A 144,179-nucleotide genomic window follows, 5' to 3' on the forward strand; every position below is an offset into this window, starting at 1 on the left:
TTTAAACGTGTTTATGGCGTGCTCCCATATTCCATATGCTCACTGCCTGCTTCAGGGAAAACGTTTCTGGGCACACTGTGTCAAAAACACAGGCTTTCCACAATGTCAAATTTTATTGAGTAACAATAAACTCACAGGGGACCATAGTTTCAATGGCAGCAATTTGCCGGATATATCAACTTTTCTTGATAGTCCTGGCTGGAGTGAGCATGAGTTTTTTTATTGCGATTTTAATTACTAATACAAATGATCACATGTTACATATCGCATAGCTAATATTTCTTTCTTCATATGTGTGATACATGTAGGGTATAGAATGGATCCCCTGAACTAACGAGCCACAGCAGACTTCAAGAACTTTTAGACCTAAAAAACAGGGAAACTGGTAGAAATAAATCTGGCTGACAACAAACGAACCTGAACTATGGCTTCTGATACAGCCACGGTTCTCAACCTTGTTAATTTTGCAAACTGTTTAGTACAGTTCCTCATATTGGGGTGACCCCAACCATAAAATTATTTTCATTGGTACTTCATAACTATAATTTTGCTACCGTTATGAATTGTAATGTAAATGTATCTGTGTTTTCTGATGGTGTTAGGTAACACCTGTGAAAAGGTAATTTGCCCTTCAGGTCAACAACAGCTGTGCTTCAGGGTCTTCAGCAGCTATTGTAGAGTCAGGCTTCAGGGTCAGGATTGAGACCAGCTACAGAGACAAAACAGCAGGACCAGGTCTATATGAACAAATGGGTGGCTACAAGGATGGCATATTGTCTTACTCAGGGCCTCTATTGCTACAACAAAGCACCACCCTCAATAAGCAAAATGGGAAATAAAGGATTTATTCAACTTATGTTTCCACACTGCTGCCCAATCTGCAAAGGAAGTCATGTTAGGAACTCAGGCAGGACAGGAACCTGGAGGGAGACGATGATGCAGAGGCTATGGAGAGTGATGCTTACCGGCTTGCTTCCCTTAGCTTGTTCGGCCAACTTTCTTATAGAACCCAGGACCACCAGCCCAGGAAGGCACTACCCACAATTGATCACTAATTTAAAAAAAATGCCTTACACCTGGATCTCATGGAAGTATTTCCTCAGCTGAGGTTCCTTCCTCTCAGACAACTCTAGTTTGTATTAAGTTGACGAATAATGAGCCAGTACACATATCCAGACAGGTGAGCAGGAAGATGAGCAGAAGCAGTTCAACAACAGAGACTGGGATGAGAGGAAAGCCCTGACACGATTCTGAATTACCTGCCTGTCAGTCACTTGATGCACATCCTAAGTGGCCAGTGAAGACTAGCTCCATCTTAATGCCAGGTGCTAACCCTATCTGGGACTCAGATGAAGGCATATATCCACTCACTAGTCTGGTGTGACTGAAAAGTTCTTAGGTCTGCTTTTCCTGTGTGATTTTAGTATGCTCGCTGTACAAAGGATCGGGGTCTTATATTATGAAGCTCAAGGTTCTGGCTCACCTACTTTAGCACAGGCTATCTTGCACATGTAGTATCTGTTACATGTAGTTCTACACACAGCTTCATGCATGTCAGAGGCAGGCAGATCTCCGTGAGTTCAAGACCAGCCTGGTCTACAAAGTGAGTCCAGGACAGCCAAAGCTACACTGAGAAACCCTGTCTTGAAAACAAACAAAACAAACAAACAAACAAAAAAGAAAGAAAAGAAAAGAAAAAAGCAGGCCCCTGCCTGAGTATGAGACACATTGTAGTTAGCCCCATATCTAACACCTGGAATTAAAATAAAAACATATTCACATAACATAACTGGGTTTTTTAAGAAATCAAAATTTCACTACAATGATTTTTGGGCTTGGGATCAATTTTTGTGCTGTCTATTGGAGTAGAGTCCTTGGTTTCACCCTGAGAGTCATTTCTCCACTGTGTCTCAATTTTATCTTAAATTTTACCAAAGACTTAAGATGCTTGGTGTTTTTGTTGTTGTTGTTTGTTTGTTTGTTTGTTTGTTTTTTAGAGATGATCAGATAAATTTCCTTTGCTCCGTGAGCCTTCACACATCCTGGAACTTGCCCTTAACAAACGCCTCAAGAAAACTGGCCACATAATTGTATCATGTGAAGATTAAAACAAACAAACCCTAAACTTCAATGTCTTTATGAGAAGGAATTCATAGAAATTCTATACTAAAGAGAGAGAGAGAGAGAGAGAGAGAGAGAGAGAGAGAAAGTTTGCAACAGAAAGGAAGTTTAAAAAACAAAAGGTAATAGAGGAGCAGTAGGAGGAAAAAGGACTATTTCTAGAAAAAGAAAAGCATGGGGATGGGCCCCCTGACAGATGTTCTCAAAATACAGGATATTCAAAACAAACAAGCAGTTAAGAATAAACAAATAGGCTATAAACCAAAGAGATCCAGAACCAAGAAAGATTCACTAGTGTCTCTATGAAGAGGCAACACAGTAGGAAAGCTGACGTAAGAGGTAGGAGTAATGCAGAACCAAGCTGCCCTGGCGCTGTCACACCCACCATTCTGCTGACTCCCAGCTCCTGGTTTGTCCTGCAAGTTGTCAGAATCTTATGAAACCTCTCTCTGAAAAGACAAACTCCCTGCCTGCCTGGCTGCCCCAAAGCCCCAGTCTTCCTCTCCCCCACCACGAGACTCCTAAGGAATTCTAGTATCTTGAGGTCAAAGGTCTCAATAGTCTGAGAGCCAGAGGGAGGAACACAAGCACCTCTCTTCCCTCCTGCTATGACTGTTACAGTTTGTAAAGGCCCAAGTTGAGCTCCAAAGTTGTCAGTGCAAATTAACAACTGTCCTTTAAAGGAAATAAATAAGTTATTCTTTAAAATTTTTTAGCTAAAATATAGTTGCATCACTTCCCCACAGGAAATTACAAGAAAGACCCCCAGGATTCCAGGAAGTTTCCTGTTCTTGGGCAATGGGTCTCACAGGTTAGAAGTGTTAGGTCCAGGAATCACTGAAGAAAGACCCTAGACTAAGATGGTATGCAAAAATAAAGAGTGTTTATTCTACAGAGAATTCCAGTATGCTGGGGATATCACCTTCACAAAATGGCAACGACCTTGAAGGGAGCTCACAGGCTTCTTTTAAAGACAGAAAGGTCATGTGCCTACATGACCTTGATTGGGATTGGTTAGTGTCCATGGAGGCTATGTGATTCTGATTGGGACTGGCTCCTAAGAATTAACCTTTCAGAGGCATTGTGTTTTATAGACCTCTTTGGCACAGTAATTTAAATTTAGAATATAATATTATCCATCAGAGTAAAATGTAGGAGTCTAAGTTTGATGGTACATTCTAAGAGGCTTACCTAATGATCGTGAGACTATTACAGTAGATACAAGGGTTAAAGGCAAATGGCTGTGTGGTGGTTTGAATAAAAATGGTCTCCACAGACTCATAGGGAAACCTTATATATTACCATGTATTACAAGACGGTGGCTTTTGTTACACATTTCATTATAAATTCAATTTGAATTGGCTGATCTACAGAGATTACAACTTAACACAGGAACATCACAAAACCAGACTTATGTTCTATTGGCTTTGAATCACTTCCTCTTTGTCAGAGGCATCAGAGGTCCCTTGAAGGAGCACAACCCTGTGTGTTGGCTGAATGGTTGGAATAGTGCTTATCCTGACAGGGGCAAGTGGATAGGACAGAAAACATCTCTAGAAGTTTAACACGGCTTTTCTAAAATCTATAGTCTAAAAGAAGCTAAATAACAAGGAAGACCTTAGAGAAGAGGCTAAATCCTCATTCAGAAAGGCAAACAGGATAGACATCGGAAGTAGAAGAAGACAGGGAACAGAACAGGAGCCTTCCACAGAAGGTCTCTGAAAGACTCTATCCATCAGGTATCGAAGCAGATGCTGACACTCATAGCCAAACTTTGGGCGAAGTGCAGGGAGCTTTATTGAAAAAGGTAGAGATAAAAACCTGGAGGGGCACCTGGAGGGACAGGAGCTCCACAAGGAGACCAACAGAGCCCCATAAATCTAGGCCCAGGGGGGGCCTGCAAAGACTAATGTATCAACCAAGGACCATGTATCAAGAGAACCTAGACACCCTCCTCAGTTGTAGCCCATGGGCAACTCAGTTTCTATGAGGGTTCCTTATTTAAGGGAAGCAGAGGCAAATCACTGGCATGAACTAGGTTGCCTGCTCTTTCATTACCTCCCTCTGAGTGGGTGAGGGAGTGCAGCCTTGCCAGGCCACAGAACAAGATGATACAGCCAGCCTTGATAAGACCTAACAGGCTAGGGGTCACAGAGTTGAGGAGGAGGACCTCCCCTATCACTGGTCTAGGGGAGAGGCATAGGGGTGAAAGAAGGAGGGAGAGTGGGAATGGGAGGAGATGATGGGTGGGGCTATAGCCAAATACAAAGTGAATAAATTGTAAATAAAAATAGTAATAATAATAATGAAAAAAAAGCATGACTTTCCTTATCTGATACCATCCAAAATCCTAAACAGGACACTTTCGGCTGTCTCATTGTTTTCCTAAAAACAAATCTTCTTCCCCTTTTTATTGTACTCACCTTGAAAGGAATAAAAAAAAATAATTTACTTCACGCCAAATATAAGCAATGATGGCTCAGAAATACTGATTCAGATTCCTAGTGTAACGTGGTCCATGTAAAAGTGGGTACAGAACAAAATCAGAGTCTAATCCTAATGACATATTGTCAAGGGCTATGTAACAGGAACAGCAAAACAGCTTTAGAACTCACAGAATGTATCCCACTGGTTAGCACAACCAATGGTTGTGCCTCGGAGAGGCAGAGCCCCAAGGACTACATGTCCTGACTGACTGTATGCAATTATGGAGAATCACTGTTTGTTCCCTTCACAGTCACCACATCCCTCATCACGTACGAGTTGTATGAAAACTGTAAGGGACTCTCAGTAACTGGGCAGCATCACCGACACTAACAATTTTTCAGGAATTGCTGCTGCAGCAGATGAATGATTCTCCTACCACCCTCAGAAAGAATTTAGAGATGTAGAATTGCTGCTGCAGCAGATTAATGATTCTCCTACCACCCTCGGAAAGAACTTAGAGATGTAGATTGTTAGCAATGAACACCGACCTTAGAAAGAATTTGGAAAAATAGACTATTAATAGGATTAGGTTAAGATGTTTTTGTCAGTAACTCTGATGTTGAAAATCTTAGGGAAAAATTTGGAGTTCAGAAAAGCACACTCTTTAGAGTTGAGCTGGGGATTTTTGACGTCAGGGAACAAGAGTAGTTTGACAGCTGGGCTGTTGATCAAGATAATAATTAATTTCTTGTTCTTATTTTTGCCCTCAGCTTTCTGATATGATTTAATGAAAAGTTGTTAGTGAGTAGATGTGCACTTTGAGGATTTAAAGTAAAAATGACTGATTGGTTTTTATATAAAGTTTAGACTTGTGATTCTTTTAAGATTCTCCTAAGATCACTTTTTAAGATGATTCTTTCCTTCTAACTGCAAATTGCTGTTGCCAATAAGAAAAACTGGCTGAAAAAAATTACCTTGTATATTTATACTCTATTTATCTCTAACAGGTTGCTTAGTTACAAATGTGTGTGGGTTCTTGGAGATATTTTTTCAGCTGTAATACGTAAACTGTTTCCCATGCAAAGGTACTGAGGAACAAACTGTTTTTCCATGATCATTCGCTAAAAGAAAAACAGAATGTAATCACATTTTCATTTTTATACTGCTGGGATATATAAGCTGTGGGAGAAAACACAAAGTTGTTGCAGCCTGTGGAGTTTCCTCCATCCACCCAATATGTGTATGTGTAGATATGTATAGATGTAAAATGGTTGGAGTCTTCTTTATCCACCCAATGTGTGAATGTGTATATGTATGTGTGTATGTGTGTGTTTGTGTGTGTGTGTGGGGGGGGGTATGTTTGAAGTTGTTGAAGCTTTTTTTGTTTCATCCACCAAGTGTCTCTGGGGGTGGCGGTGCATGTGTGTAAGATTTTTCTCTCCTTTTTTCCTTCACTGACTACAACAGCCCTGGCTCTTAGCAGCCAATTATAATCAATACCAGCCACCAGCCGCCAATTTCTATCAGTACTGGCCCTCAGTTGCCAATTCTACATCCCACCTCAGTTTACCCTGGATGTCAACACAACCACATGATGGCTCATAACCATCTATAATGAGACATGATGCTCTCTTCTGGTGTGCAGGCACACATGCGGGTAGGATGCTGTATAACTAATAAAGAAATAAATCTTGAAAGAAAAAAAGAATTGCATATCCTTACATAGCACCACAGCATGAGTTTCCACATCCTGTCACTTACAGGTCCTGTCAGCATGTTAACATCAGTCACTGTGACCATCACAGTTGAACATCCAGCAATTCCTAGAGTAGCCAAAAGAGCCGTCAACCAGGATGAAGTCAGAAGATTACAGCCAGACCACAGAGACACAAATCAGCTGTAGGCAGACCTGAAAGCAGGACACAGCAGGAGGAACTTGGGAAACAGTGAACTCTGCTACACACCTCTGGGATGACGGATACATGGTTTTTTACATTGACCTAAGTTTATAAATTTAAAAGTAAACTATAACCTTAAATTTTTGTGAGTTGTTAACCATTTGGAGACATTCCTTTTCTCAAACAGCCATTGTGTGTGACGCTGGGGCCCAGACCATTAGTGGCCAGAGCCCCTGAAGGCCAGGTAGGCATTAGGCACTGGTCCTCAAGGGCTACAGCCTTACTGTCTTTAGAGAATACTGTGAGACCCAGAGCCACGGATATGGGACACATCCAAGCTCACACACCCAGAGGGACATGGTGTGTCGCTCCCAAACAGTGACAAATGGTCCCTGACTGCACCAGAGTTAAAGGGACTCAGCAGGTTCGAGTCAGTGGCTTTTTAGGCCCCTGAACAGAAGAGTTCCCATGTTCGAACAGTCAGTGTTACCTTGCTAGCATGTGCTGGCTGTATCAGTCCTGCATGTCCCCTCATTAGGCAAACTGGAGCACGTGTGCAGCAGGGCACATGAAGAGAATTTTTATGTAGCCAGTGACTCACCATGAGCGAAACAAAAACCATCAGAAAGAACAGGGATTGGGGATGCATAAACTACATGTAGCGGAATGCTCAGCAGTAAGAAACTCAGCACAGCTACAGGACTGCGAAAGACTGGAGAGGTGGATCAGCAACTACGAGTACTGGCGAGTCTGCTAGAGGACCTGGGTTCAATTCCTAGAGCCTGTATGACAGATCCAACTGCTTGTAACTCCATCCTAGGGACTCCAACAGACACCAAGCACACATGTGGTACCCAGACACATATGCAGTCAAAGCACCCATACACAAAAAATAAATAAACAAAGGCACTGTAAACAATCAATAAGCAGAACTAAGGGGAAACTGCCTGGAAGGGTATACACTGTGAGTCTATTCACACAAACTTATTAATAAACAAAACCAAAACTATTAGATACAAAAGCAAACTATATAGGAACACCACAAATGTGCAAGAAAACTATTACCAGGGTGTAAAAGAGAAGAATGGGTGGGAAGAAGTTCCAGAGCAATTGAAAGGCCCTTTACTTAGTAGTTATTTGTAACTCAGCCTTAAACATTTCATGCACTTTCTCTCCTTGATACATTGTAACAAAAGATTTTAAAAAGAGATAATTAAAAAATGTCTCAGTGCCAGCTGGGAGTGACTGGGTTTAGAGATGAACTATGACAGTACAAATGTTACCACAGGAGTCAGGCAGAGCTGTGATTGGAGAACCAGCCAGCAGGAGTGCTATTTATTCAGAGTTCCCAGCACAGGACAGAGCATTCTGGGTAGAGGTGAAAGGCCAGAGCCAGAAAGACACAAGCTTCCCCAGAAAGCTTCCCAAGGAAAATGGGCACCAGGAGCCAAGTAAGTAAATAACCTATATGTGCATTTAGCTGCTGCTTCTGTTGTGTCTGCACATTTGCTGAAGATGCTTCCTTCCAGGTTACACTGGAGGCGTGACGACTGAAGTTAAGAGAAGTGATAGGAGCAGTCTATAAACTAGGAATCTGCTCTAAGGAAAAACAACTCTGGATTTGCCAGAGTGTCTTCTGGGGCACTCACAGATGATTTAAAGTGTGGGGCAGGGAGAAAGCTAAGTTGCCTGTGTTCTAACCGTCAGTGCAGAGCATGTGTTTAAAGCATGTGAATGGATGGGACAAAGTAGACTGCAGAAGGCTGTGTATAAGGACCCCAAGGGAGGCCACTCAAAGGCTTCTTAACATGAGGAGAAAGCAAATCCTCAAATTATAGGTGGGTTTTGTTCTTCCATTTCAAAACCTCTTGTAATGAATAGATACTATATTTGTAATATAAAAATAAATATATTAGTATAAAAATTAAAATCAATTTAAGCAATAATTAAATATTGTTTAAGAACAATTGAGAAGCAAGTTTTCAAATGGTCAAAGAACTTTATACCAACAGTACAGAGAGTAGTTAGAACAAAGGCTTATAGACGTTCTTTTAATTTTCTTTCAATTTTACTAGTATTTGAAATTTAAAATTTAATTTGTGACTGAATAAAAATAATGTAAGAATTAATTTTAAGACCTAAGGTGTTTAGTTTCTTTTCATGCACTTTTACTTAGTTCTTACAAAGAGAATGATTTGTATTTAACTTATGCTCTATTGATAAACTGATTGTATAAGTCTGACTTCCCATCTGGAGACCTTAGTTGAACTCAATTTAGTGGATTGAAGATGGGACTTTCTTTAGAACAGTTCCAGAGTGATTCCTACCACTCTGTTGGTACTACCATGATTCCTATCATACCTGCTGGTCAATGACCACACTTTAATATCTGATCATGCTTCCCTATAACAGATTAATTAAAAGTAACAAACTGACCTTGTGTTCAATAGCCATACTTGGAAACATATACTGATGCAATAGAGGGGAAATCTTCCCCAATGTCATATAACTAAGTCTCAGGAAACTGTGAAACATCTTTCAAAATGTCCTATAGCTTTGGGGGCTCATCTGTTCTCTGCCTTGGGAGATCTTGGATATACCACTGAGTAGACTCTATCCAGTGTCCAGTCTGCCAAGCAAAACACAGAGGAAAAATTACATCCTCACTTTCAGGTCAAACAAGGCCTTTGACTTATCCTCATGGAAATGGACTAAAAAAGCAAAAAGAAAGACTAGATGAACCAGGAGCTTCTGCCAAGCCCAAGTCATGCCTGACTACCAGGTCTTCAACTGACCTTGAGAGGAAAAAAATGATTCATTTTTGCCACCTACATGGTTTTAAGCACCCAGCAGAAAAAAGTATAACACAAATTAAAATGATCAATGTTCTTTAACAGCTCAATGAACTACAATTCTCAGACATTGTACATAACTACATGAGAGATTATTTGGACAAAATTCTCACTAAGAATTCTATTCCCGACAAATATATACATTGCCCAGATACACAAGACCATAACTTACTTTAATACTGCGATGTCTATCAGCAGGGTGGGAAAGAAAACAGTCAAATCTTTAAAAAGCTGTATTTCCAGAACACTACCTCTGGAAGTCCATTCCCACAGCTACTGTGCATCCTTCTGTACCCTAACCATTTATGTTTACTGATTAAAGGAAATTGCCAAATGCCCTGTTGTCAAACTCAGGTTTGAAGATTATTCATGATACCCACATTGTGTCCCTGGACATTGTGACACAATCCTATAAAAAAAAAAATATATATATATATATATATATATACACACACACACACATACATACATATACTTCTCTTTTAAATTACCCATTAGCTGCTGCTGACTTATTGTGACTTAACAAACAGCATTTTGAGAATCTACATCTCTCTCAGGTTAGGCCCACCCTGTCTATGTCCACTGGGCACTCCACCTGGCACATGGGCAGACACATCTATTGCTGCTAACACACTGACAATGGGACAGCTGCATTAATTGACCTCTCTTACAAAGTTTCCAAGCGTTCACTCCTTGTGCAGGAGTCTAATGTAACAAACAGCTGATTGAACAGTTACACTTTGATCTGTCAAATATGACTTATATCAATCAGGACATAGAGGATTCTTTAAATGGCTTTCTTGCCTGTTCTGTTTCACTAATAAGGGCAAAGCTGCCCCAAGTATCTTCCTAACTATGCTCTCAGCAGAATTACTAACAGTTGAAAAATCCCCGGAGGGTATCTTCCGTCTGAGAGACCCCCTCCCAAGGAACAACGAGGCCATTCGGATGCAAACAGCAAGAGGCTTTTATTTTGATACACTGTACCCGGGGCAGCAGAGTCATTCGGATGACTTTGCGCGCCCCCTAGGTGGGAAGCTGGGGTTTTATAGGATTTTAGAGCAGAAGCGTGGGTACAGAAGCGAGAGGCATGGTTACAGGGGGCTGATTGGTACGTTTACATGAGACCACGGTTTGTGTCAAAGTTTGGCAGGGACACCAAGATTCCAGGAACTGGGTGGTCGAAACAGTCATGATGACCCCTTGACGTGGCCCACTATCTGTTGTTTTATTTTTCCCTAGGACCCTTATCTTAACTGGAACAGTCTCACAGATATCCATGAGGGTGATTAACACAAACTGTTTTTAGCTCAACTGGGGCAGCCTGACCGCAGATATCCCAAGTGGGTGACACAGCTGGGTTTCTTAGTAATTTTCCAGTTTCCCATTAGCCTTCAGAGTTTTACAAAACAGTGGTGTCCCACAAAATGGCGTTAGCTATGTTTAACTTAGGGTGAGGCTGGGGTCTTTCACAGTCACATCTGTTATATGTTGCAGAAGCTACCTCAAAGGTATGGCACAATCCTAAAATACCTGCTACCACCAAATGGCTGTTAGGCTCTGAATCTTTGCCATCACCAAAGCATTACTCTGGCCCCTTAGATCGTCCCCTCCCTAAGGCAGTCTAACTGCTGTGCCTTCCTTCTTAACCCTTTTGTCAGCTCAAAACAGTTTAGAGTGGTCAGAATCACTAAATTCCTACAGTAATTTGCATCCTGATCCCAGTTTCCCCTTGCTCCTCTCCTCCCAGTCCCTGCCCCGACCTCCCTTCTCCCACCCATCCACTCCTCCTTCCTTTCTCTTCAGAAAAGTGAAGGCCTCCCATGATTATCAACCCACCTTAGCATATCAAGCTACAGTAAGACTAGGTGTATCTTCTCCTATAGAAGCTAGATAAGGCCTCCCAGTAGGGGAAAGGGTTCCCAAAAGCAGGCAAAAGAGGCAGGGACAGTCGCTGCTCCCACCTTTAGGAGTCCCACATGAAGACCAAGCTACACAACTGTTACATTTGTGTGTAGAGGGCCTAGGTCAGTCCCTTCCATGCTCTATGGTTGGCAGTTCAGTCTCTGTGAGACCCGTGGGCTCAGGTTAGTTGATTGTGTAGGTTTTCTTATGTCCTTAACTCCTCTGGCTCCTTAAATCCTTCCTCCCTGTCTTCAGGATTCCCCAAGCTCAGCCTAATGTTTGCCTGTGGGTCTCTGCATCTGTTTCCATCAGTTGCTGGGTGAAGCCTCTCTGATGACAGTTACACTAGGCTCCTGTCTGCAAGTATAACAGAGTATCATTAACAGTGTCAGGAGTGGGCTCCCTCTCATGGCATGGGTCTCAAGTTGGACCAATCATTGGTTGGCCCTTCCCTCAAATTCTGCTCCATCTTTACCCCTGAACATCAGGGTAAATTGTGGGGCAAAGTTTTCACAGCTGAATTGGTGTCCCAGTCCCTCCATTGGAAGTCTTAGCTGGTTCCAGGAGATGGCCGGTTCAGGCTCCGTATGTACCATTGCTATGAGTCTTAGGTAGGGCTACCCTCATAGATTCCTCGGAGTTTCCTTTGCCCTAGGTTTCTAGCTCGTCCCAGAGATTGACCTCCCCCCATTCCAGCTGTATCTCCCAGTACTCTCTCCCTCCATCTTTCCCACACCTGATCCCTCTCGTTCCCATCTCCATAACCATCCCAATCCATTCTCCTCCCCTTGTCCACCCAGGATTTCTATTCTAGTTCCCCTTCTCAGTGAGATTCAAGCATCTCCTCTTGAGCCCTCCTTGTTAGTTGGCTTCTTTGGGTCTGTGGATTGTAGCATAGTTATCCATTTACTTTACAACTAATATCCACTTTAAGTGAGTACACACCATGGTGGTGTTTCTGGCCTGGGTAACCTCACTCAGGATGATATTTTCTAGTTCCATCCATTTGCCTACAAATTTCATTATGTCATTGTTTTTAATAACTGAGTAATACTCCATTATGTAGATGCACCACATTTTCTTTATTCATTCTTCAGCTGAGGGACATTTGGGTTATTTCCAACTTCTAGGTACTACAAATAAAGCTGCTATGAATATGGTTGAACAAGTGTCTTTGTGGTATGGTGGAACATCCTTTGTGTATATGCCTAAGAGTGGTACAGCTGACTCAGGGTAGATCTATTCCCAATTTTCTAAGAAACCACCAAATTGATTCGCAAAGTGGTTGTACAAGTTTTCATTCCCACAAGCAATGGAGGAGTGCTCCCTTTCTCCACATCCTCACCAGCATGAGCAGTCCCTTGAATATTTATCTTAGCCATTCTGATGGGTGTAAGATGGAATCTCAGAGACATTTTGGGTTTCATTTCCCTGATGGGTAAGGATGTGGAACATTTCTTTAAGTGCTTCTCAGCTATTAGAGATTCTGTTTTTACTCTATTTTTAAATTGGTTTATTTGGTTTGTACATCAAGTTTTCGTGGTTCTTTATATATATTGAATATCATCCCTCTGTCAGATGTGGGGTTAGTGAATTTTTTTTTCCATTCTGTCCTTTTAATGGCATCCTTTGCTTTACAGAAGTTTTTCAGTTTAATGCGGTCCCATTTATTGTTGATCTTAATGAGCTACTGGTGTTCTATTAAAAAAATTTGTCTCCTGTGCCAATGAAAAGCCAACTTTTTAACTACAAGCAACTCTTTAATTTGTTCAGAACTCTGGGTACTCTTTCTTCCAGTTAAATTTAAAAGGCTATGAAGCCAAATATCTTATATTCACCCATTTGATCATCACTGTTTTCTGAAACACTATTTGTTAATCATGTTCCCAATGTGGTTCTGCTGAGTCAAAAGATCAGTTATCTCTGCAGGTTTTCACAAGAGGCTTTAGAAAAAACAGCTGCAGTGATTGCTTAATTCCACCAGAATTGTTATCTGAGATGGAATAAGCTTCAAATCAAATATTCATTTCTACATCCACAATTTCATCAGCTCCATCCTTTCTTTCATCACTGTCTTCATTATCTTCATCCTCATTGGCAACATGATATACTTTTCCTCCTTATGCAAAAATATGGAACTCTTCATGAATTTCATGTCATCCTTGCACTAGGTCCAGACTAATCTGTTTTGTTCTAATTTTAGTACATGTTCTAATTTTAGTTTTAATTTTAGAAAACTAGCACCAGTCTATAATTTTAGTTGAGGACCAGCATGCCCATCTGAACAACTGATGAAAATATTAAACAGAAAGAAGGTAAGGGTGCTCAAGAATCATACCCATAGCACCTGTTACATGTTTGCCGAACACTCCAGCCAAGGCTACAAGAGTACACATTCTTTTTAAGGCCAACAAGACATACTAAATAATACACATCAGCTGCTAAGTCATAAAGGTAACCTCTACAAATTAAAAAATATATATATGAAATCATACTGAAAGTGCTAACAGACCTTCAGAATTGAATTACAATAAAAAAGAAAAAATGCAATTAACTGGTAGCTAAATTACATACTCTAAAACAGTCTACTTAGCAAAGAAGTTTCAAAAGAATTGTCCTATTTATTTATTTATGTGCATTAGTGTTTGCCTCCATGTATGTCTGTGTGGGGGAGTCAAAGCCAGTAGGACTTGATGTACAGAGAGTTGTGAGCTGCCATGTGCATGCTGAGAATTGAATCCTGGTCCTCTGGAAGAGCAGCCAATGCTCCAATTAATTAATTAATTAATTAATTAATTAATTAATTAATATCCCTAGCTCAGTTTTCCCTCCCTCCTCTTCTCCATCCCTCTCCCTCCCCTGCCCATCCACTCCTCCTCCTTTGCTCTTCAGAAAAGTGGAGGCCTCCCATGGATATCATATTACATTAAGACTAGGTGTATTGTGTAAGCATGGCGATTAATATTTACTATTGGTTTATCTTATAGTTAAGCTTGCTGTTAATGTTAAACAGCTGTGTAACCAAATCACCACACAGAGACTGGGTTTATTTAGTTAACCTAGAACACAATGCTGGGCAATAGTTACGCCATACTAAACCTCCAAGCCCTCATAGTTTCCTAACATTTAGATTTCCCACATTATACTTGCTTCTAATGGTATCTTAGGTCCAGTCCATCTCTCCACATAGTTCCAAGATCTGTCCTCTGTCTCCCTCTTCAAGCTCTCCTCTCGCCCCTTCTCCCACTCATTTCCTGACCTCTGGTTCCTCCCTGCTCAACATTGTGTCTAGTTGCTTTATTTTGTCCTATTTACACAAGAGTTGAGACAGGATGCTTAGAATGAGTATCACAATGCAATATCCGGATTGAAACGAAAGAGCGGTGGGTAGAAATCAGCATTTGAATGAACAAGGGTAACGTGTATACATTTTAAAAGAACGTTATACCAACAGTGTATCTTCTATTGATGCTAACTAAGCAGCCCAGTAAGGGGAAAGGTCCAAAAGCAGACAACAGAGCCAGAAACAGCCCCTGCTCCTTCTGTTAGGAGTCCCACATGAAGGCCAAATTGTACATATGCGCAGAGGCCATAGGTAAGTCCCATGCAGGCTCCCTGGTTGACAGCCAATGCTCTTAACCACTAAACCATCTTTGGTGCCAAGGAACTTTGTTAATACATCATATAGAATGAAACTGAAATTTTTCCATCAACATTTGTATGGCACAGCCAAATCCACACTGATTTGTTATCTACGCAACTATGTGACCACATCGGAAAAGTAAAGTTGCAAATCAGTAAATAATTCCAGCTCATACTGCAGGGCTTCAGAAATAGAAGAGTAAAATAAAACCAAAGCAAGCTGAAGGGAGGGAATAAGAAGGGTAACAGCAGAGGCTAACAGACTTAAAAACAGGAAAGCAATTGAGAAAATGAATAAAGCAATGAGCAGATCCTTGAAAGCAATACACTTAACAAGGCTCTTACAAGATTGGGAGAAAGGCATAGACTTAAATTAGGAAAATCAAGAATGAAGCAAAGGCATCTCACAGGCACTGTAGGCATCCATGGATCAAGAAGGAGATAAAACTGTTAACTCTGCACATATGAACTTGACCCACAGGCAAACAAAGCCATTCCTGGAAAAAAAAAAATCACAGCTGCAATATTTACCGAAGATGAAATAAATCATCTTTGTAGCACTATAATTATTAAAGTAATTGAAATCAAAGTTTAAACTGCCACCCCTAAAAGATATATATAAATCTGAAGAATTTTACTCTTTTACATATTTAATGAATTAAGAATGATTCTACATACTTTCTTCTACAAGAATAAGACTTCCAGATTTTTTCCTTATAATCAATATTATGACACCAAAACCAAACACATAATAAAGCAAAAATGTTAGACAATTAATACAAGTATCTCTCATGAGTGTAAGCTCAAAAATGCTCAACAAAATTTGAGCAAAGTAGAGTCAACAATATATATAGTTATCCATAGTTGCTTTTGTATAAAAGGAATTAATCCATCTAGGATTTGTTTCAAGCATAGAACAAATACATACAGTAACTAATAATCAATATAATCTACCACATTAAAAAGATAGCCAAGGAAAAGTCATATGATCACCCAATTTGGAGAGAAAAACACTATGTAGCCTTTATTTGAGAATAAGTTTGTCTCTACCCTTGAGAAAATTCCTTGGATCTCAGTCAAAGCTGTCTTGGTGTACACACAGATGTGCTTTTCACTGCCAGGCCTTATATAGGCTAGTTCATTTCCTCTGAGTAATCACAAACTGCTAGAGAAACTGTCTAGTAACTGCAATGCTCATTTTACAAATGTAGAAATTCAAAACTTAAACATTTCAACAGACTGTATAAAAGACCATCTTGTAAAGTCAACATGTTAATATACAAACAAGCCATTCTTTCTCTCGTCTGTACTCCAGAGGTCACAGTACACAGTATGCTTTCCCTGTCTCGACCATGAAATCCAACCACTCAGACAAGAGAAACACCCGGGTAGTAGACGGGTAGTAGAAGTAGCCACTGACCAACTTCACCTCTTGTGTTCTTTCCCTGAGTAAACCTACCACACATGTTCATAGGCTCATAGAAACCTTCAAGCAACAAGAAAGTATACATTTACAGGGTTTTGACAGAAACCAATTTAATAATTATCTGACTTCAATAGTTTTAATAATTATCTGACAGAGATGGAAGGGGAGGAAGACCTCCCCCATGAGCGGACTGGGGAAGGAGCATGGGAGAAGAAGAGAAAGGGAGAGCAGAATTGGGAGGAGATGAGGGAGGGGGTACAGCTAGGATACAAAGTGAATAAATTGTAATAAATCAAAAAAGAATTTTTAAATTATCTGACAGAAAGCTCATATTCCAGCACTTCAAGCTGCCAGTGGTTGACATACTGTCATTATTTCCACAGTAAAAACTGCCATCAGAATCTCCTGGCACCAGGCAGTCCTATCTACAACAAGAACAGAAGAACGCCACCATGAGCACTGCAGGCAAGGTAGGTGTCCTCTCTCCATGTGTGCCATGCCATAGTTGTGCCAGTTTGCTAGGCTCCTGTAGGACACACAATGCTTAATTGTAAACTCTTCCCCTCCATTCCCTTCCCTTTTATTTCCATTCTGTGTTAGTCCCTTCTCTGATTTTTCCATTGCTGCAGTAAGTAGTATGCAAACTTGTCGGGAGCCGCTCCCGCCATTACAAGATGGCGCCGGCTTCCTGCTTCCTGGTTCTTCTTGCCAGCATTTTCGCGCTTCTTGTCAGCATTGCCCTGCGCTTTACGCATGCGCAGCTTTATGTTGATGAGGGTTTAGGCTGCAATCCAATTGCCAGCCATATACTGATGAGGACTCGAGCAGAGCACCACTTACAGACGGACAGGTCGCCTTGCTGGCTATTTAAACGGGGCGCTGCCAGGGGTCTGGGTCCTTCACCATCTGCAAGAAAGAGCTGTACAATAAACTTGCCGCTGAAGAAATCCTCGGTTGTTGCGTCGTCCTTATCGGCAAAGGCCGGTCGCGACACAAACTCTACTTCAGATCTCTCCACTCAAAGCTAAAGCCCTTCTTGGGGACCCCTCAGAGGCACATGTAGACTCCTAAACAGGGGGCAAAGAGTTCAAAAGATATCTGGAAGACCTCAAGGACATTTCAAATCTACCCTGGCTTTCCAGAGAAGGTGGCAATAAAGGAGCAACTTACCTGAGAAATAGACTCACCAGGCAATAGAGGACAAGGATTTGTAAGCAAGTGAAACCACAGGGGGAAAAAGAATGAAGGCAGGAAAAGTCTCCCACTTGATCACCTCCAAACATCTTCCATGATTTAAATAAAAGGCTGAGGCAGAAAGTGATGAGAAATAGGACTGCAGAGAGACAAGGAGAAAACTGGGATGCCGATGGATGCTGTCAGGCAACTGGCAGAAGAATTGCTTCTAGTGCATTAGCCTGGGGGAGGTCAGATGAATGATATGAAGGGTGCATCTGAACATGATAACGCCAGCCACGGAGCAGAAAGTTTCCCCAGTACTTCATGGGAAAGGCAATGGAATGGTCCAGACAGCACACAAGTCTTGGGAATGATGACGAAGACACAGATTCCAGAAAATGTCTGATTCTGGATGAAGAAGGGCAGAGAAAAATTAAGGCTACTTCCCAGCTTTCTGTCTTGGATGGGCAAGTGGTTGGATTTCATGTCTGAAACAGGGAAGGCAGATTGTGTACTGTGTTCTCTGGAGTACAGATGAGAGAAAGAATCGTTTGTTTTTATACTAACATGTTGACTTTGAAGTATGTGAAAGACATTCAAGCAGCATATAAATACTTGTCTAAATCTTTGGAGAAAGCTGTCCCATAGGTACAGTTTGTACAAGTCATCTACATAAAAGTACTGACTGAATGCATAGAAATGAAAGATAATTTATAATAAGTAATAACAGGCTGATATCAGTGCACCTAAGACCTACCTTGCCATCAGTTATCTTGTCAACACCAGTCTCCAGTAATTAGCATTTTGAGATCACTGCCATCAGCTGGTCTTCACTCTTTATCCCATAACTCATTGCTTCACTCAAAGATCCCTCAGGCTTTGGGTCACCAATAATCCTACACTGTAATGTCATCACAATCCTGAAGCAACCAGTGGACAGTTTCACTCATAATAATAGCAAATACAAGGCATACAACCAGGAATGGTGCCATTTGCCTGTAATGGCAGCCCAGGGAAATGGAGGCAGGAGAATCCCAAGTTCAAGGGCAGGCTGGGCTACATAGTAAGGCTGTTTCAGAAGAGAGGTAGAGCTATTCATCCTTTTAGATGTGTGCTTTTCCTATAAATATAAGTGATATTTGTTATACTAATTTAAATATAAAAGCTGAAAACATAAAAAATCATATTGGGCTAGGAGCCAATAATTCAAATATATATTTAGAGTTTTTCACTCTTTTTTTTCCTCTGAGTATAAGTAAAGTACTTTCTAGCAACAAATAATATGAGTCTTCCACTCTCTCTCTTCATCTGCTAAACTCAGATGATCAGATGCAAGGCTGCTGTGCTCTGGAAGCCTGGAGCCCCACTTGACATTGAGGAGATAGAAGTGGCCCCACCAAAGGTAGAGGAAGTTCGAATAAAGGTAAAACAAAATACACATATGGACATCAAAACCACCCTAAATTATATATCCTTTCCACAATTTCCTACTCAAAAGGAAAACTACATATTCTTCTGTCTAGAAAATGTTAGGGAGGGTTAGTACGTGTTCACACTGCTAAATAGAATAAGAACAAATTCAGTGATGTGTTTTTTTTTTTTTTTCAAAGCTCAGTTAAATGCTTGGAATCACTGGGGAGCTTAGAATATGCTAGCTGCATCTCATCTCAGATTCTGCAATTCTGAGTTGTTTGACTGGCATGCCACATATCCCAAGATGATTCTAACGAGCTCCCAGGAAGCTAGAATGCAGTTCAACAGACTTGTGGTTCAAGGTCATTAGATTATTTTCAGTACAGTGGTGGAGAGTATGTATTATTTACTAGTGGACTATAGAGAGATAGCTTTTTCTATTCTCTACTGAGTAGTGAATGTGGGGTTTATCAATCCCAACCCACTACACTCCAACAAGGTCACAACTTACAATCAGTTTTAGACTCAAAGACACCCAGCTACAATCTGACTCTCACCTGTGCATTTGAACCAAAAGCCACAGCCGGAGTGGTGACAGCAAGTGGCCGATAGGCTAAGGAGAGGTGGTGGTGCTGGCAGCTGGGATGATCCAGGTGCTGATGACAGATAAGAGGACAAAGCCAGCTAGGGTGAATGAATTAGAAAAGAATAATGAACTCAAACCAGATTGGTTGGTGCATTTCAAAAACCATGAGGTTTAAAGGTTTGTCCTCCAGTCATGTCACAAGCACAGCATAGAAATGACTTACAATGAAGTGGGACTGTTAATACAACTTTAAGTGTCTTTGCAAAACAAACTAGAACTTTACTAAAATAGGGAACATTACTGTTTTCTGTTTTAAGTCTCAACCTTTTAATTCTATCATTAGTTGTCTTTTTCCACATTTCCACCCTCAAGCTCCAGGAAGGGCCAGGTCAGATCCTTGGTATCACCCTGGGTGATTTGTATTGCAATCTTCCCCGTAGGCTCAAGTATTTGAATACTTGGTTCTCAGTCACTGGAACTATTTATGAAGATTATGGATAGATGCAGCATTGCCTGGAGACAGGCTTTGCAAGTTCATTGCCTCACCTTACATCTACTATGTGCTCTGATTCCTTTTCTGGCTGAAGGTGTGTTCTCTCAGTTTTCTGCTCTGGCTGGCTGCTGCCGTGCCTCCCCCTGCATTACAGTCTCCCTCTGGAACCATAAGCCTAATATAAGCTCGTCCTTCTATGAGTTGTTTGTGGCTGTGGCATCTTATCACTGCAGTAGAAAAGTCACTAATGCACACAATACACTTCCCAGCTTCTCGTCTCACCCCAGTCTACCCACCCTCGTGAAATGATAAAATCATCATTTTTATCTTGGAAGTTAGTTAAGAAAGGACACTGTGTTCCTTTACATAATAATTATTAACTGATGCCAATAAAAAGAGCTGAATAGAAGGGAATGCAGTGGAAGCCTTCAGAAAGCAGCAAGTATGAAGAGCGTTCACAACAGACAAACCTCAGTTCTCTTTGCTTTCCACACAGATAGTGGCCACAGGAATCTGTGGTACAGATATGAGAAGTCTGGAAAAGAAAGAATTTACTCATCTTTGCCCCATCATTATTGGCCATGAAGGAACTGGAATAGTTGAGAGTGTGGGAGAAGGAGTAAGCACGGTGAAAACAGGTAAGCACCATTTGGCATCAAAAAATAGCAAGTTTTGGAACACACAGCACAAAATGAACTTAAGGCAATCCCTTAAATGTGTCATATTGAAGCAGACAAAATGAAAGGTGAAACACTGCCCACTTCTGGGAGGAAGGGTCATAATTGTTTTTAAACTACACCACAATTGTAATGAGGTTTATTCTTTGCATTTGTACTTTGAAGTAGAATGCACCAAATCTAGACCTAATAAGAGGCACAAGTGAGTAGGGAAAGAAAAAGAAATGGGTAAACTGGGATGTACTACCAAACAATTATTTAAATGAAATGAGGGCAATGGCCTACATTGTTTGGTTGGGTCTCTTAGATCCCCTTGACTAACAACTTGAAGGGAGGTGTCCCTTCCCTGGCATTGGAAGTTCAGAGAGCCTATGGCTCCTGGAGGGAGTGCTGTCACCTTATATGTAGTGACTCGATTTAAACAATATGTGTTTGTGGTGTGTGTGTGTATGTATGTATGTATATATGTATGTTGTATTGTTGGTAAATACTTACTATTGATATATATTTTTAGTAATGCTGCTGTTAATCCAAAACAGCTGTATAACCAAACCACCACACAGAGACTGGGATTTATTTAGTTAACCTAACTCACAATGCTGGGCAATAGTTACTCCATCCTAAACCTCCAAGCCCTCATAGTTTCCTAACATTTAGATTCATCCATTATAATTGCTTTTTGTGAAATCTTAGGTCCGGTTCATTCTCCACATCTTTCCAAGACCTCTCTCCCAGCCTCTCTCTCCCAGCTCTCTCCTCTTCTCCTCCTCCTCTGCCTCCCACTACTTCCTCTCCTCTGGCTCCTCCCTTCTCCCTCCTACTCCTTCCTCTCCTTTGCGCAACATTGTGGCTGGTTGTTTTATTTTGGAATGTTTCCACAAAGTTGAGACAGGTGATGCTTATAATAAGTATCATAATGCAATTTCCAGATTGAAACCAAAGAGTGGGGGAAAGAAATCACCATTTGAATGAACAAGGGTAAGGTGTATACATTCCAAAAGAACATTATACCAACATAGGTATAAATGTACAGATACATATTTGTGTGTATAGATATTTATAAATGTATGCATAGCTATGTATATGTGTAAATATGTATATGTGTGTAGATGTATATATAACATATGTATATATGTATGTGTACATACATATTTATTATGTTTATTGTTAACTACGCTTATAAAATAATGTTTTATTATAGCTTTTTCAAATATTTTTAGTGTTACTTATCCTTCCTCACTCTCCCTCTGTATTACCCTATTTTTCCCTTCCAGTTTAGTCCTCACCCCATTTCTTTCCTTTCCTCCTTCATAGTACCTCTGCCCTATGACATTCTCTCTAGAACAACTTCTGTCTGCTTCTCTCATGGTTCTTTTTTATTTACTGGCCTTTCAAGTTACTTCAGGTTTTATACTCAAATCCAAAGATTCAGAGCTAGGATCCATAAACATAAGAGAATATATAGCAGGCAGGAGAGATAGCTCAGTGGTTAAGAGCACTGCCTGCTCTTCTGGAGGATCTGAGTTACAGTCCCAGCAACCACCTGGTGGCTTACAATCATCTATACTAGATCTGATGCCCTTTTCTGTCATGCAGGTATACATGCAGATCGAACACTCATATACATAAAATAAATAAATGAATCTGAGAGAGAGAAAATATAGCATTTTGTCTTTCTGGGTCTAGGTTACCTTACTATATTTTCTGGCTCCATCCATTTACCTGTAAATTTCATAAATTCATGTTCTTTGAAGCTGAGAACAATACCATCATATAACTGAATCATGTTTTCATTATACTCTCATCAACTGAGGAACATCTAGGCAGATTCTATTTTGTTACTATTTTCAGTAAGTGGTAATGAATACGGCTGGACAAAAATCTGTAGGGTTGAATGTTGAGTCCTTTCAGCATATGTTGAAGAATAGTTTATGTGATTCAGTCATAAAACAGATAAACTTTGAGATTTTTGAGAATTCTCTTTCAAGGTCTGTAAAGAATTGTGTTGGCAATTTGATGGGAATTGCATTAAACCTGTAGATTGCTTTTGGTAAGATGGCCATTTTTACTATGTTAATCTTGCCAAGCCATGAGCATGGGAGATCTATCCATCTTCTCATATCTTCTTCTAATTCTTTCTTCAGAGACTTGAAATTTTTTTCATACAAGTCTTTGACTTGCTTGGTTAGGGTTACACCAAGGTACTTTATGTCATTTGTGGCTATTGTGAACGGTGTTGTTTCTCTAATTTCTTTCTCAGCCCTTTTGTATTTTGTATACAGGAGTGCTACTGATTTTTTTGAGCGGATTTTGTATCCGGCCACTTTGCTGAAGGTGTTTATCAGCTGTACGAGTTCCCTGGTAGAGTTTTTGGGGTCACTTATGTATACTATCATATCATCTGCAAATAATGATAATTTGACTTCTTCCTTTCCCATCTGTATCCCCTTGATCTCCTTCAACTGTCTTATTGCTCTAGCAAGGACTTCCAGCACTATGTGGAAGAGATATGGAGAGAGTGGGCAGCCTTGTCTTGTCCCTGATTTCAGTGGGATTGCTTTAAGTTTCTCTCCGTTTAGTCTGATGTTGGCTATAGGCTTGTTGTATATCGCCTTTACTATGTTTAGATATGTGCCTTGTATCCCTGATCTCTCCAATACTTTAAACATGAATGGATGTTGGATTTTGTCAAATGCTTTTTCAGCATCTAGGGAGATTATCATGTGGTTTTTTTCTTTCAATTTGTTAACATGGTGGATCACATTGATGGATTTCCGTATATTGAACTACCCCTGCATACATGGGATGAAGCCTACTTGGTCATAGTGGATAATATCTTTGATGTGTTCTTGTATTCGGTTTGCAAGTATTTTGTTAAGTATTTTTGCATCAATGTTCATAAGGGAGATTGGCCTGAAATTCTCTTTCTTTGTTGGGTCTTTGTGAGGTTTAGGTACCAAGGTGACTGTGGCTTCATAGAATGAGTTTGGTAATATTCCTTCTGTTTCTATTTTGTGGAATAGTTTGAAGAGAATTGGAGTTAGCTCTTCTTTGAAGGTCTGGTAGAATTCTGTGCTGAAGCCATCTGGTCCTGGGCTTTTTTTGGATGGGAGACTTTTGATGACTGCTTCTATTTCTTTGGGGGATATAGGACTATTTAATTGATTTACCTGGTCCTGATTCAGCTTTGGTGAGTCAAATCGATCAAGAAAATTGTCCATTTCATTTAGATTTTCAAATTTTGTGGCATATAGACTTTTGAAGTAAGTCCTAATGATTGTTTGGATTTCCTCAGTGTCTGAAGTTATGTCCCCCTTTTCATTTCTGATTTTGTTGATTTGGGTGGTGTCTCTCTGCCTTTTAGTTAGCTTGGCTAAGGGTTTGTCTATCTTGTTGATTTTCTCAAAGAACCAGCTCTTGGTTTCATTGATTCTTTGAATTGTTTTATTTGTTTCTAATTGATTGATTTCAGCCCTGAGTTTGATTATTTCCAGCCGTCTACTTCTTTTTGGTGTGTCTGCTTCTTCTTTTTCTAGGGTTTTTAAGTGGGCCATTAAGTTGCTTGAATGAGCTGTCTCGAATTTCTTCTTGAAGGCACTTAGAGCTATGAACTTTCCTCTTAGCACTGCTTTCATTGTGTCCCACAAGTTTGGGTATGTTGTGTCATTTTCATTGAGTTCTAGGAAGACTTTAATTTCTTTATTTCTTCCCTGACCCAGCTGTCATTTAGTAACAAGTTGTTCAGTTTCCATGTGTGTGTAGGCTTTTTGCTATTTCTGTTGTTGTTGAAGTCCAGCTTTATTCTATGGTGACCAGACAAGATACAAGGGATTATTTCAGGCTTCTTGTATCTGTTGAGGCTTGCTTTGTGACCAACTATATGGTCTATTTTGGAGAAGATTCCATGAGGTGCTGAGAAGAAGGTAAATTCTTTTGTGTTTGGGTGTAAAGTTCTGTAGATGTCTGTGAGGTCCATTTGATTCATGACCTCTGTCAGAGATATTGTTTCTTTGTTTAATTTCTGTTTTGTTGACCTGTCCTTTGTTGAGAGTGGGGTGTTGAAGTCTCCCACTATTAATGTGTGGGGATCTATATGTGGTTTAAATTTTATCAATGTTTCTTTTACAAATGTGGGTGCTCTTGTATTTGGGGCATAGATGTTCAGGATTGTGATGTCTTCCTGGTGGAATTTTCCCTTGATGAGTATGAAGTGTCCTTCCCATCTCTTTTTATTAATTTTGGTTGAAAGTCTATTTTATCAGATATTAGAATGGCTCCTCCTGCTTGTTTCTTGGGTCCATTTGCTTGGAAAGTCGTCTTCCAACCTTTTACCCTCAGGTAATATCTATCTTTGTGCCTTAGGTGTGTTTCTTGTATGCAATAGGTTGCTGGGTTTTGTTTACATATCCATTCTGTTAATCTATGTCTTTTTACTGGAGAGTTTTGTCCATTGATGTTGAGAGAGATTAATGACCAGTGGCTGCTAGATCCTTTGATTTTGATGTTGGCTGTGTTCATAAGGTTGTGTGCTTGGTTGCTTTTTGTTTTACTGTAGTAAGGTTAATTATTTCCTGTGTTTTCTTGACAGAAGCTAATTTTCTTGGGTTGTATTTTCCCTTCCAGTGTCTTCTGTAATGCTGGATTGTTTGTAGGTATTGTTGAAATTTGTTTTTGTCATTGAATATCTTGTTTTCTCATCTATGAGGACTGAGAGTTTTGCAGAGTATAGTAGCCTGGGCTGACATCTGTATTCTCTTATGGTCTGCATGATATCTGTCCAGGCCCTTCTGGCTTTCATAGTCTCTGTTGAAAAGTCAGGTGTGATTCTAATGGGTTTGCCATTATATGTTACTTGGCCTTTTTCCCTTGCAGCTTTTAGTATTTTTTCTTTGTTCTGTATACTTACTGTTTTGATTATTATGTGGCAGAAGGATGTTCTTTTCTGATCAAATTTGTTGGGTGTTCTGTAGGCCTCATGTATCCTTATTGGCTTTTCCTTTAACTTGGGGAAATTTTCTTCAATGATTTTGTTGAAAATATTTTCTGGGCCTTGGAGAAGGGAGTTTTCTTTTCCTCTATACCTATTATTCTTAGGTTTTGTCTTTTCATATTGTCTTGGATTTCTTGGACGGTCTGTGTCAGGAATTTTTTGGATTTAACATTTTCTTTGACAGATACATCGATTTCTTCCATTGTGTCTTCTACACCTGAGATTCTTTCTTCCATCTCTTGTAGTCTGTTGGTTATGCTTACCTCTGTAGTTCCTGTTTTCTTCCCTAAATTCTTCCTCTCCATTATTTCCTCCATTTGTGTTTTCTTTAATTTTTCCAGTTCTATCTTCAGGTCTTGAGTTGTTTTGTTTACTTCCTTCACCTGTCTGATTATATTTTCCTCTTTTTCTTTTAGTTCCTTCAACTCTGTTTCTTTTATTTCTTTCAATGATTTAATTATTTCTTCTCTGAAGGCCACAAGCTGTTTGGTTGCATCTTCCCGTATTTCTTCACGGATGGCCATAATCTGCTTGTCTTTAACTTCTTCCATTTCTTTATGGATAGCCATGATCTGTTTGGTTTTATCTTCCTCTAATTCTTTACATATTTTATTTGTTTTCTCTATTATCCTCTTCATCAGCATAGATGTAAGGTCATTGTCTTGATTTTCTATTATGCTGCGTTGTCCAGGGCTGCTCGCCCCTGGATGGCTGGGTTCTGAAGATGCCATATTGCTCTGTCTTTTGTTGGTTGAGCTTTTACGCTGACCTCTACCCATTGGGCTGTTTTAGGTGTTGGCTGTTAGTTTCTGTGCTTCCTGGAGTCCTGAGGTAGGGAGAATCCCCTTAGCCGGAAGATGATTTTTCCTGAAGGAGTCCTCCTCTGCTTTTTGGTTATGGTCACTGTATGGCCAGTGTTTCTCAGGAATTGCCACTGTGACCTCAGGTGTATAGCCCTGAGTAGTAGCTGTGGTCTTTGTTAGGCGGGGGGGGGGGGAATCTACTCTTACCCATAGAAGTTCTCAAGACAGCTGCCCCACTGCTGGGTTTCTTGTTATAAATTTAGTGAGTTGCTGTTGTTACAGTTTTCCAGGTACAGTCCTCTTGAAGAACCTGCTGATTCCCTAGCTATAAGGTTTTCTCCCAACAGGGAAACTCAGTCTGTTATCCTAGGGCACACAGTTCTGTCCGGGAAAGTGAGAGGTACGCCCAGCAAGTCTCTGGGCCAGAGGCTGAGTGCTCTGCTCTGGGCCTGGAGAATGTGCACCTAGATTGAGTTGGTGCCTGGGGATGCCGCTCTGGTCTGGAGGCTGGGTGCCTCACTCTGGACCAGAAGCTGTGTATCCCTGTCTGGGATGGCAGCTGCAGGGACTGCTCTGGTCCAGACGCTGTGGGTGCAGCCCTCTTGAAGGACCAGGGATTCCCACAGTTTTGTCAGTCTAGCTAGGGATAACTGGTTGATCCTTGGCACAGTAGCTGAGGGCTGCTGTAATGGCTCTCTGGCTTTTGTAGGTCTGAGGATGCAGCTGTGTGTCCCAGTGCCCTAGGGGAATTCAATAATGGTGGCTGAGCACAGCACTCCTGTCTGCATTAGAAAGCTAGAGCCTAGAGTCTGTGTGAATCCAGAAAGTCTTTTGGTGCTGGGTGTCCTGAGCGTTAGACCTGATAATCCCCTCCACTGGGGATTTCCTCCTGCCAGAGACACCCAGTCTTTGCTTTGGGGACCGCTGTTCTGTCTGGGGTGGTGAGTAGAACCCACAGGCACAGATGCCCGCCTGTGGCTTCGCCTTTCTGGCCTTTGGGAGCCTAGGCATCTGCCTAAACTGGATAATTTTCCCGAGACCTTTTTGGGGTGGGGGTGTCGGCTGAGTGCTCTGAGATCAGACCAGCCGTTTCCCTCCCTGTGGGTTTGCACCTGACAATGAAATGCAGTCTCTGGTGCCCTGGAGCCCTAGGGCCCTGGTGCCTTGGGGCCCACAGTTCTATCTGAGGTGGCGAATCAGGCGCGCAGGCAGGGCTCTGTGCAGGCACCTGGGTCCCTGGCTCTGGCTCCGGGCTGGCTCCTGGGGCACCCACAGAACCCAAGTCTTTTCCAGGGGATGTCTGGGTGACCTAAGGTCGGTCCCAATCGTTTCCTGCTCCGTGGGGTTATCTCTCGACTGGAAAATCCAGTCTGTGATGTTCTGGGCCCACAGTTCAGTCTGAGACAGTGACCAGATCACACTGGCATGTAGCTCTGGGCTGGCAACCAAGCACCTGGCAGAACTAGGATCTCTTCCGTGGTTTAGCAGGGTGAGTTAAAGCTGGTTGAATCCCCCACTGTGGGGTATCTTCTCACTTGTGAAACACAATCACTTGTGTTTTATGGCTGCGAGTTCTGATTGCTGGTCACTGTGCCAATCCTGCTGTGCTGCTGCTCAGAATGAGAGTCCTCCCGGTGCCACCATCTTGTCCCGCCTCCCCAATTGTTTTCTTGCTTGTAAGGCATTCTCACCGGGGTAAGATGAAATCTCAAAGTTGTTTAAATTTGCATTTCCCTCATTTCTAAGGCTGTTGAACAACTTTTTATATATTTCTTAGCCATTTTCACTTCTTTTGACTATTCAGGTCATTGACCCATTTTTTTTTTTAAATTGGGTTGTTTGTTTTCCTGATTCTTTGTTCTTTGAGTTCTGTTTATTCTAGATATTAATCCTGTATCAAACATTCAGGATTAATATGGCAAAAGTTGTCTCCCCTTCTGGGATTCCTCTTCACTCAATTGATTGTTCCCATTGTTGTACAGAAGCCTTTTGGCTCTCTGAGGCCCCACTTATCAACTGACCCACATGTCTGGTTTTGTGCCATCACTATAGTGCTGCCATATAACCTTAAATATGGTATAATAGTCAATACAGCATTGTTCTTTTTGCTCAGAATTGTGTTAGCTATCTTTGGTCTTCTATATAAATTTTAGGATTTTTTTGGTTCTATTTATGTGAAGGATGTCATGGGAAGTTCAGTGTTACTACATTGAATGTATAAATTTCTTTTGATATGATGGTCATTTTCATGATGATCAGTCTGCGAATCTGTGATCATGAGAGTGTTTTCCTTTTTCTATTGTCCTCAATTTCTTTCTTTTAGTTTTGAAGTTTTCATTGTAGAGGTCTTTGACTTCCTAAATATAAAACTAAAAACAAAAGGGCCTAAATTCTAAGAAAGCACTTAAATTTAAATCTGTAATGGATTGCTTTCATCCTAATAAATTACTTTTTTTTAGGTGATAAAGTTATCATCTTATGTTTACCACAATGTGGAAAATGTAACACTTGCCTGAATTCAAAGAACAATATTTGTACCGAAATTAAGTAAGTCTTTATAACTATCTTTTTGAAAGTCCAATTCAGTTCTACTTGAAGAAATTTAAGATTTTTAATAAAAAGTAAACTTTGTTTCCTTTCATCTATAAAAGACTGTCAATGACACATCTGACATCTGAAGCTGGCAGCAGAATTACCTGCAAGGGAAAATTGGTGCATCAGTACGTTTCTATAGGCACCTTCTCTGAATACACAGTCATAAAGGAAATGTCAGTCGCCAAGATTGATGAAGGTGCTCCTCTGGAGAAGATGTGCATAATTGGCTGTGGGTTTGCCACTGGTTATGGTGCTGCCATCAACTCTGCCAAGGTGAGGGGCATCTACATTCATTTTTAAATGAAATGTAGCGGACTGAGGAAGTGAAAATACCTCTTACATCAGGGTGGCACCTAGTCATAGCACCTGAAGAAACATACACAAACTTCCCTCTAAGCACTGTTAAGTTTACTGAATTACTGGATTGCCTGCCGATGCACTCAATGCCATCCAGGAGTCCTGGTGTAGACTTTAAATATACCATCATTCTACCATGACTTCCCATATTCCAGTTCACTTCATCCAATAAGCAATGATGAAGCTTTTCGCTGTTCAGCTAAAAAAGAAAAAGAAAAGAAAACAGCAACGAAACCTCATCCAGCTTACATTGTAATTGAATAGTGTGCCAACTAGTGGTAAATAGTTTAAAGAGGCCCTGGATTCAACCCAAGTGTTACAAATAAATAAGAGAACTAGCAGAGAGGAGATTGTACTGGCCAGGGAATCTCATTCTGATTGAGTAGGCTACAGTTAAACTTCTTCTGGAATAACACTCTACCCTCTCCTGCTCACCTCTTTGAGGGGCCTTTGCTTTGCCTACTGTCCTTTAGTCTCAGTGCTACACAAAGAGATGGGATGTGTCTTAGTCAGCTTTGTGCCACAAATACCTACAACAATCCCATTGCAGGGAAGGAAGGGTTTCGGGGAGGCTCATTACCCCAGAGATGTATTCTGTGCTGGTTTGGCTCTGTGGTATTTGGGGTATCATGGGCAGTTTGGGGGTGTCATGGGGCAGTAAGTCATAGCAGGGAACACAAAGTAGGACAAATTGATCATCTCACATACACAGGAAAGAAAGACTATGGATAAAATACAAAAAGAAAAGGGAGCCAGTGCCCTAGAATTTCTGCAGGACATGTGCCCAGGATGTTTTCTTTCCAATGAACTCCTTCAGAGGTTCTGCTATTTACTTATGATATCAAGGGCTGAGGAGTAATCCTTTATCACATGTGTCTTAGAGCATGTTCAAGATGCAAACTATAACAGGTTGGAAGGGGTTCTATTTAAATTGGCACCACACTGCATGCAGCTCAGTAAAGGGAAGGAAGGAAGGAGCAAGGGATGATATGTGGAAGGGAAGGAGGAAGGGAGGAAGAGAAGGAAGGAAGGAAGGAAGGAAGGAAGGAAGGAAGGAAGGAAGGAAGGAAGGGAGGGAGGGAGGAAGATATTTGGGAGAACCCACAACTATTTACAATTTAAGAAATATTCTGCCCTAATAAAAAGATTCAGTGAAATTTCATTGCCTTACTTCCACTCATGCTAATTCCTTCCTGAGACTTGAAACTCTCTCCTTGTATGCAGGTTTTTTTTTTCCTGTGCTAAAAGTATCATACACCAGGAAATAGCCTGAGGAACTAAAGTTCTCTTAATGCATTTTATTTGAAAATGTCCTTTCCTTCCATCTCATGAAAAGCAGTCAGTGAGGACACACAAGACTGGGGAGCAGCTCACCGACAGAAGCTCCCTTAAGTACCAAGAGCTTTGGCTTCACTCCCTACCATAGAAGGGGAAAGTTCATGTTCCTTTTGCTTTTGAGTTTTTGCCTTTGTACCCAGGTAACTCCAGGCTCTACCTGTGCTGTGTTTGGCCTGGGAGGTGTTGGTCTCTCTGTCATCATTGGCTGTAAAGCAGCAGGAGCATCCAGGATCATCGCTGTGGACATCAATAAAGACAAGTTTGTGAAGGCCAAGGCAGTGGGTGCTACTGAGTGCCTAGCGCCACAGGACTTTGAGAAACCCATTCAACAAGTCTTATTTGATATGATGAGTGGAGGTGCAGACTTCTGCTTTGAGGTCACTGGAAACCCAGATACGGTGGTATGTGATCTTTGGAAGTGAAATATTATACCAGTTGTTTAGTATTTTAATTGAATGAACATCTTACAATTCCTTCCACATTTCCTTGTGGTCCATTATAATAGGACTTCCTTGGATCCACAAGCAGTTAAATAGATACAGAAACTTATTTAAAAGCTTAGGTGCAGAGCTGGGCAGACTCTCATCTAGCTCACTTAAGCTCAGCCCAGACTATTCTAGCCCATGACCCACCACATGGCTAGTTCTTTGCCTCCCTCTCAGCCCGGGTATGTCTGTTTCTTCCAGTGTCACACTGGCGAATCCCCAGCATATGAATTCTTTCTACCAGAGACACTCTCTCTACATGGAAGTTCTGCCTTACCCTTCTGTCCAGCCATTGTCCATCAGATCTTTACTAAAGTCAATCAGATAGAATTCTAGATTGCCTTAGGCAGGTGAGGGAAGATGTTTGCTTACAAAATATGAAGCTGGTGCTGAGCCGTAGCTCTCTGCCAGTACAGAACTAACAACTGAATATACAGAGACACACTAGAACATGCTGTCCATTAACTATCCCGCTGAAGCTACAACTCTGGTATTGATTTTGCTTTCCCCTCTGTTCCAGCATACTTTTTCTTCAAATAAGCATAAAAAATTCACACTCAGTGACTACATGACAACAGGTAGCCTGAGACCACTATGATTTTTCAAGACAGATAACTTAAGTGAGATAAGGCCACACTAAATTGTCCTATAAAATAATGAGCTCTTCACTTTAAGTAAAATTTTTCATGTTAGACCTGGGCTTCTAAAACAAGAAAAGCATTTTCTCATCTTGATTTTACGGCTCATTTCCAAAAAATGAAGAAAAAGAGCAGTGGTTTTCTGCCTGAACATGGTTCACATATGGAGATAAAAATGAAAGGAAATTATGTAAGACTCTGAGAAGAGCTTTCCTTTGGTCCCAAAGGAATGACACATTTTTGTTGCATGGATCCATCTTCCAGGAAGTTCCACAGAAAGCAAAGAGGAGTCCCTTCCAACCTGGGTCTTTTGCCCAGCATTCAAAAATTTTTTTAATTTTTATTTATTTATTCTTTATTATAACTTATTCAATTTGTAGCCCTGCTGTAGCCCCTCACTCATCTCCTCCCAGTTTCACCCTCCTTCCCTCTTCTCCTCCTATGCCCCTCCCCTAGCCCCCTGATAGGGAATTTCACCTTACACCTATCAGAATGGCTAAGATCAAAAACTCAACTGACAAAACATGCTGGAGGGGATGTAGAGAAAGTATAACCCTCCTCCATTACTGGTGGGAATGTAAACTTATACAACCACTTTGGCGCTTTCTCAAAATTTCTTATGGTTCACTGTAGATAACCCTCTTATCTGAGGAAACATACAGCAGAGCCTTTATCCCATCCTGTGCTGAGAAATAATCTTTGAAAATGACTACTGGGAAGATGTTGGGTGCCTAGTTGGTTAGTATATCATATCATCAAACATCTGACTCTCCCCTTTGATATCAAAGAGAAAAGCATCAGCTCAAACCAACTGCTCACATCACTGACATTCCTTAGAAAACCATCACTATTTTTATTACCACAACTATAATGGTCTTCATCTTTATTCCATTTGTTGTTTCCTAAAATGTCAAGTGCTGTTCTAAGCAGAAATAATTTCTTATCTGTTATAGAACATCTTCATAATATCAATACTATTTTAAAATCAGAGGGGAAAATCAGAAAGGAACTCATAGGCCATTAAGCAGTCACATGGAGTAAGACATGGGTAAAACTCTCATGTAGGTAGTTTTATCCCTCTTCTATTTTGCACTGCTTTACAACAGGAAACTGTCCTGGCCTCCTGCCACAAGGACCATGGAGTCTGCGTGATTATTGGAGCAATAGCGTCTTGGGTTTCACTCAACCTCAATAGCCAGTTGTTCTTCTCAGGACGTACTCTGAAAGGGTCTGCTTTGGGAGGTATGTATGGTAGCAATATCAAATAGTGGAAATAGGAGATAGAATGAGTAAATTTTTAAAAATGGGTGAGAAGTGCCTAAGAAAAGACATCAATCAATTCTGTTTTACAGTTTTTGTTTCAACTTTTTAAAACACACATTCAGAGTGGATATTAGCTATATCATCTGTCTTTCTGTAAGCTTTATATTTTATCTTCAAAGACAGATAAAAAATTTTAATTGACTGTAAAACAACAACCAAAAAAACCCAAACAAACAACAAAACAGTGTTTATGTCAGTGGTTCTCAAGATGCGCACATCAAGTGTTGAAGCCCTAGATTCAAAACTACCCAAGCTTCAACAGGATTGAAATCAATAGCTGTACTCCAGTTGAGTTACATGAATGAATACTGGGATTCCTTCAGGTATATGTTCAACTATTTGTAGTCATTGTCAAAGCAGTATAATCTTATCCCACATGAATGAGTTGTCATTGTATCAACTCAATGGTCTTAAAAAATGATGCATTCACAATTGTCAAGAAATACTACCAAAAAGGAGGTACTTTAATAACAAGCAAATGCAAATTTTCTTACCCTGAGAAATAAGTATTTTAATGGAATCCTTTACTTGCCACTGTTAAAACATAGGACTTTAGAAGACTTTTATTTATTTACATTTTTCTTTTGGTTTTCAAGACAGGGTTTCTCTGAGTAACCACGGCTGTCCTGAAACTCACTCTGTAGAGCAGGCTGGCCTTGAACTCAGAGTTTCATCTGCCTCTGCCTCCTGTATTTAAAAAGTAGAAAATAAATGAAATTATGTGTTCCTGCCTAGGCCTCTGAGCTCATCTGAAAGCAACCAGATAGGTTTTTTGGTGTTTTTAGTTTTTTGGTTTTTTTTAGTTTTTAATGTTTATTTATTTTTTTGCCTGCATGTAAGTCTGTACAGCACTTGAGTGTCTGGTGCCCACAGAGAACAGAAAAGGGTATCTGGTCCTCTGAACTGGGAGTTGTAGATAGTTGTGAGCTATCTTATGAGTGCTGGAAATCAAACCTGGTTCCTCTGGAAGAGCAGCTGGTACTTTTAAATACCGAGCCATCTCTCTAGGCCACAATCTGATTTTTAAGAAGACTCTAAGTAATGTGAGTTCTTTAACAAAAACATGAAGTTAAGAGGTTTGCTGAGCACTGGGAACTGTGATCTTCAAGCTATCAGTGGCAATGGATTGTCAGACGTTAAGAGTCTTACCCACTTCATTTATACAGTGAACAAATGGCAAGACCTCTAAGGGGTAAGTTGTAATTCAGCTGAAGACTGTAGTTCCAGATCTTCTATTTGTACCTCTGGATATACACAATTGCTGTTTCTTTATGCTGTGTTCATACATAAGGTGTTCTTTCAAAATATGTATTCCAACTAAGCTTTGTAAAAATACATCATGTTATCTTAACACTCATAAACCAATTCCTTAACTACTTAAATATTCATTCAGTGATGATCATTAATGAAATTAATTCTTCCTACACAGAGTATAGACCTCTGGTTTTACAGTTTCCAATCAAGAGTGTTGTTTATGTTGGGTAGACAGATCTCCTAACCTCCTACAGTGAAGAACTTCCCCCAATTAAAATCTCATTAGTGCCCTCCAGGAGGACTTGTTTTGTTCTGGAGAAACACTGCCCAATTTTGTCTATGTACATGGAACCTTCATTCTTTATTCATTTCACTTTATTTTAGTGTATGTATGTGTAAGGGGGTGGTACATGCATGCCTCAGTGCATACGTGGTGGTCAAAGGACAATTTTGTGGAGTAAGTTCTTCATCCACCTTTAAAGGCTTCCAGAAATCCAACTTACTTCTCCAGGCTTTCACCACAAGCACTGCTACCCACTGAGCCATCTCCCCTGCCCAGTGCCTTTATTAATGTTTTTCCACTGAAATAATGAATAACAGCAAAAGCAGTTTTTTAAATACATTAAAAAAAATGCTTCATTAGGTCACCAAGAAAAACAAGAAGAAAAATAGATGAGACTCAGAGGCTGCAACGAACAACACTAGTTAGAATTTGTGGTTACATATAGAAAAGTTAACTTTAAAAATACATCTTTTTACATAGAATTCCATTCACTCTGCCCATCAGTTGGCCATCAGGCTCAGCATCTGCTTTGACAGTCTATACTGCAGAAGCTTTCAGAGGCCCTCTGTGGCAGGTTTCAAGGTTGTTTCCTGTTTTCTTCTGGCTTTCAGAGGCCCTCTGTAGCAGGTTCCGAGGTTGTGTAAGAAGTGGGAAATAGTAAGAGCTGGAGGGGACAGGAACTCCACAAGGAGAGCAACAGAACAAGATAATTTGAACACAGGGAACTTCCCAGAGACTCATACTCCAACCAAGGACTATTCGTGGAGATGACCTGGAACCCCTGCACAGGTGTAGCCCATGGCAGTTCAGTGTCCAAGTGGGTTACATAGTAATGGGAAGAGGGACTGCCTCTGACATAATCTGATTGGCCTGTTCGTTGATCACTTCCCCCTGAGGGGGGAGCAGCCTTATCAGGCCACAGTAGAGGACAATGCAGCCACTTTTGATGAGAACTGATAGACTAAGATCAGAAAGAAGAGGAGAACCTCCCCTATCAGTGGACTTGGGGAGTGGCATGCATGCAGAAAGGGGAGGGAGGGTGGGATCGGGAGGGGAGGAGGGAGGGGCTTATGGGGGGATACAAAATGAATAAAGTGTAATTAATAAAAAATTTAAAAAAATACATCTTTTTGAGAATAGGCAAAAAGGATAGAGAACCCAACATTAATTGGAATGAAAAAAAGCAAGCATGGGGGTTGCAAAGATGGCTCAGCAGTTACAAGGATGTATGTTACAAAGGGCCAGAGTTCCAAAAACCTACAGGATCAAAAGATCCAATGTCTCTGATCTGCTAGGGTACCTGCACACACGTACACATGCGCAAATGCATTCAAGCACACATATACATATAAACAGACATATACACACAGATGCATATGAACAAACATACACACGTATACATAATTCACAATATTAATAAAAACGAATCATTTCTCTCATAGACTATGTTGTACTATTGAACACATCTTTATTTTAATTATTTATTTATTTTTATTTGTGTGGATGTTTTGCTAGCATGTATGTCTGTACCCTCCACATGTCTTGTGTCCATAGAAGCCAGATGAAGATGTCAAATGCCCTGGAACCAGAGTTACAGACAGTTGTAAACTGCCATGTGGGTAGAAGAAGCAGTACCCAGGCTCTCTGGCATATCATCCAGGGCTCTAACTACTGAGCCACCTCTCAAGTTTTATCTTTTTTTTTTTTTTAATCAAGCAGCTGCCAAAATCCTATTCCAAAGTTGTAAGCAGAGGGTACTAGGCAGGGTAGAGATTACACCCTTCAGGTATGCCATGTTCAGCTCTACCATAGAGAAAGCTGGACATTTCTGGATAGTAAGACCAAGGTACTTAGCATAATGCAAAACATATATATTATTTGAAACCTAGGAGAACAGAAAAAATGCATTGCAAGGTTTGTGTTGCTTTAGTTAGCCTCATCTTTCTTTTGTCACCTTTATTCTCAGAGGACACATTTTAGTAATTCATACACATTAATTTTTTGCCTCTCTAAGATTGCTGCCATGATGTTCTTCTCTTCCCACAGATTATTTGGTTTGTTCATGAAGCTGCATGTCAAAACACACAAGCACAGATGTGTATATACACACAAATGTATACACACTCTTGCTCACACGGGTAAAGAGATTTAGCCATTTCTATGTTTTCAGAGAGTGTAGTGCTAAAGACCAAAGCTAGAGTTCATGCACATGGCTACATGTTCTCCCACCTGGACTTCTTCTCCATCCCCTATTTCTAACCTTTTAAATCATTCAGGGCACACATCCCAAGACTGTGACATTCATTATACATTCAATTTGAATTGGCTGATCTACAGATTACAACACAAGAACATCACAAGATGAGACTTATGTTCTACTGGCTTTGAATCACTTCCTCTGTCAGAGGCAGCAGCAGTCCCTTGAAGGAGAACAACCCTGTGTGTTGGCTGAATGGTTGGAATAGTGCTTATCCTGACTGGGGCAAGTGGATAGGACAGAAAACATCTCTAGCAGTTTAACATGGCCTTTCTTCCTTCCTGCCTTCCTTCATTTCTTTTCCTTATTTTAATCTCTTTTTGAGATTAAAAATTAATTAATTTGAGAATTTTATACATGTATATATGATATTGTCCAATCTACACCCCATTCCCATCATGACCTTTCTTTTATATTGAAGCCTCATGGGAGGAATCCTCATAAATCTGTGCTATTTTGTGTATCTGCAGGCTGGAAACCCAAAGAGGAAATCCCCAAGCTGGTTTCTGACTACATGGCAAAGAAGTTTGACCTAGAGCCACTGATTACCCAAACCCTGACTCTCAATAAGATCAATGAGGCAGTTCAGCTAATGAAAAACGGGCAATGGTAAATCATTCATGTCATTTTTATCTATATGTGGATGTGGGGACAAAACAGTTGTCATTGCTACAGTCACTGCACAGACAAAGAATCTGTCAGGAGGTCAGAGCCTACCCTTGCCCTCTGAATTTTGCTTTATTCCTGACTTATAAAATACATGATCCTAGAAGTATTAAGGTAGCAGATATCTTTTTAAATTATTTTTCTATACAACATGGAACTACAGATGTCATCCTATAAAGTTACAGAACACAGTTTAGGAACACAGTTTACAGAGCTGGAGAAATGACTCTGCGGGTAAACACCTTGCCACAAAGATGAGCACCCTGGGCTTAGTCCCCGGAACCCATGAAGATGGGAGGAGAGAACTGCCCACAGTGGTCCTCTGCATGCCTCATGCACACCTCTCACGCACACCTTGGCTCATGTGAATCCTCCACTCCTCCCTCATAATAATAAGATAAAATTTGTAGAGAGACACTGAACCCATTTTACAAAAAGGCCATTGTTGTTATTTTCACTGTTTGTTTCTTTCTGGACAGTGTCTATAAGAGATCTAATTCTGACACCTCCTCAATCTCCCTTGCAGAAATTAACCATACATGACATCAGCACTTCTCACAGTTTGAAGTTCCTTAGCTACTTCATTACCCTGAGAACTGCATGTTACTTTGTTCATTTTTCTCCCAGGTTGTTAACCTGCTCATTTTTGACCCAACATCAAAGGAAGAGACTAACTTATAAGTCTAAAACACAAGAATTTGAATATAAAACACAAGGTGCTTCAAAACATTCTCAATGTTTTCTTTTACTTTTTTTCCTTTTTTAGTATCCGCTGTGTCTTGCTCCCGTAATTAGAGGATCTCCAGCATTTCATCACTAATTTGTATTCTGTATGTACCATTATTTAGAAGACTCAGCCACACAACACTTTTCTATTTTCTTGCCTTTGATTCACTCAGCTACAATCTTGTAAGAGGCTTCTCACCTACCGCACACATCACAATTATTCTCACGTGACCCAGTACAATGCAGGACCAGCCTCCCTTTTGTAGCTATGTTAGAACAGCAGATTTGAGTCACCCAGTAGCAGATTCTGCATATGAAAACATAGCTGATGAGGTCCCTACCTATAGACCTATGTCTCCTCAACCACTGGATCTTTCCCACACTGTATGGGTCCACACATGAAGCTCTGTGCATTGTCTACAAGATGCAAAATTCCTACTAGAGAAGCTACTGAAAGTGATAAACAACTGAGAAAACTTGTATGGTAATAGCAAGTTATCTAATATGGAAATCAAGAAAGAAATCTCACAGTTGATCTCACAAGTAAATTAATAACCTAGAAACAAATTTAACCAACGGTGAAAGATCTTTACAATAAAACTATAAAACACAGCAGAGGATAGTGGTATGCTTTTTTAATCCAGACTCCTTTAATCCAGATATAGTGGCCAAGGAAGCTAGACTATGTGATTTGGGGGATAGACTAGTCACAGAGCAAATTCTACATACATAACTTCATCGTGATGAGATCATGTTTCAAATATATACATGTTTAAATATATATAAATGAAAAAACATTCTTTGTTCATGAATTGACTAATTAGAAGAATCTATATTGTTAAAATGTCCATTCTATCCAGAGATATCTACAAACTCAATGAAATCTTAATAAAATATCAGTAATTCTCCTCACAGATAAAAATAGCCTTCAAGCAGGGCATGATAGTACACACCTTTACCCCAGCACTCAAGAGGCAGAGGCAGGCAGATTTCTGTGAGTTCTAGGCCAGCCTGGTCTACAATGCAAGTACAGGGCAGCCAGGCCTAATACACAGAGAAACCTTGTCTCAAAAAGCAAACAAACAAAGCCTTCAAATCTATATGATACCTCAAAAAAATGAAAAACAGGAGCCATTATACTCCAAAATACACTACTGAGTCACAATGACCAAAGCAACAAAGCTGGGCAGAAAAACAGAATCACAGAGCAATGGAACTGAAAAGACAGGCCACAAAAACTGACACATGTGCCGGGAACAGGCTAAGAAGTTGCTGAAAAGATGTATCAGAGAAAGTAAAGTCTTTTCAGTTATTGGCTCTAGGAAAATTAGATATGGAAAATAAGATATTTTTCCACATGGAAAGAAATAAAGCTAGACTTCCCTCTTTCTCTTGAGCCAGTTACAAAAATGAACTCTAAGCATACTGGAGTCTCCAATGTAAAGACTGAAACTATTAAACTATATAAGAGAACATAGGGAAACAGTTCTGGACCTTGAAATGGGCAAGGAACTGTTGGACAACACCCAATACATACAGAAAACAAAAGCAAAATAAGACAAATGGGATTACAGCCATCCAAAAAGCTCCTGCACAGCAGGGAGCTGTCATAGAGCGAGCAGGTGGCATGCAATCACGTGCAGTTCCGGAGTATAGTAATAAGTGCTGTGTGCTGTCAACAGTTGTAAGGTGAGGAGAGATGGCACACTGTGTGTACCGGAAGAAAGGCTTCTGAGTGCTGCCCTCATAAAGAAACCATTTCTCAGGGGTGATACAACATCCCATGACTTTATGCTTTCTACATCAGTTAAAAATAAACTGAAAACACTGAAGAGATGGCTCAGTGATTAGGAGCACTAGCTGTTGTTTCTGATGACCCAGGTTCAGTTCCAAACACCCATATGGCAGCTCACAATCTATAACTCCAGCTCCAGGGATCCAGTGCCCTCTTCTGGTTGCCATGGATTTTTGCATTACACAGTATACAGACATAAATGCAGGTAAAACATCCATACACATGAAACAAAAAATTCTATGCTTTTAATAATAGAAATAAAATACATTAATTTTTAAATGAAATAAAGCTCCCTGTCTTAGTTACTTCTGTTGCTCTGATAAGAAACTGTAACCAAGGCAACTGAGAAAAGAAAGTGTTTTATCTGGGCTTAAAGTTTCAGATTACAGTAAAGAAATATAATTATTTAAAATAAAACTTCTGGGGCTGGAGAGATGGTTCAGCAGTTAAGAGTAAATGCTGCATTTGCAGCAGATCTGAGCTCAGGTCCTAGCACCCACAACACGGCTCACCACCACCTGTAACCCCAGATCCTGGGGTGCCTGCAATTTTTGCAGGCATCAGAACTCACATGCAACACACACACACACACACACACACACACACACACACACACACACACACCTACAAATAAATCCTTTAGAATATGAAACATCCCACTAATAAATTTATTGAAGACTCGAGTTAACCTGAAACAGATTAGCTCAGCCTTAGCCCATTTGTCTCCTCTCTCTTCTCTCTCCTGTATTAACAAAAAACTTCAACCCTCTTCAGGAAGGTTAGCTTTTGGAAGCTCCAATTTCTCAGAATTCAGAAAAAGAAGAAAGAAAAAAGAGAGAAAGAGAGAAGGAAAGAAAGAAAAGGGGGCTAGTGAGTAGAGCCTTGTCATTTATTGGGTTCACACCCTGAAAAGATGGTTACAGAAGTTTCCTATTTCACACTCCTAGGAAAGAGACAATGAAGGTTCAGTCTGTTATGAATGTGCCCTATAGACGTGTTTCCTCTGAGAAGCAGCTAAGAGGCTTACAGCACTGAGGAGTGATTGTGACATCTGACCCTCTCTTGGCCCTTTGACTCTGCACCAGTCCCTCTTTCTCTCCTAGAACTAGGATTAAAGTTGACAGCTGTCTTAGGGTGGGACTTCCTCCCTTATTCTCTACATATAACAAATATCCTAGCAACCCCTGACCCCAATCCACAGAACAGAACTGCCCTTTCTGCTAAGAGACTTCCCTAGCATGAGTTCTGCCAGATTCAGGTCTACTAGATCAGACAGTGTGGTTAGCACTGGGAGACCTAAGCCAAGTAGCTTTGTCATTCAGGACTGGTCAGGAAGCAAGAACATTCCAGTCCTGCCTACCCACTGTGCTTATCTCCGGATGTAGCAGAGTTTTGGGAACTGATTCCCCAGCTGAGAAGAAGCACCATGAGGTGAGCATCTGCCTTCTCCTTTGAGATACCTGCTCCCTGTACACAGGGAGAGAGGCACTATCAAACCTATTCACTCTGGATGAAAGAGGCATCTTCTCCTCTTCCCAAGTCAGAGCTGGAAGTCTACGCCTACTGCCTCTGCCTTTCATTTCAAACCATCTTCCTGCCTGCTCTACCCCCAAATCAGCCTTCAGTAACAGCGTGAACTTGGTGGAACCTCATCATGTCAAAAAGTCGGTTTTTCAGACAGGAGTTAATAAAGATCAATTCTCAAGCTACTTTGTATATCTCTTTACAATGTTTTCCCTATTCGGAGGCAGACATTCACTGTGTAGCCCAGGCTGGCCTCAGCCTATAATTCTCCTGTCACAGTCATTCCTGTGCTGAGGTTACAGCTGACTCTGCTTGTTAATGACTCTTTACACACCTATTTGTGCTAGAGCTCATTGGAAACTTCTAATTTTACCACAGAGGCAGCATGCCTACCTTCTTCCTGGGAATACCCCATAGTTGGCTCTGTCTCCCACCAGCCCACAAAGTCAGGAGGGGCATCGGACCAGAAGCGTGTCTGGAATGGTCGGCAGCCACTGTATCGAGATCACACACTCTGGGAACCACTGCAGGGAGATAGTTCAACTTTAATTCCAGAGAACAAAGGCTATGTACCCCTATATACTCCAAGGATAGGTGTACATAATTGTTGGAAGCTAGGCACTTCAAGGATGCTTGATTTACCTTCAACAACATGCTCTTATCATATGAATGAGAACACAGTACCTAATTATCCTATAGAAGCAGGGAGGGGAGAACTAGCAGGGAGTTGTGTCAGAGGCCATATATCAAATGAATCTTGGGGCATCTGTGTCTAAAGACACTCTCCAAATGAAGTCGGGCAGGGAGCAAGAGGCCCTGCTGAGGAAAGGGAGTCCTGCACCTTATCGCTGAGCTCAGAATGGCTAGCCAGACTAGAACTACAACCTCAAACAGCAGGGTTCCTCCCACACCCCATCAAATATATTACACAAGCAATGTCTCTCTACATCCGTCCATCACTGTTCACGGGGTTGCTAGCTGAAGTTCACAGTTAATTTCCAAGGTATGGTCATATAAATCTGTGGCCATCCTCTAGGCACCACCACTTCAGCCATAATTAATGATCCTGTCCCAACCACAAAGCAAAAGACATCTTTGCAATCTCTAGGCACAGTGCTTCCCTGGATAGTGACTGCATAGGATAGTTTATGAGCTCTACCAAAACTTGCCTAATCCCAGACCTACACTATATAAGCAGGTATCCAGCTTCCAAATCCATTGTGCCTGAATCATGCAAAGTTTTGAGTCTCTTCTAGTTTTTATCTGAAAGAATAGTTATATCATTAGCTCTCACTCGTATGAAAATGAAGCATAGGTAGAAATATAGAGGCCCTCTTCTGAAATGGAGTAAGGAGGCCCAAGCCCAGCGATGGCACCACATTCACATGCACTGGATATTGCTAATGTTTCCTAAGAACTTGAAAGGGACAGCCATCAGCTTCTACATAGTCACAAGGAATCCATTATATTGGTGTGTGAAAATATTAATTTTAATTTTATTGGAAAGAAATTCTTTTCTCATACAATATATCCTGATGATAGTTTTCCCTCACTCCCAGATCCTCCCCACCTCCTCTCCTCTCTGCATCAACTCCCTTTCTGTCTCTCATTAAAAAAGAACAGGCTGCTAATATACAACAACAAAACATGACAAAATAAAATATAATATGATGAAGAAAAAAACTATAGTATCAAAATTGGACATGGCAATCTAACAGGAGGAGTCCATAAAAAATGCTAATCTAGCAGCTATAATCTCTACGCTGGGGACCTGTGCTTGCCGCTTTAGTCTAAGAACTCATATGCACTTTGCTTAGTTGATTCAGAGGGTCTTATTCTCTTGGTGTCCTCCATCCCCTCTGACTCCTACATTCTTTCTGCCTTCTCTTCTGTGGGATTCCTTGAGCTCAGAGGAAAGGGATTTGATGGGCCCCTCCAATTTAGACTCTCGCCCTACATAATGCCTGGCTGAAGGTCTCTGTATCTGCTCCCATCTGCTGCTGGAGAAAGCCTCTCTGATGATGACTGGGCTAAGGCATTGATCTGTGAGTATATCAAAATATCATTAAAAATCATTTTTCTTTTATTTTTATTTTTATTAATTACAGTTTATTCACTTTGTATCCCCCCCCTCTAGCTCCCTCCCTTCTCCCCTCCCAATCCCACTCTCCTTCCCCTTCTCCACCCATGTCCCTCCCCAAGTCCACTGATAGGGAAGGCCCCCTTCTTCTTCCTCCTGATCCTAGTCTATCAGGTCTCATCAGGAGTGGCTACATTGTCTTCCTCTGTGGCCTGGTATGGCTGCTAACCTCCTCAGGGGGAGGTGATCAAAGAGCAGGCCAATCAGTTCACGTCAGAGACAGTCCCTGTTCCCATTACTATGGAACCCACTTGGACACCGAACTGCCATGGGCTACATCTGTGCAGGGGTTCTGGGTTATCTCCATGCATGCTACTTGGTTGAAGTATCGGTCTCAGAAAAGACCCCCGTGCCCAGATTTTTTGGTTCTATTGCTCTCCTTGTGGAGCTCCTGTCCTCTCCAGGTCTTACTATCTCCCCCTTCTTTTATAAGATTCCCTGCACTCCACCCAAAGTTTGGCTCTAAGTCTCAGCATCTGCTCTGATACTCTGCTGGGTAGAGCCTTTCAGAGGCCCTCTGTGGTAGGCACCTGTCCTGTTTTCTCCCTCTTCTGATATTCATCCTGTTTGCTTTTCTGAATGGGGATTGAGCAACTTAGCCAGAGTCCTCCTTTTTGATTAGTTTCTTTAGGTGTACAGATTTTAATATGTTTATTCCATATTATATGTCTAATATCCACTTATGAGTGAGTATATACCCTGTGTGTCATGTCATTCTCATTCTGGGATACCTCACTCAGGATGATCTTTTCCATGTTTTCTATTGCTGAGTAATATTCCATTGTGTAACAACCCAAATGCCCCTCGGCTGAGGAATGGATACAGAAATTGTGGCACATCTACATAAAAATCATTTTAAAGGTTTTTTGTTGTTGTTGTTTTGTGTTTTGAGACAGGGTTTCTCTGTGTAACAAGCCCTGGCTTGCCTTGAACTCACAGAAATCCACCTGCCTCTGCCTCTCAAGTGCTGGGGTTAAAGGTGTTCACCACCTCGCTTGTCTAGAAATCATTTTATTGGTTTTGTTTGTTTTTTCTTTTTCTTTTCCTTTTTTACCAAAAGTGTTTGGTTTTACTCTAGGTTTCTGAGCTATTTAGCCTCTGGTTCTTGGTTACCTAAGCGGTATCTGGTGTGAGTTCCTTCTGGTGGAGAGGGCCTTAGGTCTCATCAGACATTGGCTGGTTACTCCCACAAGTCAGTGCCACCAATGCCCTAGCATATTCTGTAGGCAGGACAGATCGTAGCTCAGAGGTTCTGCGGCTAGGTTGGTGTCCATGCTTCTTTTTCAGTAGCATACAACGTACCTTCCCACACCAAAGAAATGAGAAAGTAGAGGTGAGGGCTCCTTTCAGGCAGCAGCTCAGTGAGTTATGTGAAAGTTACCCGCAACAATGGGATCCCACTGTCCGTCTGCAGAGAGCAAGATTTTGTCTTAGCATACAGCCTGCAGTTTGTTGGGAGACCCTTGGCCAACACTCAACTGAATGTAAGTCCCTCCACTAGAAGCCTCAAAAGATGGGGGGGAGATTATAAAAAACCATTCAGAGTAGCTTCGAGAACTGGGCTTTATTAACGTATTTCTGGGAAATTGTGACTTTCCAACATGTTGAGGTTCCTCCAAGTGTGTGAAGGTTTAATATTTCACCTTCACACATTCAGTTTCCTATTAAATGTTGTAAATTAATGTTTGCATTCCCCCTACTGGTGGCATTTATCATTAACCTACACTGTAACTTCATAACATGTTTACTGCTCTCAACTATCTCTTTCCAACCTCCTTCACAAGTCAGACAACACACACCAGAATGACCAGCATGGTCCTAAAGCAGTCCACTAGCTCTTCTTTGTCTTTTCAGTGAGCTTCAATAGTCAGTGAACTAATAACTCTAACAATTTATTAACCTATATACTGTGAGACTGGAACAGTGCAACATCTAAGGAAAGATAGACAAATAATTAAAATACAGTACAAAAAGCATTATTACAGAGGAATAAGCAGCCAGCAAGCCAGAGGTAAAATTCTTCCTGCCCATAGGACAAGAGAACACTCAGAGACCAGTAGCTGAGCCTCAGTGGGTACAATGGGTTCTGCCAAGCGGGAAGAGCAGTTTACATGGAGAGTGGTGATACTGTTCTGTGATGCACCTTAGGTAGCAGCACTGGGAGAGAACCCAGTGAAGATGGAGTTGACCTCTCGAGGCCTTTCGGTGCCCTGAGAGGGAACTTGGAAGCAGAGTCTCCTTAAGATAAGCCTTGAGATAACTACAGCTCTGGTCAGCACATGTGAAGGGGACATCCCAGACTCATGACCAACAGAAACTTTGAGAACACATTTGTGTTCTATCTGTCAAGCAGTAAGTTGCTGACACACATGTGCTAATTCAGGGGCAGTTGTTCCCCTGGCATGCTCTTGTAGCACATTCCTGTAAGAGTCTCCCTCTGGTGAACTGGGAGGGAAGCTGATCACAGGGCATGTGCTGCCTTGTGCAGTATCACTGGCACTCAGGAGAAAAGATACCATGACAACTACAAAGAACTGAGCTTAGACATTACTGAGCGCTTTCAGTACATGAGGGTATGAGACTGGTGGGCTTGAGTCAGCCAATTACTGAGAGCATGTGTGACTGAGTGCCATACGTCTCTATGGCAGCACTTAAGTTTCCTTTATCTCCCATAATTAGGAGATTTGAACTGAAAATCAAGCCTAGGGTTTGGCTGTGAGATTATCCAAATTGCAGACTTTTAATTCATAGTCCCAATTAGTCTCTAAGACTAAATTCAGAGCCCTGATGAAGAAAAGGTGGATCTTAAGACTGAAATGAGAATATCTTGAAAACTTGAACTATAGATTGTCCTGGACCTTTCTAGTTTGAACTGGTGGCCCATTGAGCACATGCCTAAAGAATTCAAAGTCAGCATATGGTAGGGATCCCTAAGGCCCCTTTTTATTGCTGTGCTGTCCTAGTTACCATTTACTACTGGGAAGACACACCATGATCAATTGGAGGCTTGCTTACAGTTTCATGTTAGTCCATGATCATCATGGCAGGAAGAGACAGACATGGTACAAGAACATCAGCTTTCACACTAATCTACAGGCAGTAGGCAGGGAGAGAGACACTGGACTGCCATGGGCTTCTGAAACTTCAAAGCCTACAGTAGCATGCCTCCTCCAACAAGGCCACAACCATCTAATCCTTCTTAAGCAGTTTCCACAAATGGTAACTAAGTATTCAAATATATGAGGCTATGTAAGCCACTATCATTCAAATCACCACCTGCACTATGCACAACCAAGCTATAGAACCAACCTATAAAATTTGTACATATACCCAGTGAGGGTTCTGTCAGCCATAAGAATGAAATTGTCATTTGAAGAAAAATGGATACACTAGAAATCATCATACTAAGGAAAGTAAGCCTGGCACAGAAAGACAAATGCCATATTTTCTCTCACATACAGATGATTTTTTTTAAATTTTTGAAAACAAGATGGGGTGGAGAGACAGCTCAGCTCTTGCAAAGGACCCAAGTTCAGCTCCCAACACTCACAAAAGGTGGCTTACAACTGCCTATAACTTCAGGGGATCAGTTGCTTCTGGCTTCCATGGATATCTACACTCACATACACATATCCACACAGAGATATACACATACATGTAATTTAAAATGACAAAAATAAATATTTTTAAAGGACATGAAAGTTGACTGTTTGGGGAGGAAGTAATCATCAGGAGGCAGAAAGAGGGGAGGTAAATATGGCTAAAGTACTTTGTGCACATGTGTGAAAATGTCACAAAGAAAATCATTATTTTGTGCAAACAATATATGCCAATAAAAAACCTTTTTTGAAACAGAATATAAGAAGAAAAAGTAAAAACAGAGAATTCCCTTTGGGAGCAAAGCAGGGCATATCCCAGTAGTTGCAGGCACAATATTTTTTGTTCTGTCTTCTTAAGAACAAAACAAAACAACAACAACAAACCTATCTCTTCATAACCTGCTGTTTTCTCTACAACATTTGAAATAAAATTTTCCATTCTACCTAGCCCCACATTGGGTACCACCTGTAGCCAGTGTTTGCTAGTTTGTAGGCTTTTCTTTCTTGCCTTTTCTTATTCCATTTCAACCCCCCCCCCAAGACTGGATATGAGAGAAAAAAGGATAGAGAGGAAAGGAAAGAGATCTCCAACTAAAGTCAGGGTTCAGAAACGGGGGTGATGTTATCATTTAGTCTACTTCCTGCTGATTAGGCATATTGAGTTCCTTGGGGTAAGTTTGATCTTTGCCATCAGGATATCTAATTCTTTCTTTTTCTTCTTTCTTCTTTAACGGCACACAACTATTTAACAAACCATGACCACCAACAACTAACATCCAACCAATAACACACACTGCCTTTCAGGGCCCTAACATTTATATACCCTCAGAAATCACCCCAGAATTCCAAATAGCACACAATTGCAGATTATACAAATATATCATTGATTTTTAGAAATATTAGTCTCAACTGTGAACAAAGCTGTATCAGACCCTGATACAAGACAGGTGTTGACAGAGACCTCGTTGTATAAAAATGTATATATCAAATGTAAAAAAGTTACTAGACTATTAAAGACATGGGCAGTGCCTATGGATAAGTGGATAATGGATACAATAATCAATATTGGTTCTCATGTGTACCATGCTAATATCATACGTCAAGCTATAGCTAGAGGTCTCCAATGTCAAAATGCCTAGTGCTTCAATTGTAGGAAATATGATCATGTGCAAAAAGACTGTCACCAAGCCGCTAAAAGTCTCAGATCTCAAAACACTAGATGCCTTAATTGTGGGAAATATGGTCATTTGCAACAAAATGTTGAACAAGGCATTTTTAGAGCTTTTTTTTTTTTTTTTTTTCTTAACATAAACCAAAAAGAAGATCTAGGCTTCCAGGGTTGTGCAGGCAATGTGGCAAGGCTTGGCATTAGACCAAAGAGTGTAAGTCCAAAAGAGCTATTTAAGGTAATTTCTCATCGTTGGAAAACAGTCTTGGGGAGCTGCTGGCTCAGGACAGCTCTGCAGCAAATATTACAAGCCATTTCAGCCAAGAAGTAACATGAAATATAATTGAGCAGAAGAGGTCTTCTGAAAACCTTGGCCCCTGACCCGAAAAGCACTTAGTTCATTGAAAATATCTCTATTTATAATTTTCTGCTATATACTGCATAACTGATGGCTTAAAACAGAAAGGAAGAAATGTAGTGAGAATTCTGGAATTTTGGTTTCTTTTAGAAAAAAACACAGAAACATATGTTTTCATTTTAATCCCAGGTGTTGGATATGGGACTGCTTAGCAGCAGTTGACTATGATTTGCCTCATGTTCCAGCAGAGGCATGCTTTTGCCAGCTGCAGATCATTTCTGAGATTGTGTGACATTTGGAACACTGGAGACTTTTCTGAGGGTACATAAATGCTAGGGCCCTGTGAGGAAGGGCACGTTGTTGGTTGGATGCTGGTTGTTGTTAGTTGTTGTTGGTCACAATTTGTTATGAACAAAGAGGAAGAAAATAGATACCCTGATGACTAAGATCAAACTTGTCCCAAATAGCTCAATGCCCCTAATCAGCAGGAAGTAGACTAAGGATAATATCATCCCACTCCAATCCCTGACTTTATTCAGGAATCTCTTTCCTTTCCTCTCTCTCCTTTTTCCTCTCATCTCTAGTCTTAGAGGTTGACAAGGTGTGGAGAGGAGTGGAAAAAAGGAGAGCCCACAAAGTAGTAAATGCCACCTACAAATGATCTTTAAAGAAGCAGGTAGAGCCAGGGAATGACACTTTTGAGCTTGGGTTTCTCAAGGGTAGTGGCATTTTGGTACAGAGAATGATTGGGACAGGTACAGGGGTGTCAGATATTAATGTGTGGCTTCAAAAAATAGGCCAAAAAACTAAAGAACAGCCATGATAAAATGCTCTGAAGACATTGCCTCTTGGCTCTCTAAAATGTTTTCCATTCCTTCACATTTTCTTAGTCCCTCTATAAATCTATTGATTTTTTTTAATGAAATAATATTGATAAATAAAAGAATTTTGGCACGCCACAGAATTCATGTGTCGACAATGCTTGAAAGCAGGAAAAGATTTGATTTTCCCAGGGCCTCAGCCCTTCACAGAACTGCTTCACAGAACTGGCCTTTCCCCCGTCACAGCTCACTCAGGCCTGAGCTGCAGTTTCCCTGTACTCTTCTCTGGGTCCTGGAACTGCTGCTATACGCACCCCCAAGCCAGAAGCCAAACATTCATGCCACTTTGTTCTGGACAGCGATATCATTATTTTAATGCATGTATGAGTGTGCCTGTGCCTGATCGGGTAGTGGGGTGAGCGCACATGTGTGTACAGCTGCAGGACAGAGGACAACCTCGACTGCCATCTTCTGGAACACTGTTCACCTTATAACCTTGAAATAGGGTCCCTGATTGGCCTACATGCACCAAGTACACTAGACTGGCTGGGCAGTGAGCCACAAGGGAGCCTTCTGCCTCTTACTCTCCAATTGCTGAGGTCACAAGCAAATGCCACCATGCCCAGCACTATCCTAGAATATGGGTTTTACTTATCTGATCCTGGTCCTCATATTTGCAGACCCTTCAATACATCTGTAACTTTGTTCAGTTAGCACTAACTTTCAAAGAAGCTGTTGAAAACCTGGAGTAGTTGTGGATGGCTTTAAGCCCAGCACACAGTAGGAAGAGAAAGATGGATCTCTGTGATTTCAAGGCCAGTCTGGTCTACATAGTGAGTTCCAGAACAGCCAGAGCTACAGAGATACATAAAAAAGAAAATCAAAGTTGATGATGGAAATGTAGCACAACTGCAAGCGCATGGGAGATGCATTAATGCCTGTCCTTGTTAATGATTACTGTGATCCCAAGACAGGCACACTACTTGACCAACATTTACAGGGTCTCTGGTGTTTTCCAGGACTCTGAAATTCTCTATGAAGGACATAATATGTAAATAAAATCCTTCTCAATCCTAATGATATGTTGTTATACCCATATATCAGTGTCTCACTCATCCCTCAACAGAGAAGTTTCTTCTTGTAATAGATGTGGTTGTACAAAGAGATACAAATAACAGAACATGACTGTAGAATCAGTTGGGGCTCATATGGCTATCTCAGTGGGCCTAATGAGCAGGGGAAAAAGAAGTGGGAAAAACCAAGCCTATATGCCTGAAGAATATGCTCTAGTTTAGTTGGTGAGACAGCTATGGGGCAGCTTCAGTCAGGTCAGCACAGAAGCAAGAGCATCAGGGGAGGGCCCACAGAGTGCACAGGGAAGCAAAACACAAATCAGGAAGCCTGAAGAGTAAGAGTCAATATAATTTAGTGTGAGAATACATGTTCTTGAAACCAGAGGTAATTTTGCCAATGACTGGCAAGATTTAGAGAACTCTGAATGTGACAAGCATGACTCAGACAGGCTTTCCTCTCCTCTCCCATTGCCTCTGCTTTAATAAAAACCATGAGATTGCATTTCTAAAATGAGCCACCAAGGTCTGTTCCCTTATTTGGCTACTCCCTCCTCCTGAGACTAACTACTAAGTTCCATTGAAGTCCAGCAATCAAAAGCCGCCTGCGGACCACCTAATTAACGTACCAAATTAAAATTAAAATCTCGTCCAAACATTCCGTTTCCCCTTGTACCTTTATAAACCACAACTATCTTATGTGCCACATTTGTCTCCTCTATCCAAAGGCAAACATTTGTCTCTGGGGACAAATGTGCCTCCCCCTTTCTCTTGTTCCTTTCCCCTTCTCCTTCATCCTCTATCTCCTTATTCCCTGCCCTCTGTCCAGCTGGGGCAAATAAATCTCCTTTGTCCTGTGAACTTGCTCTTGGAGTCCTGATCCAATACTTTTCCTTTCAAATATGAATCTAGTGTTTTGAAACAGGATCTACAGACAGAGCTGTGTCAGGAGACTTAGTATCAAGATTACTACAACATACTTTTTGTATCCATTCCTCAGTTGAGGGGCATCTTGGTTGTTTACAGCTTCTTGATATTACAAATAAAGCTGCTACAAACATGGTTGAGCAAATGTCCTTGTTGTGTACTTGAGCCTCTTTTGGATATATGCCTAGGAGTGGTATGACTGGATCTTGAGGAAGAGCTATTCCTAATTGAGAAAGCACCAGATTGAGTTCCAGAGTGGTTGTACAAGTTTACATTCCCACCAGCAGTGGAGGAGGGTTCCCCTTTTTCCACAACCTCTCCAGCATGTGCTGTCACTTGAGTTTTTGATCTTAGCCATTCTGATGGGTGTAAGGTAAAAACTCAGGGTCATTTTGATTTGCATTTCCCTGATGACTAATGACATTGAGCATTTCTCTAAGTGTTTCTCTGCCATTCAATATTCCTCTATCAAAAATTCTCTGTTTAGTTCTGTTTCCCATTTTTTAATTGGATTACTTAATTTGTTGCTTTTTAATTTCTTTAGTTCTTTATATATACTGGACATTAGCCCTCTGTCAGATATAGGGTTGGTGAAGATCCTTTCCCAATCTGTAGGTAGTCGTTTTGTTCTGACAATGGTGTCCTTTCCTTTACAGAAGCTTTTCAGTTTCATGAGATCCCATTCATTGATTGTTGCTCTTAGAGCCTGTGCTGTGAAGAATAGATACAAAAAGTATGGTACATCTACACAATGGAATACTACTCAGCAATAAATAACAAGGAAATCATGAAATTTGCAGGTAAATGGTAGGAACTGGAAAAGATCATCCTGAGTGAGCTATCCCAGAAGCAGAAAGACACACATGGTATATATTCACTCATGTAGACATATAATATAGGATAAACCTACTAAAATCTGTACACCTAAAGAAACTAATCAATAGGGAGGACTCTGGCTAAAATGCTCAATCCCCATCCAGAAAGGCAAAGAGGATGGACATCAGAAGAAGGAGAAAACAAGGAACAAGTTAGGAGCCTGCTACAGAGGGCCTCTGAAAGGCTCTGCCCTGCAGACTATCTAAGCAGATGCTGAGACTTATGGCCAACCTTTGAAGAGACTGCAGGGAATCTTATGAAAGACGTGGGAGTTAGTAAGACCTGGAGAGGAGCTCCACAAGGAGAGCAACAGATCCAAAAAATCTGGGCACATGGGTCTTCCCTGAGACTGATAGTCCAACCAAATAGCATGCATGGAGATAACCCAGAACCCCTGCACAGATGTAGCCCAAAACAGTTCAGTCTCCTAGTGGGTTCCATAGTAATGGGAACAGGGACTGTCTCTGACATGAACTGATTGGCCTGCTCTTTGATCACTTCCCCCTGAGGGGGGAGCAGCCTTACCAGGCCACAGAAGAAGACAATGCAGCCACTCCTGATGAGACCTAACAGACTAGGATCAGAAGGAAGGAAAAGAAGTCCTATCAGTGGACTTGGGGAGGGGCACGGGTGGAGAAGGAAGGGAGGGATTAGGACGGAAGGAGGGAGGGAACAACAGGGGGGATACAAAGTAAATAAAGTGTAATTAATTTAAAAAAGATTACTACAACAGTGCAAACAAGATATAATGAAAAGCTTATCTGTGGATTAGTAACAGTGGGAAGAAGGAAATTAAAGAGGGTATGCAGAGCTTGTCAGTGCTGTAGAGAGTACAGCCAAGGGAGCTTTAGAACCCTGAGAAAAGAATAAAGTGAACAACAAGCAGAAGTTAGAGAGAGGCATTTTCAAGTTTGAAAAAGGAGACTGGGGTTGTTTTGTGAACATAATCACTTAAAATAGAGGTGTCTATAAGCAATTGGCATGTCCAGCATAAAGTAGGAAGGAAAGAAAGGAAAGGAAAAAGGGAAAGGAAGGGAAAGGGAAAGAAGGGGAAGGGAAGGGAAAGCAAAGCAGTAGAGCAATGGTTCTTGACCTAATACTACAAGCCCTTAACAGAGTTCTTATGTTGTGGTGACCCCCAACCATGACCCACAGTTTGAGAACTACTGCACTAGAGAAGCCAGAATTGTTAAAACAGGAAGGCTTTTTCTTCATGGGAAGGAAGTACTACTGTTCACCCCGAAATCTGGAGTGGATGCTAACAACATGGTGATCTTTTGCTAGTCTATGGAACCAGCCTTCACCTGAATCCCCCAAAATCCTGACCATTGTCTAGACCCTGATCCTGAGCTTTGTCTCTCAGGAAACAGGACTGACCCTTATGAAAGAGGTCCCATGTACTTTGCATTCTCAGTCAACAGAACCTATCTTTACACTTAATACAAATCCTTCCTCCCTAGCCCTTATCCTGAGCTCTGTTTATCTTTTAACAGAACTCCTTCTTATGGCAAAGGGCACAGGTGCTTTGCTAAAGAGATGTGCTTTGCAAAAGCGTTTTGATGTAGGGACAACACATGCTGGAGAGGTTGTAGAGAAAGGGGAACCCTCCTCCACTGCTGGTGGGAATGTAAACTTGTACAACCACTCTGGAAATCAATCTGGTGCTTTCTCAGACAATTAGAAATAGTGCTTCCTCAAGACCCAGCTATACCACTGCTAGGCATATACCCAAAATTTGCTCAAGGACACAACAAGGACATTTGTTCAACCATGTTTGTAGCAGCTTTATTTTTAATAGCCAGAACTTGGAAACAACCCAGATGTCCATCAACGGAGGAATGGATACAGAAATTGTGGCAATCAAAAAGGAAGAAATCATGAAATTTGCAGGCAAATTTCTTTTCTAGGGGTCTAGAAAAGATCATTCTGAGTGAAGTATCCCAGAAGGGGAAAGACAAACACGGTATATACTCGCTTATATAGACCTATAAGATATGATAAACATAATGAAATCTATACACCTAAAAAAGATAATCAAGAAAGCAGACACGGGGTAAGATGATCAATCCTCATTTAAAAAGACAAATGGGATGTGCATTGAACATATGACAGGAGTCTACCGTAGAAGGCATCTGAAAGACTCTACCTAGCAGTGTTTCAAAGCAGATACTAAGACTCAGAACCAAACCTTCAGCAGAGTACAAGGAATCATATGAAAGAAGGGGAGTTAGTATAATGTGGAAAGGATAGGAGCTCCACAAGGACCAAATACATCCGGGCACAGGGTCTTTTCTGAGACTGACACTCCACCAAGGACCATGTATGGATATAACCTAGAACCTCTGCTCAGATATAGCCCGTGGTAGCTCAGTAACCAATTGGTTTCCCATAGTAAGGGGAACAAGGACTATTTCTAACAGGAACTCAATGGCTGGTTCTTTGACGTCCCCACCCCCCAAGGGAGGAGCAGTCCTGTTAGGCCACAGAGGAGGATTTTGCAGCTAGTCCTGAAGATACCTGATAAAACAGGGTCAGATGAAAGGGGAGGAGGTCCTCCCCTATCAGTGGACTTGGAAAGGGGCAGGGAGGAGATGAGGGAGGGAGGGTGGAATTGGGAGGGAATAAGGGAGCAGGATACAACTGGGATACAGAGTTAACAAAATATAACTAATAAGAAAAAAAAAATTAAAAAAAAGAGTTATAATGTAGCCCAGCCTAAAGCTTTCTTGTAATAACTGACACAGAAACTTTTTTCTAAAGTTTTATTGTGTTTAAATGTATATGAAAAATATAGCACTTGGTCAGACTACAGAAGTTTTTGACCCTGTACTGGCTAAGTCGTGCTGACCCAGTGTTCATTCTTACCCTCACCTGGATTGGTTCCCAGCAGGTCTACTGGTTGTCCATGATGTCTTCAGGGACCACCACATAACAGACTTTTTTAAAGTTTAAGAAGATAAAAATAGAGCCCAGTGAATTACAAATTGAAGGGGGTGGGGTAGTAAGAAACTGAAAAAGAAAACATGCATTATACTTTGAAAGCTGATTAAATAACTTAATAGTAAAATACTGGAGTCAAGAGAGCTAGTGAATATTATGGGCACAAGAAGAAGAGTGACATAAGTAAAGACAACATACTCACAAGAAAAGATGGCAAAAATACATTAAACTTTTAAAACACAGAATACAAAACTTTCACAGATCAAATGTAAAATATAAAGAACAGAGTCAAAGAGATGTTTCAGCAGGTAAAGCCAGTTGCTTCCAAGCCCAACCACTCCAGCTAACACACACAAAATAAATGTAATAAATAATTTTAAATATGTAAAACAAAAAGTTAAGAGTACTATAAGATATGAAAACTGAATAACAATGATCTTTACAAATGTCACATTAATTAACTTATAAGCAGTGTGACCTGACTCCAGAACACCAAAGTGCTGATGCTCAATGATAATCAAAGATGGCTCAGATGTTAAGAACACTGGCTCTTCTTCCAAAGGTCCTGAGTTCAATCCTGAGTTATGAGCCATCACAACCATCTATAATGAGATCTGGTGCCCTCTTCTGGTGTGCACAGGAATATGCTATATACATAATAAATAAATAACTCTTAAAAAAAAAAAAAAAAGGACAGTATATACTGTTTCTTGCTGCTCTGGGGCAGCTCACTCAGGATGATCCTTTCCAGTTCCCACCATTTACCTGCAAATTTCATGATTTCCTTGTTTTTCATTGCTGAGTAATACTCCATTGTGTAAATGTACCACAATTTCTGTATCCATTCTTCAGTTGAGGGGCATCTGGGTTGTTTCCAGCTTCTGGCTATTACAAATAAAGCTGCTACATGGTTGAGCAAATGTCCTTGTGTACTTGAGCCTCTTTTGGATATATGCTTAGGAGTGGTGTGGCTGGATATTGAGGAAGCACTATTCCTAGTTGTCTGAGAAAGTGCCAGATTGATTTTCAGAGTGGTTGTACAAGTTTACATTCCCACCAGCAGTGGAGGACACACACGGTATATACTCACTCATATAGACATATAATATGTCTATATATAATATGTCTATGTTTAGTAGGATAAACCTACTAAAATCTGTACATCTAAAGAAACTAATCAAGAGGGAGGACTCTGACTAAAATGCTCAATCCCCATCCTGAAAGGCAAAGAGGATGGACATCAGAAGAAGAAAACAGAAAACAAGTTAGGAACCTGACACAGAGGGCCTCTGAAAGGCTCTGCCCTGCAGACTATCAAAGCAGATGCTGAGACTTATGGCCAACTGTTGGGCAGAGTGCATGGAATCTTATGAAAGAAGTGGGAAATAGTAAGATCTGGAGAGGACAGGAGCGCCACAAAGAGAGCAACAGAACCAGAAAATTTAAACACAGGGGTCTTTCCAGAGACTCATACTCCAACCAAATACCATGCATGGAGATAACCCAGAACTCCTGCACAGATGTAGCCCATGACAGTTCAGTCTCCTAGTGGGTTCTATAGTAATGGGAACAGGGACTGCCTCTGACATGAACTGATTGGCCTGCTCTTTGATCACCTCCCCCTGAGGGGGAAGCAGCCTTGCCAGGCCACAGAAGATGACAATGCAACCACTCCAGATGAGATCTGATAGACTAGGATCAGAAGGAAGGAGAGGGAGACCTCCCCTATCAGTGGACTTGGGGAGGGGCATAGGTGAAGAAGGGGGAGGAAAGGTGGGATTAGGAGGGGAAGAGGGAGGGGTTTATGGGGGGATACAAAGTGAATAAAGTGTAATTAATAAAAGTTAAAAACAAAAACAAAAAAAAAAAGAAGAGAAAATTTAAAAAGAAAGGGGGGAAAAAGAATTGCATATCCTTACCTAGCACCACAGCATGAGTTTCCACATCCTGTCACTTACAGGTCCTGTCAGCATGTAAACATCAGTCACTGTGACCATCACAGTTGAACATCCAGCAATTCCTAGAGTAGCCAAAAGAGCCGTCAACCAGGATGAAGTCAGAAGATTACAGCCAGACCACAGAGACACAAATCAGCTGTAGGCAGAATCTGAAAGCAGGACACAGCAGGAGGAACTTGGGAAACAGTGAACTCTGCTACACACCTCTGGGATGACAGATACATGGTTTTTTACATTGACCTAAGTTTATAAATTTAAAAGTAAACTATAACCTTAAATTTTTGTGAGTTGTTAACCATTTGGAGACATTCCTTTTCTCAAACAGCCATTGTGTGTGACGCTGGGGCCCAGACCATTAGTGGCCAGAGCCCCTGAAGGCCAGGTAGGCACTAGGCACTGGTCCTCAAGGGCTACAGCCTTACTGTCTTTAGAGAATACTGTGAGACCCAGAGCCACGGATATGGGACACATCCAAGCTCACACACCCAGAGGGACATGGTGTGTCGCTCCCCAACAGTGACAAATGGTCCCTGACTGCACCAGAGTTAAAGGGACTCAGCAGGTTAGAGTCAGTGGTTTTTTAGGCCCCTAAACAGAAGAGTTCCCATGTTCGAACAGTCAGTGTTACCTTGCTAGCATGTGCTGGCTGTATCAGTCCTGCATGTCCCCTCATTAGGCAAACTGGAGCACGTGTGCAGCAGGGCACATGAAGAGAATTTTTATGTAGCCAATGACTCACCATGAGCGAAACAAAAACCATCAGAAAGAACAGGGATTGGGGATGCATAAACTACATGTAGCAGAATGCTCAGCAGTAAGAAACTCAGCACAGCTACAGGACTGCAAAAGACTGGAGAGGTGGATCAGCAACTACGAGTACTGGCGAGTCTGCTAGAGGACCTGGGTTCAATTCCTAGAGCCTGTATGACAGATCCAACTGCTTGTAACTCCATCCTAGGGACTCCAACAGACACCAAGCACACATGTGGTACCCAGACACATATGCAGTCAAAGCACCCATACACAAAAAATAAATAAACAAAGGCACTGTAAACAATCAACAAGCAGAATTAAGGGGAAACTGCCTGGAAGGGTATACACTGTGAGTCTATTCACACAAACTTATTAATAAACAAAACCAAAACTATTAGATACAAAAGCAAACTATATAGGAACACCACAAATGTGCAAGAAAACAATTACCAGGGTGTAAAAGAGAAGAATGGGTGGGAAGAAGTTCCAGGGCAATTGAAAGGCCCTTTACTTAGTAGTTATTTGTAACTCAGCCTTAAACATTTCATGCACTTTCTCTACTTGATACATTGTAATAAAAGATTTTAAAAAGAGATAATTAAAAAATGTCTCAGTGCCAACTGGGAGTGACTGGGTTTAGAGATGAACTATGACAGTACAAATGTTACCACAGGAGTCAGGCAGAGCTGTGATTGGAGAACCAGCCAGCAGGAGTGCTATTTATTCAGAGTTCCCAGCACAGGACAGAGCATTCTGGGTAGAGGTGAAAGGCCAGAGCCAGAAAGACACAAGCTTCCCCAGAAAGCTTCCCAAGGAAAATGGGCACCAGGAGCCAAGTAAGTAAATAACCTATATGTGCATTTAGCTGCTGCTTCTGTTGTGTCTGCACATTTGCTGAAGATGCTACCTTCCAGGTTACACTGGAGGCGTGATGACTGAAGTTAACAGAAGTGATAGGAGCAGTCTATAAACTAGGAATCTGCTCTAAGGAAAAACAACTCTGGAGTGTCTTTTTTTTCCACAAAATCATCTTATTCTCTCTCTCTCTCTCTCTCTCTCTCTCTCTCTCTCTCTCTCTTTCTATCTCTGTCTTCCCCTCCCTGTTTCCCTCACCACCATTCTCCCACTTCCCTCTCTCCTTCCTCTCTCTCTTTCAGGTTATTACCTGCAAGGCAGCTGTTGCCTGGGAAACCGGCAGTCCCCTTTGCATTGAGGAAATTCAAGTGTCTCCTCCAAGGGCTCATGAAGTTCGAATTCAGGTGAGTAGGGACTTTAGCTGAGCAATACAGACATGGCCCTGAATGTTGACTTTCCCCTATGGACAGCTATATGTTTAGATCCAAATTTTAAAGGAGGCATTACCATGCTTTTTTACAGTAGGCATCAAATGTAATGCAACTATCTTAACATAGATACCAACCCTAAGAATCATCCAAGTAACTTACTTTGAATTAGAATTAGTTAGGTTTTTCTTTTTGTTTTCTAACTACTAATTATGGGGAGGTGTTTTTAAAAAGAAGAGAGAAATAGCCCAAAGCAAAAGTGGATGAAAACTTGGAGAGCTATTGTGGGCCACTGTGGGGGCAAGAGGAAGGATTAGAGATGGGAGAAGTGAGGCAGAACCATTAAGAGAAAGTCCAGTTACCCAGGTTTCCCCTGGGCCAACCTATCACAAGTTTGTGTGAGGATGCATGAAGAAGCCTCACGGACAAATTTGAAGAATCATGCCAGAAGGTGAAAAGTCGTTTAGTTTCTTTTAACTACAGGTTTATTACCTTCACTTCATTTCCTGCAGTCTCCACACACAGAACAAGCCACGTAGATCTATGTTCTTATCGCTGCTTGGTGTCTATTCTCGTTCCTTTTTTCTTTGATTTCTCCTCTTCTAGAGATATTGATTTTGATATCTCCTGTTGATTTTTTTCTAGAAACAATGAAAATTAAACTGGATTCTAGGAAGACTAGAATACAGTCTAAAGTATTTTGTATGTGCCTTTTTTTCCCCTCAAAATATAATTCTTTTACTGAAGTCTAGTATTGCTATAGTGATTCAGGATAACACTAGACATAAGAATACCCTGCGAAAGCACAACCCAAGTCTTTCTTGCTTCGTAGGTAATCACCACATGTGTGTGCCCTACTGACATCAGTGCTACCAATCCTAAGAAGAAAGCTCTCTTCCCAGTAGTCCTTGGCCATGAATGTGCAGGAATTGTAGAAAGTGTTGGACCAGGAGTGACCAACTTCAAACCAGGTATTCCACCTTCTGATTTCAATGAAACAGACAGTCCCAGACCTTTCCGTGATAGCTCCTGACAACTTGCCTTTGCTTTTTGTACTATGACTGAGCTTTGTTTACAGAGTTCATCTTTCCCAAAGGGACACTGACTCAAATGATCTGACATGGTATAACAAGGAAATAGAATATTTGAAACTAGAACAGTCTAATAAAATCCTGAAAATACAGCCACTTTATTTACATAAACAGGGAAGTTGTCTTATAAAACAAAGCTACAGGGTTAGTGTAAACTGAAGCTTCCGTAATTCACAAACACTTTCTCCATATGAAATGGAAATTTATTTTATGGTTATGTAAAGAATGAAGGCTTGCAGGGGACTTCAGGGAAGAGCATCACACATGTCAATGTTAGTTTAAGTGTCATTTTGTTAAGTTCATAAGATAAAACCTAATACCCTGCAGCAAGCAAATGGCTCATTATATTTTATAATGTGTGCAGTGTATACTGGTGTGCAAGCCATGTAAGATCTGATGGGCCATATCAACCGTGCAACCAAACTTGGAGGTATGTTAGTATTTTCCATTCCAAGTTTGAGCACAGAAACAGATTGCTCCCTCAAACCCTGAATTCTTTTCTTTTTAATTTTTTTATTTATTACAATTTATTCACTTTGTATCCCAGCTGTAGCCCCATCACTCATCCCCTCCCAATCCTGCCTTCCCTCCCTCATCACCTTCCATGCCCCTTCCTCAATCCACTGATAGGGAAGTCCTCTTGCCCTTCCATCTGACCCTAGCCTATCAGGTCTCCTCAGGACTGGCTGCATTGTCTTCCTCTGTAGCCTGGTAAGGCTGCACCCCCTTCAGGGGGAGGTGATCAAAGAGCCAGCCACTGAGTTCATGTCAGAGACAGTACCTTTTCCTCTTACTAGGGAACCCACTTGGACACTGAGCTGCCATGGGCTACATCTGTGCAGGGGTTCTAGGTTATCCCCATGCATGGTCCTTGGTTGGAGTATCAGACTCAGAAAAGACCCCTGGGCCCAGATTTTTTGGTTCTGTTGCTCTCCTTGTGGAGCTCCAGTCCCCTCCTATTCTTTCATAAGATTCCATGCACATTGCAGGTGGGAATGTAAATTTGTACAACCACTTTTGAAATCAATCTGGTGCTTTCTCAAACAATTAGGAATAGTGCTACCTCAAGATTCAGCTATACCACTCCTAGGTATACAACTAAAATATGCTCAAGTACACAACAAGAACATTTGCTCAACCATGTTCATAACAGATTTATTTGTAATAGCCAGAATCTGGAAACAACCCAGATGTCCCTAAATTGAGGAATGGATACAGAAATTATGGTACATTTACACAATGGAAGACTACTCAGCAATTAAAAACAAGGAAATTATGAAATTTGCAGGCAAATAGTGGGAACTAGAAAAGATCATCCTGAGTGAGCTATCCCCAAAGCAGAAAGACACACATGGTATATACTCACTTATAAGTGTATATTAGACATATAATATAGGATAATCATACTAAAAATCTGTACACCTAAAGACGCTAGGCAAGAAGGAGGACCCTGAGTAAGATGATCAAGCTTCACTCAGAAAGACAAGTGGTACGAACATCAGAAGAAGGAGAAAACAGGAAACAGGACAGGAGCCTACCACAGAGGGCATCTGAAAGACTCTACCCAGCAGGGTATTAAAGCAGATGCTGAGACTCATAGGCAAACTTTGGGCAGAGTTCAGGAAACCCTGCATTCTTGAAAGCATGACCAGTGTCAACCTTTAATCCTGATTCTGCCATGTACTGGCTGTGTGATTGGAGCCAGATACATTTTTTATGATTGGACTTAAATTTCTCTTTTCTAAAATGGCAGGTGTGAGAAGTAAAATAATAACATTAGCCTACAGTTGGGATACAACATGAAAAAACTGTAATTAATAAAAAAAGAACTAAAATAATAATAATAACATTAGCTATTTGAATGGTGCCTGCCACATACTAACTGCTGATCACATGTGAAGTACCATCACTTTGGTTATAAAAGAGTCAATGCCATTGTTAAATGGGAATTGGTTGAGGAGCTAGAAAATGTGGGATTTAAAAGTGAATCTGAATGGTACAACATAGGCAATGACATAAAGTCTATGTTCTCTCTCTAGCCTAGCATGCCCCACCTCCTCTGTCCTACAAAGATGCTATCTGTTCCACACAGTGTTGGGAAAGGCAGTAAACAACAGTCATATGCAGAGACCTCAGTGAGCAGATTCCCAACCAGAACTCTGCACCTGTTAATACTAGTACAGGCTACTTGGCTGCCCGGAAGAGTAAAAATGAAAAAAAAAGAAAGAGAAAAAAAAGATGCAGTACTTGAAAGAATCCACAATCTTCTATTTTACTGAAATAAAATATTTTTGCTACTTATATTTTTGTTGAATATAGAATGTATACTCTATAAAATGGTGTTCTCTTCTGGTTTAGCTGAAAGAAAGCTTTTTAGGGATAGGAATCAAGCATGAGCCCTTGCATAAACTAGGCAGGTCCTGACTCACAGCCTAACTGTGCTCCTGGAGACTCCAACTACAACTGAGGTGCCATCTAACATATGGCTTCTCTTTCTAGGGGACAAAGTAATCCCATTCTTCGCACCACAGTGTCAAAAATGCAAATTCTGTCTGAGTCCTCTCACAAACCTCTGTGGGAAACTTCGGTAAGCTCTCTTCGCTGTTAATAAGAGTATAAGTAGGCATGTATGTCTTAAACACACCAGCCAAACATAAATGGAGGTGAAAAGATGAGAACCTTCTACTTACTAATTCTACTTCTATGCGCCTATAAGACACTGTTACAAACACACAGGAAGAGAAGCACACTAAAATAAAATGTTCACTGTCATGTGGCTTTTAAGAGCAATGAACAACCACAGGAGTGTACTTCATTGAAAATATAACTTGATCTACTGCTATGTAATAATACAATGGACTATCATACAATGAAAGTAACTACACTTAAAATAAATTCACTGACCTAATTTTAAACACATGTTAAGGGAAAGAAGCAAGATACTAAGAGACATGCTACGTAGTATGGCACAGGAAAACAGTACAAGAGCTTATGGTTACATGTGTATATAACAAAAGTAAAAACGCATCATTAGAGTGATAAATTCCAACTTAAAATCATATCTGCTTATAGGGAAGTGAGAAGGAATACAGAGAGGCACATTAATTTACTCCAGGCCATACAACTTCAGGTCCTGAAACCAGGTTTTAACACACACACTGTGGCTCAACAGTAAGGATCTTAATCACTTCAGACTGATTTTGAGACCAAAGCAAGATATATTTGTCCTTAATACTGACTGAAGCTTGCTATTTAGGAAGTTAAAATCTGGACTGGAGGGATGGCTCAGCAGTTAAAAGTGATCATTAGTCTTACAGAGGACTTGGGTTCAGTTACCAGCACCTACATAGTGGTTTAAGACCATCTATAATTCCAGTTCCAGAAGATTCAATGGCCCATTCTGGCATCTGTGGGAATCTATACATGTGTGGTGCATATAAACTCACACACATACACATACATAATAAGCAAATCTTTTTATAAAATAAATTAAAAGCAGATTACTAACACCTATGCCTTTGTTACTCTATCTGCAATAAGACACTAATGTCAGTCAATTTGCAGGGTTGAATTAAAACTATACTCTTTTGCAAACCTTTAATAATGGATTTACACAACAGCCATGAATTCTAATACTATAAAAACAAAATAACTACATAGATTGACCCCTCCAGGTGTATTATGCCACCTTTGAAGTATTCCCATAAAAATGTGAAATCTGAATCAGACATTTTGTTAAAAACTTCTGATTTAAGAGGCAACACTGAGACAGGGAGACATATTAAACCAGATTTCAGTAGAATGATCAGCAACACTCACAAGGGAAAATCTATAGGACTGATGACTCCAGTTTTCCACAAGGGAGATATGAACTTAAAAAGACATCTTAATAATACGTACTCTGCCAACTTAAAGAAATCCTTGAGAAACATGTGCTGAGATACTCCAATACAGATGAGACTGTATGATACTGGAAAAGAGGTGTGTATTGTGTAGAGTGGCAGGTAAAACTTACTGGCCAAGATTTGACAGTTAATGGGGCTGGAAGGTAAGCACATGGAGGGTCAATGTACTACTCTATTTCTATTTGAGCTTTCTATCAGAAGAAAGAGTTAATAATATAGTCCTTAAAAGAGCTCTTGACATGCAGAAAGCATTTAGCACAAGTTTGTTGGTGCTAACACTAAAATAGCTCAAAAAATACTATGTATGGATGCGAAAATATCAAGTTATTTTCCCAACTTTTCCATTTGATTCCATAAGCTTTCATGAGAAATATATGATTGACAATATATCTCTTTTGTTGTGTCCTTTTCTTTTTCTAGAAACTTTAAATACCCCACCATTGATCAAGAGCTCATGGAAGACAAAACCAGTAGGTTTACCTGTAAAGGAAAACCAATTTACCATTTCATGGGAGTCAGCTCATTCTCTCAGTACACTGTGGTTTCAAAAGACAATCTTGCCAGAGTCGATGATGAGGCAAACTTGGAGAGAGTTTGTCTGATTGGATGTGGGTTCTCATCAGGCTACGGGGCTGCCATCAACACTGCCAAGGTACACTGTTCAATGCTAGGTTGCTTGTAAACAGAGGTTACCGGGAGACAAAACTGTGTAAAGGAGTTAGAACTGTCTTCACTCTCAGCTGCATTGCTCATTGCCACTATAATTAGCTACATCATTTACTGCCTCTGTGGATTTCTTTTTTTTTTTTTTTATGTATTGGAGATTGAAAGCCAGGCCACACACCTGCTAGGCAAATGCTGTACCCATGAACTATATCTCTAAGTTAGGCCTCTGTGATTTTGCGTGGGCTATTAGATGTCTCTAATAGCCAATAGGTGTGAGCATATTAAGTTTTATTGCATATATAAAACAATATATGGTTAATAAGCTAAATGTAGCTGTCCCCTGATTTAAATATAGCCCATCTAAACATGACCTCCAAATACAAATGCTCATCTGGGGACAACAACAAGTGAAGAAACCCCAGCTATTTCCCCTTAGTCACCCTGCTTTCCTCTGTAATTCTGTAGAGTATTACCTCTCAATCAGTAACAATTCACCAATTTCCCATTCTCCTGTGTATAAGAAAATATATTCTTTCAAGATGTATTCCTGGGATCCTATCAGAACTTGAACACTGTTTCGAAGCTAACCAGATTACAGACAGACAAGACTGTTAAAAGAAGAAGAAAAAAAATGCAGGCAAAACACTTAGACACATAAAAAGGGGTAAACACATTTTATAAAAAGTTTTTAAAAAACTCAACCCAGTAAAGTCTATGTAATTCAAAATGGAGTGATATAGGCATTGCAGGGAAGACGCCCATTTCTCCCTGACTCTACTCTATACGTTAGGTATATGTCAGTCTATCAGATATATCTATCTATCTCTAGCTCACTTATTCACTCCTCCCAACTACCACTACATCTACCAGGCTGCCCTCAGACTCACAGTCCTCCTGACTCTGCCTTCCAAGTGCCAGAACTATGGCATGAGCCACGCTATGCTGCTGGACTTCCATTTCGAATGATATAGATTTTGCTGGATTGAGTTTTTTTTAACTTTTTGTAAAATGTATTTACTTCATTTTATGTGTCTGAGTGTTTTGCCTGCATGTACATGCACCAGGGAATATATGTGCCTATAAATCAGAAGAGAGCATCAGATCCTCTGTATAGGAGTTACAGTATGTTGTGAGCTCCAGTGTGGGGGCTGGGAGTCAAATATGTCCTCTGCAAGAACAGCAAGTGCAGGCTGGAGAGATGGCTCAGAGGTTAAGAACACTAGCTATTCTTCTAAAGGTCCTGAGTTTAATTCCCAGCAACCACATGGTGGCTCATACCATCTATATTAAGATCTGGTATGCATGCAGAATGTTGTATAAATAGTAAATAAATATTTTAAAAAAGAAGAAGAAGGAGAAGAAGGAGAAGGAGAAGAAGAAGAAGAAAAAGAAGAAGAAGAAGAAGAAGAAGAAGAAGAAGAAGAAGAAGAAGAAGAAGAAGAACAGCAAGTGCTCTTATCTGCTAAGCCCTCTCCAGTCCTTTGAATGATTTCAGTTTTAATCAATGAAAATTCTATATGGAGAACAAAGTGATGTTCTGATTGATAGATGGTAGATAGTTAAATGATAAAATAACATATCTATTTCCTCGCAAAATTACCTTCAAAATAAAAAGCCTTTCCATGTATCCCCAAAAATACTTAAGTGTAGATGAGCTGCTGGTCAAAGTCACCATTGTGCACAGCAGATCTCCTCAGATGGTGTTGATATTAGTGCTGAGTCGGATATAGAGTTGAAAGTATATTCTCCCATTTCATAGGTTATCTCAAGTCTGTTGGCTATGCCCTTGGTTACACAAAAGGTTTTTAAACTGATATAATCCCATTCATCTATTTTTCTTTTGTTTCTCAGGCTTCTGTTTTTGTTTTGTTTTGTTTTGTTTTGGAGACAGGGTCTCACTAGGCAACCCACAATGGCCTTACTTGATCTTGTGATCCTTGCTCCATCTCCTATGCTCTTCAGAGTGAGATCCAAGAAATCACTGGGCAGATTGTGGCCATAAACACTTTGCCTTATGTTTCTTCTATTCAATTTATAGCCTTATCTGTTGCACTTAAGCCTTTAACCCACTGTGAGCTGAATTTGTGTAAGAGTCAGCTGGGCAAGGTGGTGCACACCCTTCATCTCAGCACTTGGAAGGCAGGGGCAAGTGGATCCAGACTTGGGTCTGAAAGCAGCTGCTCTAGTGAGTTCCAGGGCAGCTACATAGAAAGACCATGTCTCAACAAAAAGAAAAAGAGGAGGAGAAGAAAGAGAAGTCTACTTTTTCTTCTACATGTTGTTATTTGTTTTCTCAGCACAGCTTACTCATTAGCCCATCCTTTCAGAAAGTGCTCCTGACTAATCATGTTTCCAAATTAGATGGCATCAACATCTCATGGAAATATCTGATCTTTTGTTTTTGCTTATTCTTTAATCTGAAGTTTCTAATACTCAGCAGAAAATACTAAATAAGCTTTCCTCTGTGTCGTATTTTCTGCCACTCTTCCACTTCTAAGAATTTGTGCCAACTACAGGACTTCTCTAACCATACTGTACATTGTACATTTAAGTCTATGTGAGAAGACCTTCATCAGAGGTTCACAATATAATAGCAGTAGCCCTCAAAAATGCAGGAGATTAAAAGACCCCCTGCCTTTAAAACACTGGCCAGCTGTGGTGGTTCATGCCTATCTTCCTAGCATTCGCGACACTGAGGCCAGAGGATCACCATGAGGCCAACATAGGCTAAATAGTGAGCTCCAGCCTGGTTTGCAGTGCCATACTCTTCAAAAACCAAAGCAAGAGGGAGGGTTATAAATTATTACATATGCTATAAGAAAAGGAAAGCAAAAATGCATTGATTTCTGACTGAAGAATCAAGAACAGTTTCACAGAGAAAATGCTGTTTAGGCCATGCCTGGAAAGATAGGTTATACTTTACTTTAAAGAAACAGGATGGAGAGTACACTGGCTGAACTTAGGAAGAAGAGATTAAGACACAGGAGTGAAAGGTGCCACCATATATGGCTGTTGTGGATACCATGGAAATGAAACTGAAAGGTAAACAGGAGTCATCAAACATTCACCAACTATGGTATCACATGCCTGTAACATTATAGCACTATAGAAACTAAAGCAAAATGATCTCAAGTTCAAGGTCACTGTAGCCTACACAGTGGGAATCTGTCTGCAACAAACAAATAAGCATCCTTCAATTCCATGCAAAGATATTCAGACTTCATCCCACTTAAATAAAGTGATAATCTGGAATGATCAGGTATATCCATTTACATTTATAGAAATATTAATGGTCATCCAAGAACAATTGCACAGCAAAATAAGGTCCTTTAGAAACCAGGCAATGGTAGTGCATGCCTTTAATCCCAGCACTCGGGAGGCAGAGACAGGTGAATCTCTGTGAATTCTAGGCCAGGCTGGTCTACAGAGAAGTTGCAAGACAGCCAGGAAGATAGTGAAACCCTGTCTCAAAAAAAAAAAAAAAAAAAAAAAAGGAAAAAGAACTATAGATGCCAATTACCTCAAACCCAATTTCAATGGGGGAAAAAACGACTCCTTTGGAATTATGTGAACTTTTAAATTATTTTCTAACATCATTGAAGGGAAGGTGAAATTGAGAATTCTTTCCACTTGGGTTTGCTCCTTATGAATGGATACGTTATTGGCCTTTGAATAACATTAGAAATTCTGGCAGGAAAGCATCTGTCCTCACATTGGCAGGTTCTCAGCACTGGATACATCATAGCTTTATCACAGTCATTCTCTTCGTTTGTGTGTCTAAGCCCTCATCTCGCTCTCCCCCATGAAGGAAAACACTGAGAGCAGCAGCGTTAAGTCACTCTGCACTTTCCCTGTCTGCAGGTCACCCCTGGTTCCACTTGTGCTGTCTTTGGTCTTGGGTGTGTAGGTCTTTCTGCTATAATTGGATGTAAAGCAGCAGGTGCTTCCAGAATCATAGCGATTGACATCAACAGTGAGAAGTTTTCAAAAGCCAAGTCCCTGGGAGCCACTGACTGCCTTAATCCCAGAGACCTAGATAAACTGGTGCAGGATGCCATCACTGAACTGACCAGTGGAGGTGTGGATTTCTCCCTTGACTGTGCAGGAACAGCCGAGACCTTGGTATGTGGATTTTTCTTCCCATCCTTGCTTCTTCTGATATGCTCTTTAATCAGCAAATAATAAGGGAAAGTGACTATTTTACAGCAGTAGATATCCTTCTTAACACTCATTTTCAAAGGGCAGGCAGAAAAGCATTGTCATCTATAGGTGATCAACCACTCCCTCAGCCATACTAACTTTCTGTCAAAGTTCACTGGTGTGGCCTCTTTTGGCTTGTTTTATGTTAGTATCTTGAACTTGAGGCTTATTAAGAGAAGACGCTTATTATGCTTACATTTTGGAAGTTGAAAAACTGTAAATAGCACAGGGTTAATTTGGGTGACTCTCCTGTCTGCACCAGCACATCTGAATGGGATTATGGCAGGAGCACCTACGTCCATTAGGCTTCTCTGAAGATCCCACCAGTTATCAACACTGCCATGCAGTGTACAAATGCATGAATCCTTCAAGGACACAGTGAGACCAAGCCTAAGGCTTCCCATATGCCAGTGTGATCTGTGAGCTCAGGCCTCCAAGATGAGCACCCATGCCACTTATTTTGTTTGTTCTTTTGAGAGATCTTCTTAGGCAGAAAATATTTTCCAATTTTGTTTTCCATGATGATTCCAACTATTCTAAAAGGTAATTTGAGGGTTCCTTTATTTTTCCGTAGCTAGGGAAATCCCCACTCTATCAAATCAAATAAAAAAAGGCAATGAGCCACCTGTTGCTGACAGGTCATCTCTGTACCTTCTGCTTGTGGTAGCACCCTGCTTTATCCTTCAGTCAATAATCACCTAATTTGTATTTGCTCAAGATACTGATTTTATTTTTGTTTGATTAGGGATGAAATTACCAAAGGATTTAACAACTGAGTTACTGCCTTGATTCTTCCTGTTTCACTGTGAGTGAGAAGCAGTTGTGGTGTTTTCCTTTTGAGTAACACTATCATGCAGCCTGGTTACTAACCCTCCTCTTAGAGATGGTTAAAAGGAGTAAAGTTATAAAGAAATAGACTTGGTGGTGTTTCCTCCCCTGGGTCTTACCTGACTAGTACATTCTCCAGAAACAATGGAGCCCAGGAAGAAAGCAATTTGTAGGCCACACACAAACCGCCTGACAGCCTCTAGCAGTTGGTAAATGCAAGTAGACATTGGCTGCTATTGGGGCAGCACACATACAGGGCTTTTAACCCTGTGCCTGTACCTGTATTCTGGGCTTCCACCCTAGCCTGCAGTGCTGCATGTACGTTCTGCACTTCCCACAGCTCAGTTTTTACAGGGAAAGGCAGCCTACTTGCCACATTCTTTTTTTAATTGTGATGGCTATCATTAGACTGTCTTAGTCAGGGTTTCCGTTACTGTGATGAAACACAATGACCAAACACCATAGAGAGCAGAGAATTTACTTGGCCTACACGTCTGCGTTTTAGTCCATCATTGAAGGAAACCAGGACAGGAACTCAAAACAGGGCAGGAACCTGGAGGCAGGAGCTGATGCAGAGGCCATGTAGGAGTGCAGCATACTGTCTTGCTCCCCATGCTTGCTTAGCCTTCTTTCTTCTAGAACCCAAGACTACCAGCCCAGGGTTGGCATCACCTGCAATGGTCTGGGCCCTCCCCCACCAATCACTAGTTAAGGAAATGGCCTACATGCTTACCTAGAGCCAATCTTACAAAGACATTTTGTTAATTGAGGTTCCCCCCCTCTTAGCTTGTGTCATGATAACATAAAACTATCTGGCACAGACTTCCTAAAAGTTTCAGTTGTTTGCTATTATTTTGTTGTTTTGTAAAATATCAATGGCTGAACTATACTCCTAGGAAATGTGCAGGAGCTGGAGCCCCTTGCCACAGTTTGGGGGAGTTTTACTGTTGCTTTTTTGTTCTTTTTTTTTTCTTCAAATAAAAAACAGTGATATAAGTCACCTAATAGAGCATGTTAATTTTAACATGTTAAGTTTTAACATGTAGTATTACAGCTGACTTACAGGTATTTTAAATTATGAATCAGAATTACACTAAGGAATCCAGATGAAACAAGATAGATGTATCTAATCCTGAAAGATGACATACTTATTCTTCCACCAAAAGTTCCCATACCTCAAAAAACAAACCCATGTTTGGGGGTTATAAAGCAACTTCTAACTATAGGTATAGGTTTGAACTTAATTTATATCTAATTCTCTGATTAGATATAATCAGCCTAAAGGACCTAACAGAACAGTTCAAAAGTTATACAGCATTAACAAGTTTGTAATGTTTTGCTAATTCAAACAAAAATATTCTTTGAGACAGGGTCTCACTATGTAGCCCTGACTATCACAGAACTCACTGTGTAGACTAGAATGGCCTTGAACTCATGGAGTTCTCCCTGCCTCTGCCTCTGCCTCTCAAGTATTGGGATTAAAATGTATAACAACACACACAGGCAAAACAGGTTGTTATCAAGAGTCATCTGTCTACTGAATGTATTGTGTTACATACAAATCCCATTTGCACTGTTACTGTCATAGAGCTTAACTGATGAACTAGAGCAATGGTCAGGAATGTGAACACAGCACCAGGAAAGGCCTTTAAAACACAGTAGTGGTCATTTCCGTTTTCTCACATGTATATGATATGCATACGGGTATATATGCATGTTTGCATGTTTTGAGTGTACACATAAATGCATGTGCACGTGGAGGTTGATGTCCAGAGTCTTCCTCAATCGCTCTCCTCCTTAAAAACAGCAGTAATTTTAGAGTTCTTGTGAGCAGCCACTTTAAGGTGAGAAATCCACAGGCTTATCTTCTCTCGTGGGTCTCTCTTAGCAATACGTAAATATAACAACCTTGTGTCTTACAAAATACACAGAAAATAAGGCTGAACATGATGGCACACACCTTTAATCCCAGCACTTGGAGGACAGAGCCAGGCAGAACTTTGTAAAGTCAAGAACAACCTGATCTAAACAGTGAGTTTCAGGACAGCCAGGGATATGGAAGGGTTAATCTCTCTTCTCTACTTCTCTTTTTCAGTTTTGTAGTCTGGTGGGATGTAGTTCTGCTGTTGTCGGGTTTTGTGATTTTATCACTTTGTTTCTTTTCCTTGTTTCTTTGTTTGTTTGTTGTTTTGTTTTTTAGATAAAGTCTTACATGTAGCTGGCCTGGAACTTGCAATCCTCCTGCCTCAGACTCCCAAGTGCAGGAATTATGGGTATGTACCACCATCTCCATCATGGACTTGATTTTCAAACATTAGGAATTGTCAAAATAGTAAATAAACATACATTAAAATAAAAACTTTAAAACACATTCTAAGTTTCCAGAATTGGCCATCTTCCAGGAAGAGAGACTAACTGCTTCTTCTTCAGTGTTCAGCAACTCGAAGCCAACAACAGTTTTTGTAAAAGTAAATCTCACTCCAAATGTTCAAACTCAAGTTGACCACAAAGGATGTGAACAAAGATTATATTTGTCTTCCATATCAATCTCAAAATATTTAAAATGTTTATCTGTTTGCCCTATGGCTTCTCCATGGAAAGGCCTTCCACAGTGAAACTTCCATTTGTTTTTTGTTTGGTTGCTTTTTTTAATTTATTTATTTTTTTTATTAATTACAGTTTATTCACTTTGTATCCCAGCTGTAGGAGACGAGGGAGGGAGAAACCTTCCGTTTTCAATTAGCCTTTTTACTCCACCCCAGACTTACAGGAGGCTAGCAGCAATATTCTCTGTCTCAGCGATCCAGAAAGCTCAAATCCACAGCCTCAGTCTCAGCGAGAGCACACATAGCAGGCAGAACACACCCTAACTGTAGGCTAAAAACATGGAGGGAAACAAAGTGTTATTTTCTTGTATCTTTATCCCATTTTAAATAGTATTTCTCCATATTTATCCTACTTCGAAATCTAAGTATCCAGTGTGTGCTTCATTTCGCAGGCTCTACAGAATCACTTACTAGCTCTCTCTTCATACTTCTCAATATTTTGATCACAGGCTCCAAGAATTTCTCATATTTTAGCAAATGTTTGTGGTAGATTGCCAAACCACTCCTGACTAAAGTTCATTCTCTATAGATTCCTCTTAATTCTCAGGTCATGTTTCTCAGTATCTATGTTATACTTCACAGGTTCAGCCAAACCATGGTGTTTGTACCGGGTAAAATATGTCCCATGTCTTTTGAATATCTTTTGATGGTATCAAGGGTTGTTTCCTTTGTCCCACACATAACAGAACACTAGAGCCTCATAGTTGGTTGGAGGATGTGATGACCCCCTAACTTGAGCCTGCTGTGTAACTGGCAACGTTGTACACGTTTTCCTGCAGCACTGTATGTGCTCACACTCAAGTCTCTGCTTGCCCAGGTAATCTTTTGTTTGATATTGCAGAAAGCAGCCGTGGACTGCACAGTAATAGGCTGGGGATCGTGCACTGTAGTTGGAGCAAAGTCTGACGAAATGAATATATCCACCGTGGACGTTATAATGGGCCGTTCTATAAATGGAACATTCTTTGGTGGTCAGTTTTTTCTTCACTACAATATTAAATTATTAATTACTAAATTTTGAAACAAAAATAATTCATATGAACATTGAGTATTAAAAAAAATTTCCAATAATTTGAAAAGTAAATGAAGTTTATATGAAAATATGACTACAATTTACAAATTGAAATTCAGTTTAAGTAAGTGAACTTAGTGGTACAAACCTATAATCCCAGCAATCAAGGGAATGAGACAGACAGATAAGTTTGAGACATATAATGAGTTCAAGACCTACCTGAGCTGTACAACAAGAACCTTTCTCAAAAGAAAACAAAAAAAAAATTCAAGTGGTATTGAAATGAACCAGTTGACTGAGAAACTTTAGGAAAGTTTGGTCTAATTAAGACAATTTCTTAGCTAGAGTGGATAATAATCTTGAATTTTTTATGAAGAAAAACTTCTTTTTGTTTGTTTGTTTGTTTTTGTATTTTTTGAGACAGGGTTTCTCTGTGAGGCCCTGGCTGTCCTGGAATTTACTTTGCAGACCAGGCTGGCCTTGAATCCAAAGATCTGCCCATCTCTGCCTCCCAAGGATGCTAGGGTTAAAGGCATGTGCCACTATTGTCTGACAAAGAAAAATTTTTTAAAAAATTAATACAATAAAAGGTAGAGCAAAGCTTAATGTATTTAAAGCAACCCAAATCTCACCTAATAATTTCACCTCTTCAAACACACTTATCTAGATTTAAACAAAGACACCGAACTAGAAGGGGTCCAGCAAGATACAGGACGGGTAATGCCAGTATACTCTGAGATAGCAGATATTAGCAGAGTACATTCTACACGTGTACAAATGCCATTAAAATGTCTTTAAAGGAGGAAGTTAACCACTTCTGTATGTCGAATAGTGTGCCTTTCTTTATATGAAATTGTGGCCTAATTACAGGTTGGAAAAGTGTAGATTCTGTCCCAAACCTGGTTACTGACTACAAGAATAAGAAATTCAATCTGGACTCATTGGTGACCCATGCCTTACCATTTGACAAAATCAATGAAGCAACTGACCTGTTGAACCAAGGAAAAAGGTAAACTTCCAAGTCTATAACTGGGAGGTTTAGAAGTTTTTTATGATTTTTCATTTATGACTTTTTGTCTTATGTGTGTGCATGCATACGTGTGTCTGTGTGTGTGTGTGTGTGTGTGTGTGTGTGTATTTGCACCATGAGCATGTAGGTGCCTGAAAAAGCCAGAAATAGGAAGTCAGATCCCTTGGAACCAGAATTACAGGCATTTGTGAGCCATGTGATATGGGTGCTAGGAACTGAACCTGGGTCCTCTGCAAGAGCTTCGAATGCTCCTAACCAGTCAGCCATCTTTCTAACCCCAGCCTTTATGATTTTTTATTTAAGCTAACAACTAAGCAGAGGTCTCTTCTGACTCTCTATCAAAATCACCAGATGTGTTTAACAGATGAAGTTACTGCTTTTTGGAATAAAAGAAAGGCTTCCGTTTCTGTAGTGCATCGTGTTATACGCTATGCTGCATACGGCAGTGGAAAGGGAACACTGATAGACAGCTTCCCGTTCACAAATAATTGTTAACTCAAACCAGTTATTCCCTAGAAGGAAAGATTTCTATAGGATAATGGTAGGTTCCTCTGGTCCCATGTGCACAGGTCTAGAACCATTTTCTGTGATTTGACATGGTCAGATCCCTATTCAGCCACTGAAATATGAGCAGAGAGTGGCAGGTATATACAGGTACTTCAACTCTCTACTTCCTTTGTTCCAGGGCTCCTGTAGGATCCCTAACCCAACAATGTTAGCTGTACTATGCATCTCAGTATTGGTTACTACATATTCATTTATAGCAATGTTCCATCAAGGGAGCTGGGGACTGTGTAAGACTGGGATTAATTATGTTAGTCAATTTACAGCGTTTACTGATAGAAGCAAAACATGACTACTGTGAACAATGATATTTAGAAGAGAAATGGGACAAAGATCTTAAGAGATGTGGCAAAAAAAAAAAAAAAAAAAAAAGAGGAGGGATAAAGTGGAGGAGCCTAAATTAAAGTGAAGGTGATGGACTTGGAAACACAGAATGTCACAGAAAAACAAAATGAATCCATGGGGTAAAGACCCAGGTTATTTAATGGAGAAGAAACCTGAGAAAATATCCCACTGACATGTACTTTCCCAAATTACAAACACATTAGCTACAGCATAAAAAAGTCCAAGAAAGACAGAAGAAAAAGTGTTTCTTTCTAAAGCTATATTATGTAAACACAGCAGACAAACCCTGTAATATCGCAGACAACTCGTCATGCCCACAGTCAATATTCCTCAGGTTAGCTGTTTGGGGAGTGGGGTTGGGAAGCTTGAGAATCCGGAGTTTGTGGTTTCTCCCTACAACCTTTTCCCATGAAGTTCTCAGCTGCAGGATAGACCCACAATGAATGCTAAGTGGCAGCGGCCAAGTGAAATATCACGCTGTAGTGAGCAGATGGACAAATCTCCCATAATCCACAGAAGTTCCTAAGTAATTAATGATCAAGCGGGATCTTAGGGGTTGGTCTACCTGAGGCGAGTGTCATACTCCCCTCATGGCCCTGAGGGAACCACCTACCTATCTACAAATGGACAAGTGGCCTTTACCACTTAGGTACAGGAAACACGTCAGAGGGAAAGTCCTCCTGCCTTTCTAACTACATAGGCAAAAAGGAGTAAAGAGAAGTCAAGGGAACGCAGTGGCTCACTGCATAGCACATGAAACCTCCATTATCCAGGTAGAAAACATTTAGGCATGGCGCCCTGCATATGCCAGCATTCTTTGGCTACTGCTGTGTTGTCTGAGATAGGGTTTCTGTCTGTGTTTACACTCATCGGGATGACTCAGGTTTGCCATCATTGGAGTTTTCAGAAAGCGGCATCCCATCATATCAACCTCTCTCTCCTTTGATGTCCAATTTTTCCAAGAGTGGTGACTTCCCAGCACTAAGGCCTCTTTCCTCAGCTGGCATGCCTTCATTCTCAATAGCACCACCAGCAACAAGGGACTTACTCTGTCATGTCAAAATCCCCAATCCACCCCCCCCAAGTTAGTAACAGTGTCACAAATATTATTAATGCCATGAGTGGAGAAAGATGACAAAATAGAAGAAATTATTCTTAACATTGTGGGCATCTCCTAAAGGGAAGAGCTGGACAAGAAGGGGGTGGGATGAGTATGATCCAAGAACAGTGAATACATGCCTTAAAATAGCATAATCAACTGCACATAAATTGCGCAGGTTAATTTTTAGTAGGTGTCTCTAAAGAAAGATTAGCTCAAATTCTGAAGTGAAAAGAAAAACAACCTGTTGACTTTGGATAAAATGTTCAGATAAATAGTATTTATTCTATTATTATTATTATTATTATTATTATTATTATTATTATCAGCATCCGAACAATCCTGACCTTTTGAAGACACCAAGAGTACTTTAGAATATTATCTGATTGGATCTGAGCCTGTCTGGTTAACGTATTACTTCACATGATGAGCCAAAGAAAACTACAAGTTTATGCACATGTTTATACAACAACATAAATTAACTAGAAATAACATACCTATAAATATATTCAGATTTCCTGTATTAAATAACTGATGCTGCGTATCATGGCTCAGGGGAACACACCTTGCTTAGCATGTACAAAGCCTTGATTTCAATGCCCAGAAAAGTGAGTGGATGAAGAAATGAATTAGATACCTGAAGGGTGTATAGAATCATTTGTTTAGAAACTGTTTAAAACTATTTCTCAAAAGTGGAGGTGGAAAATGAAAAAAATAAATAAGGTTTGGCTATACGTTTGTAACTTCTTAAGCTGGGGAATGAATACATGGAATTTCATTATACTGTTCTTTTCACTTTCATCTGTGTTGACAATTTTCCACAATAAAAAGACTTTTGCTAAAAAAAACTGTAATATATGAGTGTATGTGTATAAAAATTATTATATGGTTTATGTATTCTAATAAATTATTATCTATTCTTAAATCAGATGATAATTTTTAATATCTTTTTATTTCTTTTCTGTTACCCCATTTTGTAATAATTCACTACAATCATAAGTAATGGAATATTAAAATCTACATAAAAATGTTAAAAACACACACATACACATCTAAGCCAAGTGTGGTGGTGCATACCTCTAATCCCAGCACTCAGGAGATAGAGGCACATAGATCTCAGAACGGAAAGCAAAGCCTGGTCTACAAAGCAAGTCCAGGACAGCCAGGGCTTGTTACAGCAACAAAGCCTGTCTCAAAAAAACAAAACAAACAAACAAATAAAACCCACATCTACACTCTCAATATGTCTCTATAAAAACTATTCTTTTATCTGATAATTTTAATACATTATGTTTTTTGTTTTACAGGCTAAAAAACTGTAATTGGCACTAAGTGAAGCTATTTTCTAAAGTCAACTAAAAGCAATAAAGAACAAGACAGGCAGTAGTGGCACATACTGTCACTCTCAGCTCTCAGGAGGCAGAGGCAGGTGAACCTCTGAGTTCAAGGCCAGCCTGGTCTACAGTGCTAGTTCCAGGACAGCTAAGACCACAAAGTAAAAGCCTGCTTAAAAAAAAAAAAAAAAGTAATGAAGAACAATGAACCAATGTACTTAAAATAAAGCAGTGGGTCTGGAGAGGTGACTCTGCAGTTAAGAGCACTGGCTGCTCTTCCAGAGAGCCCATGCTTAATTCCCAGCATCAATATGGCAGCTCTCAACTGTGTAATTCCAGTTCCAGAAAATCCCATGCCCTCTTCTGGCCTCTGTGGACACCAAGCAGGCATGCAGCGTACTTACATACATGGACGCAAAACACTCAAATACAAAAAATAAAAATAAAGAAATCATTGGGCAGCACTTGGGAGGCAGAGGCAGGTGGATGTCTGAGTTTGAGGCCAACCTGGTCTACAGAGGGAGTTTCAGGACAGTCAGGGAGGGCAACACAGAGAGACCCTGTCTCGAAAGACCAAAAAATTAAAACTTTTTAAAAAGAAAGATATGAATTTGAGGCCAGCCTGATCTACAAAGCGAGTCCAGGACAGCCAAGGCTACACGGAGAAAGGCTGTCACACAGAGAGAGAGAGAGAAATGTTGCCAAGTGTGCTAGCGCATGCCCCTAATCCCACCACTTGAGAGGTAGAGGCAGATGGATCTCTATGGTTTCAGATCAGCCAAGGCCAAATGGTGGCACCCTATCTCTAAATAAATAAATAAATCATAAAGAAACAAATATATAAAAATAAAGCAAGGCTGGCAAGGTGGCTCAGTTAGTAAGGCAGCTTGCTGTCAGGCCTTAAAACCTCAGTTCAATTCCCAGAGCTCACATGGTAGAAAAAAAAAAGTGTTATCCTCTGATCTCCATGCAAGCACATGGCACACAGCCCACATACAGATGTACAGACACACACAGTAGATACAAGAAATATTTTATTTTACTTTAACATGAAAAATAAAGCAGCATAAGAGTAAAAATAGTCATAGATTTACATAATAAGTAGTAAATAAGAGTTTCTAAACTACTATATTCTTGAAGTTACAAGCTGGTAGTAACAGAGGATAAACTGGGTAATTCAGATCAAAGTAATAAAGATTAGCTCTCAATTTGGAAAAATCTCTGAAATCCACCAGCTTTCTTTGCAACCTGTCGTAGTCACTGTTCTATTCCTGTGAAGAGACACCATGACCAAGGCAACGTGAAAGAAAGAAAGAAAGAAAGAAAGAAAGAAAGAAAGAAAGAAAGGAAGGAAGGAAGGAAGGAAGGAAGGAAGGAAGGAAGGAAGGAAGGAAGGAAGGAAGGAGAGAGAAAGAAAGAAGGAAGAAGGAGGGAGGGAGGGAAGGGAGGAGAGGGAGGGGAGGGAGGGAGGGAGAAATCATTGAATCGGGCTTGAAGATTGCCTTTTAGAAGTAGAAGAAAGTTGGCCTGGGAATGTTTTCTACATCTGTGGTATGGGGACTAAAACACACTTCACAGGTTGTTAGCCTCTCGTGCTATTCTAGCATGCTTTTCTCTCCTTCATCCTTATCCTTCGCTTCCTTGACCCCTAGATTGCTTTTTGCCCACCTCCTTTCAAGATCTGTTTACCACAAAATGCATCATTTCCCCATTGTTTTGGTGCCAAGTGACTTTACTGAAGCCTTAACACATGCTGCTTCCATTGTTTCTGAAATATATGCTTGCAATCTCCTTGAAGGCAGAACAATCTTTGAGTGCACAGACAGGAAACATGTTTGGTAACAAGTTTGCTCTTGTGTGCATCCAAATAATCTATATTCCCTCTTTTTTGGTTGCTGCTATTTAGCGTGTGGTGGGTTTGGGTTTGGGGCTGTTTTGTTTTTGGTTTTGGTTTGAGAATTTCATACATGAGTACTGTATTTACATCATTTATATTGTCTCCCCTCTCCAACTCACATACAAGTAATGCAGTTTTCAATGAGTAAAATAGTGAAAGTCTACATTCTGACAGCTGGCTCCTTTTCCTGCAAGCTCTCATTCACTAATGAGTGATGCTTTTTGAAAGGTGAGATGCATGCACTGCTACATTTCTGGAGAGTCAAGCCACTGTAACAGAATAGAACTTGATTCCCTCCACAGGAAATAAAAAATATTATGGTAATGGCTTACAGGACAATGTACTTTCTGTTGTTCTGAAGAACTATCCTGCTCTCTATTTGCCAATGTTTCAGTCCAAAGATTAAAATTTAAGGTACATATACCATGAACCTTCTTCAAGATAATAAATCTTCATATCAAAATGTATGTTCCCCAACATAACAAGGCACATGTTTTATAGGTCTGGTTTTGTAGGTCTAACATTAGTGACAATATTTATTTGTTCCAGTAATAGTGTACAACACTCACATTTAAACAGCAATCTGATCACAGTACTACTATACATTTGTCTGAAAAGCACAACGGGTTTTAACATAGTCACTATGGCCTTCTGGCACCTTAGTTTTCAAAATACTACCACAGCACCCTCTGGTGTTACTTTTAGTTTGTCATTTCCTAGATACCATTTTTACTGAGAAAAAACAAATCAGGAAGAATAGCAATTTCTATTAATATCAAAGCTATCATTTTAAAGGGCCCCTTCCTATGCATTATATAATGTGATCCTCACACACTTTTGCTATAAGGCCCCTGAAGGCAGGGCCATGTACCTAAACCTGAGCACCTTACAGAGAGCAGGTCCTCCAGCCTTTTACCCTGTGAAGTGGTCAAGGCAGACTTTATTAACTCCAGAAAGTGAGTCCTGTTACAGGAACACATATACTATTCTTCCAACTGCTTTATAAGGATGGTGTATCTGCAGGCTAAACATTTTTTATTGGTTTTGATTTTGATGACTGATGTTTGGTTTGATTTTGGTTTGCTTTGCCTTACTTGAGAGTCCCTGTCTCTTGATCACTTCCCCACTGTCGGGGTAACCTTGCCAGCCCACAGAAGAATAGGATCCAGGCAGTCCTAATGAGATTTGATAGGCCAGGGTTAGATAGTGGGGGAGGAGGACTTCCCTTTTCAGTGGACTAGGGGAGGGAGGAGGTGGAAAGAGAAGGGAGGGGGAGAGCAGGAGCTAACGAGGGAGGAGGCTACAATAGAGCTATAAAGTGGATAAATTGGAGAGAGAGAGAGAGAGAGAGAGAGAGAGAGAGAGAGAGAGTGTCAGAGTCCCTGTCTCAAAATGTAGACCAGGGTGGTCTGGATCACAGAGACACACCAGCCTCTGTCTCCTGGGTGCTACAATTAAAGGTATGGCTTGCCAACACCAGCTCATGTACCTGTAACAGACACCTATAAGTAACTCCAATAAACAGACTGCTTCATCATATTGACATTTGGGCTAATTCATTTTCTTGGTCTGTTAATGCTCTATCTGGGGAAAACAGAAGTCTCTGTATGTTGCCCATGAAAAGTTGGTTAGCTATGCCTCTGTCCATTTCTGTCAATCAAAATCAATCTACAGATTCAATGCAATCTCCATCAAAATTCCAACATAATTCTTCACAGATCTTGAAAGGACAAGTCTCAGTTTCATATGTAAACACACACACATTAGCTAAAACAATCCTGAACAATAAAAGAATGGCTAGAAGTATCACCAGTTACGATTTCAAGATGTACTACAAAGTTATAGTAATAAAGACAGCATGGTATTGACATAAAAAAGGACACCTTGATCAATGGAATCAAAATGAAGACCCAGACATAAATCCCCACACCTATGGACACCTGTTTTTTTTTTATAAAGAAGCCAGAAATACAACTGAAAAAAAAGACAGCACCTTCAACAAACGGTGGTAGTCAACGGGTGGTTGTATGTAGAAGAATCCAGATTAATCTATGTTATCACCCTGCATAAAATTCATCTCCAAATGGACCAAAGACCTCAACATAAAATCAGATACACTGATCCTGACAGAAGAGAAAATGGGGAATAGCCTTGAACTGACTGGCACAGAAAAGACTTTGTTAACAGAACACGATTAGCTCAGGCACTAAGATCAATGACCTCTTGAAACTGAAAAGTTTATGCAAGGAAAAGGACACTGTCGTCAGGGCAAAGTAGCAGCCTACAGAGTGGGGAAAAGATTTTTTACCCACTCTGTAGCCAATACAGGAGTAATATCAAAAATATATAAAGAACTCAAGAAAGTAAATATCAAAAAAACCCAAATGAACCAATTAAAATGATAAACATAAAATCTTAAATAGAGGAAACTCAAATGGCTGAGAAAGAAATCAACATCCTTAGTCAGTTGTTCTCATGCTGAAACCCTTTAGTACAGTTCCTCATGTGATGACACCTCAACCACAAATTATTTTTGTTGCTACTTCATAACTGTAATTTTCTACTGTTCTAAGCTGTAATATAAATATCTGATATATGACCTCCAAAGGGGTTGCAACCCACAGGTTGAGAACCACTGTCCTTAGTCATCAAGGAAATATAAATCAGAACTACTCTGAGATTTAATCTTTCACCCACCAGAATGAGCAAGATCAGTAAAACAAATGACAGCTCATGCTGGTGAGGACTAGCAGTAAGGGGGCCATTCAGCCACTGCTGGTAGGAGTCTAAATTTGTACAGCCACTATGGAAATAAGTGTGGCAGGTTCTCAGAAAGCTGGGGATAGGTCTACTCAAGATCCAGTTGTATCACTCTTAGGCACATACCCAAAGGACTCTTCATCCTACTACAGACACTTGTTCAATCATGTTCACTGCTGCTCTACTCATAACAGCCAGAAACTGGAAACAGCCTAGGTGTTCCTCAACTGAGGAACAAATACAGAAAATGTGGTACATTTACACAACAGAGTATTATTACGCTATTCCTAAAAAACAACATCATGAAATTCACAGGAAAGTGGATGGAGCTAGAAAAAAAAAAAATCATGAGTGAAGTAACCAGACCCAGAAAGACAAATACGTATGTATTTACTTGTTTGTGGATGTTAGCTGTTGTCTTTTTTTTTTTTTTTAAGACAGGGTTTCTCTGTGTAGCCCTGACTGTCCTGCAACTCCCTCTGTAGACCAGGCTGGCCTCAAACTCAAAGATCCACCTGCCTCTGCTTCCACAGTGCTGAAATTAAAAGCATGTATCACCAGACCAGCAGCTGGTAAGTCTTCAATACACAAACTACAATCCATAAAACCACAAAAGTTAGATATCGAAGTAAGGGACTAGGGAGGAGGGATGAATCTCCCCAGGAAGGGAAAATAGAATAGTTATGGATGGTGGGGGTCGGGGGAAGGTTACATGAATGGGAGAATCAGATGGGGAGTGGAAGGAAAGAGGGGTAAAGGAAGAAATAGGGAGGGATAACTAAAACTGAGTGCCTGTATGGAAACCCCCACTACAGTAGAAAGTTTCCAAAAATACATACATACATGAAGGCAATCAAAATAAAACCACTAAGTAACAGAGGAAACGGATCCCCCCAGCTGGACATCTCTCCCCATCAAATGAGGCTTCCAGTACCAGGAATAAGCTATATCTAATTGAGTTGTTGGAAAAAGGAGCCCCATGGAACCCCCAAACAACCCAAACTATTGGCTGATCTCAACACTGCCTGGGTAGCCAAGAACCTGAGACCAGATAGGCCAGGCACCTAGGGGAAGACAAATACTACTTCTCCTAAAGAAACATAGCCATATAATGACCCCTAACAACATTCTGCTATATTAAAAAATGAGTGCCTTGCTCAGCTATCACCAGAGAAGCTTCCTCCGGCAGTAGACACAAAGACCCACAACTGGGCAATGTGCAGAGACCTGGGACATTCCTAAAGGGATGTTTCCACTGAAACTCTCCCTCAGGGCTCAGACAGCCCCACAGAAAAGGAAGTAGAAAGATTGTAAGAGCCAGATGAGATGGAAGACCTGAAAGAAACAAAAGCCCTCTAAACATAGGAATGAAGCAGACATGAACTGAGACTGAGGCAGTATGAACAGTGCCGGCACAGGTCTAGACCAACAGGTCCCAGCCCTGAGAGAGTAAGTGGACCCCCTCCCTAACCCAGAAGCTATCTCCAATTGATAATCATTCACAAATGAAAAATTAGTTCTCTCCAACAAAGTTTCACTGGGGACACAAACCACCCATAAGGGCAGGCCTCATCATACCCAGCAGTAGATAGCTAACACAAACTCAATGTAATCTTTGGAGGTTCTGCCTCATGTCTTGCCGGACATTTTTTTAAACCTTACAGATCCTTTGTGTACATATTATGACTTCTGGTTTGTTTTTAATCGGATTCCTGTGTGTATAAACATTTGTGTCTCTTCATCTATGTTTCTTGTGTTTTTTCTTTGCCTTTTTTTCTTCTGTTTGCTCATTAGCTTGCTTGCTTGCTTGTTTTATCCTATTCCAGTTTTTGTTTTATCTTACTTTATTATTCTTTAGATGCCTAGGTCTGGTTCTGATGCTTGCCCAGTTGATTCAAACTGTGTTTTGCCTTTCTGTGTACCTTGTAATTTTTTAATTAAAGGCAGATATAGTTTACTATGTAAAAATAAACACAGTAGCATGATGCTAGTTAATTGTAAGGAAAGAAAAAGGGAAAGCATTCTACAGTTTTAATTGTTTATTTTTTCTGAGTCTTGAGGTGAACCTATAAACTTTAGTTATTCTCAGTTGTGTCCTTTTTTTTTTTTTTTTCTTTTTTAAAATTCTCACCTCCTTAAAATGTACAGGATGCTAGAGCTAGAGGGAGCTGAGGTTAACCCATCTCCCTTAACAGCCACTAAATGAGCACAGGGAAACTGTATGCTGAGTTAAGCCCTGGTAAAATAATTTTTGAGAGCAAACCTCCTTAAGAACAGAAATGTTTGCATTTCCACTCCCTCTAGATCAGCAGTTCTCAACCTCCCTAATGTTACAACCCTTTCATACAGTTCCTCATATTGTGGTCCCCTCCAACCATAAAATTATTGCATTGCTACTTTATGACTGTAATTTGGCTACTGTTACGTAACTGAAGTGTAATATTTGATATGCAGGGTATCTGCTATGTGGTCCCTGTGAAAGGGTCGATAGACACCCCCAAAAGGGTCATGAGCCACAAGCTGAGAACCACTATTACAGAGGAAACGGTAGAAAAAATGTTCTCCCTCCTTCCCTGGGAAATCATGAGAATAAAATTTACAGAGTCTGAGAAGACTTCCCTCCACTCCACATGACTGCATCCTCCCAAGGGTTTACAAATGTCAGGCTAACTTGCAAGGAACCGCCAGCAAGATGTCAATACACTTCCATTTCATAGCCCAGTACTGGTTCTGGCAGTGACAGGGGTCCAGTCTAGTAAGTTGTGAGTCTCTACATTCCTGTCTCTAATTTGGTGGCAGCCCTCCATGTGACTTCACTTCTGGGTGAACTTTTAGTTCCTCAACATGCTCAGCTTCTTACTGGAGTATAACTTATAATCTTCATATATGGTGGGTCTGAATAAAAATAGCCCCATAGGCTAATATATTTGTCTCGGATGCAGCTCTCAGCTCTTTCCAGCACCATTCAAGCCTGTGACCACACTCTCTCTCCTAATGGACTAACCCTCTGAAAATGTAAGCAAGCCCCTAATTAAATGCTTTCTTTTTTAAGAGTTTCCTTGGTCATGGGTATCTTTTCACAGCAAAAGAACAGTGACTAAAGCGCCAAACTTGTCAAAGCGAAAATCAGAAGGCCTACTGGTTTTTTGTTGTTGTGTGCTGGTTTAAGGAGAGGTTCCAACAAAAATGCTAAGTTTCAGTAATAAACCTACAATAGGGAAAGAAAAAAAAAAAAGCAATCTCACCAGAATTCTAATATTATCCCTATCCTTGTCCTTAAATACTTTTAGAATAACGATATTAGATTGTTATCCATCTGACTCAAAAGAAATCTAAGAGGAAAGCACACGCATTGATCAATGTATGTTTTAGAAAGATCGCAAAGAGGGGTTAATTTAGAAGTGTTAGAGATTCAGGCTTGGAACAGTATTGTACAGAAACTCAACCCTTAATGGTGTCTTCAGAAAATAAGCCTTAACTTTGACTCCCCCCCCCCCCCCCCCCAAGGAAGGAGCAGTTCTGCTAGGCCACAGAGGAGGACTTCGCAGCCAACCGATAAAACAGGGCCAGATGAAAGGGGAGGAGGTCCTCCCCAATCAGTGGACTTGGAAAGGGGCAGGGAGGAGATGAGGGAGGGAGGGAGGGAGGGTGGGATTGGAAGGGAATAAGGGAGCGGGATACAGCTGGGATACAGAGTTAATAAAATGTAACTAATAATAATAAACAATAAAAAAAAAGAAGCCTTAAAAAAAAGTCAGGGGCGGGGAGGGGAGGGCTCAGTGGGGAGGGGAGGGACGGGACGGGGGTGGGGCGGGGCGGAGCGAGGCGGGGGCGGGAACACGGACAGGCGCGGCTTGTTTCTCACGTGCTTCAGTGGCTTTCCGGTTTCCTCAAGTTATACTTCTCTCACTTCTAACGTACAATGACTGCACCAAAATTAGACAAAGGAATACAACAGAGAGGCTTTGCAGCGACTCCGTCAGGCCAACCCGGAGTAAAGAGCTTCGCCACCCAAGGCCAAAATCTTAGGCCTCTCCAGCTACGGAGATGGGGCGCCAAAACCCAGGCCCCGCCCTTCCGGCATTAGGCCCGGCCCTCCTTGCCCCGCCTCCTACGCACGCCCCGCCTGCTCACTCAGCCCCTCCCCTCACGCACGCCCCGCCCATACCCGGGTTCCGCTACAATAGTGAACGTTCAAAGCGCCCGAACCCGAACTTACGGACATGGCGAACCAGGTATGGAGGCGCGCTGGGGGCCGGAGCGGAGGAGGGGAGCGCCGGAGTGGGACGCTGCCGCCCGCCGGAGATGGCGAGCGCAAGCCGCAGCGAGGGCAAGGAGGCTTTGTTTCGGCTTCGCGCTTGGAGAGCAGCTTTGCTTTTGCCCTGGTCCGCCCGAGCCGGTGGGAAGAGACCCCGCCCTACTCGCGGGACGGAGTAGTTTGTCCGTGACGCACTCGCAGGATGGCGGAGCTGGAGCACCGGTTGCTCTCAAAACTACCAAGCAAAGTTAATCTCTTCCTTCGGCCTTCGCTTTCTGTGCGCAGCACCATGTGCCTGTTTCTTTAAATCACGTTGTTGACTCTCAGTTCCATCTCCCATTAGCCCAGTGACTTGCAACCTTTATTCTGTCAACACATTTCATAAGCATCAAGTGAACTGATCAAAACCCAACGTTCCGTGGTAAGGAGGGCCTGTACAGAGTGTAATCGCTGATAGCACATTGCTCTAGATGCACGGTGTAAGTTGCATATGGAAATTTAAACTTTTCAGGAACCACATTAAAAATACATAAAATTAGTTCTAATGGTATATTTAACCAGCCTAGTAGTCACAACATTATTTCAACATGTTATCAGTATTTTTAAATTGAAATATTTTTCACTCTTCTAAGCTTTCAAAACTTTACACTTAATAGTCGGTCTCGGGTCCCAATGGCTAATGCATTAGCTAGAGATGGTTGTGGTATTTTTACATATTGCCCATTTGGATATTTCTTAGGATCTTTTACACTGTGCAGTTTTGCACTAGAGTGAGGTTTTATAAGCTATCCCCCCCCAAAAAAAAAAATCATTAGGACACATAGTAATAAACCTGTGATTCCTGAATTACTCGCCAAACCTACAATAGTAGGATTATGCTATTGTTCTTTGCTTGGCTTGCCTTTTGTTGTGTGGGGGATCAAATCCAGGGTATTTAAGGCAAGTGCTCTTCTACTGATCTCCTTCCCTAGCTTGGGACCTGGATTCTGTATTCATTCTTTTATCTTTCTTTCTTTCTTTCTTTCACTTCCTCCCCTTCCGCCTCCCTTCCATCTTCTACAGTTTTTAAATGTTTATTGTATGTGCCTGTGTGTATTTATATGCACCACATGCGTGCAGGAGCCTTGAGAAGCAAGAAGAAAGTACAGGTCCTGTGGAACTGGAGTTACAAGAAGTTGTGAGCACGTAGTTGCTGAGCAATGAACCTGGAGCCCTCCGCAGGAGCAGCAAGTGCTCTTAACCACTCGGCCATCTCTTCATCCCTTCATTTAAACACACACACATTGTTTTGGTCGGTGGTAGTGGTGGGGTTTGAAGCGAAGATTTGATATGGGATCTCTCTGTGTAGCCCTGGCTTTCCTAGAATTTAGACCAGGCTGGCCCCAAACTTACAGAGAGCCACTTGCCTCTGCCTGTAAGTGCTGTGACTAAAGGTCTGCCTCGCTATGCCTGGCCCTTTGATTATCTATGTTTAACTATATTATTTATATGAAACCTAAAAACCTTTCTCCATTTTACATTGAGGAAACACGTCTTTCTGTGTTGTTCACTTTATTTCTATTTCTTTAGTTTTGCCTGTGTCTGAATTTGCAGTGTGTATGAGTGTGTTTATGCATGTTCAAATGTGGACACTTGGAGTCTGAGGCTGACATCAGAGGGTCTCCTTGCAGTTGCTCTCCACCATATGTATTGAATCAGGATCTTCACTTGAACACAGAGATCGCCAGTACAGTTGCTTTAGTCAGCTGACTTGCTCTGAGGATCCCACCCCTGCTGTTTGAGTGCTGGAGTTACAGACAGGCCACTACCTCCAGGTGTGGTGCTGGGGATTCGAACTCTGATCCTCAGGCCTGCATGGCCAGCGCTTTGCTCACTGAGCCATCTCCCCAGCCCTGGTACACTCATCATCATCTGAATTGACCATGAAGTAATTATAACTTAGGAGGGTAAATGTTTACTCCCTTTTCCCCCACTTCAGGTGATCAGGTGCAAGGCTGCAGTCGCCTGGGAGGCTGGAAAGCCTCTCTCCATAGAGGAAGTAGAAGTGGCACCTCCAAAGGCTCATGAAGTTCGAATTAAGGTAACATTATGGCCAAGGTACTAGTGGAAAAGGCTCATGGGTTAGGCCTCTGGATAGAAGAGTAGACCTGAGGGCCACAGAGGATAAACCCCAAAGGGCAGTGTCAAGGAGAAGGCGTTGGAAGCCTTCCAGCTGCAGAATCTAGAAATCCTCCTCCCACTTGTCCTCCCTCATAGCAGTCCTTTCCATCTTTTTGTATTTGCTCTGAAGCTGAGAAGCCAAACCTATGGATTAGCAGGTAACCACAGTATAACATTTTATAGTTTGGGTTTATGGTGGCTTTGTATGATCCTCCCCTTTCTGCTAATCCCATAACTCACAAAGCATGGTGTAGCATTAGAAACAAAGAGTAGACATAGTCTTCAGTTTTGCTTGGTTTATTAGAGCAATAAAAAAGTGAAGTTCCCTTGCCTAGAGAGCTTTAAAATCTTCTGCCCCTGATGGACAAGGCCAGGGTCCAGTGGATTCATTAGTCCCCTGCTCCTCTCCCTCCACCATGGCTAAGAAGACACCCTAGGGAGAGGCAGAAGGCAGCATTCTCGAGAGACCTTTGACACCTTGGCGTCTCTAAAACTTTTGTTTTTGCTCTCTGCTTTCTGCTTGTGTTTATGATACAAAACTAATGCTTTAAAGTCATACCCATTGCATGTGTCTGTTTCGTAACATTCTGGAACAATGCTTCCTTCAAGGAAAGGAGACATGGTTCTTTTTTATCGTCGAGCCATTACTGTGCACACTAGCCAGTGTCCCAGGGTTCACATGCATCCAGTTGAGAAGCACAAAACCTTTTCAAGGTCCTTTTCAGCCAAGAGCTAAGAATCTGAAATGTTATGATACTTTATGTATTTCTGTTCATGCTCAGGAACTGGGCTGATTGTGCTTTTGCCAGTAAAGAAGGCAGTTTGACCTAGATAGACTAAGATGAGTAGGATGGCCAGTGACAGCTTCATCCCCGGAAAACTGCTGGCTTACAGCTAAGAGTGGATGCATAGGACAGGAGCAGCAAAGCATAAAGACAAACATGGCCTTGCCTTGAATTGCTTTGTTTCTTCAATGCTTATGTTTATATGCTACCTAAGCATAAACATAAAACTCATACATGAGTTTATATGCGCCACACGCATGCAGGAACCTGAGGAGACTGGAGAGCATTGGAACCTTTGTGAACTGCCTGATGTGGGTGCTGAAAACCCAAAACTGGGTCATCTACAAGAGCAGTAAGTGCTCTTAATCACTGAGCCATCTTTTCAGCCCCCAGATATGATTCTTAGATGGCAGAGAGAGTTCAATGAAAGACTTGTTTGAATAGAAATTGTGTATGTTAGTGGAAAGGACTCGTTTCCACTAACAAAAGCACAGGCCAGTCAGGCATCTCTCTGAAATAATGTCTTCTTAGGCATCATGGTCCCCAAGTTCAGAAGCCAGCAGTGAGATGGCCCCAGCTGTTTCCACCCTCTTGACAACAGAAGGCACAGTGCTGGTGAAGCCACCAGCTTTACCTCTACTGGCTCCCATTGCACCAGAAAGGAAAATAGCGGTGCCACACCTCCTTACATATAAATGCACCACTGTTCTCATTACCAGCACCAAGTCCACAGAGTCTAAGGATGCCATGGGTGGTAAGCACGCTAGTTCAGGAGAAGTGAACCTATCAAAGAAATGTATCTACAATGAAGCCCTGAAGCACGGTGCCTTTTACTCGACTTACATCTCTGGCTGAGTGCACGTACTTACATGCTTTTCTGAAATTCCCGATAGATCATTGCCACTGCTGTTTGCCACACTGATGCCTATACCTTGAGTGGAGCTGATCCTGAGGGATGTTTCCCGGTGATCTTGGGACATGAAGGTGCTGGAATTGTGGAAAGCGTTGGTGAAGGGGTCACAAAGCTGAAGGCAGGTAAGGAAGGCATTTAAAGCACTGTGATGGTTTTGGCTTGTTTCTGTAGGGATGTTACATCGATTTATTTACAACTATACAGTAGTCAAGGTTAGTTTCACGCCTTATCTTGGAAGAACAAGTATTTGTGTTGATTTTTCCTCTGATTTTGCAGGCTGCTTTTCACTTGAAACTTTTAAATACATTATCAAAAGCAAATTTGGCAAGTTAAGTGTCAATTTTTAGAGATGCATCAATGAGTTGATGTTTTTCAAGCACATTGTTATCCTCCAATAATTTAGAGTTTCATTTTTAGATCAAGAACTTTGAAGCGTACTTTTTTGTGCATGGCTGGTCAGTGACTAAACCATGCTCTTTAGATAGTGTTTCTCAGCCTTGAGGTTGTTTCTTCCAGAGTGTGTCAGCTGATGAGAGTAAGAGGCCTGCTGTGTTCACTTAGAGCACTGGTTCGCAATCTTCCTAGTGCTGCCACACTTAATGCAGCTCTGATGTTACTGTCACCCTGACACATAAAAGTGTTTCACTGCTACCTCATAACTGTAACTTTTCTACTGTTACCTTAATGTAAATAATTGATATGCAACCCCTGTGTAAGGGTCATTCAACCCCTAAAGGGGTCACGACCCACATGTTGAGAACCACTGACTTAAAGCCAGCTACACCATTCAGGATAATAACTTCACATTTGCTTCTCAGGTGATACTGTCATCCCACTTTACATCCCACAGTGTGGAGAGTGCAAATTTTGCCTGAATCCTAAAACAAACCTTTGCCAGAAAATAAGGTTAGTATCTTTTGATATGTTTTAATGTATTATATAGCTCTTTAAAAAAAAAATTTAGAGTGTGTGCCTGTGTGTGTGCGCGCGCGCCTGTGTCTGTGATACCTGCAAGGGCCACAGCAGGACATCAATGAGATTCACTCTCACCTACTTCCCCACCCACCTTCAGGTGCATTGTGTGACAGTTTTCCTGGAGAGACACAACATGTCTATTCATTCCAGATAGGAAGCCCACCACAGACTAAAGTACAGGTAGCACCTAATCCAGCTTGGTGAACCATGAACCATTTTATTGGGATTGCTTACAGGAAGGTGGGTGAGGGTTTACTTAAAGGAACAGAAATACTCAAAAACAGCCACATCAGCTTGTGCTTACTTACTGCACCAAGGTCATCTCAAATGGCCTTCAAGAAATTAAATCAGGCCAGTTGGAGGGTCCACAGCACTGAAGCTGTAGCAATTTTATTGAGAGCAATCAGGCATTTTATACCTTTATCAGAAACAATATACTGGCAATTGCCATTATACAATGTAGTTGAAAGCTATATAAGGAACACAAGATTAATATCTAAGATCAGTTGTTCCCTGAAGCTTCCATGCTTCCTTGACTACTACGGAAACATACAGAGAAACATTCAATACCTGAGGGAGTGCATAGGTCTCTCAGGAACTGGAAGGCATGTTGTGCTTCAGGAGCCATGAACTCTAATCTAAAAAACACCTAACATATTTCTCCCAGGACTGCTAGGCCAAGCCACCTCCATGGTTCCCTGCAGCTACAGACCGCTCAACAAGTTAGAGAGAGTCCTTTCCAAGTGACTCTAACCTAAACCTCTTCCAGACAGCTGCTCTGGTCTCAGAGGGTTCTTTGCAGTTCAGCTCTCTTATCTCAGGAGGACTCTCAGCTTTTATTGATTACTGTGGCAGGGAGAGGCCTAGTGAATCTGGCCAGTTTCAGGGACTTCCTGGTGCTCTTTTGAGTTGCTTACCTTCCTGCCTAAGGAGTTTCTCTGTAGAAAGAAATGTTTCAATCTTACAGAAAACTGTTACAAGTTCCCCACCGCATACCTTTGAGCCAGGGTCTCTTGCTCAAACTGAAGCTCTCCATTTCAGCTGTGTGGCTGGCCTGCAAGCTCCAGTGTGAGCCTGGCTCTGTTCCTCCTTCCCTCAGCACTAGGGTTAAGCATATGGGGTCATGCCTGGTGTTTCACATGGGCTCTGCACTGTGAACTCAGGTTCATGACTTGCACAGTAAGTGCTTTTAACTGCTGAATCACCTCCCCCACCCTCTTTTAATACAGCCTTATAATAAGAGATCTCATTAGCACAAACTATAGTGCCAGAGAGATGGCTCCATGATTTTAAAAACACTTATGCAAGCTGCTTTTCCAGAGGACCCAGGTTTGATTCCTAACACTGACATGGTAACACACAACCATCTGTAACTCCAGTGCCACGGAAATTGATGCCCTCTCAGGGCACCAGGCACACACATTTTGTACACACATGCAAAACACCTGTACACATACAAAAAAAAGGTAAGATCTCAGCAAGTAATTGTGTTGTGATTTAAACAGCACATTTTACAGGAGTTACTTAATTTTGTCTTTAAGGCCTTACTATCACTGTTACTAAGCTCTGTCTTTTCAAGGATGAGAAAATTAAGACTCAGAAATCTCAAAGTTTGCCCAGTATCGCCAGCCATTAAGATATAAAACAGAAGCTTGTTATCAGGCATGGTAGCCCACACCTTTAATCTCAACACTCAGGAAATAGAGGCAGGAGGATTACAAATTTGAAGCCAGCCCAGACTACAGATAAACAGCCTTGTTTCAAAGAGCTAAACAGGGGAGTGGGGGGGAGGAGTCAAATTTTCTGACTACATTCTCTTCCTGTAACAGCTTAATTTGGAAGGAAAGATGTGTTTGGTTTTTGTTTGTTTGTTTGTTTGTTTTTTTTAAGTGAAATGAAGTCCTTATGAGATGTTTTACCGTCTGCCAAATCAGAATAATAAAAGTTACCATATAAGGGAAATGTGAAGCCTATAGGGCATAACAATCCCCTTGATGCAGAAAGGGTGGTTCTGTTGTAAGGTATGTCACACCACTTGAGGACCCTCTGAGGCCATGTAGATCTTGTTGGTCGCCTTTTTTATTGAGGTAGAACATACATCAATACAGTACTCATGGTGTGCAAAGAGTAAATGTGCAGCCCAGTGAGGGTTTACCCTCACACACACCTCCTGGGCAGACCCTTCTGCAGATGCAGCCAGAGAACCCCACCAACCAGCACCCCTTTGTGCCCCACATGTCCCTTCCACATTAGTACCTAATTCCTTCAGAGGTCCCTAGAATCCTGGTAGCTTTCCCTGGAGAACTTCGTAGTTTGATCAGGAGGCGTCTGCTGTCAAGTGTCTTCCGTTCGTGTCTCTGAGCAGTGTCCACGTTGCTATGTGCATGTCTGCTTTTATGTTGCTCTGTCATACTCCACTCCAAACACCAGTGTTTGTTCACTTGCCTGGTGGTGAACTCCTTCATTGTTTTGGGTTGGGTGTGTGCGCTGCTTTCCCTTGGTGGCTTCCTGGGATTTGGTCAGCAAAGGTGTGAGATGTACACGTGCACAGCTCTCCGTTTGTGTATTTACTTGTAGACATTTCAAAGGGCTTATCTGAGTGTTAATTGGGTTACTGTGTTTATTGGAAAGGATGAATGTTGGGGCTGAGAAGGGGGCTCAGGTGGGAAAATTCAGATCCCCAGAAACCACTGCAGAGGCCAGGAGCTGGCTGCAGAGGCCCAAGTGTGCGATCCCAGCGTGCCCCTCAAGAAACTGGAAGAGGAGACACAACAGTCCAGAAGCTCAACTCACTCAGCCTGGTTAACACAGTAGCAAAGAGACCCTGTCTCAAACACAGTCGAGAGGCAACGAAAGTAATGTTATGGTTGGGGTCACTACAACATGAGGAAGTGTATTAAAGGCTGCAGCATTAGGAAGGTTGTAAGCCACTGCATTAAAAGTTAGGGTTTGGTTTTTGTTTTGTTTTGGTGTTGTTTTATGATACTTTTCTGAGTATTTGTTGGTCATCATTTTTAAAACTGGTATTTTTCTTTCCTCTAAAGCTAAGGAAATGAGTCTTGCTTTCCATTTTTCGTTTTCCTTTTTCTTCTTCTCCAGAGTCACTCAGGGGAAAGGACTGATGCCAGACGGTACTAGCAGATTTACCTGCAGAGGGAAGCCTGTCTTTCATTTCATGGGAACCAGCACATTTTCCGAGTATACAGTTGTGGCTGACATCTCTGTTGCTAAAATTGATCCTTTGGCACCTTTGGATAAAGTCTGCCTTCTTGGTTGTGGCATTTCAACTGGCTACGGTGCTGCTGTGAACACTGCCAAGGTAAGGACTGGGATCCTATGGCTGGCTGGTAAGGGTGGGACTCCTAGTGGGGTACTTACAGACTGTCTTTGATTGTAGGTGGAGCCTGGTTCTACCTGTGCCGTCTTTGGCCTGGGAGGAGTTGGATTGGCAGTGATCATGGGCTGTAAAGTGGCTGGTGCATCCCGGATCATTGGTGTCGATATCAATAAAGATAAATTCGAAAAGGCCAAAGAATTTGGAGCCTCTGAATGTGTTAACCCCCAGGATTTCAGTAAACCCATCCAGGAAGTACTCATCGAGATGACGGATGGTGGAGTGGACTACTCCTTTGAGTGTATTGGCAACGTAAAGATCATGGTGAGCATGTGTGCCTTCATTCTTTCTGTGCTTAGAGTTCTTTTTTAAAGTGCACCTTCCTTAAGTGTAAAGTTTAAGTTTTAGAAGGAAGCTTTAATAGGACTTAATTTTAAAGAGAGCAGGGGATGGAAACAGCTGCTTGTACTACTTAGAACTACTTGAATGGGAAATGATAGAAGAAGGGCTCAGGGAAAGATGAACAGAAAAAAATGTTTCTTTGCCTTTGAGTGCACATTGACTGCTTATCTCATGAAATGAAAAGTTAGGCATGAGCTTGGAATCAGATATGCACGCACGTCCCTGACAGAGTGTCCTGATGCAGTCTTCAACAGCATGTGGCTAACATTTTTTTTATTTGTTTGTGGGTCTGAGTGGTTTGCCCACATGTATGTATGTGTACCACATGTGTGCCTGATGCTTACAAATCGAGAAGAGGGCATTGCACCCTGGAGAGCTGGAGTTAAGGAGCCACCTTATGGATGCTGGGATCCAAACCCCAGTCTTCTGTAAGAGCAGAAAGTGCTGTTAACTGCTGAGCCATCTCTCCAACACTGAAATCTTCAGTTTTAGTTTTGAGTTGGCGTTTACTTGTATTTCTAAACTGATCTCTTAAAAGCATAAAACTTGTACATTTTGTTGGATTACCTGGTAATAATCAATCCCTAGAGTACTGTTTCCATGTGGCTAAGCATATTTATCATCTTTTATGGGGGAAACTTTCAAGATCATGTAGCTTTGTTAAGTAGCAGTAAACACGGGTCTGCTCCATTCTTGTTTGGCCAGAGTCCCCAGTTCTACCTGATCCACTCCATCAGTCTCTTCGTACCTCTCAGGAAGGAGTTTTTCTGGCAAAGAGAGTTTATGTTAGAGAGGAGTTATTCCTAGGAAGCTTAGCTTAAAGTTGGTGATGAGACCACCATGTGTGATATTGGGATGCTTCATGATGTACTGGCATGTCTTCAATTTGCTCACCTGCGATGTGTCCTCCCTGCCTGACAGTCTGACTTGGGAGATGAGCATGATTTGGTTGTGAGGACTGGGTGTTGACTTTTAGAAGTGGTGCCATGAAAATGTCTTCTCATCAGGTAAAAAGTACAAACAGCATGGTTCTTCTCATGGTACCCCTGGCTCTAATCCAAACAGTGTTCTAGTCTCATCTAGTCTCTAGTATTTCATTGTCAGGATGAACCTCTAGACTCTCCTCCTGAGCCAGCCTTCCATTGCAGCTCAGTCTGTCTTTGGAGCTGATATGTTCACTCATGCACACAGACTGGATTTGCTGAACCCTTCCTTTCCCGTCCTGTCTTATGAGAACTAATTTGCATCCCAGGGCCTGCACTCTTGAGACCACACTCTCAACAGCTCCTTTCTTACCACCTTGGCCTTCACATTGTCACAGGCTCTTGCAGAGCTGCTGTCATTTGGACCTGCTCCAAGGTTACTGAGCACTGGTAAACATTTTCTTCTCTCCTTTCTCTGTGTGTTTTTCCTTCTGTTCCAGAAACCATTATCCATGCCAGAGTCCAAATCCCCACCTGCGCCATCTTTTTTGTTTGTTTGTTTTTGAGACAGGGTTTCTCTGTGTATTTAGCATTGGCTGTCCTGGACTGGCTTTGTAGACCAGGCCGGCCTGAAACTCACACAGATCTGCCTGCCTGTCTCCCCAAGTGCTAGAATTACAGGCATGAGCCATCCTTAATTGCCTACTCTCCTCCCTTGTCATATAATTCCCTTCTGTTGGAATCAGAATCTCAGAAGCTTGAAAAATCTGTTTAAGCCTTTCTTCCTCATTTGTATTCTCTACTGGCCTTTTCTAATTCTTTCTAGATCGCATTGGGTTTGACCATTGCCACCCCCCCCCAAAAAAAAAAAAACATAGTAAGTGGTTTTCTTTTTCTGTTTTGTTTTACTTTTTGTTGTTCTTTTTCGAGACAGCGTTTCTCTGTCTAGCCTTGGTCGCCCCAGAGTCACTCTGTTTGCCAGGCTGGCCTCCTTGAGTGCTAGGATTACAGGCATGTGCCACTGCACCCAGCTGTAAGTGGTTTTCTTAACCAATTTTTAATAGCTAATGAGTGAGCCGAGGCTAGAGGGGTGAACAGTTCAGACAGCTCCTGCTCCTTCGCCTATTATGGAGAATTCTAGGAAGTTCCTTTGCAGCCTTTCTGATAACTGTCATTTTTACTGGAATGAGTCGATGTGTGTAGTTTTAAGTCACGCTAGTGACTAGCGATGCTGAACAGCTTTTCTTGTGTCTGTTTGCTGTCTGTGTCTGATTTTGAGAAATATCTTTTTATATCCCTTGCCCAGGCGGTTTGGCTGTTTGTTATTGTTAGGTTTTTAGGATCTTGTAAATTCTGGGTGTCAGCCCATTGTCAGATGCATGGCTTACAAATGGTCTGTGTGCTTCCGGTGCACTCTTGTTTTCCAGTGCTTAGCTTAGTCCTTTTGTTTGCTGTGCTCCCATCTGTGTATTTCTGCTTTGCTTCCTAAGTTAAGATCTAATCCAAAAAACAGCTCCCTGTTCAATGGCTGTAAGTATTTCCCTTATGTTTTCTTCCGGTAGTTTGATCTTATATTCAAGACCGTTAGTAGTTGATTTTTTTATAACTCATGAGAAAGAAATGGTCTAGATCCATTCATATGCATTGTGCATATAGGATTTAAAATTAAAATAGAAAGCAAATAAAATCTTTAGATTTGTTTATTTTAATGCTGGGGTTAATTTTTAAAGATACTTGTTAAAATATAATTGCTCAATAAAATTAAAATTACTAAACATTAAGTTTGGATATTTGTTGCTCTTTCTTTAAAAGGCTCTGTGTTGCCTCTGCTCTGCTAGAGGTTTCTAGGGAAGAGGGCATTCTCAGTGTGGTTCATACATTATCGCTGTGCTTGCAGAGAGCAGCCCTTGAGGCAGCCCACAAAGGCTGGGGCGTCAGTGTGGTGGTTGGTGTAGCCGCTTCAGGTGAAGAAATCTCCACTCGTCCATTCCAGCTGGTGACAGGACGCACATGGAAAGGGACTGCCTTTGGAGGTAACACGGTGATCAATAGATTTTCTCTACCCTCTTTCCATTGTCATAATTTAAATCCCAGTCTCATTTTCTTATATTAACACAAATCATCACAGGTTATCTGTGTTATGAATTGTTTCATGAAAGACTTGAGGCCCTCAGAATCAGCCAGTGTTGACTGCTGGTACTGGGGAGACATTCAGCTTCTTCTGAAGTTTAGACCCAAACATACAGTACACATAGACCCAAACATACGATACACACAGAACAAAACATACAGTACACACAGAGCCAAACATATGATACACAAGGACCCAGACATACGATAAACACAGAACCAAACATGTAGTACACACAGAACCACACAATACAATACAATACAATACAATACAATACAATACAATACAATACAATACAATACAATACAATACTGCTTTCAACAGTAGAACAAGAGCCACGTGTGGCGGCACATGCCTTTAATCCTAGCACTTGAGCAGAGGCAGGCTCTTGAAAGGCAGAGGCAGATTCAAGGCCAGCCTGGGCTACATAATGCCTTGGGATAAAAAAAGAGAGAAAGGGAGAAAGAAAAGAAAGGAAAGAAAAAAAGAGGAAGTTAATAACCAAGAAATTGGGGTCCGGCTGAGTAAGCTGTGCCCAGGGCTTTATGTCTAGGTTTCATAGTTACCATTTTTACGCCTTTCTTAGAGAATGCAGCTACCACTTGGTATGATTAGGCTTCTTTCCAAATAATCCTGGTTTCAATAATAACCAGTACTAAGTCCTAAACTAAAATATTGACAAAACATTTTAGCAAAATTAAAAGGCTGTCCCCTGATCATTTTCCCCTAGTGTAACCCTAAGCGGCATCTAATCATTTGACATTAATTGAACTATAGATCGAAATTTGGAGAGTCTTTTTGTGGTGCTCAGCTGGAGAGAAGATACTAAAACCTATCTCATAGCCCAACTTTTTGTAAATCTTATAAGATTTCAGAAAAACTAAAGGGACATCCCAGGTGTTTTGGATGGTCCCATACTATGTTTTAAACAAGTTCTTTAAAGCCCATAAGAAAAGCTTTGAAAAGTATACTAAAAGGGGGACATGACCAAAATTCTCTTTTGTGATATACTGTTTACCTTAGATGCTGTCAGTCTAACTCTGGTTTCTATTGTCCTAGACTATTTAACTGGCACATGCTGCACATGCTGGCGAGGCAGGTGCTCTCTAATAGAATTATACTGCAACTTATTTACTTATTTGTTTTTGAGACACAGTTGACCAGATTGGCCTTGAACTTAAAATCCTTCCTACATCAGCCTCTACTGTAGCTGGCTTTTCTGGCCTGTGCCATCAGGCCCAAGTGTTTATTAACCCTACTATAAGAAAAGAACAGTAACTCTAAAATGTTTGCTTTTTCACAGCTAAGGATGTCTGATTCTTCTTCACAACAGTTTCAGAATGCCTCATTCCCCTTGCATTCTTCTTAATCTATAACTGCCTCTGTGTCACCCGGGACATGAGTCAGCATACTGTAGAAACTTGTTGCATAAGTTTTCCATAAGAATGTGATTTCTTTTAGGATGGAAGAGTGTAGAGAGTGTCCCAAAGCTGGTGTCTGAATATATGTCCAAAAAGATAAAAGTTGATGAATTTGTGACTGGCAATCTGTCCTTCGATCAAATTAACAAAGCCTTTGAGCTGATGCACTCGGGGAAAAGGTGAGTTTTCAGTTCAGCTTCATATTACAGAATCAATAATGATTTGACACTTAGGAAGGGAGGGAGGATAAAAACAAAGAGGTCAGTGGCCGTAAAAGTTCACCATTCAGGGACCATAAGATGGATCAGAGGGAGAAGGTGCCTGCTGCCAAGCCTGATGACCTCAGTTTGATTCCCACATGGTAGAACAGAAGTGACCTCCATAGGCATGCCAGGGCATGTGCACACCCAAAGACAAACACATCCGCGCAGACACACACACATACAATTCTTTTTAGTTCATCTTTGAAGTTTTACTCATATTGCTTTCCTCTCCCAGCATTCGGACTGTTCTAAAGATGTAAATACTGAAGAGAACACTGTCCATCCTGTACGTTTTCCTGTGAGTGGATAGGAACAGACTGACAGAAGATTTGCAAACTAACCGTCTTCAAAAACTACTAGAAGGAATGGCTCTAATCAAGGCTCTAATCAAGGACAAGGCATTAAATAGTCATGTTGGTTTTCTGAACTCTCCACATAAATAATTGCTCCTCATCAAGGAATATTTTAACATAATAAAAATATTTTCTGCATTTATGTATAAGTTGAACATCCTGTGCTTTTTAGGCTGCCCAGTAGTGCTGACCCAAAAGAAAGGCTGATTTTTAATTCATCCACATAGGTTTTGAGATCAGAACATTCTTTGCAAATACCTTTTAGAAAATGGATACTACCATGTATTCAGTAAATTTTTGTTAAGTTTTGTTGGCATAATTTTATTGTGCACTGTGTAAAGATTATCGTTGTATTATTCAAATGATGATTTCTCTGTCCTCACATCTGGTTGTAATCCAGGCACAATATTATTGTACTGCTTATTCTAAGAATCTCCTGTCTCAAATTTGTGTAAACATTTCCCCCCCATTTATTCTCTGATTTGTCAGTAAAACTGATCAGCCAATAACTGAGCAGTATTGATAAGGCTGGACTTCTGTTTCCAGCAAGGGGAGGAGTTAAGGGATTCAGCCAATGAGCAGAGGTCCAGGAGAGAGGATGAGAAAACAGCTGGAGCAGACAAAGCCATAAAATGCAAGCTTCTTGGGGATTTACAGTGGGAGGCAGGTAGATTAGCTTAGAGGATAAATTTAGACTGGTACTGCTCAGTTATTGTGCATAAAAAAAAATGCTGAATAAAACTTAAGTCTCTGTCTCAATTATTTGGGGCTAGCTGGGTTAGATAAAAATTACCAACTTTAAATTTCATGTGTTAAAATTTAGGCAGCTATCCTGATAATAAATGCATACTGTCATGACAACAAACCAAGTAGCCAGGTGAACCAGCCATGCCCACTCCGTGGGACTGCCTTTGGTAGAATTTTGAGAACAGTGCTGTGGACTCTCAATCAACTGAACGCTGACAGTTCCACAAGTGTGAGGTAAATGTGCTCATGCTTCTTGCAAGTAGGGGACATGCAGACTGCACAACAGGATGACCTCCCACTTAGAGAATCAGTAACTTCCCCAGCAGCCTGAAACAAGAGGCTGTGCTCTGATCGCCACAGAGCAGTGCTCAGAAGCGTGACTGTTCTCTCAGCTCTCAAATACTGATTTAAGTTTAAACAGAGCCTGAATTCCCTAGTGACAGACCCAGCTACTGATAATACAAATTCCTTCATTGTCGTATAAACTGTTGCTTTGACAGTACAGAAAGGTGTAATTTGTCCCTTTGGCCATGCAGTTCAAATGAGATCCCTGGTGTCATGGTCATATACTTCTTTCAAAAACCATAGTGCAAACAGGCTCACAAGTTCTTGAAAACAGCATCTTTGGCTTGTCACTGGAAGCCGGGTAGAGAAGGTGGAAGAATAGTAACAGGGCTAAGAAAAAGCAAGTTTACAAAAAAAAATGCTTCACCGTCAAGCCGGACATAGGGGTTTCTCTCAGCCTTCTTCACAGATGCTTCTTAGAGTAGGTAGCAATTAGCAGACCCTCAACAACTGTTCACCTTGCAGAGAGAGTAACTGGATTGCTCAACACTAAATGAGATGTATATATCACCCCTCCTCCAAGGCTCAGAGATCTTTGTGGAAGATGAGGTAGAAAGACTTAAGAACCAAGGGTGGTGGTATGATTTTAAGGAAACTTCCAGACATAACCCAGAAGTTGCACATAATGATTTGTGGCAACACAAGTTTTGCACATGCTCAAGCCAATCAAAGTCCCAGCACAAAGACAGGAAAGTGAGCACAAAATCCCATCTGTAGCTGAGTAGCCATTGCCCTTTGATTATATGCTGGGAAAAATTAAATCAGATTTAATGGCATGACGCCTGGGGTCACATCTCAGGGCAGGCCTCCACTCTGAGCAGTTGGGCAACATAAATTGGACTCAAAGGGTTTAAAAACACAAAGTTCGGTGGATAGGGAGATAAGGGTGATCTGGAGGAGGTATGGAAGAGGCATTATCAAAATACAATCAGATTCTCAAAAATGTTAAGGGATGATGCAAGGCACTGCCGGTGCACGCCCTTAATAATCCCAGCACCTGGGAGGCAGGCAGAGGCAGGTTATCTGAGTTCGAGGCCACCTGGTTGGTGGAGTGAGTTCTAGGATGGCCAGGGCTACACAGTGAAAAGCTGTCTAGAAAAACAAGTATGAGCTAAGAGTGATAGTTGAGGTTGAGGGGATTACTAAGGGAGGAACACATCAGCCGTCAGCTAATAATCATAGAGAGATGATGTACTTGTGCTTTTTTGTAAAATGTCAGTAAATGTGAATAGAATGCTAGATTTGGGAAACCCAACTTGCAGGACAAATGCAAGAAAATAGTGGGTTAAGGCAAGGAAATCAATGAGTACTAAAATCATTGCATGACCATGATATCCACACTGTTTCCTAGTAGCTCCTCAAAATTTGTTTAAAAGTCATGAGGGGAAACTCAGGGAGGGACAGACACCAAGTTATCAAACACACTGGAACACTGTGACAGCTCATGTGGGATGTAATGAATGCAACGTGACATGATTTCTTCCATCAAAATATTTCTCAGTGTATCCTCATGAGAACTAGACTTTTATATGCAACTGACGCAATTTGTTAAGTGTTATTTTCCTAAAACACTAAGGGGAGTTATTCTGGAACAAACACAACTACTGCTACATGACAGGGTGCTTAAAAGAAACCTGGGGGAAACTGAGTCTGTATATACGTAATTATGCACCAATGTTAAAACATGACTCCTTTGCTGGGATGTGGGGTACTCACTGGGAATTAAACCACAAAGCCTCTGTTAGTCAAGCACCCTATCAAGAGTTACACCCCAGCACAAATATCTGTAAATAGGGGTTGAAGCAGTAATGTGCAAAGTATAATACCCTTTGTGGACAAAGCCTTGGGTTCAATCCCAGGACTAGGTCAGGGAAAAGTATATACATAGATATATGAAGCAAAGGTACCAAAAAGCAAAAATCAAATTTTGTGTAAGATGTGTGTTTGCACTGGACTAGAGAAGAGCATAGGTGTCCTTCTCTACCACTGTGCCTTGTTCCCTCCAGGCAGCATCTCACTTCCCATTTCCCAGCTGTGCTGGCAGCCAGCAAGGCCCAGCAATCTCCCTCACTGCTGGGATTACAGGCATATATGGGACATGTGGCTTCATGTGGTTGCTGGGATCACAACCCTGGTGCTCATGATTGTCCATCAGCAAGCACTCTAACTACCAAGCCATCTCTCTAGTTCAGGTGTATCTACGGAGTATTCTGTTAATTTCAACCAAACCAGAAGTGACATAGAAGACAGTAATTTGCAATAGCAAATCCCCAGCCTTGTCTATAAATCACATAGGCACTGAGTATTATACATGTTGAAGGAGTTCTAAACTACATATCAGAGGGGAAAAAAAAGAAGAAGAAGAAGAAATGTGGTTTCTTTTCATTGTCAACTTGACTGGACTTGGGAGTCACCTAGGAGTGTAGGGAGTTTTTCCAGAGTTTTAACTGAGGTAAGAAGACCCATCCTGAATGGAGATGGCGCCATCCTATGAGCGAAGGTCTCAATACAAAGATGAAAAGCAGGAAGCCAGGCTAGCACTAGCATCATCACATCTGCTTCCTGGGAACACAAAGTGACCAGCAGGTTGATGCGCTACCACCAGGCCATTCTTCCAAGGTGCATTGTCTCTTTTAAAAACAACTATAAACCCAAATAAATCTTCTCCTAGATAGCTTTTGTTGGGTAGTGTCATAGCAACAAAAGCACTAAGACAGAGGACAGACATATTTTTCTTCTTTCAAATTATATAGGAAATGCAAGACAGGAGGAAGAAAACCAGTTTACAAGTTAAACTGGATATGTTGGGCAGAGTAGAGCTCCTGTCTATATACAAGGCCACCAGTTCAGTCCCAACCCTGACAAAAAAGAGCTAATACATTAACTTAACTGTCGTTGTGCAATGAGAAAGTAGATGTTTTTTAAACTAAATCTAGTATTTTTAATCCAGGATTAGTTTGAGATTAAACTAGAGTCCACAGTTTAAAAAACAAAACAATGAAAGCAGTCCCACCAACATGTCTAATCTTTTCACAAAACTACCAAGATTTTGTTCCAGGAGCTTTATTTTCTAATGATAGAAACTGAACACCCACCCTACTCCCATTACTAATTCTGCTGTCGGAATAGAAAATGTTTCCCTAAATATGCCATCCTCTTGGCCTTAAAAGCTCCCATGATGCAGCTACATCTCAGCTGGTGCTGGCATTCTGCTGGATTAAATACTATGCAATTATGGTACAATATTATACCTGAAAAGGTGCTCCAATGGTCATGAGTTTAGACTATGAAATTAGCCTCATTCCCATCAGTTCCCTCTGAAATCCCAACAAATACAACTAGAGTAAGTGGGATAATCATTCAAACTTTTAATCTCCCTTTACATATTATATTAACATTCATATTACAAGGCATTCCATTCACAAATATTACAGTTTGATAAAAACTTTTAACACACACACCCAGAAGTCTACACCAGCTTCAATCACTTTACTAAATCATTAAAGTCATGAAAACATTATCGTCATTCTCTTAAAGCAATAAGGTCTGAGGCACTCTGGGAAAGATGTCTTAGTATGCATCAGTGGTATCAAGTTATATTACAATAAAGTCACAAGACACCTGGTAATCAAGGATACCTCATGACAACTGTATGATCTGGTGTGTCTCCACTGCATACACTCGTATTTGAACAACCCCCAAGGAGCACAGATTCTGGGCACAGGTCATTTTCAATGAGGCTCTCAACCACCCAGAGGTGAGGTGCATTTGCAACAAAGGATAGCAGCATATCCATATTGAGTGTTTACAGTACTGCAACAAGTTCCTTTCTCACTGCTGTTAGTTTACTGTATATTAAAACTTATAGCCACCCATGACTATGCTGACTCCTGGGGACATTTTGGAACTCTCCCCATCACCTGCCACAGGACAACTGCCACTCTGTTCTAAGAACTCCAGAGGTGTACCCTTAAAGGGAGCTTCTTCCCTCTCATTTCTGACCAAAAAGACATCTGAAGTAGCAGTGTACTGTGAGGTTACTCTGCGGCTGCCAGCCACCACCTGCCGCTCAGCTATTTTACCAAACACCAGACCTTACAAAGTCTGATAACTTCCAAGTGACTCTTAGCATCCATTCACTGGCACATGGTCCACACTACACGGAAGTGTTCCCTACACACATACAAGGATAAATAATTAGCATGGGGGTGAGAGGAGGCCAATTCCCAACTAGGAATTAATCCCTAACAAATTATGGATCCGTTTATGACAGCACATATCCTGTCAAATCAGAATCAACCCAGACCACAGGTCATATAGTGTTCAGTAATTATGTATATGGAATTTAAAATGTATGCATATATATTTCCATATATATCAATATATAATAAAAAATCTGGAGCAACATGTTGCTAAAGTTTCAAGATTTCTCATCTTCAACATTCTCCTGTAAAACAGCTGGCCCTTGGCGGCTGGTCTATGGCAGTGACAAAGCAACGAGAAGCATGTTTAGTCAAAGTGCTCAAGGGGCAAAGAAGAAAACACAGTACAGAGAACTGGGGGTGAGGCCAGGGACTGAAGGAAGTAAGCAATGTTTCCTTTATTCTTCTCAGCTTTTTCAGACCCAAAAAAATGCTCTTGAGGACACACACCAAATGCTGTAGTCCATTCTTATCCACAGTCAAAACAAAACGAGTGATTAAAAAAGAAAAAAGAAACCTCTTCATTTCTGTACTTTCAATAAAATGCACAGTACAAGATGATGTTCAGATGTTAGGCATCTTGAGAGGAATTAAAACTGGGACATGAAATGAGGCCGAGAGCTATCAAGTCTCCGAGTGAGAATTTCACAGCCAGTGTCCGTGACCAGCAGGGTGTGCTCAAACTGAGCAGATCGCTTTCCGTCCCTTGTCACTGCAGTCCAGCCATCTGGCCAGGTTTCATCTTGCCATCCACCTTAAACAAGCAAAAACAGTTGCTTAGTTTTTTTCATTCACAGTCTCTCAGAGGAAATAATAAGTCAAATTCACTATTAAGACCCCTCTTAATACGTTGTTCTAGCTAAAGCTTTTCCAACTTCATTCCCATCTGTAGCACTAACAAAATAACATTGTCTAAACTTGTTCAGTGGAGCGATTTGATAACTTTTCTATTTCTCAATATCAAATCAAGATGGCGTTTCCAAAATAAAGGCATGAGACTTTCTTTCAGCAAACACATGGAAACTCCTCCCACAAAATTGAACAGAAACTTAGAACTGACAATTTCCAGAACAACAGACTGAACTATCCCAGTGTACATAATGAACATGAGTTCCTGCACAGCTATGGCATGACACTCCTGAAGTAACTGTAAATAAATGGCAGGCACACAATCAGAGGGTGAGGACAGATTATAGCATAAAAATTTAAAAACCAGACAAAGAGGGGCAAAGAAAGAAAAATAGGGTTTTTGAAGACTAAGAAAAATATGCAGGCTGAGGAGACAGCTGAGTTGACAAAGCCCTTCCCTTAAAAGGGTAAGGACCCGAGTCTGATACCTAGCACCCATGTAAAAAGCAGCAGTCTCTGGGGCTTGTGGCAGCCAGGCTAGCCTAACTGTCAAACCCACGTCCCAGTAAAAGACTTAGTTCAAAAACAAAGTGGAGGGGTCCTGAAAAACAGAAGGTAGGGTTGACCTCTGGTCACTAACGCACATACGAATATTCACACCTGGAGGATCTGGAAAGGCTGTGCTTCAAAAGACGCCAACAGCACTGACACGCTGCCCTGCTTAAACCCAATAAAGAAATGGCAGAAGCATTTCCCAGTTGTAATCTGATAAATGCTCGTAACAAGCGCACCATGAGAGCCCGAGCCCCCACAGACGATCATGAGAGATTAGTGAACCTGTGCTGTGCTCCCTTGTGATGCTGCAGGAAACCACACAAGTGAGAGCTCATCAGTCTGGCCAATTCTGCCACATGAGCAGCTATGAGAACTAGGCAAGTTACACTCCTCAAGGATCTGCTTACTCTTCTAACACCTCTATTAACTGGAATTAACCTGTATAACTGTGCCTCCTCTTCCCCCTTCATCTACATCAAGCAAAAACTTCTACAAAGGCTTGACATAGGATCTTGCTGTTACAACTCATCCTTTGATAAGATCTTTTGGAATAGGCCCAAAATTCAAGTACTTTATATTTACGAACAATAAAAGAATCCACTACGTTAAACTATGATCTTGTTAGAAACCCCATATATTAACAATCATGATGTAATTGGGAGCCAGGTGGTGGTGTATGCCTTTAATCCCAGCACTCAAGAGTCAGAGGCAGGAGAATGTCTGTGAGTTCGAAGCCAGCCTGATCTACAAAAGCGAGTCCAAATTAGTCAGGGCTACACAGAGAAATCCTGACTTGAAAAACCAAAAAAAAAAAAAAAAAAAAAAAAAAAGATGCACTAGAAAGAATGTAGCAAAAGGAAGCAAACAAAATCAGATACTGATTTGATTTGTAACCAAAACTAAAAACAAATATTCAACAAATGTTCAAGGTCTGCCAAGACAGGAAAGAAATGCTGACAACCTAAATTTGATTCCTAGGCCACAGATGGTAGAACCAACCTCCACACGCTGCCCACCCTCTACATACTATGTGCACACTTGCAAAAATTAAATACATAAAAATTTAAGAGAAAAAAAAATGCTACAAATTGTGGTGGTTTGAATATGAATGGCCTCTATAGAATCATGTGATTGAATGCTTGGTCACCAGGGAATGGTACTCTAAGGAAGCATAAAGTAAGTGTGGCTTTGCTGAAGGAAGTATGTCAATAGGGGTGGGCTTTGAGGTTTCAAATGGTCAAGTTATGCTCAGTGTCCCTCTCTTCTTGCAGCCTGCAAATCTGTATATAGAACTCTCAGCAACTTCTTCAGCACCATGTCTGCCTACACACCAGTGTTCCCTGCCAAGACGGTAACAGATTAAAACTGTGAGCCAGTAAGCCAGGCCCAATTAAATGTTTTACATGAGAGTTGCTGTGGTCTTAGTGTCTCGTCACAGCAATAAAACACTAAGAGACAAAAACAGTATAGGAACATGCAAACTCACCTTCACAAATCATTGGCTCAATTGTAAACACATGGCCCGATTTCATCACACCAACTGCCTTATTTTCTGAAATTAAAGGAAAAAGTCTCAAAAGACACCAAAACCCAAACAGCACTGAACTGAACAGCTCACAAGACCACAGGACTCCCCTTCATTACTTTCCCAATTTTCTCACCGTCTGTCATTCAGCAAAGAGGCTATCACCAGTAACCACCTGGTGATACAGGGATGTCCACAAGCTCCATATATAATCACCATTAATTAACATAAAAACACAATCTTTTGTGCTAATACAAATTAGAAAAGGCAATCACTGCTGGGTGTGGTGGAGCACAACTTTATTCCCAGTACTCAGTGGTGGTGGCGGGAGTGGAGGGGAGATAGTGGAGATGTTGGGGTGTTATTGGTTATCAAACAGAATGCCATCACCCATCACTTTATGGAAGTTTGAGTGACATGTATAATATACCGGAAGTCTCTCACCTCTTTGGTTAAGGGGAATAAGTTTCTATAAAGAGATGATAAATAGGCACAGATATAGTTACCTGTATCTATCAAACAGAAAATGTTAAGAATTCCTAGCAGGGCACGGTGGGACACACCTTTAATCCCGGCATTCAGGGAGGCGCAAGCAGGAGATCGCTATGAATTTGAGGCCATCCTGGTCTACAAAGCAAGTCTAGGACAGCCAGGGCTACACAGAGAGACCCTGACTCAAAACAACAAAGCATTCCTATGTGGTGTTACAGAAAGCAAAGGACATGAAGGAATCGAAAGCTGTGCTGTCTGATGCTATCAGAGCAACAGAGATGGGTTTTAAATGTAAAAAAGTGCAAAATTAAAAAATTAAAACAGTAGGCATTATGTATCTCAATAGCTTATATAACTTTCAATATTGGGATACATGAGGTATGATGTGTCCTTAAGGATACAGGGTTAAAATCCCACTGGTTACTTTTAAGACAGCTCCTACAAGTGACTACCTGCTAATATTCCTGTTTCTGCCACTCATTCATTATTCATTAAAAAGAGCTCTAACTTCTACTACTCATGTCATAGAATACTGAAAAAAAAAAAAAGTTTTAGTTTTGTTAACAACTCACTCAACAAACAAAGGTTATCTGAGGGGTTGTTTAAAATTTACTATTGCCATGTAAATTTTAAAACTTGAGCCAGACGTGCATGTCTTTAATCCCAGCACTTGGGAGGCAGAAGCAGGCAGATCATGAGTTCCAGGACAACCAGGGCCACAAAGAGAAACCTTGTATTAAGAAAAGAAAAAAATGAAAAACTTGTACCTACTGTACTGTTAGGGTAAATAAGTCAGGTATACATGTAAACACAGGGCACTTCCATTACTGTGACTTGGAAACATACCAAATGTGGAAACTAACATATTGCTTCCTGTTTCAGTCTTCTACTTTTTAAAATAATTTTCATTTTTATTTTATGTGTATGAGTATTTTGCCTACATGTATGTCTGTGTAGCACCTATGGGCCTGGTACTCGAGAAAGCCAGAAAAGGGTATCAAATCCACTGGACCTGGAGCTACACACAATAATAAACTGCCATGTGAGTGCTGGGAATCCAACCTCGACCCTCTGTAAGAGCTGCCAGTACTCTCAACCATGTCTCCAGCCCTGTTTTCTTTCTTATATTTAATATGAAACTTAGGTATCTCTGCTATATTACAACTGACTCACCTCCTCCCACAAATTTTACTATCTTCAGCCTTACTAATTCATACTTAAATCAGTTTGTTGCCTCTACACTTGGATTACTCTCTCTCTAGTCTCTTACACACAGCCCTTATGATGAGACTAGCACTTCAATTTAGTGACTGGAATGGACACTCAGCTTACTTCAGGATTTAACATACACAAATAAAGTTGCTAGCTGTTTTCCAGTGTTTGTATCTTCTTTCCTTCTCTTCCCTTTTCCTAACATCACAATGATGTGGTCTACAGGTGAGTGCTGACTGATACCCTGTGTGTTGTCCACACAAAGCACCACTCCAGCTTCCCCACTACACTCATTCTTCTTCAGAGGCATGAACCTAGAAAACAGCTGGCCCAAAGCATCAAGGCCCATGAGCAGCGTTCACTATGTGACAACCTAGACACCACAGCCAATACAGTCTTATCACCAGCTTCACGGCATTCATTTGTGCACATATCTGTGTACTGTTTCCTTTTTTAAAAGCTTCATGCCAGGTCCACACTTCTGAACGATGCACTGTGGTCACACTCTTCCCTACTACCCCCTCTAGCCTGGTTTCTCTTCTCCTTTCTTCCTCAGATCCCATGTGAGCAGTCAAGAGTTGCTGTGTGTTCATCATTTCAACTGCTGAGTCATTCCTAGGTAACAGCACCCTCCCAAAATATTCCTAAAAATTCCTCTATGTGCAAGAAGAACCCCATATTTTATTCCTCAGACTGCCTGTTCCTGACACCTCAAAACAACCTTCAGCCAAGCTTAGCTTAGGTCTCAGCTCAGGACTATTCAGAACCCCCCCTACCTGCAGTGCTTTCTCATCTCTTCCACCACACCAAAACCTCAGCCATGCTTTAGGTAATCCCCAGGACAGTCATCAACTGTTTCATTTCTCACTGTAAGAAGCATTAAATACGAGAGAAAAGACCTACTCCAGAGTCAGAGAGAACCCGCGTCCCAAAGGTCAGCCATGGCATTTGTTCACTTGACAGCATTAACTGTGAGCAAATGAACTATCCATGTGAGCACACAACCTGCTTTTCAAAGTATGGCTGAAAAGAGGCAGAAGATGCAGCTCAGAGGTTGTGCTTGCCTAGCAGACACAAATCCTGGATTCAGTTCAACACTGGGCCAATAATAAACAGAGCTAGGAAATGATTTAGTTTTGATGATCAAATGAGATAGTGGGTATCACCACCATTGTCATTCCAAACATCAGGTGAGTTTTTGTCTGAATGTCAGGCACATTCTTTGCTTCCCAGTATCAATGAAGTGAACAACTCGTGGAGGTTATCATTCCCTACTACCATACAATGAGAAACTAATACAAAGATATGAGTGCTTTCAAAAAAGTTCGGAAGAATGCATTTAAGTGCATACACGCATGTATGCTAAATTCCTTTCCTTGCTCATTTATTTTGATGGACAGCTCTCATTCCTAACACAAAATAAGACACATTTCACAAATGGCTAATCTTCCAGAGACAAGATCTCTAAGACTTTCTTTCTTTTTCTTGCACACCACTCTCAACTTAAAATTAAGTACCTTATTCTCCTTTATTAAACCAATAAATAATACATGAAGAACTCCCAGCAAACCAAGTAAGATGCACTGATTTTACCTAAGGAATTAGAAGGGTGAGAGCAAGACTTATTATAGGAACACTACTTACTGATTGCCAAAATCGATTTAGGTTTCTCCCAAAGAACTCAATTAGATTACATTTCCTATTTCCTTTGCAGTTAGATATAATTGACTGAATTTCTGCAAATGGAAGCTAATACAGATGATTTACGCCAGTCCCAGGCTGGCTGACTACAATTCCCAAGCAGATCCTTCCAAGCATCTCTGCTCCTGACACACTACATGCTGAACAGAACATAATACCAGAGTGACCTGAAAGGATTAGTTAAAGACAGCAGAGCCTGGACCACCTCTTCCTGGCCACACATCTGCTGTCGCTGTCATGTGAGGAAGGCGTAAGCGTGACGTTATGTTTGAACAGGTGAAATTGGGAGGAAAAGGAATGTATTCACAGCTTATACATTACTTCAGTCAAGAGAAAGCAGGAGGCCCTGACTTATACTTGAGTATTTGTTCATAAACAGAAATAACCAAGTATCTGAACAGTACTCACTGGCATAGTGTGGTACATTGGGAGCTGTATGGAAAAGTTTGTGGATTCCATGCCCACAATAGCTTCGAACAACTGAGAATCCATTTGCTTGGGCGTGTTTCTGAATGATGTTCCCCAGTTCTCGGTATCGAACACCAGGCTTCACTGAAAGGAAGAGAAAAGACCTGTGAGGAAAAGCAGCATTTAACTAAGCAGCTGGATTCCTTGTGGCAAGGAGGACCTTGGTAAACACTATGCCTTCATGCCTGACTCTACATACGAGGAAATGAAGGCCCAGGGAAATCCAGATGCCCAGTAAATGCCAAAGCTAATTCAAAAACAGGAACACCTCCTTTAATAAAAAAAGAGGAGAACACCAAAGGGTCAAAAAAAGCACCTTTTGTTTTCTCTAAAACACTAAACAATACAATGGAAACATGTTTTTTAAAAATCTCTTTCACTAAGGATATATTAGTCAGGGTCCTCTAGAGGAACAGAACTTACAGAATGAAGAAAGCACACACACGCAAACACACACGCAAACACACACACACACACACACACACACACACACACACACACACACACACGGGGACTTATTAGAAGAGGTACCAACAATGACTGTCTACTAACAAAAAAGGTCCAGGAGTCCAGTAGTTGTTTAGTCCATTAGGCTGAGTGTCTCTGCTGATCTGCAGTATATGCTGGAGTCCCCACAGAGGTAGGCTCTAACACCAGTGAAGAATGAACTTACTAGCTAGGCAAGGCAAAGGCAGAGAGAACTTCCTTCTTCCATGCCCTATAGAATATAAATCTATATTTATTCTAGAGAATAAATACAGAGAATATAAATCTTCCCCATATAATCAAAGGTCTGAGTAACTAGCTAAAGGAATATTTTAATCAAAAATTCTGAATTTTTCTTTTTCAGTAATTTTTGTCAGTCTCACCCAGGACTGCAGTCTGGGAGAGGTGGTGGATACACAACAAAATTTCATGCCACAATGCATAGTACATAATGAAACAAATCCTCATGCAACAATAAAGGCAGAGGAAGCAATGGGGATTCTTTCCCAAATAGCCAACTGGAGACAACCTTGACCCACAGATCCTATCTGGAGACATTTTGGTTACATAAGGGAAGAGTGTTGGTAACTCACCAGAGATAAAGTTAAACAACTTAAAATGAAGTTAAAATATTAACAAACTCACAATAACAAGATACACCCTAGATTTCTACTCTGGAAAGTAACTTCAGCTTCTGGTCAGTGCCTGCCACGTTCTAGCCGTGTTTCTGTACAGCACTCAATATTTCTGGTTATGTCAGTCATGATAGATGCAGAGGACAGAAACACTGAACAAATTATTTGGTTAAAAGCCTTAAAAATAATTGAAAACTGAAGCTCTCAAAAATGAAAATATGAAAGTTCTTGTAATATCACCTAAAACTCTGAAGTTTTTAAATCGATAGTAAGTAAACTTGGGTGGAGAACTTCCCCACACTAATATTTATCGTTTTCATTTTAACCCAAGGAGTCTTTATATGAAACAGTAAAAGCTTAATTTCTTATATCGTAAACAGTACACTACAAACAGTCAAAGCAGATCAATGTTATTAGAATTAACCATACATTCGTTGGAGGATTCCACTCAAACATGGCCAATGACACGTTAGAGCTTTGGTGGGAATAGTATGTGGTGAGAAAGATCACACACTGAGTATGAAAATTCAAAGGCTATAGAACTTTCTGGAAAATTGCTCCCGGACTAGCCTTTTATCAGTAGTCTCAAACCACAAGCACTTACTGTTCTGCCATCCCAAAACAACAACAACAAAAAAGGCCTGGACAAGTCATCTGTAAGAACCAAGACAGCCTGAGAAAGATTAGAGAAATGTACTTATTATAGGCAATGCTGTAGAAGCAGGAAACCACCAACATTCAGGACAACATAAAATCCTAACACCTATAAACTAAACAACAAAGTAAGAAAAAGAATAGCAATAATGAGCCAGGGCCAGTAAGGCAGCTGAATGGGGAAGTGCTGGCTAGCATGCACAAGGCCCTGTGCCTCCTCTCCTGTGCAGAGAAGCACTTGCTGTCGCACCCCATGACCTCAGTCCCATCCCCAGAACCCAAGTGACAGGAGGGAACCAACTCCCAAAAGTTGTCCTCACTAGCACAGTGCCTATGTGCATACATACATATTTGTAATTTTAAAAAGTATTTTAAAGGAGGTACATCGATATATGCAGGTATATAGACTAATTTAGAAGGATCTTTAAGATATTAGTTGAAGTCATAGCAAACTAAGAGATACCAAATAAGGGCTGGAAAGATGGCTCAGTGGTTAAGACCAATGTTTGCTCTTCCAGAAGTCCCAGGTTCAATCCCCAGCATCTACATGACAATTCACAACTGTCTCCAGTTCCAGGGAATCCAACACCCGCACAGAGATATACATGCAAATAAAACACCAATTCACATAAATAAAAATTTTTTAAGAGAGATGAACATTCTACAATTCTAACCTAACTAAGCATATACACTACCTATATACAGCTTCAAGTACAGCAGAAAGAGAATTAAAAAAAAAAAAAAAGACCCTATAAGTACCAAGGATACTGAAGTAAAGAGCTATGAAAAGCAAAGAGGGACACAAACATCAAGGAGGCTCCATCCCCATTCACCCAAATCCAATCCTTGCTTTTCCTATGACAACACAATGCAACTGAAAAGAATCAAAAAGAAAAATAAAGTAACAGTGCATTGAACAGTGGTGGTCTGTGGTGCGCTGCAGTACGCTGCCAGGGGTGCCACAGCTGAGGCTGACCTGCATCAATTGCTTGCATCAGGCATTCATACGTAGTCTGAACAAGCTTCCGTGCTCCTTCATCCACATCTCCAACAAAAAAGGTCTCGTTTAGATCCCCATGATAACCATTTCGATAAAGAGTGATATCCACTGGAAGGAAAGAAAAAAACAGATATAAAGCCGATGTTTGTTTATGTTTTAAAATCAAGCATAATGGCTTCATGCACTTGAATGAAAACGATACCATCTGCATCCTCAAGTTCCCAGTGAGTGTAGTGATGCCTAAGAGAAAACCCTCAGGGGAAATAACTCACTGTAGAGAACTAGAGTATGACTGTGCAGCAACAGACAGTTGTAGGCTTTTATGCTAGTAATGAGATCCTTTGTGGCAGGAGAAACATTATATAGGAAACAACTGTGTAAGATAAATAACCAGGTTAATAATTCTGAACTGATGATGTCACTTAAGTTCTGCCATTAAACAGAAAACATTTCCACTTATCTTTAGCTTGCTCTTCTTCTGCCTGGGACACAGAGCAAAGCTTACCTTGTTCTGGGTTATTTTAAAAATCTACTGGTCATTCATCCGTCCTTACCCCAGGCTTAAAGCAGATTACTCTGTGTCACTACAAGAAATTACGTGTCTATCTAGAGAATACACTAAATGAATATCGTTACATTATAGACTTCAGGCAACCTGAACCACTGCAAAGCAGACAATTCATTCCTGAAAAATGCCACATGCTGTATGAATAACAAAAAAACTAAGGTTTAGTCAGGTGTGGTATGGAGGATCTCTTTGAGTTCAAGGCTGGCAAGAACTATATAGTGAGACTCTGTTGCAGATAGATAGATAGATAGATAGATAGATAGATAGATAGATAGATAGATAGATAGATAGATAGATAGATAGATAGATAGTTACCCTATATGAAAATATGAAAATCAGGACTGATTTCAAAACTTATGAAATGTTTGTAAACAAGAGCTCTATATGAGTAAATAACAACTATAATAAAGACAACATTATATCTATTCTCTCCTACCTGTGCAGTTTCTAACATTTGGACTTTTGGTTCTTTGAATCATAAAAAGACTAAATTAATTAATAATAAAAATACCATGTGGGGACCTACAGAGATGGCTCAATGGATAAAGTGCTCTCTGAGAAAGAATGAGGATGTGAGTAACTAATCCCAGCATCCATGTAAAATGAAGTCAGGCTGGTGCACATACCAAATCCCGGAGGGGCAAACTCAGAGGATGCTGGGGATGCACTGGCCAGCCAGTCTAGTTAAAACAGTGAGAGAGCCCTCAAAAAATATGGTGGAGAGTGAGAGAAAATCACCCAAAGTTAACCTCTGGTGTCCACATAAGTGTGCACAGGTGAACACACATGCATTCAAGAACACACTCACATGCACATGAGCTTTACATTATAAATATTTCAACATATAAGTTAATTATACATATGTATACATTATAACATACAAACATCTAGGGAAGCCTATTATTTTTAAATTTTTTGTTTGAGAACTTCATACATAATGTGTTTTGATCAAATTCACACCCTATTCCTTCCTGTCTTCCATTCCCAACTTCACCTGCTGGTATTGGGGGGAGGGGTCTGTTATTTTTTTATTATCAAATTGTAATAAATGATAATTACAATTTATTCAATCTGTATCCCAGCTGTGGTCCCCTCCCTCTTCTCCTCCCAATTCCACCCTCCCTCCCTCTTCTCCCCCTAGGCCCCTACTCTAGTACACTGATAGAAGAGGTCCTCTTCCCCTTCTATCTTACCCTAGCCTATCAGGTCTCATCAGGACTGGCTGCATTGTCTTTCACTGTGGCCTGGCAAGGCTGTTCCCCACAGGGGAATGTGATCAAAGAGCCAGCCACTGAGTTCCTGTCAGAGATAGTCCCTGTTCCCCTTACTAGGAAACCCACTTGGACACTGAGCTGCCACGGGCTACATCTGTGCAGGGGTTCTACGTTATCTCCATGCATGGTCCTGGGTTGGAGTATCAGTCTCAGGAAAGACCCCTGGGCCCAGATTTTTTAGTTCTGTTGCTCTCCTTATGGAGTTCCTGTTTCCTCCAGGTCTTCCTATCTCCCCCTTCTTTCATAAGATTACCTGCACTCTGCCCAAAGTTTGGCTATACGTCTCAGCATCCTCTTTGATACCACAATCAGTAGTCTTTCAGGGGCTGTCTGTGGCAGGCTCCTGTCCTGTTCCCTCTTTTCCTGCTTCCGATGCTTGTCTGTTTGCCCTTCTAAGCGAGGATTCAGCAACTTACTCAGAATCCTCCTTCTTGCTTAGCTTCTTTAGAAGTATAGATTTCAGTATTTTTATCCTATAGTATATGGCTAATATTCACTTCTGAGTGAGTATATACTATGCATGTCTTTCTGCTTCTGGATTACCTCGCTTTTCTAGGTCCCACCATTTGCCTGCAAATTTCATGATTTCCTTGTTTTTAGTAGCTGAGTAGTATTCCATTGTGTAAATGTTCCACAATTACTGTATCCATTCCTCCACTGAGGGACATCTAGGTTGTTTCCAGATTCTGGCTATTATGAACAGAGCTGCTATGAACATGGTTGAGCAAATGTCCTTATTGTATACTTGAGCATCTTTTGGATATATGCCTAGGAGTGCTATAGCTGGATCTTCAGGAAGCACTATTCCTAATTGTCTAAGAAAACACCAGATTGATTTCCAAAGTGGTTGTACAAGTTTACATTCCCACCAGCAATGGAGGAGGGTTCCCCTTTCTCCACATCCTCTCCAGTATGTTGTCACTTGAGTTTTTGATCTTAGCCATTTTGATGGGTGCAAGGTGAAATCTCAGGGTTTCGATTTGCATCTCCCTGATGACAAAGTATGTTGAGCATTTCTTTAAGTGTTTCTCTGCCATTCTACATTCCTCTATTGAGAATTCTGTTTAGCTCTGTTCCCCATTTTTTAATTAGATTATTTGATTTGTTGCTGTTTAACTTCTTGAGTTCTTTATATATTCTGGATATTAGCCCTCTGTTAGATATATGGTTGGTGACAATCCTTTCCCAATCTGTAGGGTATCATTTTGTTCTGATGACACTGTCCTTTGCTTTACAGCAGCTTTTCAGTTTCATGAGGTCCCATTTATTGATTGTTGCTCTTAGAGCCTGTGCTGTTGGTGAGCAGGAAGTTGTCTCCTATGCCAATGAGTTCAAGGCTCTTCCTCACTTTTTTCCCTAACAGTTTTAGTGTACCTGGTTTTATGTTGAGGTCTTTGATCTACTGAGACTTTAGTTTTGTGTAGGGTGGTAAATATGGGATGTGCTAGTTTTAAACACATTCTTAGTACTCCTGTATATGCATGGACGTAGGACTATCTCAAGGACCACATCCCTGACTCTCCCACCCTCAGAATTCAGGAACCACTGTTGCTCCTCAGCTAAGAGTGGAACTTCATGAGCTTGATCCCCTCCCCCATGGTGTAATTTTGGATGGCTTGACCTTATAAATGTCCTGTGTATATGGTCACAGGTGCTATGAATTCATGTCCCTGTCATGTCCATCAAAAGCTGTTTCACTGCAGAACACAACTTCTGTCTCTGAGGATATTTTTGTCCCCTTTTCTGAAATAATCACTGAGCCTTGGCATGGGGTGGGGTGAGGGGGATGAGGGTGTGATATAGAGAGCCCATTTACAGCTAAGCACTCCAGTCTCATATATATCTCTGTATGTTGACTAGTTATGGGTCTCTGTATTAATAAAATCTACTACAAGAAGAGGTTTCTCTGATGAGAGTTGACAGCAGTACTAATCTGTGGGCATAAAGATAAGAATCAAGGGTATGGTTTATTACTGTGTCCATTTAGGAGAATGATAGTTATTTCAGGTTCTCTCCTGCAACCTATGACTTGGCCAGCCCTGGCTTTTTGGCCCAGTAACAGTATCAGGCATGAGTTTCTTAAAATCAAATCAGAAAGTGGTTGGTTACTGCCTTATTAACGTACCAGAACACATTTCTTGCCAAGCCAGTTGTTAGTGTAGCTCACATGGTTCACAGCCGGGTAAGACTTGATTACTTTCTCTAGGGGAGCTTCCTTCACTGATACTTTCCATCCCAAAGGGAAATGTTATTGTAGCTCCTCACACATGCAGTGTTTCCAAAACAGAAGAGTACAGAAATCCAAAGCCACTCAATTTTAAAAAGTCAATTCTGTGAGTTTTTCCCTTTTCTTAAGGTCTTTATTAATTACAACTGTTTCCCTAAAATCTCTTCTGAAAACCTATCATGATCTCTTCATACCTTTAGTAAATGTTGGTAAAAGAAAAAAGTATATAATGGGCTCAGTGTTACTTTTACATCAACATTGTGTACTTACCAATCACATGTAAAATAGGCTGTGAAGATATACAGGTTGTCTAGAACACAAACTAGATATATGCTGAATGCAACACACTTACAATCATTAAAAATGGGTTGGTTTCCTGCCAGGCTGGGTTCCTGCCAGCCTGGTCTATAGAGAGTTCCAGGACAGCCAAACCCAGTCTTAACCCCCCAAAATAAGGATTTCTTGCCAAGTGTGGTTACACACCCTTTAATCCCAGCACTGGGAGGCAGAGACAGTCAGATTTCTGTGTGTTTGAGACCAACCTGGTCTACAGAGTGAGTTTCAAAATAGACAGTGCTCTGTAAAGAGACTCTATCTCGGATAGATAGACAGACAGACAGACAGACAGACAGATAGATACGTGAAAGAAAAGAGAGAGAGAGAGAAGAAAGGCAGGCAGGTAGAAAGAGTTCCTTCAATTTTGAGTGACAGAATTTTAAATAGGAAAAAATCAAGTCAAGAAAATAGAAACCTGTAGGTAGTCTTTGCTACTTTATAGGTTCTTTTTCCCATCCTTTACCCCCTCCGTTTCACCCCCATCACTAGATAGGAGAGAAAGAAGGATAGAGGGGAGGGGGATAGATACCTGAATCAAATGTCTGTCTTGTTTCTTCTATGCGGAGCAGACCTCAAATCACAATCAACTCCCTGAACAACTAACAACTAGCAACACTGCCTCTCGGGACCCTACCATTAATATAGCCCCTGAAAAGTTCCCAGAATAAAATGTCACAAAATCCCACAAACAGCTTCAGCAGCTGACAAAACCATGTCTCTGCTGGAGCATGAGACAAATCATAGTCAGCTGCTGCAGAAAGTTCAAAGCAGTCCCATATCCCCATACCTGAGATTAGAATGAAGAAATATTTTTAACATTTCTGTGATCTTTAAAGAAACCAAAATCCAAAATTCTCACTATAGAAACCTCTCAACAGACTCCAGAAACTTGTTTCTTTGCTCCCAATGACAAATGTTACTCAAATTTCTTACCATTAACAATATCACCTTCTTGCAAAGGCCGTCTGTCTGGAATCCCATGGCAGATGACTTCATTCACTGAGGTACAACAAGACTTAGGGAAATTATAGTAATTCAGAGGAGAAGGATAGCAATTTCTTGCAATGCATGCCTATAGTAAATGAAAGTACAGAGAAAATAACTTGGAATGTAAAAACAAATCTGTATATAATGAATCAGATCACAAAATCTAAAGAATTTTATCATAGATGCTATTATGAAGAACTAATATCATATTTTACTTGAAAATAGTGGTGTATGTATGTGTGTGCATGTGTATGAATTGTACAAGTAAACACACACAGATAAATACCATGTTGTTGCCACCCAGAATTTCCTAGAACTTACAGGTCAAGAAACTGGGACTACAGGCATATGACGACACATGACTGGCTGGCATATATCCTGTTCGTTATCTGGCAGGCCGTATGCCAATTAAATACACTGTATGCAAAGCAGTTTATTTATGTTCATGTAAAACGGAATCAAATTCACACACTACAAATATATGCTAGAGTCATGTGAAGAGTCTACTCTGACTTAACTACTACCTATGAAACATTTTCAGTAAAAATAGCACAAATTAATAGGTACTTTTAATAATAGCGCCTTATATTAAGGCCAGCTACAACTCTATAAACAGAAAATGAGTACATGCATAATTAAGAAATGGTAAAGTGCTTTCTGCAATATTTGATATCATTACATTCCATGGACTTAGAAAACAGCTCTGTTTGAATCTTTATATAGTGGCCATCAGTGTGCTGTAAGTTCTGTGTCCTTGCTACAGCATGGTTTTCAGTTCAGCAAATAACAGCTGCCAAAACACTATTTGTGAAATAGTCCATACTTTTACTAGCAATTCCACTATTTCTAGAATCTTTAAGTAATCTGACATTCCCTCAGGTAGAACATCCTCTCACAGCAAATAACTGCATCCCTCCAGCTCTTCCTTGACATGGCTGTACTTCTCTGTAGTACCATCCTTAGGATTCAGACCTGGGGCAAGCAACTGAGGTGCCTAATTAACCAACTTGGACCTGGAGTTCTCCCAGCATCCCTCAGTCCCTACCTGAACTTCCCAGCCTATGGCTGGCTTCCTCTCCCCCACAGGCTTTTCACTATATAATCCAGACATTTTGGTTCCTTCCCCCACCCGTGCATTTCTTCTCCCCACTCCCTGCCATTTCTATCTGTCTCCCTCTGAAGGCAACTTCACTGACCCACTCCTGTGAGGTTGGTGAACTACCCCCAATAAACCTGCTGCATACTTTAATTTGGCTTAAATTGGTTCATTTCATCAGCAGAGAATAAGTATCAATCATATCAGTTTTCATCCTCTGTAAGTTATGTGACCTTGGACAATTATAGTAGCACCTACTTCCAGAGGATGCTGCCAACATCAAATTACTAAATATGAAGGTACTTTAAAGAGTACCTGACCTACAGGAAATACTCAAAATGCCTACCCATGATCCACTATTATACAATATTCAAAATAAAAAATCATCTAAGTCTACATAAAAAAAAAAAAAAAAAAAAAAAAAAACCCAAAAAAGGAAAAAAAAAAAAAAAAAAAAAAAAAAACCTAACAATGCTTTTAATTTTTCAGCACTTTTATAAGCACTAGACATATAGTCACTCCTTCAGGAAGGCTGTCCCCATTCATAATAATATCGTCGCTGTGCTGTATGGGAGTGTCAGTTTCATCGTTCCCGCATACAAAATGGATGGGCAGACAGAGGTCTTCAAAACCTACTGTCCTTGTGTTTAAATTACTTAAGCCTCTTCCATGAACTTAGACATATGGTGTATGCACTAGTCTACATCTTAAACACTCCAACAAGTAATCTTTATTTTAAAACAAAAAGATATCTCCAAGTCATATATACTAAAAATATTTATCTAATCTGTTTATTGCCTTGTTAGTGGGGATTTTTTTTGGTTTTTTGTTTGTTTCAACAATATCCCTGATGGTCTGAATTACGCCCCATAGGCTCATATATTTGAATGCTTAGTCACCACAGAGTGGAATTCTGGTGGATTAGGAGGTGTGGCCTTGTTAGAGTAAGTCTGTCACTGGGGGTGGGCTCTCTTTTTCCCTCCCATCCCCTACATACCTTCCTACCTCTCCCTCTCCCTTCTCTCCCTTCCACTTTCACCTGCCTGTATACTGCCATGCTCCCCACCATGATGATAACAGACTAACCCTCTGCAACTTTAAGCAAGGTCAAAGTAAATGCTTTCTTTGTAAGAGCTGCTGTGGTCATGATGTCTTTTTACAGCAAAACACTGAATAAGACAGGATCCTCCTATCTAATCTGTTTATTGCCTTTTTTCTGTACATACAAAAGGAAAATTTCTAGTCTAGCTTCTGCAGCTTATTCTGTATTTTAGAATACACAGCACACTAATATGATTTTTTGGAAACACTACTTAATCAATTTTCTAAAAGCTCAACCTAAAGGCTGAGGTTTCAGAATAAGCTGTCTCAAGTGCCCTGGAATCTCAGCATCAGAGATCCAGTCACAGTAGGATCCAGAACCTATGTAGGACTGGTACCTGAGCTAGCTACCAAAATATGTAGACACTCAAATCCTTTGTACAGTGTAGTGTAGTGTTTGCATATATGTTGCACAATTCTCCCAAATACTTTAAGCCATCACTGTATTACTTACTATTACACTGTAATATTCCCTATTTCGATAACAGTAGCAAGTAATAAAAGAAAACAAGCATATCAATACAAACCTAAGTTATTTTTTTCCCCAAAGATCTTTTCTTTTTTTTTTTTTTTTTTTTTTTGGTTTTTGGAGACAGGGTTTTCCCTGTGTAGCCTTGGATGTCCTGGATTCACTTTGTAGATCAGGCTGGCCTCTGAACTCACAGAGATCTGCCTCTCTAACGCTAAGATTAAAAAGGTGCACTACCACGGCCAGTTTCCCAAAGATTTTCAACTGCAGTTGGTCATACCACTTTAATAGCTATGGAATGTTTCTCATACATAAAACAATACAGAAATAACCTTTCAAATTAGCTTAATAAAGTTATTTTGGACATTATAAAGATGAAGTTAAAAAATTAATAATTTGAAGCTTCTGAAATAAGAAAGTAAAGTTCTTACTAAGTGTACAGCGTGATCAATTTCTTCAGTAGTTACGCCTGCTTTAATCATCCCAGCAGCAATGTCCAAAACTTCTCTCGCAAGCTGAAAAGAAAAACTAAGTACATTCAAAGAAGAAGTAAAATACAACCTAAACCCTGAACTTTCTTTGATTTTGTGAAAAATCAAATGAAATCATTTGATACCATTTTGTATGCAATATTAAATGTTAGAAATATGTAATATAAAAGTACATAAAAATAAATTTATTTAAAAGATATACAGGCTTTCTAGTAAGTAAACTTAATGAAGATGTATACCTAAATTAGGTAAACAATCAACATACGAAAGTCTAATCTGACATTTCTAACCTGGGGGAGCATGAAGGGAAACACAAAAAAAGATTAATGAATTTCCTCAAAAAAAAAAAAAAAATCATAGCAAGTGAAAGAAATACAAAAATCTCCAGACAGAAAAGTTAGCATCAAATCACTTTTCAAATGCTGCACAAAAGTTCTAATAAATATCTAAGGCATTTTTTTTTCCTTTAGAAAATCTAAGTATGTGATTTTATCTAATTAATCCCATCTACCCCTCCATGCTCCAAGGTGTCTCAAAGGACTATAGCCTAACTCTGTGTGAGCCTTGTACTTTGTCCTGTGCAAACATAAAATGATAAAGTATCATAAAAACTTCAGTCTTAAATATAATGCTACAAAAACAAAAACAGAAAGTTGGGTGTGGTGGTGCATGCCTTCGATCCCAGCAGACACAGGCGGATCTCTGTAAGTTCAAGCCAGCCTGATCTACATAGTGAGTTCCAGGACAGCCAAGGCCAGAGAGAAAGAGAGACCCTTAAAAAAAAAAAAATATGCACGAACACACACACAAATAAACTAATAATATTATTCTGCAAAAGTTCTTGAGGGCAGAGTAAAATCATACTCATCTCTCAATCTTTGCAATTCAGTAAATATTTATGCAAATAAACAAACAATACAAAGTTGATCAAAGAAAATCACAACTACAGATGACTCGTTTGGTTTTATTCTAAAATAGATTAGATTTAAATAAATGGATTATTTAAATATAAAAATATTTTGAAAGTCAGTGAAGAAATGGGATGGCTTGTAACAGTTAACAATGTAACATCTCATAGACCACAAATCACAGGCTTCCTGTCTGGGCTCTTAACCAGGAAAAAGTAGCGCTTACCCTACACACAAGCCGCATTCCCTCTATGTCTTCAGATGAGAGTAATTTAATCTGAGAAGTACCTTTAAGAGCCTGTTCAGATTCAGACATTCCTGGAATGGAAAAGGAGTGAGTAAAACCACAACAAACAGAAGGACAGAACTCAGCACATTGTACCCTGATGTTGGGGTAACAGCTGATTCTCCTTATGTACAATAATATTTCACATTTTAAGAGGGTCAAAGTTAGTTTATTTTTTAATATTTTCAACACAAAAAGGAAATAAAAGACATTGTAAAGAAAAATTTTCTAAAACTTCTAATTATACTAATTATTATTAGTATAATTTCACAATTATACTAATAAATTCACTAAATGATACATTTTAACAAGTACAGCACAAAGCACATACTGTTTTTATGACCATGCATGAAGCATTTACATACCAACAACTAATCAACAACTATACTGCTTTTTAAAACCAGAGCCTAACTCAATGTCACTCAAACCTCAGTTTATAATCTTAGGGTTTTTTTGGCTTTTTTTTTTCTTTTAGTTCCATGTGCACAGGTATTTTGCATGCATGTCTTGTGGCCTTGGAGGCCAGAAGAGGGCATCTGGTCCCCTAAAACTGAGGTTACAGGAGATTGTGAGCTATCAAGACGGTGCAATGAATCGAACCCAGGTCCTCTAGAAGAGCAGCAGTGCTCTCAACTGCTGAGCCATCTCTCCATCCTAATTTACTGACTTTTAGTAGGCTATAATTAATATTTGAAAAGGGAAAAGAAGGTGTCAGATTCCATATTATACAACCCCAGGTAAATATTGCTGCAAAATATCTGATTATTATTCTTATACACACAGGTCATGTCAAAAAAAAAAAAAAACAAACAAAAAAAAAAAACAGAACATTTCTCATTCAGGGTCATAATTAAAAGTCTGGGAAATTCTGACCAAAGAATCTTCAATACTGAATTAGTCTAATTCAAGTTTTATATATACATAAAAGAAACAGTCTATATAGCAATTATTTCAAAATCTTGGGAGAAAAAAAAAAATCTAACCAATTATCAATCTATCCTGTTTGCATTCTCTAAAATGGAAAATGCCCAAACAAACTTTTCTGCAATTCTTTTATGTGTGTGTGTCATATGAATGTGCTGGTATGTGGAGGCCAGAGTACCAGATCCCCTGGAGCAGGAGTTAATGGCAATTAGGGCCTCTCAAAGGGCTGGAAGTGCTGTTAACCACTGAGGTTAACAGCTCCCTAAATACTTACACAAATTTAGAAAAAAATAGACTCACAAGATAAGGTAATTAATTCAATATTAGAAAATAACTGACTATCCAGAATGATAATCCTGATAACATGGGTAGCTACCGCCTTAAAATATAAATCCCAAGTCAGAATGAATATCACAGAATGATGATTATCTGGCACAATGCTGTTCTGGCAATACCAGCAGACATTAGGTAAACAAAAGAAAACATAACTTAAATGAAAGGATAAAAGCTTCATCTGCAGATAATACATAATCCTAGAACAAAAGAATCATCTGGTGAATGGATGAAAGTAAGAATTTAGCAAGTCAACAATTAAGATGTCAAAATCAGTAACTTTACCATAATATAAACAACCTAGAAACTACCAAACAATAAAGTACCCAGAACAAATATAACCCTAAAACAGCTTCAAAACGGAACTCTGAAAACTCTACTTTAGATACAATATAAAACATACCCTATTTTTTAAATATTATCAATAAATCAATTCTTCCAAAATTAATCTGTAAATTTAGTATTATCTCAATAAAGAATACCAACAAGATATTTCCGGGAATCAAGACAAGCTGATTATAAACTGAATACAGAAGAAGAAACATGCAAAAATACTCAGAAAAATTCTAAAGGAAAACAAAGTTGACAGCAACAAGGCCTACAAATATGAAAACATTTCCAATAGCGAAAGTCTGGCAATGGCATGTGATTAGTCAAACATGCTAATCAAACACCGATCCAAAGACACGTGAGAATTAAATATAACAATACAAGATACATTTATCTTACTATACATACAAACACTGAAAGCATGTTATTACAGAATAACAAAACATTAGTGTTTACCTGAGGGAAAAAAATCTTTGCAATATAGTTCAGTGTTAATGTACAAAGAACATTTTAGAAATTTAAGGAAAAAAAAAAAAACAACCTAATCACCTAATGGGGAAAGAGGATAAGAATATGAACAGACATTCAAAAGGAAAGAAAATACAACTTTTAATACATGAAAAGATGTTAAACCTTATAATTTAAAAATGCAAGCTAAAATAAAAGACTATGCAATTTCAGCCTTTCAGTTTTATAAAAAACCATAAAAACTTTGCTAACAAACAATGATGGTAACAACTGAAGAGAAGCAAAATTCTGTTTTGTTTTATTTTGTTTTAATTTGAACCATTTCATGAAGTTAGTTGTGTGTCATCCTCACACAAGAATCATGACAGTCCTCACTGTATCATCCCAATTTTAGTATGTATTCTTTGACAGCAAGTACACTCGTGTTCTTAATGAGAGTAATAACTGGAAAATACTCTGAAGTTTCTAATATCTCAAAATAAAAATGTCTATATCCTTTGATCTAAACCATTATTTTAGGCAATTAACCTAAAAAAAAGTCTTAAATGTTGCCAAAGATGAAACTACAAGAATCGATTACAATCAAATTCACAGAAGCAAAGCCTTGCAAATAATCTAATCTGACCATTCATTAGTAGAGGCCTGGATGGTAATTATAATACAGCCACACAATTAAATTAAAATTAAAACTATAGATCTGAAGAACTTACATGAACTCATATATGAAAAAAAAAAAAAAAGGTTGAAAAGGTGTATGTGGTGCATTCGTTTTGTGTAAAAACGGGCTCTAGGTCTAGTGTGTATTCATTAAGAAATGATTTTTTGTTTCTTTTGTTTTTTAAGACAGGGTTTCTCTGTGTAGCCTTGGCTGTCCTGGACTAGCTTTGTAGACCAGGCTAGCCTCGAACTCATAGAGCTCCACCTGCCTCTGCCTCTGCATTCCTGCAAGAAATGTTCTTAAAGCAGTTATCTCTAGGGAGTAGGGCTTCTTTTCAATGCAAAACATTCTATTTATTTAAAGTTATACCTATATTTCTTAAAATATAAGTTTTTACTATATTCAAGAGAAAATAGTAAAATTATGAGTTTCCACATTATTGTATCATTTCTAGTATCTTTTCCTTAAATTTATCTACAATGAATTTAGTAAGTTTTAAAATTACATATAGAAAGAATAATACTATGGTTCTGTGAGTCTTAAAGAAAAAAGCAGCTAAGTAAACGTATACTCAGCCACACATGCTGCACACAGTGGCACAGACATGTAACCCCACACTCAGGAGGCTAAGACAGGATGACTGTACATTTGAGGCCAGCTTGGGCTAGGTAGTAAAATGTCTCAAGACCAAAAAAATTTAAACATTTTAAATTTAAAAATAAACAAATAATCAAGTAGACTCGCTGATATTCCACCATGTCTCATGTCTGACATGCAAAGCCAATCAACACCTAGTCCAGCCTAGATACTGTACAAGTCCAAAGGTCAGAGGCCAAGTCCACTGACTGTGTGGCAAATTACTTATCTTCTCTGCATGCCTCACTATCATTATCTATAAAATAGAGAAGACAACAGAACCTACCTCAGAAATGTTGAAAGTATTAAATGGAGTAACACGTGCAAAGAACTTAGCACAGTGCCTGACACATGGTTAAGCAAAAATAAATATCAGTTACTATTAAAGAATCATCACCATCATGCTCACATAACTATTATCACCACCATTGCTATTCTTTCTATTACTGCTACAGCCCAAAGTTTTTAGTGAAGCATTCACTCAGGCCTTCATGATCTACTTCTGCCTTAATTTAGGTAAGAGCAAAAAGAAAATTAAAAACCTTTCCCTCCCATCTGGCAGTTCATTTAACACAAAATACAGTATTTTTCTGAATGTCGTCTTTAATAGCCACATAAACACTGATTTCAGAACTGGATAGATTCCTAATGAGGGGGTAAAAATCTTTATCTTAAATGCTTTAATGTGGCTTTAGAAAAGAAACAGTGTTTACATTACATGTCCAGCACTGAAAACCCTACAAGAAAAGCATGCCTTGCTTTGCCGTGATGTCAAGCCCACAAACTGAAAACTGCAGAACAGAGCCAAAGCAGGACTTACCTAAGGGATGATCAGCATAGTCTGGCCTTTGAATATAACTGGGCACTGGCCTTGTTGGCATCTAAAAACAATAGCGAGATCAGTTCAATGCCTGTTAACTAGTAACAAAAATAAAACTGCAAAGAAAACTCAAAAATGGAGTTCAAGCCAAAGCTTTTAATAGTTTTTTAGTTGACATGTTAGTATCATAAGACTCTTATTTGACTCACTGAGATTAAGGTTACGTTCTAGTACCACATATATTCTTGAGAAAGAAGAATGACTAAGCGTGTCCCCGCTTCAAGATTAGATACAAGTCTCGAGAAGCAGCTCAGTGTTTAAGAGTCTGCTCTTCAGATGACCTAAGTTCAACAGTCAGCATTCATCAAGTGGCTTACAAAACCTGCAACTCGAGCTCCAGAGAGGGCCGACACCTCTGGTCTCTGCTGGCACATGCACTAATGTGTTCACACCCACACAGAGCTATAAACACACGATTTAAATCGTAAAAGTGGTGAATCTTAAAAACAGCAAACAACAACAACAAAAAGACTGAAAACCAACAGGAACCCTGTTGCTCCAAACTGGCAAGCTGGTAACTGTAATAAAGTGGCAGCTCAGAGTAAAATCAAACATTCGTAGACATGATCACTGGGAGGGAGAAATACAGAACCTAAACTTTTTGTTGTTGTTTTTGTTTTGTTTTGGGCGTGTACCACCATGCCTGGCACACAGAAACTTTCTTATGTATCTGGTAGTTTCCCAATTTTATATTACAGACGTATTCATTTTATTAAAAGTAACAGTCAAGCCAGGCAGTGGTGGTACACATCTTTAATCCTAACACTCGGGAGGCAGAAGCAGGCAGATCTCTGTGAGTTTAAGGGCAGCTTGGTCTACACACAGTGAGTTCCAGGATAGCCAGAGTATGGTTCAAAATAACAAAAAATCACTCCTGAGTCCTATGAAGAAACCAAGCTTGTACTAAAGTGGAAGCTTCATCTATTGGCTAGCTTTCATAGCTCTGGAAAGTGTTATACATGCTGCCAACAGGGGAAAGAACCAACAGTCTTTCCCAGCTATGAACCCTTCTAGCTATAGTAAGACCAGGGTGACTCCATGTATCCAGTTCAAAGGTTGCATGAATGCTTTGGGAGTAAAGAATCTATTTCTCATTGGATTTAACGGACCCCACCAGTAAGAGGTTGTGGATGTTGCAGCAAAACAGCATTACTGTACATGAGAGGGCTTCCTCCCACAGAATTGACAGCAGCTGTGACTGTATACACAGATTTGTACAAGATCAAAGCAGCCAAAATTCTAGTATAGATGGGGGAGGGGCTGGTGAAGTCCCATCCCCAGCAAAGGAACCTGCTGGAAATGAGTCACTTTTCTAAGGATGCAGCTCCTGAAAACTTGCCTGTGTTCTAGTAGGCGGCCATACACCCATACACATGCTAGCAGCATTAAGATGACTCGGTAATTTTTTTTTTTAACATATTAGGTTGGGAAGGAAATGTAGTAAGAAAATAACAGACGAGTTAGAGGGGAGAGTAAGCTGCATGTAAGTCTGATCAAAACACATTATATTCCTGCATGAAATTCTCAAAACAATTAGAAAAATCTTTCGAATCCTACAGGTGAAATGCCACATGAAATCAGACTCAACAGCAAGAACAGGAGTGGTACTTACATCATAATTAGGTTACAATGCATCACATTAAAAAACTGTAGAAAAGCAGTAACATGCTCTCATGCCAGCCATAAGACTATTTATTCCATTCTTTTATAAAATTAATAAAGTTTTCATCTTTATATCTAAAGACTTCTCCCCACGGTGGTGCATGCCTGTAATCCCAGCACTCAGGGAGGCAGAGGCAGGCAGATGTCTGTGAGTTCAAGGCCAGCCTGGTCTACAAAGTGAGTCCAGGACAGCCAAGGCTACACAGAGAGGAAACCCTGTCTCAAAAAAACAAAAAACAAAAAAAAAAAAAAAAAAAAAATCTTTCCACTTCTTCCACAACTGCCAATTATACCTATTAGCTCCCAAATAATATACCTTGAGAGCTAGAATGCACATTCCTTTCTGAAGGCAATCCTGTTAATGATTCACTACTCAAATACAAATTACAAGCATCGATTTCAGAGAACTGAAAAGTGGTTTAAAGACAAGGCTACACTCTAATTACTTTACATACTCACCAGTGGATAATGAGGTCTGAGTTTACCGGTGTACCGATAACCTGCCCATGGGTCAGTGTTAACATCACCTTCTACAGTCCAGGAACATACTTCTCTTTTTGCCTTTTCGTCTTCTGAAAGAATAAGAGATAAACAGATGTGAAAGTGAGGAGAGGAAAGGATGCTTCAGTCATCAGCTACTGAAGAGCATACTTTACTTCTCACTTGGTTGAACAGGAGAGCCCAGGCACAAATATCCAGTAAGCATCCAATCTAAGCCGACAAGGCAGCTGCTTTCCTGCTCTGGTTACAAGCTTCCAACCCTCTCGGATCTCAGTGTCTAGGAAGAAGCATTCCCTAGACACACACTGTACACAGTCTCAAACAGAATGACACTCAATGGTAAACACATGCTCTCCACAATAATACTTCACACAAAGGTAATTTTGAAGTGTCAAAATATGAGCAAAACCTTCCCACATGAAATCAGACTTAACAGCTGAATTCTATGCTCTTATTTAAAAGCAGTAATCTTAAATCACCCCTAAAGCAAACTTATATAAAAAAAAAAAAAAAAACTTCCTATTTAACCATTCAATGGCTTTTAAGTGAAGGTTTTCAATCAATACAAAACTATTTCTGAACCCAAGACAAAAATGGACTGCATTCATTGTCAATAAATTCAAGTACTATTGAAAATTCTTGAAAATGGCAAGCATGAATACTAGCTTGAAGTAGTTTGTCTGAAGGAGGAACATCTAGGGATGTATCTCTTTAAATCTAGAACAATCAAGATACAAGCTTTTGCTGAGCACAGTGGTACAAATCTGTGCAGCAGTTTGAAGACTGATGCGGAGGATTATGAAGTTCAAGTCATACAGGGTGCTAGCTACATCACTAGATTCCAGAGCTGTCCAGATAGCTCAGTAAATAAAGGAGGGACTTGCCTCCCAAGCCTCAGTTTAATCCCTACCACCACCCCTCACGGCAGAAGGCAAAACCCGTACCCCTCAAAGAGTCCCAAGTTCCTTCTACATGTGCAGCGTGTGCTCATGTGCATGCATGCACAAATACAAATAAAATAATAGATGCAATAAGAAAAAAATCTACATTCTGTCTCAACACAGCTTTTGCTTAACAATACTCCTAGGGAGGCAACAAAGAAAGGAAAGGAAGTGAAGCCTTTCTTTTCTTTCCAATTTTTTTGGAGATTTATTTACTTATTTTATATATGTGAGTGCTCTGACTGCAAGCATACATGCATGCTAGAAGAGGGGATCAGATCCCAGTATTGATAGTTGTGAGCCACCATGTGGCTGCTGGGAATTGAACTCAGGTTCCCTGGAAGAACAAACAGTGCTCTTAACCACTGAGCCATCTCTCTGGCCTGGAAATAAAGCCTTTCAAATCTAAAGGTCCCTGTTGATCTGCATCCCTGCCCTTCTACAAACAGTATTTGCAAAGGAGAATTGAAAGCAGACCTCAAACACAGACCTCACTCCAAACTTACATCCGAAAACTGAAGTAAGCTTACATTTCAGGGCCCGTTTAACCAATGCTAGACAAGCACTAGATTCCTAATAGTCATCAAACAACTGAGGCTGGTAGCAAAACTTTTTAAACAACTTGAAAGCAAAGGACACTGCATACTATTGTTCAAAAGCTACAATGCTTTAGGCCCAGATAAGAAACAGGCAGTGTGCCAAAGAGCATGCAATGTAAGGCCCAAAGTACAAGACATCCCAGTCGTGCACTTCCATTCAAGGGAACAAACCAAAAGCAGTTTCTCTCTTCCCTTATGCTTTGGTGAACTTTCACTCAGAGTACTTCCCACTTGCAGACTATTCTTCCTCCCATGGATAACCCAGAATGCCCAGTAAGCACAGATATCACTTTATACCACCAGGAAAAATACATCTTCTTAAAATCTCTATTTCCTTTTCCTTCAAATGTGGTTTGGCTAACCTCAGATGCTTTGGTAAGGCACTCTAGCAAACTTTATTAAACCAACTAACTCCTAGAAAACAAGCAGATGAGTACATGGCACCAAAATCATTGAGACAGAAAGTTTATACCAACTACCTGCCAAGCATGCACCCATCACGTGGCAATGCTGGATGCACAGCAAGTCCTAGTCAATTTCCAAGCAAGCATGGCAGGGTGTCTCAGGTCAGCCATACTAAATTTACAGCATCAAGAGCTGATACAGAAAGACTATGCTGAAAAAAATGCCATACCAGTGTGGCTGATAATAGCTAACTGTTATGGTTTCATCTTGTGGGGTCATCCAAAACACCTCCAAAATCAACAGGGTATGGTGACACATGTCTATAACCAGCACTTAGAGGCAGAAACAGAGATATCGAGAGTTTAAGACCATTATCAGCTACAGAACAGCGATCTGGCCAAACAAAACCCAATACCCCTTGTGCCCTCCGCCCACAATATGCAGATAACACTTCTACCAAAACAAGAGGGTGTCAAAGGATTAGGGCACGATCAGGTACTAACCAAGCCAGATCCACCTATCCTAGCAAAGATCTCATGTTCTCATGTTAAACACATGAAACAAGATTAACCAGATGTAATTCAGACATTTTATTACATATTACCAAAGAATAATAATTCCAGATGTCAGAAGTATGCTTTCAGAGCACCCAAACACATACTTTCTGAAGTAAAAGTCCCAAGACTAGCACAAATGCTGCATCCAAGGCAGAGAGCATAAGGATAAGCAATGTTACTCACTTGCTTTCTTATGTAGTAACTTGTGAGTAGCCCAGCTTCCTTTAAAGCATTCCTAAAAGAGCAAACAAGAAAATCAGTTTCAGGCTTGCCTCAATCAGAAACATTTTTAAGGACTGTTACACAGAAGAAACAGTTACTGGCCAGGCACAATGGCATATGCCTTTAATACCACCCATCTGGAGGCTAGGACATGCAGGTGGGTTCCAGGCCAGCAAGAACTACACACTGAAACACTGCCTCAAAACATAAAAATAAAAAGACTAAAACACAAGAGTTTGCAAGACAAATATTAAGAGAAAGCTGGGTGGCACATACCTGTAATCAGGGAGGTAGAGGCAGGTGGATCTCTGAGTTCAATGCTAGCCTGGTCTACAAAGTAAGTTCAGGACAGTCAAGGCTACACAGAAAAACCTTGCCTTGAAAAACCAAATGAATGAATGAATGAATGAATGGCAGCAGTTCAAAGTATCAAGGCAGAAAGTAACCTAAGGCTAGGGTTATAGTTCATTGATTGGGATAGCATTTGCATGGTGTGTGCTGCCTTCAATGCCTACTACAGCCTCCCCCAGCCCAGTATTTGAACACTTATTCCCTAGCTAGCAGTACTCTTTGGGAAGGTTGTAGAGCCTTTGGGAAGGAGCCCTGCAGAAGAAGTGGGTCACTGCGGGCTAGCCTCTAACCTGCTTCCTGACTGCAGATACATGGCGACCAGCTGCCTCAGACTCAGCCCACTAGCTTTCCTCCCTGTAATGGACTATAATATCCCTTCTTAAACTGTAAGCCAAAACAGCCAGCCCTCCTCTGAACATCTTCTGTCAGGAAGTTGCCACAGCAATAAAAAACTAATATAGTACCAACAATTTTGACCCCAAAATACAAACAAACAAAAAATGTAATGGTTATAGAAAAACTTCAGTTTTTCTATTGTTTTGCATAGAATCCGCTCCCATTTTCACAGTTCCTCCCTATTATTTAAAGAAAGGACTGTCTGTATTAAAAGCCAGTTCTAGGTAGTTCTTTGGGACATGGATCATTCATAGTGTGGACTGGAGCAATGGCTTAGCAGTTACAAGCTTCAACAGACACCATTTTTGTTCCTAGTACCTGCACAAGGAGACTTACAACTGACTCTAACTCTAGCTCAAGGGGATCCAACACCCTCTTCTGTCCTCTGTGGACACTACACACGCATGAAGCTTTTTAAAAAAAAGTCTAAACTTTGGGTACGTATCTGGAGACCAACTCTGTCATGTGCTCAAGTATGTATTGGTTGTTCCCTAGTCTGAAGCTTTTTTTGGTATCTATTGTTGCTAGACCAGACTCATCCTTAACGTAATCTGACCTTCCCTTTCCATAGCAGTGTATGTTTACTGTCTTTATAAAGTAAATTTTGTAATTAGTTGTGTAATGATAAGGAGCCATCTCATATTTATTGCTGAATGCCTAATCTCTAGTACCGTACTATACTTACAGCATGAATTGGTGCCACTTCCCCTAATATGATTTACTTCCAACATTAATGTAGAAAGGCAGACACACACACCCCACCCCAACTGCCTCATTTCCTCTGGCGGCATATGTAGGGTCTTTAGAAAGCCTGCAATGTCAACAATCCCATGTCACTAACATGTCCTTTTTTTTTTTTAAGATTTATTTGTGTGTGTGTCACATACACATGCATACCCACAAAGGCTGGTGGAGGAAATGAGAACCTAGGAAGAATTTCAAGGCAGTTGTAAGCCACCCCATGTGAGTGCTGGAAACCAAGCCAGTCCTCTGCAGGAGCTGCAAATACTCGTAATACTGTACCATTTATCTAGCTTCCCCCAAACACCTTTTACAGCCCTGTATTAGGTTTAAATTTCCCATCAACATCATTTATCATTTCTTTTTGTCACACGTTCATTTTGGTTAGTCAACTCCTTCTATCATTTTTGTAAAATGTCACATGATATCTGTGGGTAAGAAACAAACAGGCAACACCTACTGCTGCCTCCATGTGAACTGAGTGACAGACAACATGGGCGAGGGTAGAGACTGCTCACAGACGGATGTGCACATCTAGTATGTACTAGTAATCTAAGAACTGAAGAGTTGGTATTCTTCATTGCTGTTTTGCAAGAACTAGTGGTAACAATTTGTCAAAAATATAAATTGGGCAAGTACTTAATCCCAGCATAAAAAAGCTAAACTAGGATTGCCACGAATCCTTAAGGGGGACTACATAATGACAATTTGTCTTAAGATATAAAAAGACTTTGCCCAAATCTCTCTCTGTGTGTGTGTGTGTGTGTGTGTGTGTGTGTGTGTGTGTGTGTGTAATACTTTGTGTGTAATAAGCCCTGACTATTCTGGACTTAGTTTGAAGACCAGGCTGGCCTCTAATTCTGAGATCCGAATGCCTCTGCCTCCTCAAGTACTGGAATTACACCATGCCTGGCTACACTTGCTGCTCTTGCAGAGGACCTTATTTCAGTTCCCAGTACCTATACGGTGGCTCACAACCATTCTTAACTCCAGTTCCAGGGGATCTGATAACCACTTCTGACCTCCAAGAACAGCAGGCACCAACTTGGTACACATACATACAGGCAGACACAATACTCTCACACACGATAAATAAATCTAAATGATAAATAAGGTGATCAGCATCTTGAAATCACTTACCAGACACTAGGCCAGGCTCTGTACATGTTCTTATTCACTGTCTTCCCAACTCTAAGAATGGTGCCTTTCATCCATCCATGGAAGGATCAGGAGCAAAGACTAAAACCCAAATCTCACTGCAAATGCAGTCTCCTCCCACTTAGCCACAGTCCCTGACTTTCTCAGTTCTGATGGCCACAAAGAATAACACACCATTTAGGACTTTCTCAGCGGATTATTTGGCCCAGGGCAAGACAGTGACCAGCATAGAATCTTGCTAAATAACAGCAGTTAAGAAACTGAAATTTTGCCTGGCAGTAGTGGCGCACCTTTGATCCCAGCACCGGGGAGGCAGAGGGAGGTGGATCTCTAAGGGCAACCTGGTCTACACAGTACATTCCAGGACAGCCAAGGTTACCCAGAGAAACCCTGTCTTGAAAAACAAAAAAAGATAATGCAAGGGTAGAATTCCACTTTCCACAGCAGGCACATTCCTTCCATCCTTCAATTAATGAACTGAACACATACGGACAACAAGAAACTTCAGAAAACACAACAATGAGTAAACCTTAGGCGCCATCTCAAAAACAAAACAAAAAACAAAAACCTCTTACAAGTGAAGAAAATAAGGTACATACAACTATTAATTTAGTAAGAAAGGATACCTTCAAGACACACACACACACACACAAAAAAAAAAAAAAAACAAACAAAAAAAACCACACAGGCTTTGGAAAGCCTAATTTAAGGATAATGGGTCTTATTCCTTAAAGAAAGAAATTTCTTAAAAAGAAACTAAGATAAAAATATTTTTTATGTTTTTAAACATAAAATAGAGTTTAACAGTAAAATAAACTATCATTTACAGTTTAGTCGGTGCCTTTCCACCCATCAAAACCGTATGATAAGAACTATTAGTGACCCAATTTTTTTTTCTTTTTTCTTTTTGAGACAGGGTTTTTCTGTATAGCCCTGGCCATCCTGGACTTGATTTGTAGACAAGGCTGACCTCAAACTTACGAAGATCCGCCTGCCTCTGCTTCCTGAGTGCTGGGATTAAGGGCATGGTGTCACCAAGCCACATTTTCAAAAGATAATGAAAACCAGAAGTTGTATGTATGAAGTCACACAGCAGAGAAGCTTCTGTTCTGACTTTTCAGAAGTTAATATTCTTCACTTCTGTTAACTAATTGTTAACAATTTGTCAAAATATAAATTGGGCATGTACTTACATCCCAGCATAAAAAAGCTAAGCTAGGACTGCCACCAACCCATACGGAGGACCTGACCTGAACTCAGTCATTCATTACTCATTCATTCAAATGTATTGACCACTTGCTGCATACAAGTTACAGTACAAGGAAATGAGTATTCAGCCATGAAAATGATAGCTTACCTTCTGATCAAAGACACTGTTTAACAAATAAGGTAATTGGAGGTCATTAAAATGTTATAAAAGTGTTATGGTGTTATAAAAAGGTGTCTTTGTAGTTTGGTTTGGTTCCAAAAACAGTCTGGCCAGTATTAGGGAAACGAAGACAGAGAGGTAAAGGAAAAAAAAAAAAAAAAAACCCTCTGAAAAGAAGCATGCCTAATGGCAAGGGAAAGCCTTACTCTCAACATGGATATAAACTGTGTTTAGGAAAAGGTTCAGAGACAGAGGACAAGGGACATTTTGGTAAGTAAAGAATATAAACAGCAAGATAATCCCGTCAGCCTGACAAGAGCTACTCTAACTGAGGAGCCAGAACACCAAAAGCAGTTAGAACCTCATTAATGAAATAGGCATGACCCAACTTTGGGAGGTGTGGCATTTATAGATAAGATCTAGTCTGGTTTGCTTTGAGTGGTTTGTTTACAAAGTGAGGAATCACAGTGGAGAGATGGATGAATTACTACAACTGACTCAGTGACAAATTTTACAAACTGGCCATGAGAGGTAATAGGAATGAGGAGAGGCAGCATAAGCCACTCTGGCTATTTGATTAAAGGTATAACAGTGATACTAGTACTATACCTACAGGATCCAACACAGGCTACACTCATTCTGCCATACTGAATAAATCTTAGATGTTCTCACAATTCCAAACTACAATTCAATATTCTTTACAACAGATGCCACCTATGCCTGATGAACAGTTAAACATTTTAAGCATTTATATATTTTTAATTAAAAATTACAGGATTTTTCCCCCTTCTCTATCCTCCCTCCAACCTTTCCCAAACCCCTCCCCCAGCTCTTAAATCCATGGCCTCTATTACTATGTAACTGTGTGTGAATGTGTGTGTGTGTATTTCTAAACATATAAATACAACCTTTTCAGTCCACTTAATGATCCTTGTATGTATATGGTTCCAGGGCTCAGCATCTATCTTGCATAATCAATTGGGGAGATAGTGTCGGTACATATTAATCCATGTATCTTTACAAAATGTCACCCAAATCAGAGAGACATTTCTCCAGCCCAGCCTACTTTCCTGCCCCTCCTCCTGCTCTTCCTCCTAGTTCTACTTCCTCTCTCTCTCTCTCTTTCTCTCTCTCTGAGACAAGAGTCTAAATATGTAGCATGGGCTGGGCTTGAACTCACTAGGTAGACTAAGTTGGTCTGGTAAGACCTCTACCAGCCTCTGCCTCCCAAGTGCTGGGATTAAAGGTGTGTGGCACCACACCCAGCACCTCCCAATGTAAAACACTTGTGTAAACTACATTAATCTACTCAGATGGTACACAATTTTCATGGCAAACTTTCGTTTTTAAGTCCAGGTTCCAAACAGAACTCAGGAAGTTAGAACTTGAAAATGTTAACAGTTTCAAGAGGCCCTTTACCGGGCCCAGAGCTATTTTTAAATCAAGCAACACGTCCATGTGCAACGTTTTGGAAAATGATATTAAGGTCAAGGATCATATACTCTCTAAACAAGACCCATACAACAGTGAAGATCTCTTTGCAATGGCTTATCTACAATTGTTAAGGCTTTTATTCATAGGTTTTATTTTATATTTATCTTTTCATGTACTTTATACTCAAAAATAGTTGTTTTGCTGTTTTCACATAACTATCTCCCTCCTCCCCCCCCCAAAAAAAAATAGGGTTTCTCTATGTACCCCTAGCTGTCCTGGAATTCAAGGCTACCCTAGGGATCTGCCTGCCTCTGCCTCTCAAATGCTGGGATTAAAGGTGACATGTACCACCCCTCCAGCCACATAATTATTCAACTTTTTAAAGATATCAGTACTAAACTGTACTGGAATCCTTTAAAAAACACAGGTCTTAAGTTGCAGGGCTACAGGGTCTTATTTTAGTATCAGTGTCAAAGCACCTTGTGAATCCTCACTCACTCTGTCTGCACAAGATAAGTTGGAAGCTTAAGTAATTTCACTTACTCAAGAATTAGCATGTCAAGGCCTTTGGACTCCTGATTAATTCCCCTCTCCCAGAAACCTGTCAGTTTAATATCAAACAATATTTATATACCTGTCGTCAACAAACTCTTAACTGAAGCCCAGTGTTTGCTGCCTTGCCATTATGCTGAGTCTCGAAACATAACGGAACACAAATACTGTTCAGTAAACACACACTTCTGTCAGGGCCCCACTCAGCGCTGGGTTTGCTCAGCTGCACAAAACTTGCACATCAGAGTCTTGCAGCTCTGAGGTCCTGAGGGAACTGTCCTTTCTACTCTGTAGGAACTTCAGGAACACAAGTGAGTCATCTCTTTACCTTACCAGTTCTCTAAATGAATAATCTAAGATGCCAACGGAAAGAATGAATTACCCAGACCCCCCCCCTCCACGCCCACTCAAAGTTGTTTAAATGTCAGAGCACGGTAGTAAAACACAAAAGAAGTGAGGCTGAAACTAGCTCTCCTTTTCTGGAGACTGCGGCCACCTCGAGGCCCTGGCGGGTCGCTTCCGTCACCGTCCGGGATTGCACAGACACCGGAACGAAGCTCCTGGAGCGCGGCCCGCGGCGCCCACACCCGACCCCGGCTCGGGCGAAGGTCGTGGGCTACCGGTTCCCGCGCGTCCCTACCCGGCCGCCCTCCGGGGTGCGGACGTGTGGCCCGAACCCGGCGCAGGTCAGCTTCCGCCCCCGCGAGCGCCGGCGGCTGGCTCCCGAGGCCCGGGCCACTCTGAGGCCGGAGGGAGAGGCAACCGGGCCCAGAGGCGGAGGCCGGAGGGGCGCGGAGTGGGTGGCTACCTGCGAGCAGAAGTACGAGCCCTGGATGCCCAGCTTGATGCAGGTGGGACACTGGAGCTTGGCCTCGCTGCTGCAGCCGTCTGTCTCGCACACCCGCGTCTCCACGGCCGCCATGCTGCCAGGCTGCCGGAGGAGGGAGGAACGGCCGGAGGGAGGGGAGAGAGAGGCAGCCGGGGAGGAGCTCCGCCCGTGAGCCGAGCGACGGGCGGGGAGGAGGAGGAGGGCCCGCCCCTACGCTGCGCGCCCCGCCCACACCGCGCACGCGCCCCGCGCGCTCACCTGCTGCCCCGCCCCTCCCGCCGTCCGGCCCGCCCCCGGCAGCCCCGCCCTCGCCGCGCACGCGTACTGGCGCCTCGCCCCGCCCCCTCGCCGCGCCTCTGCGCGGCTGCCCCGGTCCACGCCGCGGCGGTGGGGGAGACCTCGGGACACGGACCGCGGAACGCCCTCATTGTTGGGCTCCTCTGCTTGGTTCTTCACCTGACGCTTCGTGCAGAGTGACTGCCTTTTGTGAGTTCCGCGTCTGTCGGGGCTGGCCTCAAACCTGACCCTCGAAAAAAAAAAAAACCAATAAGCGCCCGTTCTCCAAAAAATGTCAATGGAACCGAGATGGGACGAAATCCGCCCTCCCTCGTGCCTCTCTTTCCACACCCCGCCGTTGAAATACATAATGCTAGTAACTGCCAGAGCGTTCAATACCCACGGAATTTTTTTTTTTATATATATTATCTGATTTTATGGTCTAAGAGAATTCAACTAGCCAAGAAATGTGGGAGTTAGCCGGGCGGTGGTGGCGCTCGCCTTTAATACCCCACACTTAGGGAGGTAGAGGCAAGCATCTAGATCTCTGGGAGTTCCAGGCCAGCCTAGTCTACAGCCTGAGTTCCAAGACAGCCAGGGCTACACAGAAATCCTGTCTCAGAAAACCAAAGAAAATAAAGAAGCTAAATAAAAAGCTTTTAGAGTTTATCAGCTACAAACCTGTGACCTAAATCTTTGAACTACAAATACTCAGTAGACTCCAGAACTGCCGGTTTCTAACTTGTGTTTGTCGGGGGGGGGGGGGGGGGGGGCTGGAACTGGTTTTATTTGATCATCAACTAAATGCTGTGAGTTTTGTTATTTTTTTAAATTTTTCCACCTTAGTAGACCAGAAAAAGCTCATATTTTCTTTAATAACTTTTGCTGTATAACCGCTGTAAAACTTCTAATAAAAATGTATACATTTAAGCAAAAAAAAAAAATCAGTGACTGCATATATGTATATGTTTGTATAGGACATATAACTATACAAATCCCAGCTTCCTAAACTGTGGCTCACAACTCGTGGAACCACAAAATATTTGGCAATAGTAAAAGGTTTTTTAAAAGCCTCACCACCAGAAGTTAACTGAAAATTAAACAGGAAGCACATCACAGGTATTTTGTAGACACTCAGCGCGTGCATCAGGACTTCTCTGCAGCCTTGATTCTGAACCCACAGCACACTGCATTACAGCAGCCACAAACAACCGCCTGAACACTGCCACAGAAGACTAGTATGTGTTGTGTACTGCAAATATTGTGAAGTCAGCATATTTGGTGTTTCGCTCTTAAGCATAATGGTTTCATCACAGAAAACAAAACTTTACTATTTTCCTACCATCATTCTTCATCAGGTATGAAGTATCTCTTTGGATTGAATTGCCTTAGAATAGCAGGGATAGTAAGGTGGTTAGTACTTTGCATAGTAAATTGAATGATTCTAAATATTGCTTTTTGAGTTGCTGGCTTGGACTTCATTTTAAAAAATTATACAGTGGATTTTGGCGTGGATTAGCCAGAGTTTCCAACAATTCCTAAAACAGACCAAAATATACTTCTGCTATTTTGTACTACATATTTATACAAAGCAACATTTTCAGCATTGACAATTACAAATCAAGATATTCATCACCTATGAAAAACATTAAAATGCTTTATGACCTGTAGTGTCAAATATTCATCCAAGATTTCTTTTCCTTTTTTTTTTTTTTTTCCTTCTCTTTTCTTTTTGTTGTTGTTGTTTGGCTTTTCTAGTCTGGGTTTCTCTGGGTAGCTCTAGCTGTCCTGGAAGTTGCTTTGTAGACCAGATTGGCCTTGAACTCAGAGGTCCCCCTCTGCCTCCTGGGTGCTGGATTAAAGGCGTGTACCACCACTGCTGGCAAGATCTCTGTATGTAGAATGAAGAAGCACATATGTCTTACATGTAATGTGAATTTAATAAAAAGTGTTATGGCAAAATTGTTCTAAGGACGGAAAGACGACTCAGCAATTTAAAGATCTTTCTATGCTTGGAGAGGACCTGAATTCAGTTCTCAGCACGTGTGTCAGTTAGCTCACAACCACTGTAACTCCAGCCCCTGTGGATTCTACTCCCTCTTCTGACTCCTGTGCTCATCTGTACACATGCATATTCTTACCCAGACACAGACATATAAACTAAAATAAAATGTATTTTAAAGATTTAAAAAAAATTATTCTTCATCAAAGAATTGTTTTCTTTAGTGTGTGTGTGTGTGTGTGTGTGTGTGTGTGTGTGTGTGTATTGGCACATGCTTGCTGTGTTGGGCATCTGAAGGTCAGAGGACAGGTTGCAGAGTTCTCTCTTTCCACCACGTGAGTCCCAGGGATGGAATGCACTGGCTGCCTTGGCATCAAGTGCCTCTACCAGCTGAGCCATCTCACTGTCCCAAAGAATTGAGATACGTGTCAGTGAATGTCAAATTTGTATATCATTGTATGTACCTCTGTACTTAAAGTTATATTAAGTATTCCTCAGGCAAAAAGAGGTCCCAACCAGGAACAGTTTATCAAGCCCTGGTAT

At 40.7% G+C, this 144,179-nt stretch overlaps 4 protein-coding genes and 1 long non-coding RNA gene across 7 annotated transcripts; 3 read left to right on the forward strand and 2 right to left on the reverse strand.

Moving 5' to 3' along the window:
- The first annotated feature begins 7,806 nt into the window (after positions 1–7,806).
- On the forward strand, positions 7,807–38,943 carry LOC129691918 (alcohol dehydrogenase 6-like). Of its 2 annotated transcripts, XM_055628100.1 has the most exons (10): positions 7,807–7,897; positions 16,655–16,741; positions 18,769–18,870; positions 20,436–20,577; positions 28,869–28,956; positions 29,061–29,277; positions 30,840–31,100; positions 32,929–33,064; positions 37,410–37,548; positions 38,372–38,943. In XM_055628100.1, exons 2-10 carry the CDS (start codon positions 16,724–16,726, stop codon positions 38,394–38,396), a joined length of 1,128 nt encoding a protein of 375 aa, XP_055484075.1. In that variant the 5' UTR covers positions 7,807–7,897; positions 16,655–16,723; the 3' UTR covers positions 38,397–38,943. The 2 variants fall into 2 exon arrangements, with proteins under 2 accessions (XP_055484075.1, XP_055484076.1); XM_055628101.1 differs by lacking the exon at positions 18,769–18,870 and having other exon boundaries at positions 7,813–7,897.
- Positions 38,944–41,975: 3,032 nt separating this feature from the next.
- Positions 41,976–60,098, reverse strand: LOC129691919 (uncharacterized). Its single transcript, XR_008722580.1, has 3 exons — positions 60,036–60,098; positions 57,469–57,569; positions 41,976–42,174 (listed from the first exon to the last, which is right to left on the reverse strand). It is a non-coding gene; the product is annotated as an uncharacterized LOC129691919 (long non-coding RNA).
- Adh4 (alcohol dehydrogenase 4 (class II), pi polypeptide) lies at positions 59,006–77,747 on the forward strand. 2 transcript variants are annotated; one of them, XM_055628098.1, is made up of 9 exons: positions 59,006–59,096; positions 59,418–59,519; positions 60,376–60,514; positions 63,134–63,221; positions 64,960–65,191; positions 69,067–69,327; positions 73,681–73,810; positions 74,722–74,860; positions 77,219–77,747. In XM_055628098.1, exons 1-9 carry the CDS (start codon positions 59,079–59,081, stop codon positions 77,241–77,243), a joined length of 1,134 nt encoding a protein of 377 aa, XP_055484073.1. In that variant the 5' UTR covers positions 59,006–59,078; the 3' UTR covers positions 77,244–77,747. The 2 variants fall into 2 exon arrangements, with proteins under 2 accessions (XP_055484073.1, XP_055484074.1); XM_055628099.1 differs by lacking the exon at positions 77,219–77,747 and adding an exon at positions 75,185–77,209.
- A 9,273-nt stretch (positions 77,748–87,020) lies between these two features.
- LOC129691920 (alcohol dehydrogenase class-3) lies at positions 87,021–101,539 on the forward strand. The gene is made up of 9 exons (XM_055628102.1): positions 87,021–87,115; positions 89,117–89,218; positions 90,977–91,118; positions 91,815–91,902; positions 95,071–95,290; positions 95,369–95,629; positions 98,528–98,663; positions 100,223–100,361; positions 100,681–101,539. The coding sequence occupies exons 1-9, from the start codon at positions 87,104–87,106 to the stop codon at positions 100,703–100,705; spliced, it is 1,125 nt and encodes a 374-aa protein (XP_055484077.1). The 5' UTR covers positions 87,021–87,103; the 3' UTR covers positions 100,706–101,539.
- A 3,695-nt stretch (positions 101,540–105,234) lies between these two features.
- On the reverse strand, positions 105,235–141,512 carry Metap1 (methionyl aminopeptidase 1). Its single transcript, XM_055628192.1, has 11 exons — positions 141,338–141,512; positions 134,490–134,541; positions 131,763–131,875; positions 129,582–129,642; positions 125,353–125,444; positions 124,159–124,242; positions 121,008–121,146; positions 115,646–115,777; positions 112,835–112,978; positions 108,983–109,048; positions 105,235–106,846 (listed from the first exon to the last, which is right to left on the reverse strand). Exons 1-11 carry the CDS (start codon positions 141,449–141,451, stop codon positions 106,683–106,685), a joined length of 1,161 nt encoding a protein of 386 aa, XP_055484167.1. The 5' UTR covers positions 141,452–141,512; the 3' UTR covers positions 105,235–106,682.
- Between the last annotated feature and the right edge of the window lie 2,667 nt (positions 141,513–144,179).

This window comes from Psammomys obesus, unplaced genomic scaffold (genome assembly GCF_907164565.1).
Source record: "Psammomys obesus unplaced genomic scaffold, mPsaObe1.curated_primary_1811, whole genome shotgun sequence".
In the NCBI taxonomy this organism is placed as follows: Eukaryota; Metazoa; Chordata; class Mammalia; order Rodentia; family Muridae; genus Psammomys; species Psammomys obesus.

Bases quoted from the DNA above. Each gene is read 5' to 3' on its own strand.
- LOC129691918 (XM_055628100.1), top strand. The intron at 29,278-30,839 runs GTGAGGGGCATC...CTTTGTACCCAG, and splicing joins CTGCCATCAACTCTGCCAAG to GTAACTCCAGGCTCTACCTG. The intron at 37,549-38,371 runs GTAAATCATTCA...TTCCTTTTTTAG, and splicing joins CTAATGAAAAACGGGCAATG to TATCCGCTGTGTCTTGCTCC.
- Metap1 (XM_055628192.1), bottom strand. From the start codon at position 141,451: ATGGCGGCCGTGGAGACGCGGGTGTGCGAGACAGACGGCTGCAGCAGC. The intron at 125,445-129,581 runs GTAAGTCCTGCT...TTTCCATTCCAG, and splicing joins CTATGCTGATCATCCCTTAG to GAATGTCTGAATCTGAACAG. The intron at 124,243-125,352 runs GTAAGCGCTACT...TTTTCTTTTCAG, and splicing joins GAATGCGGCTTGTGTGTAGG to CTTGCGAGAGAAGTTTTGGA.
- Adh4 (XM_055628098.1), top strand. The intron at 73,811-74,721 runs GTCAGTTTTTTC...GCCTAATTACAG, and splicing joins AAATGGAACATTCTTTGGTG to GTTGGAAAAGTGTAGATTCT. The intron at 74,861-77,218 runs GTAAACTTCCAA...TATTATTATCAG, and splicing joins CTGTTGAACCAAGGAAAAAG to CATCCGAACAATCCTGACCT.
- LOC129691920 (XM_055628102.1), top strand. The intron at 91,903-95,070 runs GTTAGTATCTTT...CTTCTTCTCCAG, and splicing joins AACCTTTGCCAGAAAATAAG to AGTCACTCAGGGGAAAGGAC. The intron at 95,291-95,368 runs GTAAGGACTGGG...CTTTGATTGTAG, and splicing joins CTGCTGTGAACACTGCCAAG to GTGGAGCCTGGTTCTACCTG.